This window comes from Notolepis coatsorum (assembly GCF_963971535.1).
Source record: "Notolepis coatsorum genome assembly, chromosome: 3".
Taxonomy (NCBI): Eukaryota; Metazoa; Chordata; class Actinopteri; order Aulopiformes; family Paralepididae; genus Notolepis; species Notolepis coatsorum.
In genome coordinates this window covers 71239932-71384110 of record NC_140167.1, presented here as the reverse complement: position 1 = coordinate 71384110, position 144179 = coordinate 71239932, and the positions used below count along the sequence as shown (strand labels likewise).

Genomic DNA, 144179 nt, shown 5'->3' with positions numbered 1-144179 from the left:
CGATCCCAGATCTGTCTGACTATGTCGGGGCGGAGTTCCCACTCGTCGCGACGAGGACCGCCCCGAGACATCACATCCGCCGCCACATTTTCCGTACCAGGAACGTGGAGCGCCCGCAGACTGCGCAGCCTGCGGGATGCCCATAGCAACAGCTCGCGCGCCACCCCGAGCAGGCGGGTGGAACGAGTCCCACCCTGCCTGTTGATATACGCCGCCGCCGTCACATTGTCCGTCCTGACCAAAACGTTTCTGCCTACCACCAGGTGGCCGAGCCGTTTGAGGACCAGGAGAACCGCCTTCAATTCCAACACATTGATATGCAGGACAGCCGGGTCGGCATGACCCGTCCAGCTGCCCCCCACAGCATGGAACCGCAACGCCCCTCCCCAACCTGTGAGAGAGGCGTCGGTGAAAACCGTGACGTGGGAGCCCCTGCCGCCCATGGGGACCCCCGCAGAGAGGATACCCAGCCTCCCCCAGTGGGCGAGATCCCCCCATATCGACAAAGGAACCGTCAACCGTCTCCCTTTGCCCCACACCGGATCTATTCTCAAAGAGAGAAACCACCTCTGTATCCGCCTCATAAAAAGGAGGCCAAGAGGAACCACCGTTGGGCCGCCGACATAAGGCCTAGCAGACGCATCACCTGCCGCGCCGTAACCGTCCCTCCCGGACGGAAACCCCCGAGCGCGTGACGGAGAACCCCCCGACGCTGCTCCGAGAGGGTCGCAAGCATGGGCTTCGACCTCAATGTCAAGCCCAAGTACTCCACCCGTTGACTGGGAAGAGGGGTACTCTTCTTCCAATTCACAGCAAAACCCAGGTTGGTGAGGAATTCCACCACCAGCCGAGTATGAGACCTGGCAACCTCCTCTGAACGGCTGAGGAGCAGAATGTCGTCGAGATAAAACAGGACTCGTATCCCCCGACGACGTAAAGGCCCCAGAGCAGCCGCCACGCACTTGGTGAATGTGCGGGGAGCCAGAGAATAACCGAACGGCATTCTGTGGTACTCGTACGCTACGCCCTGAAACAGGAACCGTAGGAACTTCCTGTGAGGAGGGAAAATGGGTATGTGAAAATACGCATCCTTCAGGTCTATGGAGGTGAACCAGTCCCCCCTCCTGACAGCAAGCAGAAGGAGTCGGACGGTCAACATCCTGAACGGTCTCGCTACAATCAACCGATTGAACACGGACAGATTCAGTATAGGTCTGACCCCACCAGTTTTCTTGGGCACCAGAAAATAACGGGAGTAGACGCCTGACATTGCGTCCTCTCTCGGGACCACAACGACGGCCTGCTTCGCCAACAGAGATTGGATCTCGTCGGCCAGGGCTGTCACTGCGTCTGACCCTGACAACAGGGTCGGCACCAAACCTGAGAACGGAGGATGGGGCCGCGCAAATTGCAAAACCAGCCCCTCCTCTAACGTTCTCCTCATCCACTGATTCAAGGGACATTCCCGTCGCCATATGTGAATATAATCCCACAGCGCCCCCGCCGTCAACTGACGCTGGGCCGCAAGGAACAGCAGATAATTGGCCCGGTCCCCCCCGTCGTGCAAAGCAACCAAGGGAGGACCCCGACAGAAAGGGCCGGTTTGATACGGGAGGAGCGGTCATCAAGCTTGTGGACACACACTCACCCCCTGAACACCCCTCTAGCACAGGGGTTCTCAACCTTTCTGCTGCCAAGGCACCCCTGTGTCAAAAAAAAATATTCCAGGGCACCCCTACATACGATAAAGACTTTTGCGGTCCTGTCTTTTTTGCTACAATGATGACAAAAGTGCTTGCTTTCAAAATAACGTTTATTTAACCCATTGAAACCGGGAAACAAACAGAAAATCATGTATTTTATTTTTAAATACAGAAAAATATCAAAGTGCTCTGTTGCAGCTGCACTGTTTTCCATAAAAATAACATAGTGTGATCATTTATCAAACAGAAAATCATGTATTTATTTTTTTAAATACAGAAAAATATCAATAAAGTGCTATCTGTTGCAGCTGCACTGTTTTCCATAAAGATAACATAGTGTGACCATTTATCAAACAGAAAATCATGTATTTATTTTTTTAAATACAGAAAAATATCAATAAAGTGCTATCTGTTGCAGCTGCACTGTTTTCCATAAAGATAACATAGTGTGACCATTTATCAAACAGAAAATCATGTATTTATTTTTTTAAATACAGAAAAATATCAATAAAGTGCTATCTGTTGCAGCTGCACTGTTTTCCATAAAGATAACATAGTGTGACCATTTATCAAACAGAAAATCATGTATTTATTTTTTTAAATACAGAAAAATATCAATAAAGTGCTATCTGTTGCAGCTGCACTGTTTTCCATAAAGATAACATAGTGTGACCATTTATCAAACAGAAAATCATGTATTTATTTTTTTAAATACAGAAAAATATCAATAAAGTGCTATCTGTTGCAGCTGCACTGTTTTCTATACAAATAACATTGTGACCATTTATCAAACAGAAAATCATGTATTTATCTTTTTAAATACAGAAAAATATCAATAAAGTGCTATCTGTTGCAGCTGCACTGTTTTCAAAAAAAAAAAAAAAAAACTAGTGTGACCATTTCTCAAAACAGAAAATCATGTATTTATTTTTTTAAATACAGAAAAATATCAATAAAGTGCTATCTGTTGCAGCTGCACTGTTTTCTATAAAAATAACATAGTGTGACCATTTGGAAATATTATTCTAGTGAGGTGACGCTTGTTTATGACATCACATCCTGCCATTCTTTGTTGACGGTCAGGGACACAATGTTGACGTATAAAACAGCTATATATAAATGTAATCTGCAGAGTGCCTTTTACTGTTTATCTGTTAAATACAGTTTTCATTCATTCATTCACATTTTGTATCATAATAATAACAGCAGCGGATACACTCACTTTGTCTGCACTTGGCGAGTAGCCCATCACCGTAGCCCAAGCGTGTAATTAGCACGCTTGTGATCCGGTCTTGAACTTTCCATAACGTGTCTCGATAAATCCATTTGATTAGATCCAGCACTGAATGCATTTAGTAATTATTATCACGACAGCCGCCCGCTTTGCAATTCATTGATAACGGATCAGAGCCGGCTCTGTAACGGAGATAGGACCCGCGATGTGACGTCACACGAATGCGACTTCTCTGGAAATGCGTTGGAAAATCTGTTGGTAAAAGCAATGACGCCTGACGCGGACGTTAAGTTGTTTCTATAATAACTTTACGAAACGTGTGAAGACATTTTGATCGATTTCTTTTTTAGTTCATGTTATTAGATTAGGCAATTATTGTATACACATGAAGCACTAGATAGACTATTTGTTTAGTTAATAGTTGTCATTCTATATTCTTAAAGAAACATTCCCATCAGGCATCTCGCGGAACCCCTGACAGCTCTCCGCGGAACCCCTGTGTGCCGCGGAACCCCTGTTGAGAACCGCTGCTCTAGCACACGCTGAGGAGACGTTCCGCAGCCAGACACGCAAGGCCTGAGGACCCCATGGGCTCCTACACGCCGAAGCCCTGCAGTGATATTGCTACCACTCAAATCACGCCAGCCTCTCCTTTGCAGACCACTGCCGGTTTGACGGGAGTGGGAGGCAACAGCGCGACACCCCGCCTGGCGAGGGCGAAGCTGGGGTAACCCCTGCTGAGCATTCAACAGAAGAGGCACCGAGTCCCCCTGCTGACCACTGGAGCTAGTGGCAGCTGTAACACCAGGTTCCACCCACTCACAACCTGCGGTGTAGGAACCACGCGACGACGGAACATTCTCACGGACAGACCCAGGCTCAGCCATCAACTGGGTGTCAGCCCCTGTCTCCATGAGAAGCGAAGAATGGGGCCGCATACGCTTCAAAGAAGGTTCGCGGCCCGCAGCCAAAGGAGAACACTCAGAGCCCCGCTTCTGAGGGTAACAGAAAGCGGACTGAACGGGGAGCGGGCTGCTCGCGGCAAAATGACGACGGGGTGGTTTACCAACCCCGAAATCACCCAAAATGGCCGATCCCTCGGCCGCCAAGACTGTCGGCCTCGCGATACCCTGTCGATTCTCCAACCAGGGCACCACTGGCGGGGGAAACATGGCCGCCTGTCGAGGATCTCGCCACAGTCGTTGACGAGATCGTGCTCCCACCCCTGGCTGCACAGCGTGAGGCGGTGTAGGACCCGAATCAAAAACCGCCTGCGCCTCCACAGAACGCCCAAAAAGACTATCTGTGGAAAAAAGGAGTCGTGAGGAGAGAAAACCTATCCTCTTCCCCAAGAGGAGACTGCTCCAACCAAAGATGCCTAACAACCAAAGTCGATAGCATCCGAATCCTCCCCGCAGTTATAGCTTGCGACTGAGTCAAGATCTCTATAACACCACAAACATGAATCACGTTCATAGTGTCGGTCGGACCCAAAGACCTACAACCCGACGCCATCTTGGATAGGAAAGTAGCCAGCTGAGCCACAACACTGGCCGCCGCTAAATGCCATCCTGCAGCAGTATACCACTCATCCGTCCATACTGCCACCCTCCGAGCCGACATGCTATCAAGCAACGGCCGGGCGGAACGTCGTTCATCCCCGCCTGGGCACAAACAAGAAGCTACCTGGCTACTTAGCCAAGGCACCCCCGGGCTGCACCCCGTCGTCAGCCCCTTCACCCGCAAAAAAGGTAAATAGAGCTCAGCGAACCCCCCCCCCACCCACCACCGACTGACCTTCATCAATGAAGCTGGCAAGAGGAGGGAAAAGCGGAAACCCGTGGCGGGGATTATTAGACATTCCAGCGTCAACATCAGCGTCAGCAGAAAAAGCAGTAGTAGCATTAGCATTAGCAATAGCATTAGCATTAGCGTCAACAGCATGTTCCAGGATCGCCAAGACATCGCCCACTACAGTGGAACGATCGCCAAGCCGCCCCGGCCCTGGTGCCGAAACATACTCCACAGCACGACCAACACCGACATTGACGCCTACCGACACAGACCTCACCTTTGTACAAGCCGACCCGTTAGCCAAACCTTGTACGCTGCCCCTCGGTCCGTCGTCGTCAGCCGAGGAACCACCAGCACAGGTCTCATGTGTCGCCGAAACAAGTTCCGGAGAATCCAGGGAAAAACAACTCTCCGGTAAACCCTCAACATTATTAATCTTCCTTAATCTTTTCATTCCGCTAGACTCGTATAGTGCACGCATCCAATACGCTGGGACGAAAACAGAGGAAGGGTGTTTCATGACCAGAGTCATGGTTATATGGGTGGTGGCCACCATAAGGGGCGGGGCCCCATACAGGTGGGGTGCATGTGTTTTTTATTTGTGGGAGATACAATATGTATCACAGGAGATAGAAGTATCTCGTAAGGCTCAGAGCGGGACGCGATGCAAATACGAAATATAACCACTAATTGCTCCCGATGAGCTGGTTGCACCTTGCATGGTTGCCTCCACCGTCGGTGAGTGAATGGGTGAATGTGAGGAACAAAAAAAGTTAGTTCTTTGGATAAAAGCGCTATATATATGTACCATTTATATAGGATACATTTACCACAATAATATCACAGTGTCATTATAATTGTAGATGTTTAACATAGTTACATTAACATGACATTAACATAACATTTTCTTTCCGCCATCTTAGGTAGTGCAATTTGATGATGTCATACAGTAGCATTGCATTTTGCATTACGTTACCATTGACTGAAGTAAGGCACGTTGTCTGGTCAATGTAACATAATAAGAAGACGGTAGCCAAAGTAACCAACAAAAGATATTTAATTAATAATTACCATGGTTTGTGATCAGAAAGAAATATAAAATAATGACAAACAAAAACACAGAACTGCACAGACAGGATCAGCAGCAGACGCAGGGGAAGACAGAGCAGTTATAACATGAGGGAATGACGAGACGAGACACCGTTGATTACAAATGGGTACACCTGGGAGGGGAACGACAACGACTACAAGACCAGGACAGGGAACTACAGCTAGACATAACACATCACACTAGGAACACCTGATCAGGGTACAGACAAACAAGGGTTTACCCCCACATGTAACAACTTACTGTACTTGGGGGAACAAAAACTCATTAAAGGGGAATTCCGCAGATTTTCAACACTGAAATGTGTATCTTATTTACCTCTGGGAGGTGCTATGGTGATAAACTGAAAGTTTGATTCTGTGCCAGAGATGAGCTCCTCACTCAGGCCCGCTGGGTCAGGTCACATGGGCTGCTTCTCAATGCAATGCAAAATTAATGGGAGATTATAATCCAAGACGTGTGCTGTAATGATAAATAGGCTGAGCCCTGGAGTGCCAATGATAAGACACCATAGCAAGCGGCTCAAGAGAAAGGCCTAAATTTCCCCTGCATATTTTCTCTTACTCATAGTATATATTCACATAGAAATTCTTTATTGCCTATATTTGTTGTAACGTGTAGTATAACCGATAGGCAGGCCTGGACAGGCCATCTGGCATACCGGGAAAATTTTCCCGGTGGGCCGACGCATCTTTGGGCCGCAATAATTTGATTAAAAAAAATTTGCTTTATATAAAAATATATAATAATGTATTTATGAAAAGGTTTGGTCAACGACCGGCCCACTACTAGGCATTGGTACTGACTGACACCGGGCTGGCCCAATCACATCTCTTACTAAGCACCCCCCCCCCACCACTAGGCTGGGACAGTGGCCCATCAAGCTGGCCCAATCACATCTCTTACTAAGCCCCCCCCACTAGGCTGGAACAGCGGGCCATTAAGCTGGCCCAATCTCGTGTATGCCTTCTACGACGGAACTGCGTTTCCGCGTTCGAGTTTTGCGCTCTGATTGGCCAGGTCATGTGACATGTGCGCCAATCGTGGGACAGCAAGTTCTGCGCCTATTTCCGGGTCTAACAGCCTGCAAACTACCTGGCGTTCTATCGCCATGCTCTAAGACAAACTCTAACCTTAACCAACTTCGAAAGAGTGCCTATACTGTCGGAATCAGGGCGGGCGTTCTATCGCCATGCTCTAAGACAAACTCTAACCTTAACCAACTTCGAACGAGCGCCTAAGCCTAACCAGTGTAGAAACTTGCGGTCCCACGATTGGGCGTACATGTCACATGACCAGAAATGACCTGGCCAATCAGAGACGCGGAAACGCAGTTCTGTTGTAGAAGGCATTCAGGCGGCCCAATCACATCTCTTACTAAGCCCCCCCTTCTCTCTCACCTGTTTCTGTAAGAACAGATGCCGCTCAGAGCGAAAAAATAATTTATAAACAGAAGAAGCATAAGGGCGATGCAGAGAAATTGCATGAAATCTAGAGGCGGATGCTGCCAAATGTACTAAAATAACAGAAATGTTTTCTGCAGCTTCAACGTCATCATCCACAGTAGTGCAGCAACAGCCTCAGGTGGCCCACTGCCAGGCTGAGAAGCATGACACAGGCAGTGGAGCAGGCATGTGAGCTTGACAGGGCCAAGGGACAGAGTGAGCAGGAGTGTGTGTGCCATGCCATGATGATTAACACTTTGATCGCCAGGCTTAAATTCATAATTTATCATCATTCGCCAGCCCTATTTAATATGGAGAAGTTCCCCTTCTTTGCAGGGCTATAACTTTTTAAATTGTATTGCTAAATTGACATTACTATGGCCCATTCAACGTCCTATATCTATTGTTCAGGGTGTAGCAACGTTATACTTTTTCATTCACATATTCATACTAAAATACGGTCTAAAGTATAAGTATGTTTTTATCGTTTTCTGCAGCTTTCTCCAGAACGTGATTTATAGCCCCAAATGCATTATATTGATGATGAAATACAGTTTGATAGGAATCTGCACGAGATAAAAAAATTCAAATGAACGTGCTTCTAGAAGTTACTACTGATCATTTGATGTTGACCGGATGGGGGGGGGGGTCGTTTATAATTCCGTGGCCAACGTTATATGATTCATCTAGTGTGGGTGATATGATCATTAGAGCAGTTAGTATCGAACACGGTAAAAAATAACGTTGAATCTTACCGTAGCTTCCTCATAGCGTTGGACGATGAGCGTGGAACAGAAATTATCCTATTATGGGATGTAGAAATATGCGATCCATTTCCAGGTTGTATAATAGTATATATGTCCAAATCATGTTGTTTATCGAGTTATTTGCAACCGATCGATGTCCAGTGTATCAAGATGGAGTCCTCAGTCCCGCTAACGATAGCGAGTGCCCGGACGAAATATGGGAGAGCACCACTTCCGGCGCATCACTTCCTGTTTGGGCGATCCGCCGATCGGCCACCAGATGGCGCTCTTGAACCGTTGGAGAGTTGAGAGGGGATCAACAGTATATCTCAAGTGTCCGGGGGAGAAATATGATTTCGATCACAGATTTTTGAAATATTGATATCAAAGACGTGGTCCAGCGTCTTTGGCAGAATAAGCATGGCGGGGAAAGACGTGTCCCAGCGTTTTTGGCGATTAAAGTGTTAATTCAATTAATGTCGATAATAATATGAATTAGGGCTGCACGATTAATCGATTTTTTATCAAAACCGCGATTTGGAATGATGCAATTATCAAATCACAAAAAAAAATTAAATCGCGTATATATATTTAAAAAAACTTTTCTTTTTAAATTAGTTTAACCAGGAAGTCCCATTGGATACAAGGTCGGTTTGGGAGAGGGAGGTAAGGGGTTTTTGATTGTGTGTTGACGTTTAGACTTCAGAGAGGGAGAGTAAAGTACAGAAAAAAGGTACCGTTGGGTACTGGTATCGATTCCCAGGTATAAAGAAACATTTTCAGGCTCGGTGTCCCGAAAAGACCCACCGCGTAGGCCAGATGCAAGCCGCATTTTACAATAAACCTCTGTGGGGCTGCTTAAATTCTTTTTATTATAATCGCAAATTTAATCGCAATCGCAATATCTGTCAGAAAATCGCAATTCGATTATTTCCCAAAATCGTGCAGCCCTAATATGAATGATAACATACTCGTAATAACGCTATCATAAAGTGAGACCGTCAACTACTGCTGGTCGTCTCTCAGTCAGTCAATGTCAAATAGTGCAGCATAAGCTATTGGCATTGTTTTTGTAGCTAATACAGTTAACTAGCTAATGTTATTTTGTCAGCATCGCGTTGGCTAAGCTAAGCCCACATTGGTGAGTGAGTGACCTGACCTAGGTCCATATCGTATCATCATAATATTATTTAAAAAATCATTAAAAGAACCTTCACGTGGTAGGCACATTAACTGTAGGTCAAACAAACAAGCACACCATTGATTTAATTGCCATTTAAATCACATACAAAGATCTAACTATTACACCTCTCTGAATATGAATATAAAACAAAAAGGTGATCTATTAACTGTGTAAACCTTATGCAATATTCATCATTGATATTTGAATACTTGAAATCTGTATGAACTGAGTAGTATCAAATGAAATAAGATGGAACAGCGCATGCATTAATTGAATAAACAACTATTTGCTCATTACCAGTATGGTATTGTTTAAATTGTACAGCTTTTTGCACATCTTTGTCAGGGAATTCCAACAATTCTGGACCTGAATGTACCAGTTCATTGTAATCATCTCTCTCTCTCCTTATGTCTAGTCAAGCCAGGTTGTGGAGGAGAGAGACAGGGATGAACAGGCTATAGACTACTTTGCCCATCCTGAGCCTGCTATGATGCAGGTGTTTTTACATCACCACCCAAAACAAGATTCAGCCAAGAGGGAGTGAGTACACTGGTCCACTTGCACTGGTCCACTTGTCCATGGCACTTACTACCCAGCTTTGCAGTGGTTTGGGGGAATAGTACAGTAGGTACGCATATTTAAGGGGACCGCAAGGATGGTGTACTGGTGGGTGGTGTCCGACGATTATGGTGGGCCGGTTTGATTTTTGGTCCCAGTCCAGCCCTGCCGATAGGGCAGGCCTATTCAATTGGTGGCCTGTGGGCCACATCCGGCCCAGAAGCAACCTCTGATTGGCCCCAGCGAGCTTAAATTAAATAGGCTATTTTAATAATAGCAATGTTTATATTTTATTTGTAATATTATTTTATAAAAAATATTTGTTAACTTAATGATCACGCACTCACGTGAACGTCGCTGCACTTTGCGCTCGTCTGACAGCTCCGGGCTGCGTTCAACCAAATACATTGTTGGAAAGTTTAATTTGCCGCCTTTCGATCGTCACCCCACTCAACCTATTGCGTGCTTCCATTCTCGAGTTACAAGACGAAACATCCGGCGAGCGTCATTTGACAAGCCGTGACCACGTCCGGTTGTGAACGGTCCTGAACTGACAATGAACCGAAAATGATTGGCCACCGTTGTAGCCAACGAGCGTCTGCTCCGAAAGCTATCTCAGACTGGCGCTGACAGTGGGGGAAGGTGATACAAGAAGACGAAGAAGTCCTTTGTTTTGACTCGAGAGACGAAATTAATGGCAGTGGACGGCCATTTTGGATAATCACGCAGAATCTTTACCGGTACACACATTAAAAACCTTTGTGAAACACTCATTTTCCGTGAGATTTTTATAAACGTTGGACCTGTACTACATAAGACTTCAGGCTATGGAACCATTATGTTTTCCAGCTCCTACCTCTCAATCAAGCTTTTCACACATGAACTCAATAAAAAGCAACTCTTGTTGCACTCTTCACCAATGCCTTCAGATTGCATTGACATCCTAAGTCACTGCTCTCGTTCAGAACAAAAGATGTCACTTCTCCCACTAAGAAAGTCATGTCAGCAGGTAGGCTACCCTAGAAATGCACCTGACATATATATATTTTTTTAACCTGCAGTTAACTGTACATATTGTGGCAGATCTCACCCCCCCCCCCCCCCCCCCCTCTCATGGACATGTGAAGGATGGGAGATACTTTTGCCATGGAAGGAGTAGAGTCAATTAGGTAGCTGATTAGTACTGATAGAACACACCTTGTGTACTGACCCTGGACCGGACGACTACCCTGAATCGTGAACAATCCCTTTTTCTGTCTGTGAGCCTGTTTTGTGTTTTTGACCCTCGGACTGAATCACGACCATTCTTTTGCTTTTTCCCACTGGATTCTGCCCTGAATTCAATAAATACTTGTATTGATTGATATTGCTCCTGTGTGGACATTAAAAATACATTTTATTTGAACTGTGGCGAGTCTGAACCCCACCAGGCTCGTCACATTTGGTGGAAGAGCGTGCAGCGTTCCTTGGTTCAAAAACAAAAGAAATTGTAACAGAAGCACAGGTGCAATGGCAAGTCCAGTCGATGTGAAGGCGTTGTTTTTGGAGTGGACGCAGTACACAACAACGGATGGAACGGAAACGGCATGATGAGGCGATGCATGACGAGGCGATGCAGGAGGCGCGAGATCGCCACAACGAGATCTTCAGCGAGACAAGAGAGACAGCGGAGAAATGGAGACAGGAAGAGGCTCGCAGTGAGGAGAGACATGGGAGCAACGTTAACCCTGGACGCTTCCTGGTCAATGACTGGGCATATGACGGGAATTTATCCCCCAGAGAACAACAACATGATTTGCTACGGCTAGCGAACAATTGGCTATTAGCTGAGCCTCACGGGCCATGCACATCAGCCACGTGCGGTTTCCGCGCGAAAACAGCGAGCCTGGCCGGGCACACCAGGGACGACTTCAGAGCGGGCAGAATCGCAGGGATTTACATTGGAACAGCTGTGAATGCCTAGTCTATATGCGAAGTCAGTCCCCGTTTGAAGATTTTTTTAAAGATTTCCACTTCCAGTGTTCTATTGTCCATTTTGCATGTATAACACGTTATTATCTCATTAATTAGAATGTTAGAATTTATTTTAGAATGATTAAATCCTGCAAAAGTATAGTATGGTTTGTATTGGGAAAGATACAGACACATTAGCTGGTTGAACAACATCTATATGTGTGGTAATAATGCAGATATTGAGTGTATTTCTGTGAAAATGGGCGTGGCGCACGCCTCTGAATCCAACCAAAGCGAAAACGATCGCTTCCAGCCCGCGAGTGGCTGGTGGGCACAGCTACGTCCGTTAACATGGGAGCGAAAGTGAAGCGCTGGTTGCCCACCCGCCCACCCGCCCGCCCGCCTTCGCACAGGGTTGGTGTGTTTGCGCCGTCAGAACATTTCACCTATCGAACGGATGGCAATGGACAGATATTTACATGCCAACATACGGAAAGCTATCAGCCAAACAAAGCCCACATGCTTCGACGAGGTCTTAGAGGGAATGGAAGTATATCAAGCAGCAGATGCGCTTTACTGGAGGAGTAGCAGCACGAAGTCTGGACCACCCAGCCGGCTAAAGGAGACGGGTAAGAGATCTGAATCACCCCGCTACTTCAACCCCACACCCCTCTTCAGACCACCTGTAATGTATAATGACAGAAGGAAGTGTTTCAACTGTGGTGAAGAGGGCCATCTTTCACGTGACTGTCCATATAGAAATGACGTGTCAATGCCCTCTGCAACTGAACCACACATGTCACGACCATGTGCACTTGCAACCGCCTGTTGGGCAGAGGACACAAGCGTTTCCATGCTTACTCCAGTAAGAGCTAATAATTACGACACCACCACATTATTAGACTCGGGGAGCTCAGTGACACTGGTGAAACCAGAGTTGGTGGACAGTCCCCTCCTGGGAAAAACTGTTGGAGTCACCTGTGTGCACGGGGAGACTAGACAGTACCCGACTGCCACGATCGAACTAACCTCCACCCGGGGGAAATGCACGACGACCGTGGGGGTTGTTGAAAACCTCCCAGTGGCTGTATTAATTGGAACTGATTGTGCATTATTCCGTCACTGTGGGAGAGTTTGGCGGCCGAAAGACGCTGTCCCCCCAGGACAGTGTCCACCACCACGCCGACCAGAGCCCGGACCCGGATGTGCGGCTTACACGAGGTGGACCCCCAGGCTTCTACCGACCCCCTACCAGAGGAAGGCTCCAGCCCAGTCAGCGAGGACAACGACGAGGGAGAGCCCACCACCGGCCCAGCAGCGGATGACGGGCCACCGGTCAACAGCAGCAGGGAGGAGTCATCGCTCCACGATGAGACCAAACCGGTCTGGGGTGGTCTATTCCCTGGCAACCCCGATGACGACACCCCTCCATTACCACCCCAACTGACGGGACGATTCGGCACCGCCCAGCTGGAGGAAGATAACCTGGCCCCAGCACTACGCCAGGTAGCCATGATGGGCGGTAAGAGGATGGATGGGGTGGGGGAATTAACGTTTCCACATTTTTCTATAAAAAACACTATTAAACCAAGTGGTTACAAAAGGGGAAGCCATTACAGAGTTGTTGTTGGTTCCCCGGCCACATCTAAATACGGTGTTGCGCTTGGCCCACTCACACTTGCTAGGGGCACACTTGGGGGTCGAGAAGACCCTCGATTGAATTAAAGCCAGATTTTCCTGGCCGGGAGTAAAAAGAGAGGTGGAGGACTATTGTTGCTCATGCCCAAGTGTCAGATGGTGGCTCCACGGCCCACTGTACGTAACCCCTTGATCTCCCTGCCTATCATTTCTGTCCCCTTCAGCAGGATCTGTGCCAGGGAAGATTTTGAGCAGGATCATCCTGGAAAGACTGTCCAAAGAAGTGGACAAAGAATTCAGAGAAGAACAAGCAGGTTTCCGACAGGACAGATCATGTACAGATCACATTGCCACCCTCCGCATTATCATAGAATAGACCCTGGAATGGAACACATCTCTCCACCTCACATTCATCGACTTCCACAAAGCATTCGACAGTCTAGACAGAGACACTATATGGAAACTCATGGCACATTACGGTATCCCAACGAAGTTCATAACCATCATCCAACAGCTGTACCTACAATCATCCTGCAGAGTAATACACAACGGCCAGCTCACAGACAGCTTTATAGTAGAGACAGGAGTCAGACAGGGCTGCCTACTGTCCCCTTTCCTTTTTCTTCTGGCAGTTGACTGGATCATGAAACAAACCACAGCCGAACAAAATCTGGGCATTCAGTGGACAATGTGGTCTTAATTCGAGGATTTGGACTTTGCCGACGACATAGTCCTCCTCTCACACACACAAACACAAATGCAGACCAAACTCACAAAACTTGCCACAATTGCAGCTACCACAGGACTACACATCAATAAAGAAAAAACAAAGGAGATGAAGATTAACCACAATTTAGAAGAGGCCGTACAACTGGACGGAGAAGCACTGGACGAGGTGGACACCTTCACATACCTGGGAAGCATCGTGGGGAAGGACGGAGGCAGCGACAAAGACATCAAAGCAAGAATAGGGAAGGCAAGAACAGCATTTTTAATACTGAAGCAAACATGGAATTCAAACCACATCTCCACAAAGACCAAACTCCACATCTTCAACACCAATGTCAAATCAGTTCTATTATACGGAGCAGAAACATGGAGAACCACAAAAGCAACCTCAAACAAACTGCAAAACAAACCTTCATAAACAGATGCTTACGACACATCCTGGGAATCTACTGGCCAAACACCATCACAAACGAACAGCTCTGGCAAACCACTCAACAAGAACCACTTGAAACCATAATCAAACGCAGGAAATGGGGCTGGATTGGACACACCCTGAGAAAATCATCCTCCAACACAACCAGGCAGGCCTTAACCTGGAACCCACAGGGGAAGAGAAAGCCAGGAAGACCCAGAAACAGCTGGACAAGGTCTGTCGAGGCGGATCTCAAGGAAGAAAGAACATCATGGAAGGAAGCAGAGAAAATCGCCCAACACCGAACCAGCTGGAGAGATTTCATGAAAGAGCAAAAAGGTTTAAGTAAGTCAGCAGGATTGGGATGGACCTTGTGGGTCCCCTACCCCGCAGCGCCAGGGGCGATCAATACATCCTGGTGATCATGGATTATGCCACCCGGTACCCCGAGGCCATCCCTCTCCGTACAATGGCCTCTAAAGGTATAGCCAGGGAGCTCATGCTGTTAATTACCAGGGTGGGGATCCCGGATGAAATTCTAACAGACCAGGGCACACCGCTTATGTCGAAAATAATAAAAGATTTGGCCGGGTTACTGAAAATAACCCAGCTGCGCATGTCAGTCTACCATCCCCAGACTGATGGACTTGTTGAGTGGTTTAACCCTACCCTTAAGAGCATGCTCAAGAAGGACCCTGGACTGGCTGAGAAACCCCCTTGTGTACTGACCCTGGACCACACAACTACCCTGAATAGTGAACAATCCCTTTTTCTGAGGCTTCCGGTTTACACTCAGATCAGATGGCAGCGTAACTTTTCCGAGCTCCGTGACCACTTCACTTTAATATTGATTATGACGCAAATTTTACGACATACACTCACATTATACCTCGTAGATATGGATAAACAAATACCGAACAAGATTGGAACATTAAATGAGGTTGACAGTGAATTTATCAGGACTTTGTTCCGTGCTGAGCTCGATGCTAGCATGCTGCAGCTAACCAACAGACTGGACTCGCTCCAGGAGGATGTAGCTAGCGCGACCACGCGGCTCTCTAGGGTGGATGAAGAGATGGCAGAGGTGGCGGTCGTAGCTGAAACCAACTCCACCGAGATCTCGGCAATTGAAGACAAGTTCCTTGCCTTTTACAAGATGGCTGACCTAGAGGACCGGAATAGAAGGTGCAACATCAGAATATACGGCTTGCCCGAAAACATTGAAAGCGATGCGCCGATTCAGTACCTTGTAAAGATGATTCCATAGTGGTTTCCGTCCGTCTCTACAGGCCTGGTCTAAGGACACGGGGGTAATCGATATGTGGCGATCGCTCAACCCATCTGCGAGAGATTACTCCTTCTTCTCGTCGAGACATAAGACCTTTTCGAGGATTGATTATGTTTTTTCTTCCCCACGTCTATTTGATAGCTTTGATGTTGACTTATTGCCCATAGCACTTTTAGACCACAAAGGTGTCCTCCTCAAGGGTTCACTCAGTAAAATAACGTCCCGCGCCCCTAGATGGCGCTTTAACTGGTGCCGGCTTACAAACAAAGATCACGTGACGCCGTCGTGTCACGTGAGGTAAAAAGATGGACCGACCAATCAGAGGCCATGCTTCAGGACGCACTCGATGATGTCGACTGGGGAATGTTTGAGGGAAGCGCCAGTGACGTCAGCGAGTTCACAGACACTGTGGTGTCCTTCATAACAACACTTTCTGATAGTATTGTCCCCACAAAGAAGGCGAGGATGTTCCCGAACCAGAAACCAAATCAAATCAAATCAAATTTATTTATAGGGCCCGACAACACACGTTAATGTCCCCATGGGCCGTACACGTCTTCTTTAAACAAGTCAAGAAGAAAACATAACAATAAGTCAAGAACAGAACAAGAACACCATAAGGTCCAAACATTTTTAGATTAATGCAAATAAATGAAAGAATGCAAGCACTCCCAGACATACCCCACGCGAAGGTAAGGAAAAACTCACTAAAACCTAACAATAGGGAAAAAAGCTCCACAGGCAGTGTGGAGGAGAGAAACCTTAGAAGGGCCATTCAAGGGGGGATCTCCCTTCTTAGATGTTGGTGATAGTAGTGTTGCAGACGGACAGTTGGTAAGCATGCACTCATGTGTGTGGTGAAACACAGATGAGTGCATGCAATAGCAACTGTACATTTTGAAAGATTAAAGATAGAGCTAATAGCGATAGCAACTGAACATTTTGAAAGATTAAAGATATAATGGGTGGACAGTACTATCAGAGCAGCTCTGAACTCTCGCACCACTGCCTACAACCTTGGCAGAGAGTCAGGAAACATGGAAGAGTATAAGACAACAGTCTACACTCTGCGCAAGGCTGTTAAACTTGCGAAAAAGACGTATGCTGACAAGATGGAGGCACAAATGGCACAGAATGACACAAGAGGCTTATGGCAGGGACTGAGCACGATAACTGACTACAAAGTCAGCGCCCCCTCAATGGGGAGCGACGACGCCTACCTCGCGGACCAGCTCAACACCTTCTACGCGCGGTTTGGTGCAAACAGCGGCGCCGCTAGCTCAACGGCTAGTGACGTCACTGGCGCGCCGGCTGTTGTGGAGGGGGGGGGGCATCCGCGGGGGGGGCGGGGACGCTCTCTCATTGACGGTACAGTGTGAGAAGAGCATTTATGCAGGTGAACACCAGAAAGGCTGCTGGCCCAGATGGAATAACAGGACGCATACTTAAGTCCTGTGCTAACCAGCTAGCCCCTGTGTTCACCACCATATTTAATCGATCCCTGAAGGAGTCAGTGGTCCCTGCCTGCTTCAAGATGTCCACCATTATCCCGGTACCAAAGAAACCCTCCCCAGCAGGTCTCAATGACTACAGACCGGTGGCACTCACCTCTGTGGCCATGAAATGTTTCGAGAGGCTGGTCAAGGATCACATTTCTCACCTGGACCATCAGAAGGGGGGCTATGTGAGACTGTTGTTCATTGACTACAGCTCAGCGTTCAACACCATAGTCCCCACCAGACTGGTGGACAAGCTGATCGAGCTGGGTCTGAGCTCCGCTCTGAGTGCCTGGATACTGGACTTTCTGAGTGAAAGGCCCCAGGCGGTCAGGGTGGGGGGTCAGACCTCCAACACCATCACCCTGAGCATCGGGTCCCCCCAGGGCTGTGTTCTGAGCCCCCTGCTGTACTCACTATACACACATGACTGTGTGGCCAAGTTCAGCTCCAACTCCATAGTGAAGTTTGCGGACGACACAGTGGTGGTGGGGCTGATCTCGGACAACGACGAGAAGGCCTACCGGGAACAGCCTGCTCCTGAACATTGGTAAAACCAAGGAGCTGATCGTGGATTATAGGAGAGGACAGCAGGGGACACACACACCACTGAGGATAAACGGGGCTACTGTGGACAGGGTGAGCAGCTTTAAGTACCTGGGGGTCCACATCGCAGAGGATCTGACATGGACAACACACATAGACGGCATCAAAACGGTTACATTGTTTGTGTCGCTCCGCAGAGCTGAGCGTGAGAGCGCGGAGTTGGGCAGTGGTCTCCTCTAGTGAACAAGAGTGTTGTTATTATTATTATTATTATTATTATTATTATTATTATTATTATTATTATTATTATTATTATTATTATTATTATTATTATTATTATTATTATTATTATTATTATTATTATTATTATTATTATTATTATTATTATTATTATTATTATTATTATTATTATTATTATTATTATATCACTTATCTCAGCACCCCCGCTGCTGAAGCCCTGATTATATTATATTATTATACAGTTCCTACTGACCCTATACTGTTTACAAAAGATACCTGGAAAAATAAACATTTAAAAAAGTAGCCTACAGCCACCGAGACCCGAGACAGGTTAGAAGAATATAACGTTTTATTCGCCATAACCAGTACGAGTAGGTTACATTGGAACTGGAATCTAATCCGTAAATCTTTTAGTACATGGTTTAAGTGGCCGCAATGTCCAGTGTGATGATAATAATGATGTGTGTTGTAGCGGGACGGCCAGTCACGATATTCAGACAGCACGAGATTATGGGTCATTGTAATTACGAGGATTTACTGAAACTGCAAGTAGTGTCAGAGCCTGCATAGGCGGAGGGTGAGCTCGACATTAGGGTCGGCTGTTGGGATGGACCTTGCGCTGAACGCGCAAAATTTTCTCACTTTATTATTGATTTAGGGGAGTGGTCTGCCCTGCGGGGGGGCCCCGACATATTGCGCAACGCCACTGATCTCTAGTTCACCCTGATCAGACCGGCTTCATAAGGGGCCGCCTGGTTACTGACAACATCAGACGGTTACTGCACGTGATTGATGCCAGCAAGGATGTTGCAGTCATGCAGCGGTCATGTCCTTGGACGCAATGAAGGCATTTGACAGATTGGAGTGGTCATACTTGTGGGCAGTTCTTAGAAGGATGGGGTTGGGTGAGGGTTTCATTCATATGATCAAAGTTCTCTACACAGGGCCTTCGGCCATGATCTTAACGGGGAAGTTCTGCTTGCCACTCTTCTCTGTCTCGCTCGCTTCTAGACAGGGTTGTCCTCTTAGTCCCGGACTTTTCGCCTTATCCCTCGAACCTCTAGCTCAATACATAAGACAATCCCAAATGATATCTCCTGTTTCAATTCAGGGCACACAACACCATATCAGCTTATACGCAGATGATGTACTCCTGTTTATGCAGAATCCATCCATCTCTCTGCCTCATCTGCTCAGCGTGATAGATGAATTTGGCAGCCTGTCCGGCTTTAACACTTTCAGTGCCACGGACGACATATCTCATTTTATTAGGCCCCCCACTGAGTGCCCACGATGACAAATATCATTTTATTTGTTTATTAGCGATCTGATTTCATATTTCATCAACCGAGTCTCCCGTTGGTACAGCAGCTCCTCCAGCAGCTCAGAATGGAAAAAAGCGCCCCCTATCGTCTATCCCTGTGTAACTGCAGGTCAGTCGCTTAGACTGGGATCAGTCGAAATGTAGAGGCGGAGCCAGCTGGCTCCTTGAGCTGGCAAGCTGTCTGCTCAACATGGAAGTCATCGCGGGATGGGAATCAGCCTGGAATATATATTCACAGTAGCCAATACTCAATCAATAAGCATGATCGATATTTGGAATGGCAATCAGGAATTGGAATGATCTTTTTGGAGAACATCTGATCTGAGGTAAGGAATCTATTTTACCAGTCTTGGGATAATCAGAGTTGTATTCGCTGAGATCTCAGCCTTTGCCCTATGTGTGTGTGCGCGATCGCTGATGAGGAAATCAGAGAATCGATTTTTCAGTTCGCGTCTCTAGCGTGCATACGTACACATACTATCGATAATCTAGCGTTTATTTGAAAACGATCCATAAATAGGCCGAAAAATGACAACGTTTTTGTGTATTCTAGAATATTCCAGTAAACGTCTTTTATCATGGAATCTTTATATTTTCCTTGAAAACGAGGGCTTTTCAAAATGCTATAAAACGAAAATGAACCGATAAAAAAACAATCCGCTTTGACAATGTTGACTGGAAAACGAGTCATTGATAAGCGACGGGCAGATTAGACACATAGCCATAATTTAAAACATAGATTAGGCGTTTTTAACGCTAACATTGAAGTGGATGGTGGACATTCAACCGGTAAATCAAGGTTAAGCAAGGGCTCTGAAAGTGTTAAGATCAACTGGCCAAAATCTGCTTTTCTTCCACTTAACGAGCCTGCGAAGGCTACCATCCTACCTGCAAACATACTTATGGTGGAGCACTTTAAATGTCTTGGGATTGAAATATTCCCCACTATTAGCCAGACTGTAAGGTATAATTACTCCAGCTTGGGTGACAGGATTACGAATGACTTCAACAGGTCCACATTTAAAAATTAAATAATTAAAATGAATATTTTACCCAGAATTAACTTTATCAGCTCCATGCTCCTGTTACCTCCTCCTGTTAGTTACTGGCAGAAATTGCACTCTGCCTCATATAAATTAGTTTGGAACAATAAACGTCCGCGCTTGAAGAGATCAACTGCCCAAAGGAGTAAACTCGATGGGGGCTTAGCATTTCCAGACTTTAAGTATTATTTTCAAGCTTTCTCTCTGAGACCTCTGATCACTTGGTTTGACGCTCAAGCAGCCGTGTCTTGGCGAACATTGGAGGAGAAGATGGTGTCCCCATATAGACTTCAGGATATTGTGTACACCAACATATCAATTAAGCAATGCAAATTACGATTTGGCCCTCTTATCACACATATGATCCAGACTTGGCGTGACACCCAGAAAGTGGGTACTAACCGCCATCATTGGCGCATTCCCCTCTATTCAATAACAATCTCCTCCTTATTGGACAACAAGGTACCCTAGATGGGAAAAGAAAGGCATCCACACGTTGGGGGATATCTTCGATAACTCTGGTCTCCGATCTTTCCAGGATCTATCCAACGGATATGATCTCCCCGGTACCTCCTTTTTCTTTTATTTACGTTCCACTAGTGCAGTGCTTCTCAAACTTTTTCTGTCAGGCCCCCCTTTGGCGGACCAAAATATTTTGGCCCCCCCCCCCCCTCGCCCCAACAAAATAGTCTTAAAATGGGCCATGTTTAAATTTATTGAAATAACACCAATATCGTGTCCTTTCAAATTGACAACACCTTCCCTTGCGAGAGCCACCTTAATTGCCTCGCTGTGAAACAGCACTGCAGAATGGTCAGCTCCCATCTCCTCACACAGCGCAGAGAACAGGCGCGCTTTCAGGGGTCGGGTTTTGATGAAATTTACCACGTTTATAACTTCTGTCAAAACCTCATTCAGCTCAGGGCTAAGCTGTCTTGACGCTGGCGCCACTCTGTGAATTTACAGTGAGTCCATTGCGCGTTTGGCGAGACCCCCTTGATGAGCGCCTGTAGCCCCCTCCTTTTCCCTGCCATGGCCTGCGCACCGTCAGAGCAAAAGCCCACACAGTTCTCCCATTTCAGTCCATGTTCTGTCAGGTAACTGTCAATAATTTTGAAGAGCTCATCAGCTGTCGCTCTGTTTTTGACATATTTGCAAAACAGCAGATCTTCACTCAGTGACTGGGAATTTACAAAGCGAACATAGGAAATAAGCAAACAGTCTTTATTGCTGTCAGTCTTTGACAAGGCAACACGCATGTCATCCTCAAGGCTCAACTTGGCCCTATATTTTGTTTTCAGAGCTGTCATGGATGAAAAGCCAGCTTCACACAGATATGTGGTGCTGAATGGTATCAACACCTTAACTGCTGCATCATGAGATACTTGGTACTCAGCACCACACTCTGAAACTAGCTCCAGGTGGTATCAGATGAGATTTCAATGAGTTCTTCCAAGAGTTTGGATGGAGATGTGTCAGGAAGCTTTGTCTCAATGTTGTCTGTAAAGTTATTTTTTATCCAGAGTAACTTGGTGATCCTTTTCTGTGTTTTATTAAATAATAATTTTCAGATTTTGAGAAATGGTCAAACGTATCCAAATATGGTATTTTCATGGAGAACAGTGCAGCTGCAACAGATAGCACTTTAGTGATAATTTTCTGTAATAAAAAAAAAAAAAAAAAAACGTTTTCTTTTTTAATCTCAAGGCCCCCCCTGTCATGCCTCTGCCCCCCCCCCCCCCCCGTGAGAAACACTGCAAATTATTTTATGACAAAGAGACATCGAGAGGCTTCATTTCTGACTTTTATCGCCATTTACTTATGTCCTTGTATAAAGACCTCCCCCTGGATACGATTTGGAGAAAGGATGTCCCGGAGTTGGATGTAGATTTTGATTGGGATGCAGTCTGGGAAAATTCCGGTTATCCTCACGCAACCCAGATCACCAACAGATTCATCTAAATTTTGTTCACAGGACTTATTTAACCCCGGGCCTAGACGATTTAATCTAATGGGTCTCAGACCTGACTCTCGATGTACCTTGTGTCCAAACGGTGCCATAGGAACATTTATGCATATGTACTGGGAATGCCCTCCTGTTGAGACTTTTTGGGAAAATGTTACCTCTCAGCTCTCAGATATTTTCTCTCTGACCATACCTGTCTCTACTGCTGTATTGTTATTGAATGATGTCTCTCAATTACCGACCTCTACACATGTGAAAAGACTCATTTTAGCCGGCCTCACAGCCGCCAAAAAATGTATTGCCTCACGTTGGATTCACCCAGATAAACTCTGTCCGAAGGTATGGATTCTCACCTATCTTGATGTGATCTATCTGGAGATATCCACTGCACGTGTTATAGGGGTGAATTAATCTAATATAGCGATTTGGTTGGCTGCTGTGGAAAAGTTAAAAGAATGCATATAAATTTGGAAATGTTTTATTACTGAATAGTGCATTGTGTATGTGGCTCACGTTGGGGTCCTGGGGTGAGCGGGGGGGAGCGAGTATCCATGTATATCGGTTTTTAGTTTTTTGGTGTTCTTTGGTTATGTATGTGTTCTGGGCCCCTTTGGCTTTGGGTCGGAGGGTCACGGGCTCGGGGTGGGGGGGGCTCGGCGAGTCGTGGTGTTAAAGAGGCATGATGCTTTGACTCGCTGGGGTGCCGGACTCTGGGCCCTCGAGGGTTGCGTTCGTGGCTGCGGTGGGTGGTGATGGAGGGGGCTCGGGATGATAACGTAAGGTTATGTATATAACCAAGTTCTATGAGTTATGATGACGCTCAGCACCAGTTGCATAATATCTCGCTTCAGTGGATATGCACTGAATACATTTCAAAATGTACCTTTACATACCAACATCCGTCTGACCACACCCCCATCTGCTGCCTACATAAGCAGGGGTGGGGCCACACACTCATCTCCTTCCCAACAAATTTCACCACAATGAAAAATCAAGGGCCGCAGCGGCGTCCTGGTGCTGAGCGTCACCATAACTCATAGAACTTCGTTATATACATAACCTTACGTTCTATTTCGTTATGGCTTTCGCTCAGCACCAGTTGCATAACAGGAGCTGAGCGGGAGCCATAGCTCGACAAATGTACCCCGCTGAGGCCCCCCACAACCATCAGACCGGGGAGGACCGAGCCCCCCGACCCTCCCTAATGGAGGATACCCCCCCTATTGGAGGCTTACGGGAGGGAGACGGATCCGACCGTGCGAAGAGGAACTCAAGCAACCCAACGCACAGGGTGAGCAGACCGTGGCTTGACCCCACGACTACACACACGCACAACCCGCATGCCACCCGGGAACGAACGGAAGGAACAAACCTCATTACTGCCCCCAAAATCACGGGGCCAAGAGCAACCCAACCCCGTGGCAAGGCTGTAGCAGCGGAGCGCGAAGGAAGACCCAGACCCACCGAAGGGACTGGATCCCCTGGAAAAAGGGGGCCCGGAGAGGTCAATGACGCCAGGCATCAAGACCCCACCAGGCGGTCACTTAGTGACACCGCCCCCCACATCGCCAGCGTATTCGGATAAGGCCCCTCCAAGAGCGGGCCCTTTCCGCCCAATAGCACACCGCCTGGCACACTGACCCTGCAGAACAGGCAGTCAGCATGGCCGTAAGCACTCAAAAAAGGTTAACCAACGGAGGCAGGCAGCGCACCGGGGAAACCAGGTAGCAGGCTGTAACCTGAGCCTGGAGCACTGCGGACGAGACAGGCGCCAAAGGAGTCAGCTGAAAACAGCCCCCCCGGCGGAAGGGTCGTATGCTGGCGTTGTTGATCACCATGACAAAGCCTCCATCAAAAAAAAACCACCCAGAGGGGTCGAGGCAGAGAAGGCTGACATGATTGGCAGACGTCATGAACGTGCAGGGGCACACTCAACCGGGCAACCCGGGAGTTGACACTGCTCCAACATACCAGGGAATCAACTACCCTCTCGGTACAGACGGTGGTTGTTCCTATAACCCCTCAAGAAAAAAGGGTTATCCCAGGCCTACGGTATCAACAAAACTTTACTTCGGACCGGGCCCGGCGGCTCGGGAAGCACACAGGGTTACCAGAGGAGGTCCAGAAGACCACCCCAACAGCCCCCTCTTTGCCATGCGTGAGAGAGGAGCGAAGAAAGGAGAACCAGCCCCTTATGATAGTGCCAGGTACAAAAGAGTACCCAACAAAGGGTCTCCAAAACGCCTAACCCTGTGACACAAAAGCACAAGTCCCTCAGGGTACCAGAACAGCAGATCTGCATCCCCGGCGGACAACGGGTTTAACTGACCTGGACCAGCGCAACCAGACCAGTCTCGTGTCCTAACCACGCCGACATGCCCACTCCAGAAGAGGGGGTAGGTATGCGTGTCGATCTAAAAACATGAAAAGAAAACGCTAAAAGAACCAGGTGACTGGTCAAAGTTTAAAAAAAAAAAAACATGAAAAGAGGGCGCCACCCAGACGGTCCCATTTGGACCGTGCTCAGTGGCCCACCCCAAGGGCGTGAGACCCCTCTACCTATGTTCTGATCTATTCCGTTAACATCCCCCAGAATTCATCGAGACAACCTAGTAAACTGGCGCTCGGAAGAGACAAAACTCCATCCCAGTTGCCCTATAAAAACGCTGTTTTAATAACAAGCAACCAAGGCGCACTTAGCCCCTGCGTGATTCTTTAACAGAAACACACCAAGCCAGCACTATGTATGTGTCGAGACCCAAACACATCAATGGATAGTCTAGCAAGACACCAAACATTGTTCCTCCAAGTCGCCTGGGAGAACGACACGGAGCCGTCGTGCTTCATGTTCCTTCCTCTTTTTATTTAAAAAAGAAAGAAACACAGACTGACATGAATCCCACGTGACGCAGCTGAGGGTAAAAATTGCATACATTTTTACATCCCACCACCCTCGCCATAGGGAGGAGACGGAAATCCCCAGAGAGACTTCCCACGCGAACCGTATAGATTGAAAAGAATATATTGCAACATTGAGCTACGCAATACTTGGGTTAGGGCTCTCCGAGGAGGAGGCACTGAACCAATACACACTCAATAATCGAATTGAATCGAATACACACACAATAGAGCAGAACTCCTTTTTGAAGTTCTACTCACCTTGACAATCTGAGGAGGAGGCTCTGAACTCTGAGGAGGCTCCCTCACAGGGAAGGAGAGTCCGAACTCACAGAAGGCCCGAGGGGGAGCTTCGTGAGGAGGAGCTCTGACAACTCCCTGAAACAGATCCATAACATGGACCTGAACAACTCACGGAAGTCTTACCAACAGAGACACGCTCAGTGACGTACTCTATGGCGGGGGAATTTCTGCGGTGCACACGCCCAATCTTCCAGGGCGTGGGACCAGGAAACTCCCCCCCCCCCCCCCCCCCCCCTCTTACCCTCTTAACGTGCCGAACAGCAACGTGACAGGAACCTTGAAGGACAGGAGGTTTTAACCCCTGACCAATCAGAAAAGGGGAGGAAAGGATTACCAGTTCACCCCTTTCCGACCCCACACCCATGATACGATGTAATGACAAATAGAGCATGACACAGTCATAGTCTGCTACATGAAGTATCTAACAGCTTCACATAGCTCATGTGCTAACCTGCTATCTGATTTTTACTAAGGAAAAAACACAGAATAGAGAGGGCCCCCTTTAAGAGCCCCGGTACCAGACTTACACATGTGCTTCTGTGGCCAAACCTAACCCAGTTGTAGATCACAAGACACACACAACCCTTCATCACAACAAAAAATGGCAAAAGTACACTCTTGCTACAGAGGAATGCCGTTTTTCATAACGAGAGAATACAGAATCCTCGATTATGTATTGGCCACAGGCCTTGCTAAGCACACATGATAAGTGACCAAACAATCTTTTCTTTAGGAAAATATAGTTTCTCAAGCGGAAAGCACAACCCCAGCAATTAAGCTGAGGGTTACATCGTATCCCCACAAACACAGTGACACAATATATTGTAAACAACATGTCTGAGAGGAGGGTGGGGAAGCCCCAGGGAAACCGGGGGATCACCCCTCCTTCCTTACCCTTGATACGACCAAGTTGAACAGGTAACCCTGTTAATATGTGAACACACTGTTCATTGTCATTACAGGCTGAGAAAAGAATTCATTCCTCAATCACATGTCACTAAGCATAGCTTTATAGGTTAATTAACCCCCTTAGTTGTGAGTTCACGTTACATGAACACACATGTTCTCATCACAACTAACCAGATAATTTTTACACTTGTAAACAACAACCCGATTTCTATGGAGAGAGAAGCTATACCAGTGACAAGACAATTCACACACAACACGTGTCGTATCCTCAATGTATTGCAGCAACACACGTTTTGGAAAACATCGTTATTACAAAACATTTAGAAGGGAAGGAAAGAAGGCGGTTAGGTGGCCGAGCGGAGATTGCGTTCGTCACCAGCCCCGGAGCTGAGCTGGATTTGCCTGTTCGAATCCAGCTCACAGCTCCGGGGTTGTCACCAGCTTGGCTGGCCGTCTGCACTGATACAATTGGCTGTATCAGAGGGTGGGAGAAGCTGGCGGGGTGGGTCCGGGTCGTTGTAAACAGCGACTCCTACAGTTCGGTCGGGGCGCCTGCTAAGCGCGGATTGGACGTGAGGGGGATAGTGTGGTCCTCCCACACGCTACGCCCTCTCAATGAGAATCCGCGCTGCCAGGTGAAAAGAAGCGGTGATTGGCTGGACGTGTGTCGGAGGAAGCACGTGGTAGCCTCCACTCTCCCAGATGATCTGACTGTGGGGGGTAAGTGCGCAGCGACCAGGAAGGGACTGGGAATTGGCATACGACTAACATTGGGATGGGAGAAAATCGGAGGAAAATGGAGGGGGAAAAAGACCAATAAAAAAAAAAAAAAAGAAGAAGAAGAAGGGAAGGAAAGAAGAAGTGTTTAAAGTCCGGTCGGGACCTTCCTACCCTGAGCGCAGGCCAAGAGAACTGCAATCTGGCTAACGGGACACAGAAGATGAACACAACATCTCCTGTGTCTGCGACAAGGGTAGCGTTGCTGCGCCACCCTGCCGCTACGTTTCTCCATGTTGAAGCAGTCCTCGCTGGCAGGGCTCCCGGTGTAAGTTCGACTAACATCCTCTGTCAAAGATGACGTCGTAGTCAGAGTGTTTAAGGCATGTTATAGTCATAGAAAACGTTTCCATAGTGTAGCATTAAGCTAACAGCCGTCCGACTGATAGCAACAAGCTAACGTTTACTAGCCTGGTAAACACAGCGAGCTAACACCGCAGCTAACAGCTGACTGGCTAACACAGTAGGCCACAACTAGCACGCCAGCTAAGCAGCTATCCGACTGATAACAACAAGCTAACGTTTACTAGCCTGGTAACACAGCGGGCTAGCGCCGCAGCTAACAGCTGACTGGCTAACACAGTAGGCCACAACTAGCACGCCAGCTAAGCAGCTATCACCTGAACTGTACACAACGACATAACAAGCCACACTTCAGACAGGCCGCTGTCCAAGTCCCTCCCCTAAGAGGGAAAAGAAAAAGAATGTCAAAACACAGTTTACAACGGTGATCCAGACATACAGCGGGGCCAGCACAGTTCCCATTTCGGGCTGCAGCCGACTTTGAGCATGGAACTCCCGATAAAGAAGATCCTATGCCCACATTTCCTTGTTTAGGGTGTACTTTCATTTGTATATGAAAGATGGGGCCTGCGCGGGACAGAGAAGCATCCGCTCGAGAATCCTGGGATCACCAGGTCCTGGTCGCGGCCCACTAGATTGACCATCATGGGCGTCAGACCAAGATCCTCCGACCGCCGTTTAAGCCGAGCAGAGGACCCCAATCTGGAGTCGGCGTTTCGTAAAATTGTCAGTTAAAGGGGAACTCCACTATTTTGGGAAATTAGCTTATTTAACATCTTCCCTGGAGTTAGACAAGAAGATACATACCTTTTTTGTCTCTGTGCGTGCATTTTAGCTTTGGGAATAGACGCTCCGTTAGCATAGCTTAGCTTCATCACTGGAAGTGAGGCAGGACAGTAGCCTTACAGTGCCTTACAGTGTATTGCAAGGTCTGACATTGACCAAATTTGATATGCATGACCTTGGTGGGCTCTAGGTCAACTCCTGAAAAGGGGGTCAATGTCAGACCTTGCAATCAAAAGTTAGGGGGCGCACTGAAATTATGGCAAGGGTTATTAGCCCCCTAACTTTTGATTGCAAAGTCTGACATTGACCCCCTTTGCAGGAGTTGACCTAGAGCCCACCAAGGTCATGCATATCAAGTTTGGTCAATGTCAGACCTTGCAATACACTGTAAGGCACTGTAAGGCTACTGTCCTGCCTCACTTCCAGTGATGAAGCTAAGCTATGCTAACGGAGCGTCTATTCCCAAAGCTAAAATGCACGCACAGAGACAAAAAAGGTATGTATCTTCTTGTCTAACTCCAGGGAAGATGTTAAATAAGCTAATTTCCCAAAATAGTGGAGTTATCCTTTAACCCCCACAACATCAACAACAACCAGAGCTCGCAAGCAAAACAGTACTTACCCCACCCTGGAATACAACCGCTTCCCACAACAGTCGGTGTTTTCCCACAGTCCAGCTGTATGGCTGGAGGGCCAAACCCATCCAGCCGCAGCAAGGAGGACTGTAGATGGGGAGCATGTCAGCGGCGTGAGCCCCTAATACGAAAAGCCGGTGGAGGTCACACAGAATGATCATCATCTTCCTGACACTCCAGTGACGAAGACAATATCGCCGTATTTTCTCGAAAATAGTGAGAGAGAAAATAAAGATATAATGTCAACGTATCTCCTTGTTTTTCTGTTTTCCTTTCCTCAGACTAATATTTTCTCCACGTCAAGTGGTGTATACAGGCACTTCCTTGTGGATGAAATTTGAGAAGGAGATGAGTGTGTGGCCCCACCCCTGCTTATGTAGGCAGCAGATGGGGGTGTGGTCAGACGGATGTTGGTATGTAAAGGTACATTTTGAAATTTATTCAGTGCATATCCACTGAAGCGAGATATTATGCAACTGGTGCTGAGCGAAAGCCATAACGAAATAGAACTGTACGGTCTGTCTCAATTATTGTCTAGTCATTGTTGTGTTAAGTTAATGTCTTGGGATGTCTTTTTATGTATTATTATTATTATTATTATTATTATTATTATTATTATTATTATTATTATTATTATTATTATTATTATTATTATTATTATTATTATTATTATTATTATTATTATTATTATTATTATTATTATTATTATTATTATTATTATTATTATTATTATTATTATTATTATTGTGTTGTGATATGTTTTGTTTCATGTTGGAAAAAATAAAATAAGAAAGATTTGATTAAAAAAAAACAATCCCTTTTTCTGTCTGCGAGCCTGTTTTGTGTTTTTGACCCTCGGACTAAATCACGACCATTATTTTGCTTTTTCCCACTGGATTCTGCCCTGAATTCAATAAATACTTGTATTGATTAATATTGCTCTTGTGTGGACATTCAAATTTGTTTGTATTTGAACTGTGGTGGGTCTGAACCCCACCAGGCTTGTCACAATATCAACATCATGTGGGATGTGTAAACAAGGGTATGCCTAATCACACATGTCCTGGGCCCTATTCCCCGTACCTGGTTCAACTAAGTCGATCAAAAGTCCCATTATCCAGATTCAATTAACCCGATGTTTGAATCCGGGATTTTCCTGTTCCTCGAACGCTGATTCAGTCTCGTTCATTCGAACCAGACTTGAGACTCAGGATAATTGCGCGCGGCCGCCTCAGCTGAAAAGACAGCAGGTGTCGATCGCAGAAATCCTGATTTTCTAACGGCATTGATTGATTGATTGATTGATTTAAAACTTTATTAACAGATTGCAGAATGGGTACAATGCAGTACGGCTCAATAGCCTCGCCGACAAGTTAAATGCATAATCTATAGGCTAATTTTAAATCCCTCATTACCCCAATCAATCAGATTATATTTCTTTAAACGTGCCTGCTGGCAGTAGGCTTATGGAATGAATAATCAAATGAGATCTTGCTAGCGAAAATAATTAGTTCAACTCTTTCAGAATAAGGATAAAAACAAGCCCAAATAGTATATCTAATTGATACGAATTATATTATGAGGATATCTGTACTGTATGTGCTTAGGTATTATGTACTATATAAATACATGGTTTCCAAAGAGAGGCTTGGAGGGAGGCTTGCAGTTACACTATTAATCAGGTTTTAATCTGTTTTGGACCTAATCCATACATGCATTGAATTGATTACCCTTTGGTTTATACCAGTGACACCTCATGTTCATCATCAGATAACAGTGCTTGAAAAGATAAATGCATTTTCTCAAATTCATTCATCAAAAACATCAAAGTCTCATTCAATTTATCAAGTCACGTCACGTCATCAAATCCATCAAACAGCGCATCTCCTCATATATTTTAATCCCAGTTACAATATCACAATAACGTGTGACACTGTCACAGTGACAGTGATACAATTAAATACTCCACAGATTCAGATTCCTCATAATTCATATCCACAATCCGCGCATAGACGCTTCATATGCTTGAATGAAACGCATCCGGGTGCTCCGTTAAGCAAATACACAGCGAAGAATATTAAACTAATCAGAGCCAAACACCCGATAGGTTTCATTCATTAAAAATATCCCAGCGGGATTCACATTTGCAATGATCCGTTTAGTCCGTTATTAAAATAACTGTGTGTGTCGCGAGCGCCGTATCCGTATAAATATGACGTGCATTATATAGGACAAAGTAAATTCATAGGCTGAATATGATTTATTATCAGCATTTTAGGTAGACCTATTATTTTACATTTCAAACGAAGCACAAAAACATAATTCAGAATGGCATAATGGGATCTAGACTGTGAAAATTATTTCAGGAAGCGAGCTGGGATTTCTTTGTGAGGGTGTGGCCATGCAGGTTATCCAGCTAACTGAACTAAACCCTGCTCTGGAGCAGGTTCAAACTTTCTGATCTGTTACCATGGCGATGTAGACAATCCGACGTCGGGGAACGGAAATGTCTAGCTTAAGTCAAGCTATGCTGGAAATTATCCGGCTAACTCAGTTAGCCAGGTACGGGGAATAGGGCCTGTGATTTAAAACAAACACATTTGTTATGTTCCTTTACAGTGTGCAGTAGGAGATGTTGTGTTATGCCTGTGTGTGTTATTGTTTAATGTTATTGCCACTTGTTATGGTTCTGTGACTTTTTTATTCTGTTTCTGCACTTTGATGTGCCTGGGACAGATATGTGACCAAAAATATTGCTTTATTTAAAAAGTGAAACAATAAACATTGTTATTTTTGACTACATTAATTTGCGTTTGTTTAAAATGTGTCATTACCAAAAGCTAGAAAAGGTTTTAAATAGGCTGCTGAAAATGTCTGGCCCATCTATTTATTTATGTATCCTTTATTTATCCAGGAATGTCCTTGAGATACAAGATCTCTTCTTCCAGTGAGTCCTGACCAACACGGCACACAAGTTTCAACATAAAAACAAGGGCATAATCCCGCCCAAGAACGGATATATCCGTGTTTCGATTCCATGCTTAAAGGACCGAAGGACGGATATATCCGTGGCAAGTTGTTTTGGCTTTTATTCCATTTTAATAACCTATTCAAGGTCGCCGAGCTGCACTGCAGATGTACCCTACTCTTTGAATTCGACACAGTGCATTACCGGCCAGATCCTCTTAGGGGCGCTGTCGGGATAATGCAGTGTGCCCTGTGGCTGAACGGTGCATTATTTTTTTTGACTTTCAATGGAGTTTCCAGTTAGCTGGATTCTGGATGTGCAGCCTGTAGCTTGGAATACGTTTTGGATTGCGGATTTCACTATGCAATAAGGGGATTTATCATCAGCCAATGGACATATCGATCTACCAGATGGCGATCGATAATGGGGAAATGCTCGGGGGATCCAACCGGCTCATGGTAAGATCTTTTTCACGTAAATTACAGCCCGATCGGGCCTTGTTATGATACTCAACCAGGCGATCAGCGTATGTGGCTACTTAGACGAACACGGTTATAGACCACCGCAACACTTCCGGGATTCTGAAATCGGGGAGGAGATTGCGGGGGGAGCATATGAATGAATGTGGATCAGAGCCGTGATGTAAGTGGTTGCCGATACGGCTGTGGGGGTGCTAGAGACATGATCGAATAGACGTTTATGCGCCTCAATCTCCTGAACACGGCGTGACCCATTCCTAATCGTTCAGAACTAAATCGGCAGAGAAAAAGCCCATTTTAAAGCACCTATTCTCCATGCACATGCGCAGATTGCCCATGGAGTCTGGACGACGCGAGATGACGCACGAATGAATCTGGACTGTTCCATCAGAGGGGGGAGCTTCGGTGGCCAGTGTCCTTTCAGCCGAACAGGATAATGAAAAAATTATCCCACTAAATGGCCAGACGCGTCTTATGGCGACATCTACAATTACCTCATTGAGTCTCCAGGTAGACTAATGTTTATATTTAAGTGCAGCGGTCTGTAGCCACTCACATTACCACTGAAGCTCCGCCCTCTGATGGAACAGTCCACAGGAGCGTGCCGATCATATGCAGTTTGAGTTTTAACTGTAGCTTATGTATAACGGAAATGCCATTGGATATAACGTTAGTAGCTATTAGCCCTTTATCTCGCCTTCCAGGAAATATCCTAGCCGGAATCCCGTATAACGCTTATATTCACGGCGCTATAAAATGAGAACGTATTGATGAATTTTTTTTTCTTTAAGCCATTTTGAAGGACGGTTTATGGCAGGGGTCAGCAACCTTTTTGACATGGAGTGCCTGTTTGAAATATAGTTGTAACTAGTGTGCCTCAACAATATTCCATGCATCGTAATTTTTTTTTCTCATAATCAGGTCTTTTTAATGATAATTTTTACATTATTACATCATTATTGTTATTGTTATTATTAACAATATTATTATGATGGTTGTATCAACCCTAAATCTGAGTTGGGGGGGGGAATGCAATGCAGACAAACAGCTGCATACAGTGCGACCATTTCACTCACATTTGCCCATTCATTTTTGGACACATCACACACCATTGGTGTGTGTACTGTACGTGTGCTGTCATAGCTCCACCTACAGGCCTAATGGAGAACACCAGGATGTGAATGGAGGGTGAATGTGAGGTATATCGTGTAAATAAGTTTTGATTGATCGCAAGACTACACTGTAAAAAAAATATAATAATAAGTTACCAGAACTTAAAAATATTGAGTTCAGTTACTGTGCATTAAGGTTTTCAGTTTTCAATCCATAATAAGTTAACAGAAAAATAAGTACACAACCACATTATTTCAACCTAATAAAACTATGTTTATTGTCATTGTTTTAAGAACACAAGTTAACTTGGTAATACTCACATTTTGAGTAAAAAAAATGGCTTTTAACATGTGCAATGTTCAGTGAAATAGAAAAATAAATAATACAATTTGTTGATTAATCCCACTGGTCACAATGGTGACCGTAATAATGTTTTTGTTATAAGGCTCTGCAAATGTTACTGAATGATGTAGCAATGTATTTCCAGCTAAATTGAAATAATAAACAAATAAAGGGTCTCAATTAAATATGTGGTAGTAAAAAGAACGGTGGCCAGTGTCCTTTCAGCCGAACAGGATAATGAAAAAATTATCCCACTAAATGGCCAGACGCGTCTTATGGCGACATCTACAATTACCTCATTGAGTCTCCAGGTAGACTAATGTTTATATTTAAGTGCAGCGGTCTGTAGCCACTCACATTACCACTGAAGCTCCGCCCTCTGATGGAACAGTCCACAGGAGCGTGCCGATCATATGCAGTTTGAGTTTTAACTGTAGCTTATGTATAACGGAAATGCCATTGGATATAACGTTAGTAGCTATTAGCCCTTTATCTCGCCTTCCAGGAAATATCCTAGCCGGAATCCCGTATAACGCTTATATTCACGGCGCTATAAAATGAGAACGTATTGATGAATTTTTTTTTCTTTAAGCCATTTTGAAGGACGGTTTATGGCAGGGGTCAGCAACCTTTTTGACATGGAGTGCCTGTTTGAAATATAGTTGTAACTAGTGTGCCTCAACAATATTCCATGCATCGTAATTTTTTTTTCTCATAATCAGGTCTTTTTAATGATAATTTTTACATTATTACATCATTATTGTTATTGTTATTATTAACAATATTATTATGATGGTTGTATCAACCCTAAATCTGAGTTGGGGGGGGGGAATGCAATGCAGACAAACAGCTGCATACAGTGCGACCATTTCACTCACATTTGCCCATTCATTTTTGGACACATCACACACCATTGGTGTGTGTACTGTACGTGTGCTGTCATAGCTCCACCTACAGGCCTAATGGAGAACACCAGGATGTGAATGGAGGGTGAATGTGAGGTATATCGTGTAAATAAGTTTTGATTGATCGCAAGACTACACTGTAAAAAAAATATAATAATAAGTTACCAGAACTTAAAAATATTGAGTTCAGTTACTGTGCATTAAGGTTTTCGGTTTTCAATCCATAATAAGTTAACAGAAAAATAAGTACACAACCACATTATTTCAACCTAATAAAACTATGTTTATTGTCATTGTTTTAAGAACACAAGTTAACTTGGTAATACTCACATTTTGAGTAAAAAAAATGGCTTTTAACATGTGCAATGTTCAGTGAAATAGAAAAATAAATAATACAATTTGTTGATTAATCCCACTGGTCACAATGGTGACCGTAATAATGTTTTTGTTATAAGGCTCTGCAAATGTTACTGAATGATGTAGCAATGTATTTCCAGCTAAATTGAAATAATAAACAAATAAAGGGTCTCAATTAAATATGTGGTAGTAAAAAGAACCTGTGGGAGGATTTCAACAAGATAAATGCGACAACAGTGCAAAATATTTCACTATAATATTTCAAAGCAAAAAAAAATAAAAAAATAAAATTTCATTTTTTTTTTTTTTATATATATGCTGCCCCCTGTGCCTAGGGTTGCCTACCCCTGGGTCTCAATTGACAATGAGAATGGACAGATAGCAATACTATAAAGTATAGATTTAGCTCTACAAACAGCCCCAAGTCTGTTTACATATGCTGGTTGTCTAGAGTGATATTAGACGCATCCCAGTGGCCGCCAATGGGATGTGTCTAATATCACGTCTAATATCACTAAAAAAACATACAAATCAAATACACATACAGAAGGCCATTTGTGCAGTGGCAAGAAGCATAATCAGATCAGCAATAGCATCAGGTAAAACTGTTACATGTTTCATGAAGGGCTAATCGTAGCATACCTTTAAAAGCATTCACAGTAGGAAGTGCCTCTAGACAAAGTTTCACTTGCAGCGTATTCCATAAAAAGGGAGCATAGTAGGAGAATGCAGCTTTACCAAGCTCTGACTGCATCAACATCTACATTTCCTGGTTTTAAAATCTGGCCCAATTGAATAGCCCTGCGATAGGACATACAGACCCTCGTCTGCACCTTTGTTTATTTTTCTCATATTTTTATATTCTGAGTTTATTATATTGTTTACACTGTTTATTTTCTTCTCATATTTCTATATTCAGATCTAGTTTTATTGCCTATATTTATGTCTTTCTACTATTGCCCTGCCCATACCTGTATGACGCTCTAATTTCCCCAAGGGGATGAATAAAGGACTTTCTTATCATATCTTATCATAACAGGCACTCTTACTTCCCATCAAGAAAAACACAAGAGAGCCTAGGGACAAATTACTTTGGTTTGGGTGATTGTGGGTGATTGTGTTAAAGGTGGAGTCTATAATGTGGTCAAACAGCGACCTCTAGGCAAAGGAGCCATGCTTGGTATTGCTCTTGGTTTACTTTTTGTTATTGTTTTGGTCTGACACGTGGGCTGGGGTTTTGTAACTCATTATAGTGTGAATTTCTCACAAGCCTGATGTGTGTGGCCAGCAATAGCAACCCCTCCCCATTGAAGTCCAACCCACACATCTGACAATAACTTTTTTTTTTTTTTTTTTTTTTTTTAATGTTAAAAAGAAAATGTAGTACCAAGAGGGGTTCTTTTGCCTAGATGATGATAATAATAATAATAAAATGTATTTGTATAGCACCTTTCATACAAGAATTGCAGCCCAAAGTGCTTCACAATAGTAAAATAGACGTCAAATGAGCATAAAACAGACAGAATAAAAGCAATGCAGTGAATAAGAAAAAGGGTAAAAGCAATGCAGACAATAACAATACAAATATTGACACAGTTTAAAACCTCCTATATGTGTCATAAGTCCAGGTTTCTTGACTTTCTCAAAAACCGAAATTCTAAAATGCAAATGCATCACAACAAACATCACACCAATCTGCTTGGTGGTGGTGCTATAATGAAAATATAGTAAACATTTTGAAGTTTGAAAAGGCATAACTCATACACCATAAGTTTGACTGTCATGCGGTTTTGTACATATACAGCTATACCTGGTTTACAACTTTGCAGCTTGTTTATCCTTATGGCTACTGCTATAGGTTGTCCACCAGATTCACATAAAACCTGCCACATGGTGGCACCATTCACAAAAACCACATGATATACATGAAACTTGCCACAATGACAGATATTGGTGTGCCAATGCCTCATGTCAAAAGGTAGTGCATTCACAAGTAACAAATCACTTTCTGTTTGCGTTTTTTCTGAAATTGTATTAGGTCACACGGTTTGGCCTATCAATTATCTAAATTACATTTCAAGATGTTAGTTTCCAGATTTCACACAGCAAGTTTGGTGATCAGGTGAACAGGCTAGGGATGTGTGTGTGTGTGTGTGTGTGTGTGTGTGTGTGTGTGTGTGTGTGTGTGTGTGTGTGTGTGTGCGTGCGTGCGTGCGTGCGTGCGTGCGTGCGTGCGTGTGTGTGTGTGTGTGTGTGTGTGTGTGTGTGTGTGTGTGGGGCGGGGTTCAGACATTCTAAATGCATCACAACAAACATCACACCAATCTGCTTGGTGGTGGTGCTATAATGAAAATATAGTAAACATTTTGAAGTTTGAAAAGGCATGAGTTTGACTGTCATGAGGTTTTGTACATATACAGCTAGAATTGGTTTACAACTTTGCAGCTTGTTTATCCTTATGGCTACTGCTATAGGTTGTCCACCAGATTCACATAAAACCTGCCACATGGTGGCACCATTCACAAAAAACACATGATATACATGAAACTTGCCACAATGACAGATATTGGTGTGCCAATGCCTCATGTCAAAACGTACAACTTTGAAAAGCCATTCCATCCAGCAAACCTTAGTCTACAACCAGCTGACTGTGTGTGGTGGGAGGGAAGGCTGGTCTGCATGAGGACCATGTAGGGTAAGCTGCTAGATAGCTCCAGAGGGAGAGAGCCAGGGTTTTCAAAGCAGGAAGTCACTGGTGCCATGCTGACACCTGCATATTGGGCACACCTACCAGCCTAAGGATGGTGTGTGCTCCATGGAGCCATAGCTCAACTGTGATGCCGACATTTTACAACTGAACCATGTCTGTGTTTATGGCAGGGGAGAGTTTGGTTAGAAACCTTTTTCATCCAGCTGGTTTCAGGAAATGTGGGAAAGTAGAGACCTCTGCAGTTTTTGGACACTTCCTCAATGAAGGAACCGAAAGGGCCTTCATCAGAGAGGGGAGCGCCGTTGAGGCATCAGGGTAGAAAGGGCCATAACCTTCCCGTCTGCAATAGTAAGGTAAAGAATGTCACCTGAGTATTCTGAGCCAGGATTCCCATATCCTGGTTCCACCTTTACTTTCCCAGATGCCACTTTGAATGATAAAAGAAGAGTGATTTGCAGTGGAGGAATACGCCTTGTCTGCTAGCTTACACAGACGGCGATGGATATTCGGTTTCGGTTTCCCACCCGGATGCCGGAGAGTATCAGGGCAGAGAAGGAAGACCAATGGTTTATCCAGTTGTAGAATGCCATCTCTTTGCTGCTTCACATGGCCTTCTGCCTGTGTGAAAGCTAGATACGCTCTGGTGGAAGGTTTGATACTGACCATGTCCTTATCAGCCTTGGCTATGTAAGGATCAATGGAGGGAAAACGTGGGCACAGAACTGGGGACGAGGGGCAATGTCTCGTTCACTGGTGCTCACCAGGGACCACAAGGCACAGTAGTCTTCCACATCCACCTCTGTGAAGTGTGGGGTTACTGAAGTCGTTGAAGTTACAAAATGCCCAGTCATAATATCTATCTACTACAAAATGTGTCCTGCTGGGATACATTTTGGGCCCCGTCTTATTTACCATTTATATTAATAATATTGTCTCATCTCTGAAGGTGTGTCAAGTTCATGTTAATGCGGATGACACTGTTATCTATTGTATAGCTGATTCTGTGAAATTAAATTAGCCACTGAGAATCTGCAACTCTCTTTGAATGCTTTACAAGACACACTTATTAGTCTGAAATTGGTAAATTCTAATAAGACAAAATGTATGTTATTCTCTAGAGCCAGAAATATAGTTTACAATGACTTTTGTATATCTACTGTAAATGGGTCTGACATTGAAAGAGTCATAGAATACAAATACCTTGATATTTGGCTTGATTATAGATTTACATTTAAATACCATGTGAACGTTCTTGCCAGTAAATTACAGCAAAATATTGGATTTGTGTACAGAAACAGAGCCAGCTTCACAATTATTAGCAGAAAAAGAGTTGTTGAAGCAGTTTTCCTTGGATTTGTTTGTTTTGGATTACAGAGATGTGATCGGCAATTTCCACTCTTAAGCCCTTAGAGACTCTATATCATTCAGCCATCAGATTTATCACCGGTGATAATACTCACCATTGTGTCCTGTACAATAGGGTTGGGTGGTCCTCTTTGGTGGAAAGACAAGATTTGCACTGGCATTTGTTTCTATATGAACCCATATGAATTGGAGATTGCCCAAACTACATTACTTCATTAATGGAATGGACCTCTGGACCCTATGGTACACTAACAAATGACTGGCTCACACTAAAGTGCCTAGAGTGTATACTACAGGGCACATTTAAATTAGGTACACTAGGCAGATACCATTGACATGTGTGTCACTTTATTTAGGAGATCTGCCAGAAGAAATAGAATAGAATAGAATAGAAGTACTTTATTGATCCTGAGGGAAATTCAGCACTACATATCGCTCACAATAAACATTTAGGTAGTCACAAATCACAAATATGAATAAAAATACAGTCAGGGATATACATTATAAAATATGTATATACATTCTAAAATATACAGACAAAAATATACAGTAATATACAGTCAAATTTACAGTAATAAATGTAAAAATGTAAAATGTCGATGTAAAAAGTCCAGGAAGATATGCCAGAGTTTGTACTGTTACTCTGTGCTCAGTGAGGCAGTGAAGCACAGTGAGGCGTTATCAAGTCTGATGGCTGTTGGAATGGGACTTCCTGTGCCGTTCAGTGTTGCATCTTGGGAGTCTTAGTCTAACAATGCTCCTTCTATCGGCCAAGTCTGTGTGTAGTGGGTGGGAGTGGTTGTCCATGATGGCAAGGAGCTTAGCAAGGCTCTTCCTCTCTGACACCACCACCAGAGAGTCTAGCTCCCCCACCACGTTACCCTTCCTGTAGAGTGCCTCAGTGTGTTTTGACCCGTTCAGTTTTCTTGTCAATGTGTACTCTGAGGTATTTGTAATCCTCAACCATGTGCACGTCCAGTTCCCTGGTCTTCGTCACATTGAGCTGGAGGTGGTTCTTTTCGCACCATGTAACGAAGTCCGCCACCAGTGCCCGGTATTCCTCCTCATCACCATCCTTTATACATTACACACAGATTAACACATTCACGGCCAGGGGTCGCTGTTTATCTTCTGTATAGAACGCCAGCGCTGTAAGTCAATGGGGCGCTTTGTTCACTTGCGAGTGCTTAAAATATATCTTATATTATAGATATGGATCTAATACACCCGTCGATTGTCAGTGAGTTGCTTCCAGTCAACATGCACAAAACAGATTGTTTTTTCATCCGTACAATCTGCATCTGAATCCCACTATCGTAGAGTCATCAGAAAACGTCTGAAGGTGGCAGGACTCTGACCGATAGTGGAAGTCATTGGTGTATACAGTGAAGAGGAAGGGGGAGAGGACTGTCCCCATGCGGGGCCCCGGTGTTGCTGACCAGTCTGTCTGACACACAGCCTTGTAGGCACACATACTGTGGTCTGCCCGCCAGATGCCCGTCAACCCAGGACACCAGGGGGGCCTCTACCTGCATCACCTCCAACTTCTCACCCAGCAGCCCAGGCTGTATTGTATTGAAAGCACTGGAGAAGTAAAAAAAAAAAACATGACTCTCACAGTGCTCGCAGGCTTGTCTAGGTGCGTGTAGGCTCTGTTTAGCAGGTAAATGACAGCATCCTCTACTCCCAGTCAGGGCCTGTAGGCGAACTGGAGTGGGTCGAGGTAGGGTTTGATCGCTGGGCGGAGTTGCTCCAGGACCAACCTCTCTATGGTCTTCATTATGTGAGAGGTTCGTTAGAGCCACCGGCCTGTAGTCCTTGGACGTGCTGGGACAGGGACCACACAGGAGGTTTTCCACAGTGTCGGGACTTTCTGCAGCCTCAGGCTCATATTGAATATGTGCTGGAGCACATCACACAGCTGAGAGGCACAGGCTTTGAGTACCCTTGGGCTAACGCCGTCAGGACCCGCAGCCTTACCTACGTGTATTTTGTTCAGCTGTTTATTCACCTGGTCTGCAGAAAACCACACTGTGGGGGTCTCAGGTATTGGGAGGAGGGGCGAGTCGTCGAGCTGTGGGCGCCAGACATACTGCACCAGGAAGGGGGGGTTGGGCAGTTGGGGGGACGGAGGGGGTTGCTGGAGTTGAGGGGCTGAGAGACGGTGGAGGGGTCCAACCTGTTGTAAAACTGGTTTAGCTCATTAGCCCAATTTACATATACATTTAGTCATTTAGCTGATGCTTTTATCCAAAGCCACTTACAAGTCCTGTACGACAAGTCATCAGGAAGGGCACAACTCTATCAGCTGAGTAACAATGTTTGTTGAATGGCTGCTTTTTTATATAGCGCTTTTATCCAAAGCGCTTTACAATTTGTTACTCACATTTTACCCATTCACTCACACATTCACTCACACATTCACACACCATATACCATACACTGTGATATATACTAGTGGTGGGACACGATACAATTTTTTTATCGAATTAATTCGAGACTTTATAGTTATAGAAATGAATCACATTTTAATCGCATATCAATATTTGATGCGAAAAGCAAAAAATGTCTATTCAAATGAATTTTGGTATACGAGTGAATCAATGAATATACATTACGCAGCAAAATCCTGTATTAGCTACTACACAGACCAACAGATCAATGCAATTTTTAACAAAGTGCAGCAATTTTAGGAATAATATATATATATATTATATATATAGCGCAAAGGACCTTTTGTAAACTCAAGCACTTTTGACATTCCAGAACAGTTGACCATTGGGGGAAAAAAACTCTTGATTGATCTCAATTTCTCAAAACCAGACTAAGAAAAAAAGTGATTTGCTATTTATTATACTTTATACTTATAGCACATGCATGAGTCTGGTCTCCTTTGAAAGGTAACATTCTTCATCATGCGATTAAATGCATACATTTTTTTTTTAACTTTTAATTCTTTCTGTAGTTAATTAATCAAAATTAATGCGATAAAGTCCCAGCCCTAATATATACATATCCATATCTGTCTGAATTGACCTGCATATAATCCTCCTATACCTCTTCTTAATCTCTCTCTGATGGAGAGGCACAACAAACACTGGTATTTGTTCATTTTAAGGCCCTTATTGGTAAGCCTATTTAAATTTACATTACATTTAGCTTACATTTACATTACATATGCCTACTAATACACCTGCATATAACCCATATAACTTTGCATGATAGCATGTACAATAATGCTGTATACCTATACTCTTGCTATGCTGCTGGTCAGTATGACTATACTGTATTTATACCTGTATCACTGTACATATTGGTATTACAACTATGTACATAATACATCTGATTAGCACTACACCCAGTAGTAATTTGTATATTGTATACCCAGTTTAATCACCTATACATTCTATATTACTATTGCACTTTACTGTTACATTTGCACTCTGGTTCGATGCCAGACTTCTTTTCATTGTACTGTACTTGTGTTACTGTGTTGGGAACCTGTGGAAACTAGTGCAGGTCGATTTCCTCCACATGTGACAATAAAGAGGCTGTTTTCATCTTGACCAGAGATTACATTAGCATCAAAAAAGAGCTCCAACTAATCCAGGTGTACGTGGTTTTCTACAGTTTTCTCCCCGGAGAAGGATTTTTTTTTATCAAATTTCCCATAGAGAAGGAGTTTGAAAACATTATTAGCATACACTCACTATCTAATATATATATATATTAAATACCCCAAAAGTAGTCTATACACACTATAAGGAAAACGCTGATGACTACTACGTCTGCATTTTATGCATTGCCTTTATTTAGTCAGTCTTTTATAGATTTGAATGTCAGAAATCTATCATAATCAATAAGAAATCTATTACAATATTTTTAAATATAGATTTGAATGACATAAATCTATTACAATATTTATTTTATTAGTCTATTGTTGTTATTATTATTATTATTATTATTATTATTATTATTATTATTATTATTATTATTATTATTATTATTATTATTATTATTATTATTATTATTATTATTATTATTATTATTATTATTATTATTATTATTATTATTATTATTATTATTATTATTATTATTATTATTATTATTATTATTATTAGTATTATTATTATTATTATTATTATTATTATTATTATTAGGAGGGGTTGGGGGGCGGAAACACTGTACAACTGTACAAGCAAGACTGTACATTGGAATATTGACAACCATACTTTACTCACAATACATACTAGGTAATTTACTGTACATTGGAGGGGGTTGGGGGGGGGGGGGGGCACTGTACAAACAAGCAAAACTGTACATTAGAATATTGACAAAACCATATTAGGTAAATGACTGTACATTGGAGGGGGTTGGGTTAGGACATTTACAGGGGCCAGTTTCGAATTGCAGTCTCCCGTAGGTGTTCTTTGAGAGTGGTTTTGAAAGTGGGTAGTGATTCACATTCCTTTACAGCTTTAGGTAGGGCGTTCCACATTGATGTGGCATAATTGCGAAACGTGTTTAGTCCCTTGTTTGAGCCGAATCTGGGTTTAACATGATTTGTGGAGCTCCCTCTGGTGTTGTGATCGTGGTATTCACTGACCTTTGGGAAGTATTTTGACATGTACATGGGTACCTTGGTCGTGTAGTGTATCTTGTAGACCAGGCCCATTGCAAGTTGCTGTACTCTGTCGTCTACTCTAAGCCATCCTAGGTTGTCAAAGTGGGCAGGGGTGAGGTGGGTTCTAGGAGTAAGGTCAAGCAGTAGTCTGACCAGTTTGTTTTGAGATGTTTGTAATTTTGTTTTTAGCGCCTTTGAGGTGCTTTGGTACCATGAGGTGCAAGCATAGTCGTAGTACCCTTGAATGAGTGCTCCTGCCAGAGTCTTCAGGGTATTCTTGTTTACCAGAGAGGAGATCCGGTACAAGAATCGAGTTTGTTGGTTGACTTTTTTTATTACATTGGATGCCATTTTGTCACAGGAGAGATTAGCCTCTAGGATGGAACCCAGGTAGGTAATTTCATCTTTCCTTGTGACAATATTGTCACCCACTGTAACTGAGAAGCCGTCGGTCTTGCTGATTTTGTTATTTGAGCAGAAGAGAATGGACTCTGTTTTGCCCATGTGTAATGATAGTTTGTTATCAGCGAGCCATATGCAGATTTTGCCTAGTTCCGAGCTGAGGGTTTTTTCAACCTGTAACTTGTTCTTGTCAGAGACCAGCAGGGCTGAGTCGTCCGGCGTCCGCAAACAGGAACAAGTTGCAGTCACAAGCTGATGACATGTCATTTGCATAAATTAGGAACAGTAGCGGTCCTAGTATGCTTCCTTGTGGAACACCACAGCTCACTGTGAGGGGGGGGGGGGGTAGGGTACCGTTTACCTCCACCATCTGTTCCCTCCCCTCAAGGTAGAATTGCATCCAGCTCACTGATAGACTATCAAAACCGATTGCTTTTAGCTTGTCAATCAGAATGGAGTGATTGACAGTGTCGAAGGCCTTTTGTAGGTCCAGCATGACCATGCCGCAGTATTTGCCCGCGTCCACCTCTTGTTTGATGTGGTCGTTCAAATAGAGAAGGCATGTGTCAGTGGAGTGGGATGTTCTGAAGCCAGATTGGAATTCGTAGATTAGATTTTTTTCCGCTAGGTACTTTTCGACCTGTTCGTAGACTATTTTTTCCATGACTTTCGAAATGGAGGTGAGAATAGAAACAGGGCGGTAGTTGCCTGGGTCTAATTTGCTGCCCTTTTTGTGCAGAGGGGTCACTGGTTTATGGAGAGGTTTATTATGTGTGTGATGACTGGGGTGATGGCGGCTGCTGAGTCTCTGAGGAATTTGGAGGGGATGTTGTCATGGCCAGTGGCATTGTTAGGTTGGAGGGCGCTCAGTTTTTTGAGTACCTCATCTGTTGTTACCATTTCCAGCTTGAAGTCGTCCTTGTAGACCCCTAGGTTTTTGTAGTAAGCTACTATGTGTTCTACCCCATAATGCCCTGAGTGGGAGGGTAGTTTGTTTACCAGTGTTGTGGCTATGTTTGTGAAGAAAGTGTTTAAGTAATTGGCTACATCCAGCTTGTCTGTGATGAGCGTGTTGTCCGTTTTTATGTTTATGTTTGAGAATCTGGTTTTAAGTTTTTTACTGCAGCCTAGTTGATTATTGAGTAATTTCCAAAGTTCACCCTGATGTAAACAAGACGAAAGTCTTTCTCTGGTCTGCATCCCCTTAACAATTGTGTGTATTGAGCTGTACTGTACCCATTCTGCAATCTGTTAATAAAATGTTCAATCAATCAATCAATCAGACTTTTACAGAATCGTTCCTTTATTTTGAAAAACCGTGAGCGGATGTGTTATGGTTCCTGCCGCCAGCAGCGTAGGGGAGGGCGCGTCATAGAGGCTGGAAGCTCCCGTGTCTCTGGGAGCAGAGAGAGAGAGTCTAGGTTGTTGTGAGTGACTGTAGTGTGGCTGTTAGAGTGTGTTAAGATGTTACCATTATCTATTAAAGACGACGAGTACAAGCCTGCCAAATTCAATCTACTTGTCAAGATCTCAGGATGGTTTAGGTATAATAGCTACGATTTGTATCACTTTTCGCCAGCTGACGTGAGAGAAGTTAGCTCTCCAGCCATCTCTCTGTTAGCCACTCAGGTTAGCCAGCGAGCTAACTGACGCCTGGACTCTGGCAGCCGGCGATTTACCTTAACATCACGATAACACTGTTACTAGTATCGGTTTGATGCTACTTATTTTATGTGTGCTTTACTGGGTTAGATGATCGCTAACTGTTACCCTGTGTCACACGCTTCTCTATACGACTGCTGCCTGAACTAACTTAGCTTTTTGTATTTGCATTTCAGATCTATCCTCTCGGATAAAACATCCCGGAATCTATTCTTCTTCCTCTGTTTGAACCTGTCCTTTGCTTTTGTGGAATTGTCATATGGCATATGGAGTAACAGGTAGGTTCACGTTTCAGTTCCGCATCATCCACACTGGTTATGTTTCTCTCCGCCAGGAGGAGATACTGCCACGTATGTCTTAGTGGAGGAGGAGGACCGCGGTGCCGGGCAGTGTGTTGTGTACAGCGGTTCCTGGTCCGGATCACATGCACGGCTAGCTCACCCTGCATGCACGAAACAGGCTTGTTGTCAGTCAGTACTGTAGCTACAGCTGTTCAGGGCATATTTTCCAACATTTGTGACCAGGGTAGTAGTAGTTTGCTGAAGATCGAAACGTCCCCCATGTTCATTGTATATTGACATGACCGACTTGGGTGGCTGCCTGGCAACGCCCCCCTCCTCCTCTGTTGTAAAAAGATGAATGAATGAATGAATGAAAACTTTATTTAACAGATTGCAGAATGGGTACAATACAGTACGGCTCAATACATACAATTGTTAAGGGGATGCAGACCTGAGAAAGACGTTTGTCTTGTTTCCATCAGGGTCCCCCATTTTCAATTCATATAGACATTTATGACATACACAACATACATGACATTTATGGCATAGGGACATATAGGTATTTAGTACTGATACATTTGTGACATAAGCAGTATTCAAATATACAGTACTGTTACCCCTAGATCCTGACAGAGTATATACATATGATGGGGATCACAAATGCATTACTCTTCTTTTTCAACCAGTGCAATCTCTGGTGTGGTTACTGGTTAGAAACAGCCCAGGTTGAGTCAGTGTGGTGTTTAAGCGTTTCTGCCACAGACTGACTCATTCATTCATTCATTCATTCATTCATTCATTCATTCTATAAGCCACAGACTGCACGTGTTTACTCTGCACGATCAAGCCAATAGTTAGAGAAATAGGATGATACACCAGTTGTATGTTAGTACACATGGTTCCTGGCTGCCAGTGAATCTGTGATGTGTTTTTTTTAGGTGATGTTATTTTTGCCTGTTGTGTGCAATTTTATATAGGTTGTGTATGTTTTTATTTTAAGTTTGAATTTAATTGTCCATAGTCGGGCAGCACATCTGGTGTGTTCTACTTGTATTCTTGTGGTGTTTGTATGGGGTGGCCTTTAGATACATGCATCACAAGAAGTGTTAATTCTAATTTAGTGTTTGGTCTGTCTGATATGCACGAACACGTCTCGTCATGGGAACCCCTGCATCTGGATGTATGCGTAGTAAACACGTTCCTGCTAGACCCACTGTGGGTGTTGATTTAGCAAATAATAATGGCAGAGAGCTTGTTCAATATGTCATTGCTCTCGGGGGCTGCCTTTGACTCCACAAGATCTTTGTTTACTTATATTCATAGCATTTTGTTGACTAAGCAAATCGTTGCATTAGGCTAATTGACAAATCTCTGAAATTGTGTTCCCCACAACGTATTTGGCCTGCAAATGAATGCAATCATTCAGGACTTTTATTTTTCTTCTCTCTTTTATTAAATCTAGTGCTTAAAGGGGCACTTCACCAAAAACCAATGCTGATTTATTTAGCACATAATCTCACACACACATCCAAACACTCTAAACATGTTTGCACACATTAATTTGGCTTGACAGTTATTGAGTGTACATTTGTTTGAATATGGGAACGAGTGATGTCATTGGGAACATTGAATCCTTGTGTTGTGTTAATTACAGCACCATGAAATGATGACTGCTACCCTATCATTTCATGGTGCTGTAATTAACACAACATACGGATTCAATGTCCTTGATGACATCACTGTCATTTACTCAAAATAACTGTCAAACAAAATGATTATGTGCAACATTGTTTCGAGTTTTTGGATGTGTGTGTGTGTGATCGTGTGCTAAAAAACGGGCATTGTTTGTTGGTGAAGTACCCCTTTAAGAAAGACCAAACCATAGCCTATTTGAGAATGGTGTTGTGCTGCCAGGGTGTGCTGTGCTTATAAGTAGGCATGGACCAATCAGGTCTTTTACTCCAGATCAGAGTAATTTAATATTAAGTATTTGCTGATGCAGAGTCCCGATTGGTTATTTGTATTTTCCAGTATATTAAAGTTAGTAAATCTAATCCACTGTAGGTAAGATATAGAGACAATTGAATAGCTGCTTAGAAGAAAAGTTCCTGCATCACAGCTTTCCCTTAATGGGTTTAGTTTTTCAACAAAAAAATATCTGAATTTGATCAGACTTAACCCTTTCACTGCCACATTACAGAAGGTTAACTTTTCACTACCACACTACAACTGTCTGGGTTAATATAGTCAATACCTATCAATTAAAATCTGCTGTGATCGGCTCCGACCGGGACATCCCTACTTCTACGTTTACAGGAAGTCTCTCATTCTGCATGAGAAAATAACAGACAAATGTAAAGGTTTATCAGAACAAATTTTTCAGACACACAAGGTTTTCACCTTGACTTGATATGTAGAAATCTCTCCACGAGCCTTGTCTGTGAAACAAGTTCCACGAGTTTCAGGTGGCGTCTCTGGCCTAACGCATTTTTTTCCTTTTGTGTTTTTTTGTTCCCAGTTTAGGCTTGATATCAGATTCTTTTCACATGTTCTTCGACTGCACTGCACTCCTAGCAGGTGTCGCAGCGTCAGTCATCTCAAGGTGGACGTCCAATGACTCCTTCTCCTACGGGTAAGAATACTGATTATCCACATCTAAACCTAACAGCTTTCTCCAGGGTTTTGGAGAGGCTTGGGTGGTCAAGTTTCAAGTTCAAGTTTCTTTATTAGTTGACATGCAAAGATACAGAATACCTTCACATGGAATGCTTTTTTCTGTTATGCTCCTATGAGGATCATAGGATGCTTGGATCATACACATACAGCTCATTACAGTAATATTCCACAATTATTACATTTTAGATAGTAATAATGGTACAGAGCCTTGAGACAAACATATGCATATTCACCACCGCAAACAGACTGGCAGCCGTCATAGGCAGCGCCATTTACGGAAGGAGGGTCAGTCTGCCATTGTTGTGAGTTTTCGGGCGGAGACAGATGACGGGGGACTTGTCCTAAGACACTAAATGCCTTGTACACACAAGTATTTTTTTATTTAGAAATGTTTAATTCAGAACGTAGCACCACATCACGATTCACTTGATTATTAGAATGTTCTCACTGTTGCCGTTGACACCGAAGCAATATCAGCACAGCGAACGAGGCCGGCAGGAAACAACCGTCACTATGAATCTTTCCTCACTGAGTTATAAGTTGAAAACCTCACACACATTCTCTAAAATGTAGCAGAGTGATTGGGTAACTAAAGCTAAATAAAGTAAACCTGCGCCAGATTACTTAAAGGGGCACTTCACCCAAAAACATTGCTGATTTAGCACACAATCTCACACACATCCAAAACTTCTTAAAAGAGTTTTGCACACATTTATTTAGTTTGACAGTAAATTAGTTTGGATATGGCCACTTTGTGTGCAACATGGAGTACGTGATGACAAAGGACTCTACCAGTGAGTCAACAACATCATTGTTAAATCAGTAGAAAGCTATCTGGCTGCAAGCTTTATGGACCGCTAGCCTAGCTGTTGGCCAAAAACACCTCCCCCGGAGTTTTAAGCTAGGCTAGTGTTCCGAATCGGCTTCCATTAATTTGTGCTAAGCTAGGCTAGCTTCTAGCTGGATTGCTTTCTACTGAACACAGAGAAGAGATTGGTATCTATCTTCTTGTCTCACTTAGGAGAAGACGGTAAGCGCATTTCCCATAATGTTGACGTGCTCCTTTAGTAGCAAATAGGGCTAGGGTTCCAAAAATCATAACTATCTCTTTAACTCATTGAGCAATACTGCCACCTGGCGGGATTCGATCGTCATTGCAACACCCATCGTGTGTTCTGTATTATAGCTATGGAGACAATAGTATGGCTCATTTGACAGGCATTGTTTATAGTCCAACACTGATAAACCAGTTCATTTCTACATACTTTAGTCTGTGCGCTATTACACGCTAAATATCGCCCCTTTCCAAAATAATCCAGTCTTTTTTTCTAGCTCGTGTGTTATATGCATATATGTCCAAATCGTTCGGGTTGCCCACCTGAAACCTATATTATTTCCAAATCAAAGGTATATACCATATATATGTTTCTTCACAAAATCATCAAGGAGGGGGGGTCGTTTTACGAAGCTGCATCGTTACCAAAAGCATGTTTTAGGTTCGGTAAAAGACGACGCTGTGATCGATACAAAAGCATGTTTTAGGTTAGGTAAAATAGACTTAGAATAGACCTTACCTTAGTCAGAAGGTACTCCAAAATGAATAATCCCATCGCGATCGCAATTATTCGTGTGCATTGGGCACGGCTGTAATACGGGAAACAATAGGTTCCAGGCGATCAAATCTCCGACAGATTGTTATGTTCTGATTCACTTTGAGGGGGAAGGGATTCCTGCAGCCGGAGGTACCGCAGTATTGAAAGACAACTGAGATCCCCAGTTCAAAAGGTAGGCAATACTGCCACCTGGCGGGATTAGATCGTCATTGCAATTTTAACGTGGGCAGCGGTGCCAGGGAGACACAGGGAGGTCCGTGCGAGTGTTTAGAATGGGGATCAAAGGAAAAAGATCAATGATCTAAAAACGAGAACTTGTTATTGGCGCTGAACGGTTGGATTTGAAACACGAGAATACTCGTTTTTGGCGCAGAAACAGTTCATATGTTTGTGCGTGTGTGTGGCTGGGGAGCTGCCTACAAACTGTTGGAGTTTTCAAGTGGGTACCTGCCACTGCAATGCATTAGGCTATGTTTTCACTGCAAGCGTTGGTGTTCAATTCTGATTTATTGCTCAGATCAGACTTTTTTTGTTTGGATGTTCACATTATTATTATTATTATTATTATTATTATTATTATTATTATTATTATTATTATTATTATTATTATTATTATTATTATTATTATTATTATTATTATTATTATTATTATTATTATTATTATTATTATTATTATTATTATTATTATTATTATTATTATTATTTTTCTTTTAATGTGGCCAAGATCAGATTCCAGTGTGAACCGGTCACACCCCTGAACTGACCCGCATGCGCAAAGGAACAATAAAGAAGATGGATGTACAAATTAATCTAGAGTGACGTAAAAGTCGCAAGAAAGTCGCACGGCTGTTCAGACTGAGGTCGCATGGCAAAGAATGTGACCTATATGATATCTGAATTAGGACCACATAATTATGAAAGTGGCCCAAATCAGAATTGAAAAGCTCAGATTCCATGTGATGAAATAATCAGATCTAAGTCGCATATGAGTAAATAAAAATCCACTGACTTGCTTGCAGTGTAGCCTCAGGCTCGTGGTGTCGGACCTAGGAGACTCAACAGTCACATCCAGCATCCCAAACAACCACCCTCTTCGCCTGCTTATAACACTCATCATACCTACACTTACACCTCACTGCACCTACACTTAGGTGTATACTCAGCCCATAACATCACAACATATAGTCTTCAAACTCCTCATCATCAATCTCCACACAAATGAAGGCGGACATTGATATTAGATTTCAGATTAGATTAAAGTTTATTGTCATTATACAGCACAAGTACAGTACAACGAAAATAAGTTTGGCATCCAACCAGAGTGCAAATGTAAAACAGCAAAGTGCAATAGTAATGTACAATGTACAGGTGATTAAACTGTGTATAGAATATATAAACGAGTACTACAGAGTATAGTGCTAATCGGATGTATGTACAGAGTTGTAGTATTAATATGTACAGTGATGCAGGTATAAAGACACGATGGTAGTAGACTAGTAGTCATACTGGCCGGTAACATAACTATTAAGAGTAGGTAAGTGATACTGTGTATGTACAGATATAGATATAGTATCTACAGATATGTAAAAAGTATACAAGTCGTGTTTCAAGCAAACATTTGAATGCATCGATGAAATCAACGGAGTGGCTCTGGAAAGGGGCACTTGATGTCGTCTCGGATTAGTATCTTGGTTCTCTGGAATGTGTTCACAAATACTGATTGAACTGCGATCATGAGGTTAACATTTGGATCAGGCTATGTCTTGGGATGCGTCTGGTCTTTCAGTATAACCCTACGGTGTAATCCCTGGTATTCACACGTGTTACACATAGTTGAACCTTCTATTACATTTTCGCTCTCCCCATTCATCAACTCCATTCATCAGATGGAATCAGTGCTGTAAGAATAGCTAAGATAGAGTCCACGCTCAGACATGTACGATTTCTTAGTGGCGTTGACCATAAATTGTGTGAGAAATAAAATTATTAGGGAAGAGCATCGATTTTCGAATAGTCGTTAAATTATAAAAAAAAAAATCAATTAGTATATGCGAATATCGTTCTTTTTACCGGCACCTACAATGTAGTGTATTGAGGGGGACCCTATTCATTGTTACACCGCTGAATGGAATATGTCATTAGTAATTGAATAGTTCCCAGTGATTATCGAATAGTAATTGTGAGTTTTGCCAAATTGTGAACATGACTCATGTAAAGCCATCGTTCCACTGCAGAGTAGGGTCACAGTGATGTGAAATTTCCCATGACTAATAAACTCACGACGACACCGGTATTACTGGTGACACCGGTCATTTTACTACATTACGCACTGTATATATTAATACTACAACTCTGTACATACATCTGATTAGCACTATACTCAGTATTACTAATTTATATGTTTCATAGCCAGTTTAATAGAATAGAATAGAAATACTTTTATTATCCAGAGGGAAATTTGACACTGCAAATCGCTCAACATTAAACATTTAGACAGAACAGGTCACGAATAAGAATAACAACCAATAACAACCAATCAAATTGCCTAAGAATAAGAATAGAATAAAATAGAATACAAATAGAATAAAGAATGGTTTAGTGTCATGTAATGTATAGAGGGGAAGGTGCTAAAAACTAGGACTGGGCCATGTGGCCAAAATATATCTTTTACAGTTTTGACGATATTTAGTTTCCCAGTACAAATTACAATCTTTTGTATGTCTTTAACTTGTAATACAATTGTCATGGTGGTATTTCTTTCAAAATGGTATATTTTTTTAATACCACTGCAAAAACTATATATAAATATTACTGTTGTCCTTCAGTCTTCAAACCAAGAAAATAAACAACAAACTTAAAGTAATACAGTAACCGTAGCAAGAAATATATACAACCTAGTGGGTTTCGACAAGGGTCTACACATAATTACCTATCACTAGTGACTTTCAAACAACTTTAAAGGGGACATGCATTATAAATGGCCTTTTTCTGTGTTTAGCATGTTTTTATAGTAATAGGAGTTAGTATCAATGGGTCTGTGTCTCTAATTACCATATTGACTCATCAGTCTAGTCTCGAGTTCACGAGATCCTCCCTCACTCAACTAAGCTGTTCTGATTTGACGGTTTCCGTGACGTTAAGGTTTCTGTGACGTTAACATAGCACTGATTTGTAGCCCACGGTGAAACCCGACACTTCCTCTATCTATCTATCTATCTATCTATCTATCTATCTATCTATCTATCTATCTATCTATCTATCTATCTATCTATCTATCTATCTATCTATCTATCTATCTATCTATCTATCTATCTATCTATCTATCTATCTATCTATCTCTCTCTTTTCTCTCTCTTTTCTCTCTCTTTTCTCTCTCTTTTCTCTCTCTTTTCTCTCTCTTTTCTCTCTCTTCTCTCTCTCTCTCTCGTAGTATTTTCCACCCCTTTTCAACATCACTGAACTCTGACCCCATTGCCTACACCCTAGGCTCTGTTACCCATACAATTCGCTTCATACTATAGTCTACCCAGATAATCTAATCAATTGAAAGGTGTTTAGTGAGGTAGGCGGTTAGCTGCTAAAACACATATAATAGTTGAAGACAGGGACAATTCCTAGTAAAGGCGAGAAGTCAAAATGAGAGCGGAATGGTCCTTTAAAGCTTCCTGTTGGTTTCTACTAGCACCCAAAGCCAGTCTTAAATATTTGCGAATGATAACAATTCTCTTAACTATGTCTACAGGACTTGTTTATTTTAGGATTAGAAGTTAAGCTAATACACAATTAAGTGATAACGTGCCCCTGTAAGTAAATACGAGCTCTTCTTAACACTGCATTGTTCAACTTGTTTTCAGGTACGTGAGGGCGGAGGTGTTGGCCGGGTTCGTCAACGCTCTTTTTCTAATCTTCACCGCCTTCTTCATTTTCTCAGAAGGAGTAGAGGTATGATACCAACAGAGAACTAAACCATCAACACTGACGTTAGATTCGATGCAGTGCAAGTACTATAGGGAGGTGTAGTCTGACGTCACTGGTTGTTCCACCCGTATAGGGATTTATCATTGGGAAAATGGATTATCGGCTATTGTAACAATTCTGCCGCATGAACATTGGCAAGCTTTCCATTTTTGCACAAAATGAGTTCCCTTCTACCACTAACATGATTGTTTAAATTTGTCGTAAAAAAAGAACTTCATTTACCACTAGGCAGCCTGTTGTTCAGTACGCTATGCTATTGGTCTCTTAGGCTGTCGCCTTATCCCCGTCACGTGGTCATAGTACCAAGCTTGATTGATTGATTGATTGAAAAGTTTATTAACAGATTGCAGAATGGGTACAGTACAGTACAGCTCAATACATACAATTGTTAAGGGGATGCAGACCAGAGAAAGACTTTCGTCTTGTTTACATCAGGGTCCCCCATTTTCAATTCATCATAACATATATGACATACATGACATACAGATAGACAGTACTGCTACATCTATACATTTATGACATATCAGATTTGCAAATACAGTACTGTTTGTGATACAAAAGTTAACGTTACCCTGCTAAATGCTATTACGTAGCATTATGTCTACTGTCGTGAACCATTTTAAATCGGGGCATGTAGAGGAGTTTCGGGAACGAGTAAAATGAGCAGGTCCTCTTCTCAGACCTGTGGGGCAAACACTGCACACGCATCATGCCGGTTAGCAAGCTAGCTAGCTACACGTCACGGCATGTTGATACGATAGTAGCCCCTTTCGTGACTGTGATGCACTCGGTGCATCACAGTCACGAAAGGGGCTACCACGATAGCTAACTAACGTTAACGTTACAAGCTCAAAAACCTTATAACTACCACTACTGTTGTGTCCATAAGTTCCCTGGCAGAATACTTTGTTTGTGAGGACAAACGTATACAAAGAGGAGAGAACCATTTTAAATCGGGGCATGTTAGAGTTTCGGGAATGCTGGCTAGCAAGCTAGCTAGCTACTAACGTCATGTAAAAAACAATATTAACGTTATTAATTATACACAATATGTACAATGAAACTATGATTTACATTAGTATTTACAGTGATTTAATATGCAGCGAAATAACGTTATACGATTTAAAATATAAATACAAATATGTTAACGTGATTGTTGCTTTTAAAAATGGTGGTTGGCTTTAGAGATGAATGGTTATGACCACCAGAGAGATACTAGCCACAGATTCAGGGTCAGTTATTTTCCCATTGTACGAATTGTTAAGCTTATGGAATGGAAGGGAAATCTGATCCTAGGTCTGTGACTAAAGCCAGGCGTCTACGCTATGGTGACGTCAGTCAGCAGCGCCAAATAGAAGTGTAGTTTCCCAGCGAACGAAAACATAAACGTTATTTTGCGAATATTTTCATGTTGAGCTATAGATTGTGGATGAATACGCACAGAAAGGTACAACATGCCAACGTTAATGCTTTATTTCTCTAAGACGAGCCGATTTAGAAATGGTCAATGGAGAAATACATGGAGTGGAGCAGAGGGTGGAACAGGAAAAAACGAAGATGACGTAACCACTACACCTCCCTATAATGCTGAGCCTACTTTTCTATAATTCATGTTTTTGTCTGTATATTCGATCTTTTATAAAAATGAAATAGAATAGAAGTACTTTATTGATCCCGAGGGACATTCAGCACCACAGATTGCTCACGATGAACATTCACATTCAGTTATTAAAAATGTCAAAAATAAGAATACTAATAAAAATACACAGTATGAGATATACATTCTAAAATATGTATATACATTCTAAAATATACAGTCCGAAGAAATATACAGTAAAATGTACAGTAAAATGTTTATGTAAATGTCCAGGAAGGTATACAGGGGTTTACTCAGTGCTCAGTGAGGCAGTGAAGAACACCACTGCATCACTTCAGTTAGTTTGATCAGGAACCTGTTTTCAATCGAGGCGGAGGTGAATGAATGCTCCCCCTTCACTCAACAATTAAACCCTTGCACTGAAGAACCATATCAGTTCTTTTGGACAGCTCGTGTATTTTCATGCATCACCAGAAAGTATGCAACCTCTACTGTGTTTAACTATGGATGAACGCAACACTCTTAAAGGGGAACTCCAACATTTTGGGAAATTAGCTTATTTAACATCTTCCCTGGAGTTAGACAAGAAGATACATACCTTTTTTGTCTCCGTGCGTGCATTTTAGCTTTGGGAATAGACGCTCCGTTAGCATAGCTTAGCTTCATCACTGGAAGTGAGGCAGGACAGTAGCCTTACAGTGCCTTACAGTGTATTGCAAGGTCTGACATTGACCAAATTTGATATGCATGACCTTGGTGGGCTCTAGGTCAACTCCTGAAAAGGGGGTCAATGTCAGACCTTGCAATCAAAAGTTAGGGGGCGCACTGAAATTATGGCAAGGGTTATTAGCCCCCTAACTTTTGATTGCAAAGTCTGACATTGACCCCCTTTTCAGGAGTTGACCTAGAGCCCACCAAGGTCATGCATATCAAGTTTGGTCAATGTCAGACCTTGCAATACACTGTAAGGCACTGTAAGGCTACTGTCCTGCCTCACTTCCAGTGATGAAGCTAAGCTATGCTAACGGAGCGTCTATTCCCAAAGCTAAAATGCACGCACAGAGACAAAAAAGGTATGTATCTTCTTGTCTAACTCCAGGGAAGATGTTAAATAAGCTAATTTCCCAAAATGTTGGAGTTCCCCTTTAACGTACCATCTTTATATTATAAAGGTTGAAAACATTGTTCCTCTGAATAAACATAAAACGCAGTTATATGGTTCTTCGTTTGAATCTCCAACTGTTCCAGTGGAGCTGCTACTGGTCAACAGTGTCAGACTGTGGTTGTACTGGGCAGCTCCTAGTGGTCAACAGTGTCAGACTGAGGTTGTACTGGGCAGCTCCTAGTGGTCAACAGTGTCAGACTGAGGTTGTACTGGGCAGCTCCTAGTGGTCAACAGTAACTGAGGTTGTACTGGGCAGCTCCTAGTGGTCAACAGTGTCAGACTGTGGTTGTACTGGGAAGCTCCTAGTGGTCAACAGTGTCAGACTGAGCTTGTACTGGGCAGCTCCTAGTGGTCAACAGTGTCAGATTGTAGTTGTACTGGGCAGCTCCTAGTGGTCAACAGTGTCAGACTGTGGTTGTACTGGGCAGCTCCTAGTGGTCAACAGTGTCAGACTGTGGTTGTACTGGGCAGCTCCTAGTGGTCAACAGTGTCAGACTGTGGTTGTACTGGGCAGCTCCTAGTGGTCAACAGTGTCAGACTGTGGTTGTACTGGGCAGCTCCTAGTGGTCAACAGTGTCAGACTGTGGTTGTACTGGGCAGCTCCCAGGTGGGAATGTTTGTCACTGTATGGTTGCATAGCAGGTTGTTCCTGAGAAAAAGAGCATGTATGCTCAGCAAGCGTTCCTGTGTAAGTAAAGCTTAAAGAATAAAAGACCCAGGGTGATTCTAGAGCCATGTGGCCTAAAATATTTCTACTTAGATTTGACAGTATAAAAGTATTTGTTTTTTTTAATACTGCTGCAAGGAAAATGTTTATGATTAACAAAGAATTTATCGATTGTGAAGCCCATGATTCGCGGGAAAAACTAAAGATGTTCCTGATTCGACTCTATTTAATTTGAATAATCTGATATTGATTCATAAAATCCCAGGTCGCATAAAAAAAACGTTTTATATATTATAAAAAATATATCTTCTAAGTATTGCCATATTATACATGCTACATTATGTTGACAGCTGTAGCGTGTTGATCGTGTTAAATAAAAGGTATATTAACGGCTTTGTGGTCAATTCTTAATGTAAACATTCATCATTTTAATAATGAACCAGGTTAGAGGGTTCCTTAACCTCCTTGTATAATCTACAAGTTCAATCATGCTAGGTTTCTTCCTCTCTGTGGTGTCTCTCCTCTAACCCTCCTCTTCCTCTCTGTGGTGTCTAACCCTCCTCATCCTCTCTGTGGTGTCTCTCTTCTAACCCTCCTCTTCCTCTCTGTGGTGTCTAACCCTCCTCTTCCTCTCTGTGGTGTCTCTCCTCTAACCCTCCTCTTCCTCTCTGTGGTGTCTAACCCTCCTCTTCCTCTCTGTGGTGTCTCTCCTCTAACCCTCCTCTTCCTCTCTGTGGTGTCTAACCCTCCTCTTCCTCTCTGTGGTGTCTCTCCTCTAACCCTCCTCTTCTTCTCTGTGGTGTCTAACCCTCCTCTTCCTCTCTGTGGTGTCTCTCCTCTAACCCTCCTCTTCCTCTCTGTGGTGTCTAACCCTCCTCTTCCTCTCTGTGGTGTCTAACCCTCCTCATCCTCTCTGTGGTGTCTCTCCTCTAACCCTCCTCTTCCTCTCTGTGGTGTCTAACCCTCCTCTTCCTCTCTGTGGTGTCTAACCCTCCTCTTCCTCTCTGTGGTGTCTAACCCTCCTCTTCCTCTCTGTGGTGTCTAACCCTCCTCTTCCTCTCTGTGGTGTCTCTCTAACCCTCCTCTTCCTCTCTGTGGTGTCTAACCCTCCTCTTCCTCTCTGTGGTGTCTAACCCTCCTCTTCCTCTCTGTGGTGTCTAACCCTCCTCTTCCTCTCTGTGGTGTCTAACCCTCCTCTTCCTCTCTGTGGTGTCTCTCTAACCCTCCTCTTCCTCTCTGTGGTGTCTAACCCTCCTCTTCCTCTCTGTGGTGTCTCTACAGCTCTAACCCTCCTCTTCCTCTCTGTGGTGTCTAACCCTCCTCTTCCTCTCTGTGGTGTCTAACCCTCCTCTTCCTCTCTGTGGTGTCTAACCCTCCTCTTCCTCTCTGTGGTGTCTAACCCTCCTCTTCCTCTCTGTGGTGTCTAACCCTCCTCTTCCTCTCTGTGGTGTCTAACCCTCCTCTTCCTCTCTGTGGTGTCTAACCCTCCTCTTCCTCTCTGTGGTGTCTCTACAGCGAGCCCTGGAGCCTCCTGATGTTCACCACGAGCGCCTGCTCCCCGTCTCCATCGCTGGGCTGCTGGTCAACCTGGTGGGCATCTTCGTCTTCCAGCATGGAGGCCACGGCCACTCGCACAGCGGAGAGGAAGGTACGAACAGTGTGTAGGAGAACATGGAGAGAGAGAGAGGGAGAGGGAGAGAGAGAGAGAGAGGTGTGAGGTTTATTTTGCCACTTTATCACAGATTAATGTAACACAATGGTGATTCTACATATACCCATTCATGAATACTTGTACACGTTCTGTTCTTGGCTGTTCTCGGGTGTCTAGTAGAACATTGCAGTGAAAATGGTCTGGCACACAGGAAGTGATCCGTATTACGCCGCCAGCAGCAACCGCAGTTGATTTGGAATTAATAGAAGACTAACTCAGGACTCAATACAGTGCAAAGAAAAACGCAACAGAAATGAGTGCTTGTCACCAATAGATGTCGCCAAAAACGATCCAAAATTATGTTTTATATTTACATTTAGTCATTTAGCTGACGCTTTTATCCAAACTTACAAGTTGTGTACAACAAGGGTAACATTGTTCGTCAAACAGTGTCGAACTTGAGTGCTACACTCTATTGTAGTATAGACATATTAGCATAGTAGGTGGTAATATATGCAAGTTAGATTTCTTAGTAGCAAAGTGCATACTAGTAAAAGACGATACGAAGGTTAGTTTATTTATTTTAAAATGTCATATTGATTTTAAAAAGTGTGTTTGTCCTGACTGGTGGTTTCAGCTGTGCTGACTGATGGTTTCAGCTGTCCTGACTGTGGTGGTTTCAGCTGTCCTGACTGTGATGGTTTCAGCTGTCCTGACTGTGATGGTTTCAGTTGTCCTGACTGTGGTGGTTTCAGCTGTCCTGACTGTGATGGTTTCAGCTGTCTGTCCTGACTGTGGTGGTTTCAGCTGTCCTGACTGTGATGGTTTCAGCTGTCCTGACTGTGATGGTTTCAGCTGTCCTGACTGTGATGGTTTCAGCTGTCCTGACTGTGATGGTTTCAGCTGTCCTGACTGTGGTGGTTTCAGCTGTCCTGACTGTGATGGTTTCAGCTGTCCTGACTGTGATGGTTTCAGTTGTCCTGACTGTGGTGTGTGGTGGTTTCAGTTGTCCTGACTGTGGTGGTTTCAGCTGTCCTGACTGTGGTGGTTTCAGCTGTCCTGACTGTGGTGGTTTCAGCTGTCCTGACTGTGGTGGTTTCAGCTGTCCTGACTGTGATGGTTTTTCAGCTGTCCTGACTGATGTGGTTTCAGCTGTCCTGACTGTGGTGGTTTCAGCTGTCCTGACTGTGATGGTTTCAGCTGTCCTGACTGTGGTGGTTTCAGTTGTCCTGACTGTGATGGTTTCAGCTGTCCTGACTGTGATGGTTCCAGCTGTCCTAACTGTGGTGGTTTCAGCTGTCCTGACTGTGATGGTTTCAGCTGTCCTGACTGTGATGGTTTCAGCTGTCCTGACTGTGGTGGTTTCAGCTGTCCTGACTGTGATGGTTTCAGCTGTCCTGACTGTGGTGGTTTCAGTTGTCCTGACTGTGATGGTTTCAGCTGTCCTGACTGTGATGGTTCCAGCTGTCCTAACTGTGGTGGTTTCAGCTGTCCTAACTGTGATGGTTTCAGCTGTCCTGACTGTGGTGGTTTCAGTTGTCCTGACTGTGGTGGTTTCAGCTGTCCTGACTGATGGTTTCAGGCAGCTGTCATGACTGTGATGGTTTCAGTTGTCCTGACTGTGATGGTTTCAGCTGTCCTGACTGTGGTGGTTTCAGCTGTCCTGACTGTGGTGGTTTCAGTTGTCCTGACTGTGATGGTTTCAGCTGCTGTCCTGACTGTGATGGTTTCAGCTGTCCTGACTGTGATGGTTTCAGCTGTCCTGACTGTGGTGGTTTCAGCTGTCCTGACTGTGGTGGTTTCAGCTGTCTTGACTGTGATGGTTTCAGCTGTCATGACTGTGATGGTTTCAGCTGTCATGACTGTGGTGGTTTCAGCTGTCCTGACTGTGATAGTTTCAGTTGTCCTGACTGTGATGGTTTCAGCTGTCCTGACTGTGATGGTTTCAGCTGTCCTGACTGTGATGGTTTCAGCTGTCCTGACTGTGATGGTTTCAGCTGTCATGACTGTGATGGTTTCAGCTGTCCTGACTGTGGTGGTTTCAGCTGTCCTGACTGTGATAGTTTCAGTTGTCCTGACTGTGATGGTTTCAGCTGTCCTGACTGTGATGGTTTCAGCTGTCCTGACTGTGGTGGTTTCAGCTGTCCTGACTGTGGTGGTTTCAGCTGTCCTGACTGTGGTGGTTTCAGCTGTCCTGACTGTGATAGTTTCAGTTGTCCTGACTGTGATGGTTTCAGCTGTCCTGACTGTGATGGTTTCAGCTGTCCTGACTGTGGTGGTTTCAGCTGTCCTGACTGTGGTGGTTTCAGCTGTCATGACTGTGATGGTTTCAGCTGTCATGACTGTGATGGTTTCAGCTGTCCTGACTGTGATGGTTTCATCTGTCCTGACTGTGATGGTTTCAGCTGTCCTGACTGTGGTGGTTTCATCTGTCCTGACTGATGGTTTCATCTGTCCTGACTCTGATGGTTTAATTGGTCCACCATTGTGGAGCAAGGACCGTTTTTACGGATTACCACATGAATCAGTTTCCTCACTCATTCTCCCCCCCCCCCTCTCTCTCTCCCCCCCCCCCCCTCTCTCTCTCTCTCTCTCTCAGGTCACGGCCACAGCCACTCTATGTTCAATGGCAGCGTGAGCCGCGGGCACGACAAGCACGACGGGCACGGGCACAGCCACGGATCCAAACACCAAGATGAACACGGGCACAGCCACGACGGGCACGGGCACAGCCATTCTCACGAAGACCCGCACTGCCACTCCGATGCCCTGCTTAACAGATGTACATAAAATATCCTGTCTTGAGCAACTTCTCATATGACTTTAACGTTGTTTGTGCTGTTTTCTTTTGTTGTGTGGCTACTAGGTAAGTTGAATAAACGTTTATCGTGTCTCCCATTCAGATGAGCACACGCCAGGGAAGGGCTCCAGTAAACAGATCCTAGAAGGTAAGAACCAGCAGCGCTTTGGATAACGGCTCCTCTCCTGGTTCAGGTCAAATCAAATGTATTTGTAGAGCCCGAAAATCACAAGGACTTGCCCCCATGGGCTTTACAGGTCTAGAAGAAACATCACAATAGATCCAGAACAAAAACCACCATAAAATCCACATAAGCAACACCCCCAGACTTCCCCCCCCAATGAAGATGAGGAACAACTCCCTAAACCTAGAAGTTGGTGTCGGGGGGGGGGGGGGGACACCACAGGTGGCGTGGAGGAGAGAAACCTCAGATGAGCGGTTCAAAGGGGATCCCCATCAGGATGTTGGTGATATTATAATGTTGCTATGGATGATAGATGGATGGAGAATAGAACAAGCGAATAATTGGTATGTATGTATATATACATGTAATAAAACACATATACATACATACCAGGAGTTTTGAGATTGGGTAAGCATAACAATATTTTAATACACTTAATTACACATTGTGCCAAGCACAAATGCTATGGATGAGTGCAGTGTCAAGGAAATGCCATTCACGCAAATGTATGCCCTAGAACCCACTAATAAACAGTACGCGGAGAGTTACAGTGGCAGACTTTATGATCAAATTACCAAAGAAGTTGCAAGTCGCGATATAATCAAGGGCCATACACGTTGCCCATATAAGGGCAGTCGAACGCCTAAATAAAGTAAAACCAGTGGAGCACAGCGGTCGACTCAGATTGCCACTTAATAGTACAGTACAAGGCATACTTTCAAGCGTAAATTAGACACGGCGGTCTTAAATGAATAAAGTATAACCAATTGTTGACGTCACACAGCCAGACACTGTTACAGTGCAGCACAGCAGTTAACTCGGATCGCCACCGTATTAACCAGTAGCCATAACTGCTGAAATATAACAATATAAATAATTATGTTATCTTACCTTTACTTGAACACAAAATCCATGCGTCTCTCCTTGCAATTGAACACCTCTGTGACTTTACTGTAAAAGTCGCCCACTTGTTGAAGTTTCGAAAGTCTCAGCATGATGACGTTGATTAAAAAATACATCCTAATTGACCTAGTAACAGATAATGTATCTGAACGAACAGCTACTGATTGGTTTGTAAGCATGCTTACCCTGGGCATATTAGTAGCGCGATGAAGGAACAAATTCAAAGCCTGTGGTGGAAATGCATTCTTACCATGCTTTCGAATCTACGCTCGAGAAAGCAGAGAGAGAGAGTGCTTATACCTGCGCCAAAAAAAATAAAAAAAATTAATGACTGCTGCTGCACTGGGACCACAGATGACTACTCTTTTAATGAAAACAAACAAACAGTAAAAAAATTCCCTTGGGTAAGCACTGCTTACCTTGCTTATATGGACGGCACGCCCGTGATGCATACGTGGTAGTAATAGTATCTAAAGTACATAACGGCTTCAATCCTGGTTCAGTTGTTGTTCACATGCACCTTTTTAAAGGGGAACTACGCCACAATTTAAGAATTCGTACATGTTATTCCTATGGTCTTAGGACAGTCCAAAAATATGAGTGAAAACAAAACAGCCATCATCCCAAACCCCAAAAACTAGAGTGCTAAGACATTTGTGATGTCATCAAGTATAAAGTCTGAAGCTGCTCCATAGACAGTGAACTGGGTAAGATGGTAAAGGTGACCCTGAGAGCACCCAGGGGAACGTTCTGAGTATAAGGGTATATGTTCTGTTTCTCAACTGACAACACTACTATAGAATAAAGCTAATTTGCGTATAAAGAAGAAAACAAACATTATTTGCTTCCACTAAATCAGTCTCCTATTCATTCACCCCATTAATTCCTAAACAAATGACCAACTTACATTACTTCACTGCTAGATTTCAATGTAGGAGCTGATCAAACCCGCTCTCGGGACTGGATTACACTACAACACGTTCCTCTGTCATTTCCAAACTCTGAAAGACTTGCTTTTAGATTTTGTGCTCTGGACTAGAGCCCCACTAACGTTACGATAAACATTATGCAGCGCTCACACGCTCTAGCTCTGCGTTACTACAAACATAATACAGCGCTCGCATGCTCTAGCTCTGCGCTACGATAAACATAATGCAGCGTTCACATGCTCTAGCTCTGCGTTACTATAAACATAATACAGCGTTCACATGCTCTAGCTCTGCGTTACTATAAACATAATACAGCGTTCACATGCTCTAGCTCAAGTTCAAGTTCTTTAATAGTTGTCATACAGAAGTACAGAATACTTTCATACAAAATGCTTCTTACTGTTACGCTCCAGAGACTGTGCTAGACAAGATAGTATCAAATAACATAATAACATAATATAGCATGAATTTAGAAGAAGAAAATGAGGTCACAGTGTTCGGTATAGACATATGTACAATGTTCTGAGTTACCATATAATATACAATACACAATACTATGCAGTGTACTAATGTACAGTACTATCTAGTGCAAAGCAGAAATGGGATGAGGTACAATTTTAGGTACAATTTACAGTAAGGTGTACGAGTTGTAGTGCAATCCTTCATCCATAAATATAAAGTGTGGGGAGTGGGTGCTACAGTGTGTTTGTTTAAAGTGGGTGTGTGCTATAAAGTGTGTGGAGTGGGTGCTACAGTGTGTTTGTTTAAAGTGAGTGTGTGCGTGTGGATGTGTGTGCTATGTGCGTTTGGTGGTTGTTGTTGTGTAGTGTTCATTCATTGTTCGTTTAGCAGCCTGATGGCCTGGGGATAGAAGCTACTTCTGAGTCTTTCTGTGCTCGCCTTGAGACTCCGGTATCGCTTGCCTGACCGCAGCAGTTCAAAGAGGCAGTTGTTCGGGTGACTGGAGTCTTTAATGATTCTCTTAGCCTTGCCCTTGCAACGCTTGTAGTAAATGTTCTGGAGGGTGGGGAGCCCCCCTCCAATTGTGCGTTCGGCTGAACGTGTCACTCTTTGTAGTCTGCTTCGGTCTTTTGCAGTGCTATTCCCAAACCAGGAGGTGATGTTGCCGGTCAAGATGCTCTCTATTGTACATGAGTAGAAGTTCTTAAGGATCTTCTGGCTGACTTGGAACTTCCTTAGGCGCCTGAGGAAGTAGAGGCGTTGTCGTGCCTTCTTCACCACACTGTTAATGTGTGTGGTCCATGTCAAGTCCTCGGATATGTAGGCTCCGAGGTACTTGAAGCTGTTGACTCTCTCAACCGGTGCCCCGTCGATGCTGAGGGGGCTGTAGTCCTTGACCCCCGACCTCCTGAAGTCCACAATCATCTCCTTTGTTTTGCTGACGTTCAGGGAGAGGCTGTTTTCCTGGCACCATCCCGCCAGGACCTTGACCTCTTCCAGGTAGGCCCTCTCGTCGTTGGCAGAGATCAGGCCTGCGTTACTATAAACATAATACAGCGTTCACATGCTCTAGCTCTGCGTTACTATAAACATAATACAGCGTTCACATGCTCTAGCTCTGCGTTACGATAAACATAATGCAGCGCTCACACGCTCTAGCTCTGCGTTACTATAAACATAATACAGCGCTCACATGCTCTAGCTCTGCGTTACGATAAACATAATACAGCGTTCACATGCTCTAGCTCTGCGTTACGATAAACATAATGCAGCGCTCACATGCTCTAGCTCTGCGTTACGATAAACATAATACAGCGCTCACATGCTCTAGCTCTGCGTTACGATAAACAATGCAGCGCTCACATGCTCTAGCTCTGCGTTACTATAAACAATACAGCGCTCACATGCTCTAGCTCTGCGTTACGATAAACATAATACAGCGCTCACATGCTCTAGCTCTGTGTTACGATAAACATAATACAGTGCTCACATGCTCTAGCTCTGCGTTACGATAAACATAATACAGCGCTCGCATGCTCTAGCTCTGCGTTACGATAAACATAATACAGTGCTCACATGCTCTAGCTCTGCGTTACTATAAACAATACAGCGCTCACATGCTCTAGCTCTGCGTTACTATAAACATAATACAGCGCTCACATGCTCTAGCTCTGCATTACGATAAACATAATACAGCGCTCACATGCTCTAGCTCAAACACAGATTGCTTGACCAGTGTCTGAGTATGAATGTGTTGCCATGTCTGAAATCCCTCAATACCTACCTAATCAGAGAAGCTACTAACCCTACTACCTACACAGGCAATTAGAGCAGGTTCACACAGTAGTTCATAAATCAGCTCCTACTGATTGTTGTATTGTTGTTTTTGTCCCACCCCTTGCCATGGAAAATAAATCACATTGTATCTTATTAGAGTCAACAGTAGTAATATGCAACATCTAGTTTGGTTGGGAGTTACATCATTTATACAATCTAGTAAACGGTTAATCTATTTGATTGATCTACACTTGAAAGGCATTGTTGGCATGGGGGTTTAAAGACATAACGTATAACATTTTCACATTAAAATGTCTAAAAACGACTAGACTTATGTTATATTTTTTTGTTGAATTGTGTACTTGCATCACAGTATATATGAATATATATACTTGTGTATGTACATTCTAACACCAGATACTTTTGATTAATTAAGTATATTTAACATGAGCTACTTTAAGTCAAGTGGTTTTCTTATGGGTGACTACCTGAGTCACTTTCAAATCAGATATATCAATACTTTTACTCAAGTATAGCTGTCAATTACTTTATACACCACTCCTACTTGACAATCAAAAAGTTACATATAGTTTACATACTGAATCCGTGCTGAAAAGAGCGTACTTTACTTCAGGGGTTTACATAGTAAATCTCCGTGCTGAAAAGAGCGTACTGTACTTCAGGGGTAAAAACAAACTTGAAACTTGAACTTGAAACTTTTCAGACACTACATGTGTCTAGTCTGCTGCTGTTGTATCCATTCCTGGGTGCATTGTAAGCTGTGGCCACCAGGGGGACCAAGAGACTAAGGAAAGCCGATAGTTCCCACTGGTAACTGAGTCAATGCTCTGTGGTACAACTGTCTGAGATACCGTTCAGCCAGAGTTGTGTTTTTGCATGGAATATTAAGTGGCTTATCTGTGCTGGTCTCCTGTTCCCTCCTGTTGTCCGCTGTCTTATTATGTGGAAGAGTTGTGACATACTGTATTATACAGTACAACTATTCTATACTATTATGAGGAGAATGTTAATGATGCCTGCAGCCTGCATTATCATAATGATGGGTGGTCTTTTTTGTTTGGTGCAGAACCTAATTACATTATCATCTGCATAACAAGAGTTCATCTGAACCCGAAGTTATTCCTTAAAAAAAAACAGTCGGGAGAAACGGGACCCGGCGTCATCTGAGAAACGGTTCAGAGGCCCCATCACTTTAAGCCGGTTTTGTCAGGGCCTCTGTGGGAAAGAGGAGAGAGAGAGAAAGTAGTTTGTCCCTTTCACCCGGGAGAGAGAGAATGACAGAAAGAGAATGGTTCTATTGGGAGGTCTACTTGGGGGGAACACAGGGCCCACACAGAGGTTTGGGGGGCCACGGGGGGAGGGGGACGGGCGGGGGGACAGGAGGGGGACGGGAGGCAACGGGGCTAAAGGTGACTCGCTCCTTGGCCCCGTTTAGTCTTTTCCTATTTGCTGGGGCTATTGTTATGAAGCTATGCTAGTGGAGGACGAGCCCATGGAGATTGGCCCAGTAAAGGTTTTCATTTCATTCTCATGTGTTTTTACATGTCAAATTCTTAACCTCTTAAAGGGATAAGACGCATTTTAAGAAGCCGATCTAATTTCATACAAACAGGGAGTCATTTCAAAGGATCACAAAGGAACTGGCGCCAGTGTTTTAGTTTTCCAGATACTAGAAGCACCAGTGTTTTGGTTTTCCAGATACTAGAAGCACCAGTGTTTTGGTTTTCCAGATACTAGAAGCACCAGTGTTTTGGTTTTCCAGATACTAGAAGCAGCAGTGTTTTGGTTTTCCAGATACTAGAAGCACCAGTGTTTTAGTTTTCCAGATACTAGAAGCACCAGTGTTTTGGTTTTCCAGATACTAGAAGCACCAGTGTTTTGGTTTTCCAGATACTAGAAGCACCAGTGTTTTGGTTTTCCAGATACTAGAAGCACCAGTGTTTTGGTTTTCCAGATACTAGAAGCACCAGTGTTTTTGTTTACCAGATACTAGAAGCACCAGTGTTTTGGTTTTCCAGATTTTTTAAATGTATTTGTATTTCTTTATTTCGCACCATTTCAGCAAAACAGTAAAAAATCGAAACATTGACCATGACAGAAAGTGTATATAAAGGTGCTGAGTAGAGGCAAGAGACCCAGATGGGCCTATACGGGGCCTCAACTCATTAAATCATCGGATAAAAAGAAAAACACAAAAACAAAAGTAAAGTGAAATAAGTTCATAAAACAATTTTCATAATGTTAAGATAATAATAATATAATAACAATAATAATCAAAGTAATAATAATAATAATAATAATAATAACAAACGACAACATTAATAATTAGTCTAAACAAAGATACTAGAAGCACCAGTGTTTTGGTTTTCCAGATACTAGAAGCACCAGTGTTAACATTTGTTAGCAGTGGTAGTTGAAGTCAATGGGGCCCCAACCTCTCATAAAATCACATGTACAGCTACCTAACTGTTTCAGTACATTGTAAAGTTTAAACTTTAAATTATACAGAAGGACTTCAATATGTCTTTTCAGAGATATGGTTAGGACTCCAACTGACTACTACTCTTAACATTTCTGACAAATACTAATAATTTCTACTTCCTATATCTCAAAACACAATTTTAAAAGGACAGGAATTCCTCCCAGTTTGACAAATGCGAGTGGCCACATAAAAGTGGATTGTTCCTTTTTTTTAATGCTACATTTTCACAATTGTTCTTAATTTATTGATTGACGATGTCAACTTGAGGACTGGATTTGATTAATAGCAGATGCATTCATTGTTACAACATGACAAATGTGTCACAAGGACAGTATTTGATTAATAGCAGATGCATTGTGCCAGTGTCTGGGTTAAGTAGTGGAAAGACGCCCTCACTGGGAGAAGTGTTTGATCTCTACCACGTTGAAAAGGAACTTGCCTTCAACTATCTGATCATACTTCTAGGTATCACTCTCCCCACCACAGTACAGACACCAAAACATACTTAAACATGTTTATGTTTTATTAGGATCCCCATTAACTGTCAAATGAATGGCCGATAGTCTTCCTGGGGTCCTCACACACAAATAATATAACGGAATACAAATACAGAATGTAATTAATAATACAATCAAAAGAAGAAAAAACTAAAACAAAACAAAGTATTAAGAAATCTAAATTGATATTCAACAGTGAAGATACAATGAATGGTTGTATTCATTCACATTCCTTCCATGCCTGGCTGCCCCACACACCCAAGAGTAGAACATTTGTACAAGCAGTGCATTAGTTAAACAATGTTGCTGGCGTCCAAAAAGCGAAAGATTAATCAAAGCTAATTTATTGCGTGTGTCTGCCTTGTGATTGTTTGAACAGCTTGTTAATCTGAAGATTTGGACCCTCGTCAAACAGCAAGGAGTATCTATGTCGCTGTCCCCCAGCATTTCAGCCAATAGTCCAGTCATTATAGGCCAGAATTAGGCTAAACCTAGGACAAATTGCAACATTAGCAAACTCAACTGATTTTGTATCCTCAATATGTCTTTAGTGAGAGAAAAAAAGTCCCAAGGAATCTCATCATGGGAAATGTGTTTTTTTTCAATGTTTTGTTACCCCTATAGTCCAGTCATTATAGGCCAGAATTAGGCTAAACCTAGGACAAATTGCAACATTAGCAAACTCAACTGATTTTGTATCCTCAATATGTCTTTAGTGAGAGAAAAAAAGTCCCAAGGAATCCCATCATGGGAAATGTGTTTTTTTTCAATGTACTTGATTGCTGGCAGGATCACTGACGACACTGTCTTTCAGAGATTGTGACGCGTTCAAATTTTGAGGTAGCTCAAAAGTAAAGATACCATTTGATTCTAGACAACCTCAGGTTTCCAATGAGACCAACCATGTCATGTTACCTCATTGGAAAGGGGGCTACATACCTAATTATTAAAAGTTAAGACGATTTTTTGGGGAGGGAAATATGGCCATCACCATTTTTCAAATGGTCCCTTGGCTTTCTACCTCAATATATGTTAATGGAAATGGGTTACATGGGTACCTACAAGCCTCCCCTATACAGACATACCAAATTTATGTTAAGCCCATGTAGTTTTGTGCAAGAATCATGTAGTGTTTTGCATGCTGTACAAATATGTAGTTTCCGCCTATTATAAAAACCCCCATCTCCATGGACCTATCCCCACGGACATAAACCCTTGAGCCCCATCCTCGTGGACTGAGCTCCACAGAGCCTATCTACTAATATTCCAAGAAGAAAAAAATGTCTTTATCAAATGTTTTGATTAGTTCTGGCGTGTATGCTAATTGGTGCATATCAAATAAGATAATGTGTGATTTGCATGAGTAAACAGAATAATTCAATGAAGTTGTGATTGACTTTTTTTCTTGTCTTTGTGTGTGTAATCAGCTTGTGAGTTTTTATAGTGATATCTAAAAGTAAAATTTTCACCACTATGTTATAACAGGCATTTTTCGATATGAATATATATAGGTCGTTTTCAAAACTTTCCCATGATGGGATTCCTTGGGACTTTTTTTCCCTCACTAAGGACATAATGAGGATACAAAATCAGTTGAGTTTGCTACTGTTGCAATTTGTCCTAGGTTTTTTCATATAATGACTGGACTACAAGTCCATACAAAGACTTGGCAAAACCCATTTTCCACGACATGTCTCCCCTTTTGAATGATTCCAAACCTAAAAACGGTTCCACGACGTGTTTCCTCAGGGGTGTTCCTGCACATTGTGGCCGACACGCTGGGCAGCATCGGGGTGATCATCTCCGCCATCCTGATGCAGAAGTACGACTTGATGATCGCCGACCCCATCTGCTCCATGCTCATCTCCATCCTCATCGGCGTCAGGTGAGTGATCCTGGACCGTGTCCCCGTCTCCAACGCACCAGTTCACCTTCAGTTCGGTCCACTCCAGAAAGGTGGAGAAAGGGCGGTCAGGTGGCGTAGCGGAGATTGCGCTCGTCACCAATGCAAGAGGCTGCGGTCTCGACTCTCGTAGTCAGCATTGCCTCTGGCTTGGGCTGATCGCTATACTAACCCATTTGGCTGGGTTAGGGGGAGGGAAGTCACGGGTGGGGATCTGGCGTTGTGGACAGCGTCAGGTCTGGGCGCTTGCTCAGCGAGAGACCGGACTTGATGGAGACAGCGTGCCCTCTCACGCGTTACACTTCACCAATGAGAGTCCTCGCTGCCAGGTGAAAAAAGAGGCACTGGCTGTCGCCGCGCGTATCGGAGGAAGCGTGCAGAGGACTTCAGGTTTCCCTTGTACCGACCAGTTGGAGAATGTGCGCACAACAAAACAGGTAGGGGGGGGAATTGGCACAACGACTAAAATTGGGACGGGGAGAAAACAGAGAAAAATCGGAGAAAAGAGAGGATTAAAAAAAAAAGAGGTGGAGAAAGGTTGTCCTGTCCAATGCATTAAAAAGGCATTTAGATTTTTATCCTGAATTCTATAATTGTCGTGGGGAGGTCATAAAACGTACCAACAGGCTCTTTGCCTCGAGTGCTCGGCCCCCCAAGAAACTGAGAGCAGACCAGGGTATCTGCAGGTTTCAACAAGGTTTCACTTTTTAAGACCTTTTTAATACCACTACCACTACCACTATAAAAACATTTTATACCAATTTCATGACCATACCCCCCCCCCCAAAAGAAAAACACATAGCGACACTGAATTGGTGGCTGCACTTGCGCGCCAATTTGAATTCTTGTGCATTCCATACAAGCTCTCGCCAGACGCTCCTGGTAGCCTCGGGGAAAAATTTGAATACAAAAACATTTAATATATTTAATCTTATTTCATCTCTCGACAGCCGGGCTGCCAAAAAGGTTTTATACCTAGTGTTTTTAATACATTTTAAGGCCTTAAATTGAGAATTATGAATGTAATACCTTTACACCCTGAGACGTCTAGTGAACTGCAGAAGCCATTTCCTCAACTGTAAAAGGCACAACTGGACGGAGCAGAGCAGAGCTCTCCAGATACTAAACACGTGTTGCCAGACGGTGTTGAAAAGCCCCTTATAACAAATAATTGCATCAACGAACGCTCAGTAAGCAAACGCAGACTTCCGTTTACATTTGGAAGTGAATCGAGAGTGAATCCACCATGGACCCACACAATACACATCTGGTGCACGCACACGTACACACACACACACACACACCTACACAAAGCCACATTGACCTCGGGTATTTACCTTGGGTATCTACATGTGGGGGTCAGCTGTCGAGCTCCACCCTGGTTCTGACCGTTTGAAAATGGAAACCAGAAGAGAATATGGGGTGGGGAGAGACATTTTGGGTTCCTGCCACTTCAAACCCGCCTCTGGGTAATGTGTCTCATCTCAAATGGCCCCAACCACTGCAAAGGGCCAGAATTACAGGACACCAGTGGGGTGAAGGGTGGAGTTTCCACGGCTTCTCTCAATACAGATGTATCTAGAATGTGCCCCGCCACTGATGTGGCGTTCCTCTTCAAATCGTGAAGCAGGCGGTGACGGCAGCAGGAGGCTTCTGGTTCATCCTAAGCCGTCTTCTCGCTCCCTGCGGTGTGGTATTCTGTCTTCTACCCGAGTAGTGAAACAGCTTTCATAACCTAACGCCCGCTAATAATATACCCATACTTTCATACCCAGTGAAGGAATGTCAGGGACGGGAATTGAATATTATTATCAGGGTCAGACACTTAAAGCTTAAAAACGTTATGTTCTGCACCAATGTTTCTACTTTGGAACAGACTATGCGTTGTTCAAGCATTCTGCTGTTTTATGTACTAGGGACACGCATAAAACGACTCCGATACTACTACTTAGTGCTATGTTTTGCTAATTTATGCCTTTCACTACCACACTACAGACGGTTAACCTGTGTGGTAGTGAAAGGTTAACCGTCTGTAGTGTGGTAGTGGAAGGTTAACCGTCTGTAGTGTGGTAGTGAAATGGTTAACCTTCTGTAGTGTGGTAGTGAAAGGTTAATCTTCTGTAGTGTGGTAGTGAAAGGTTAACCATCTGTAGTGTGGTAGTGAAAGGTTAACCTTCTGTAGTGTGGTAGTGAAAGGTTAACCATCTGTAGTGTGGTAGTGAAAGGTTAACCATCTGTAGTGTGGTAGTGAAAGGTTAACCATCTGTAGTGTGGTAGTGAAAGGTTAACCGTCTGTAGTGTGGTAGTGAACGGTTAACCGTCTGTAGTGTGGTAGTGAACGGATTAAAACGTTATTATATTTATATTATTCTAACTTAAAATGTCAACAACATGTTGTATATTTAATTTGTTCCAGTCAGAAAGTGAGGAACATCTTATGAAAATAAAACATGTTTTCTAAGTCATTGTTAGAACTGTAATGGTGTCATTAAGTACTCATACCGGTACTCTGTATCGGCAAGTACCCACATGCAAGTACTTGTACTTGGTCTGAAAAAAATGTGTATCTGGAACATCCCTACTATGTAGAAAACTGTTGAAGCATTTTCACCAGCTGGAACAAATCTTTGTGGATTATTCCATTGATATTTATTACCCTCTTGGACGTTGAATTGAGTGCTCAAACCCAAACAGGGTTTATGTTCCAGTAGAAGTTTGAAACCAGATTCCAAACGTCATTTGGATGTAAGAGTGCAGACATTGTCTTTGGAGCAGATGCAGATTTTACATCCAGGTGACATCACACATTCAACACTTCCCTTTTCAGGAGAGTGGTGTATGTCAAAAAATATTGACCGGACCGCCGCGCAGCGCAGCAATGACGTGCAAAGACTTCACCTTTTATCCTGTTTGACCCACAACATTTTAAAACAATAAAGCCAAAACAATTCATGTAAAAATACTTAACGGATGATAACTTTATCTCAATTACAAGCAATATAGACAGCATATATGGTTAACATAGATCACATTTATCAATAAAAGTGCTATTCGTTTTTTGTGTTTTGTCAAATGTAAAATAGAAAAAAAGAAAACTCACTATATTCAAGACATAAATGGATTAAATCATGTTTATCTTGAAAAATATAAATGAAACAAAGTGGAGGCAGACGGTGAAGTTCATTTTTACCACATGTACTGGTTTTCACCTACAATTTCCTCCACATTAATGTGTAGGGGGGGGGTGTGCTCGGTGTGCACTCAATGAAAATGTGTTCATTTATAATAGTTCTTCACATAAAATGAGCCAAGACGAAAGTCTCTGTTGAAAAAATTATTAATTTCTCTTTTAGTAAACATTGAAAACTGGTCCCACAGACCCGGACACCACACAAGGAATATTTAGAAATACTTCTTTGGCGGTTGCAAGTACAACGTGGCATCCTGAGTTCCATTACACCTACTTAACACCTTCACCACATAATCTGAAACACATTCTAAACCACAGATGAGCTCATCAAATGTTGTCGATAATGTTTAAAAAAAAATTGTAGGAAAGCAGGGTATTGAAAGTATTAAATTCATAATTCTCAATTTAAGGCCTTAACACTTATTCTATATTATAGCTATGGAGACAATACTATGGCTCATTTGACAGTCACTATCTATCGTCCAACATGTAAAAAGAATAAATGTTTTCATGTATACGTTTGCGTGTTATCCCGTGGTGAATATAGTTTCAGAGTGATCCTGGCTAATTCCTGGAAGCTGAGTTATGGAGTGCTATGTGAATTTTGCTAAAGTCGTTTGCGTTTCTCGCCTGGACACGCTACTGTTTCCAAATCAAATATATATATTATGTTTCATCATGAATGCATCAAGGGGGGGGGTCGTTTTTTGATGCTCTGATCGCCAGCAACGGCATTCGTTTTGAATACTACATACGTTGATCGGCTGGATCGATGTGAAATCATTGTAGGATCAAGGTGGAATTAATGGCAGATAGTCCTTACCTTTGATCTGGGTTATTCCAAAAAGAATATTCCAATTGTCTGATCGTGATTTCCAGTATTGATGTAGATCGGGTCCCTGACATGAAGTGGCACAAGATATGCCTCAAGTGTGCTGAACGCATTTCAAAGTGCTCGCATGAAGCGATTCACTTGGCTTGGTCTAAATTCTCCGCCCGGACGACATTAGATGTGACACACAGTCTGGAACAGGGTTTCAAAGGGTAGGTGACTGCCACCTAGCAGGATCTGGCCGGTATTGCACTCTCTGGGTCTCAGTATGGCTTTCAACGGTAACATAGAGGTCCGTGAGACTGTATAGAATAAAAAAATCAAATAAAAGAAAAAACTATAAACGATCGGAAACCCGACTATACTCTGGTTTTGGCGCTCAACGGTTGGCGAGATAACCCGACTATAGTCGTGGTTGGCCGTGAATGAGTTAACATTTCTTACATTTCCTTTGCACAGGTATTACATTTGGGGGGGGGGGGGGGGGGGCAGCCCGGCTGTCAGGAGATAAAATAATATTAAATATTATGGGTCAGTGTTGCTATGTGTCTTTATTTTTTATGACGAGGAATTGGTATTAAACTTTGCTCTAAGTGGTATTATAAAGGTCTTAAGTCTTAAATTGAACTTGATTGAGACCTGCAGTGCAGATACCCTGGAAAGGGAGAAAGCATGAGTGGATGAAAGGGGAAACTTCTCAAGCAGAGTCTGTGGAGCAGCCCTTCCACTTTGGTCTTTTAAGTTTGAGCCACGCCTCGACTGTCGGGCCAAGTCGCAGCATGAATTACAGCAGGCCTTGATGCTGCAGTGTGGCTACAAGTATTTGTTGTTGTTGTTATTGTTATCTGCTTCCTGTTGGCTTAAATTGCTGTGAAATTCCTTCGGGGCCTCGGAGAACTTGCCATAAGATTATTGGATTACTTAAAGGGCGATACCACTCCATTTAGGAATGTGTATGTTCTTCATAATATAAGATATTCCTTTATTGATCCCCTTGGGGAAATCCGGTACAGGTATGGGCAGGGTAATGGAAGAAAAACATAACTATAGGCAATAAAATATTTTTTTTATATAAAATGAGAAAAATAAATGTTGTGTAAACAATTTAACTCTGAAAATAAACATTTGAAAAATAAACGGTGTAAAAAATGTAACGCTGAATATAAAAATGAGAAAAATAAACGGTATTATACACAAAGTGCAAGTGAGGGTCTGTACGGGTGTTAACGCTGTCCTACAAACAGAAACCGTGTTGTGAAACTGGAAGAGTACAAAAGTAGATGGCACATGATGTACTAATAAATAACACACCTTTGGCAGGACAGGAAATTAACTATGAGGTCATGTTTCTCTGTTTCACTCGTTTGTGTGCAGTTACCGCTATTTGACCTTGTAGGGCGGGAGTCTTTGAGAGTTTGTCAACGAAGGTCAGTGCCCCTTATTAATTAAAAAAGGCTTACACCTATGACGTTCCCTGCACTAAGGTTCTCTGCTTCACCCCATATCTCCTCACACAGACTACAGGCATCTTCCCCTCCCACTGTGCGTCAGTCCTGACCCTATCACTCTGTTGGGTTCCCTCCTTGCCACTCCCAGTGCACAACCATCAATGTGCCATTCACTCCCTATTTTGTGCATTTCTCCTTTAAAAGCCTGTTATATGCATAATTAGTCAGTCTTTCGTGGCACCCAGATTCCTGTAGACTCCTCTGCTTCTACTCCCTAGAAACATGTGTTGCATTGCCCCCTAATCCACCAGCGTGCCAGCCTAGAAGGTTGGTGGAAGCTTGGTAGAAGGTTGGTTGTAGCTTGGTAGAAGGTTGATAGAAGGTTGGTGGAAGCAAGCTTGGTAGAAGGTTGGTGGAAGTGTCGACATAAGGCGACAGTTATGCCTATGTTATTTGGCATGCAACGCAGTAAGCAAACGCCACCAACATCACTTGGGCATATGGACATGGAAGAAACTCTTGTACCTATGACAGTGTTTGTTATTTCTCATGCTTTTGTGAATGATACGATATATTATGGTTCATTCATTCATGATTAAGGATTTATAAAAAAGAAAATATTGTAAATGGCGTGATGAACTTTCACCCCCAGCTATCTGCCCGTTTACGGATGGGGTGAAACATGTCTTGACCAATCCAAACGGAGAGAGTGGCGCTAGCTCCGCCCCCCCCCCCCCCCCAGTGCTTCTGGAACTCTCGCTTAGTAGCGCCCCCCCCCCGAGAACCCAGTGTAGAACCTCCCCGTTTACCATGGAAACTATTTTGGAACCTGTGAGCTGGGTTTGACAGCGCGGTTCAACCACGGCAAGTTCTTAGAGTGGAAAAAGGCCCATAAGAGTGCATCCACGCCAAACCACCAGTCTGGCACGTCCCTTCTCTCATTCTCAATTTTGTTTAATAAATGACCCATATAACTCTGTATGATACAATAGTGCTGTATATACCGTATATACATATACCCTTACTAGTTACACTGCTGGCCAGTATGACTTCTACCATAGTGTCTTTATACCTGTATCACTGCACATATTAATACTACAACTATGTACATACATCCGATTAGCACTATACTCAGTTGTACCACTTTATATATTTTTATACCCAGTTTAATTACCTGTGCATTGTATATTACTATTGCACTTTACTGTTACATTTGCACTCTGGTTGGATGCCAAACTTCTTTTCGTTGTACTGTACTTGTGTTGTATGACAATACATTTGAACAATACAATTATGAACCATTTGGGCCATGTCCTGCACCCTATTGTGCTCCTATGAGACCATACAAGGATTTGTGGGATGTGTTCAAGCTGTTGGTAACTCGGTTTGCCTCGGAGCTCCGGTGTTTCGCTGATACCATCAGAAAGTGAAAGAATCTCCTGTTTAGAGAGCCTCCCACCGGGATCCTGGACACACTCTGCGGGATAGCGGTTTGGCCGGGGCAAGGGGCCACATATGGACCCCTGCTGCTGCAGGGATTAAGAGCCAAGCCCCCCTCCACACTTTCCAAACCGCCGTATGACAGCATGCCCCGTGGCGGCCATAATTACACCCTGTTGAATGGCTGACAACCAGATAAGGTGGGCGTCGCGATTAGGTGTAGTTGATACATTGGTGTTTGGCTTGTAGATGACGACGCCGTTCTGAGGGCAGAAATATGGGATATAGGGAAAATATGATTCCCTTGTACCGGCTGTACTACGTGACTCCCACAACGACCTACTCTGGCCGAAGGGACATAACCAAAAATGACTTAGCAATAGTGACTCAGGAGATGCTGAAGAAATCACAAGGTAGATCATGTTTCATGGTTTCTGCTCGGAAAACACGCAGCCCTCGAAATGGTAAATGTTGGTGTAGCGTCCGTAGATTGAACTGGTCCGTGCTAAAGATAACTTGAGTTTCTTAGAAAGGGAGTTGTGTGTTTGAAGATATAAATCTGTCTAGAGAAGGTTTTAGTATATCCAGCGGACAGTAAAGACAGATGTTGACAAAGCATTTTTCAGTGTTCCAAGGCTTCTGGCAGAGTGGTTGGACCAACACAAGTCTTTGTTGTGGAGTTGGGTTTTCATGGTAATGACACCCTCATACGCACTAGTCCTCCAATGGTATTGGACTGTAGTCTTAATGATAGGCTTCAAGAAGGGGCTCTTTGAACATGATGTTGCCCCTTCGTGAGAGATTTTGTCATGTTCAAGGCCACACCGCTGATGAGGGGTGGGAATCACCAGAGGCCCAGCAATACAGTATTGCGATACACGATACTAGTCACGATATTTTAATATAATTTACATTTTGTCATTTATCCGGAGCTTGGATAGGAGTGGGTCTGAGGCGGCCAGAAGATGTAGAGCAGAGGGGTCTTGAGGGTGTGTAGTTAGAGACCATTGACCGGAGGTAGGCGGGAGCCGTTCCCCTCGCTGATGGGGAGCCAGTGCAGGTCCCTAAGAAGTGGGGTAACATGGGCTGACTTTGGTAGGTTGAATATCAGATGGGCGGCTGCGTTCTGTAATCTCTAAATTCTAATATCACCATATTGCAATTTATTACCTTTTTTCAACTGCAAATGATGTCCCCAACGGGAAACTTAAATCAATATCTGCAATAAAAAAAGATATACAGGGCTGGCCAGCATACTGCAGAGGGACTGAGGGAGAGGACATTAACAAGATGTTGTTAAAATGCTATAGATATATGATTAGCCTACCTGCGACTAGGAGTGCGTTTACTGTGACTAAAAGTGTTTACTAACATAGAAACAGAACTTAGACCACAAAAACCAACAGCGAATGGGAATAGTATATTACATGCCTCGTCAAGTTTCAAGTTTGTTTATTATTTGTCACATATAAAATACATGTACTTTACCGTGAAATGCTTGGTTCTGTATGAGCCCCTGAGAGTGTGCTTTTCATATAAAATACATTTACTTTACGGTGAAATGCTTGGTTCTGTATGAGCCCCTGAGAGTGTGCTTCACATATAAAATACATGTACTTTACGGTAATGCTTGGTTCTGTATGAGCCCCTGAGAGTGTGCTTCAGTTCATACAGTAAAAGAGGAATATACAATATACATGCCTCGTCATCTTAGCTTATTACGGCATATTCCAGCCATCATATTCTCTTCTCACCGGCATATGAAATGATCCGGTATGCTGTGAATTGTATGTGATTTACATTTGACTCACTTACGCAACAAGCGGAATATACCCAAGTACACGGGATACTATTGGAATGTTAATGGCGTGAAAACACATTGTTATAACGGCTATTCTGAAGGTGCCACTATGACTCGTGAGTCGGTGACGGAGCCACGGCAGCACAGGAAAGCGGGGAACAATAGTATGTGTCAGAGAGGGGGACATTCCGGCCAGCGTGGAAGTCCATAGCATGCAGACGAGGCCCGGTTAAAAAAAAAACATATTATTTTCTTTTAAGTTATTTTGTGCATCCCTCTGTTTTGAATTTGATGCAAATTTGCAATGCATGAGGGTCATCCTTTTGTGTTAAATGGCTGCATAAAGCAAGCATTTGTTGACTCGCATGTTTTTTAAAAATGCGATTAATCGCAAGAGTTATATGGACAATCATGCGATTAATCGAGTTAAATATTTTAATCGATTGACAGCACTAATTATTTCATCTCCTGACAGCCGGGCTGCCCCCCTCAAAATGTAATACCAATGAAATGTAAGACTTTTTAATCCCTTAAATTGAGAATTGTGAATTATATACTGCGTAGATACCCTGTAGTAGTGTCTTGTAAGTCATATGTAAATGTAAAGTGAGTGTAAAATTACATTTGAAAGTCAAGTTTTCAATTCAGACGTAAGAATTTGTGTAAAGAATCCAGACCGGTGATTTTAGATGATATGCACTTTCACTGCAGTTTCAAATGATTGCACATTCCGTTACATCGATGACCTAACGGGGATAGGCATTCCACACATGCACTACCATGAGACGGAGGCTAGCGTTTGTTTTGAACCACGGTATCTCAGATGAAGACCGTATGAAACTATAGAATAGTTTCAATCCCAAGTATGACTTGTGTATGCAAGGGTACTTACCGGAAAACCGGTTTTGGCGTACCACCACAGACATTAAAGGAAATGCTTTTACATGTGCCAGAATGTTAATTGTCTTACCAGCTACCCCTCCCAGACCACATAAAAATTGACAGGCTATAAGTGATGAGCTGGTGAAAAAAGAAATGTATGGATCAAGAAAATGCTTCTCATTGCAACTAATATCCAGACAGCCTTAGTTGGCTGGCTCTATACTAATGGCTTCACATCATCTTGTAATGGTAGTGAACAAGGTAACAGGAAGTCTTGTTCACTTGGACGCTTAAAAGCATGCATGCCATTACCTACTGTCCTACACATCATAAAAAGGTTGTGTTCCCATTTTACTTCTCCAATAGCTTTCAGAAAATAAAGCTTGTATATTTCAGTCTACAAGCATATTGGAGGCACAATATAGGGGGAAAAGTATCTTTTTGTCCTTAAAGATATCGATTAAAGGTTCGGTCTACAATCAATGTCGTCTCGGGCACCAATCCCTTGCAATCATATGTTCCCACCGTCCCTATTGGACTCTGCTTTTTTTTTTTTTGGTCTTTTTCCCCCTCCATTTTTCCGCCGATTTTCTCCCATCCCAATGTTAGTCGTATGCCAATTCCCAGTCCCTTCCTGGTCGCTGCGCAATTACCCCCCCCAGTCAGATCATCTGGGAGAGTGGAGGCTACCACGTGCTTCCTCCGACACACGTCCAGCCAATCACCGCTTCTTTTCACCTGGCAGCGCGGATTCTCATTGAGAGGGCGTAGCGTGTGGGAGGACCACACTATCCCCCTCACGTCCAATCCGCGCTTAGCAGGCGCCCCGACCGAACTGTAGGAGTCGCTGTTTACAACGACCCGGACCCACCCCGCCAGCTTCTCCCACCCTCTGATACAGCCAATTGTATCAGTGCAGACGGCCAGCCAAGCTGGTGACAACCCCGGAGCTGTGAGCTGGATTCGAACAGGCAAATCCAGCTCAGCTCCGGGGCTGGTGACGAACGCAATCTCCGCTCGGCCACCTAACCGCTTGGACTCTGCTTTTAAGATCTGGAGCAATAAGGGTATATCTAGTTTTAAAGATCTGTATATTGACAATGTTTTTGCCTCATTTACTCAGCTGACTCAAAAGCACGACATCCCCCGGACTCATTTCTTCCGCTATATGCAAATTCGTGACTTTGTACGCAACAGATATCCTACATTTCCCAACTTGCCTGAAAAAACAACTTTAGATGAATTTCTAGATGTTAATGTATATAGAAGGGGAGCGATTGGAGTATTGTATGATATATTGTCGACCCTATATTCCCCCTCTCTCACTATTATCAAATCACATTGGGAGGATGATCTGTCTGTAGAATTTTCGGATGAACAATGGCAATCTATTCTCCGGAATGTTCACTCTTCCTCAATATGTGCCAGACATGGGCTCATACAGTTTAAGGTGCTACACCGTCTACATTTCTCAAAGGAGAAGTTGGCTACGTTTTATCCAGGGACAGATCCTTTGTGCAATAGGTGCAAGACGATGACAGGTTATCTCGTTCATACATTCTGGACGTGTCCAAATCTATATAATTATTGGACATCTATATTTTCTGCAATATTTGGAACCAAAATTGACCCTTCCCCTATAATCGCAATCTTTGGAGTGGCACCAGAGGATATACCTATTCACATAAAACACTCGAAAATCATTGCTTTTTCTACTTTAATTGCTAGGCGTTTAATACTTATGATGTGGAAGCAGGAGGCCTCTCCCACACATGTCCAATGGACCAGAGATGTAATGGGGTTCCTGCACTTGGAAAAGATGAGATGCACCTTAGGAGGCTCTACGGATAGATTCTATAAGACATGGCAACCCTTTTTGACGTATATGGAGAATGAAAGGTTGGGTACACTCCCATAGTGGAATCTATGAGACTATGTTGGGACCTCGGAGCAAGTTGAAGATGTGAATGTGTTTTTGTTTTTGTTTCGTTATGTTTGCATTTTCTGTTAGTATCATGTATGTATCCATGCTGGTTGAAAATGAAAATAAAATTATCAAAAAAAAAAAAAAAAAAAAAATCGATTAATTAATCCACAAGGCTTCCACTCTTTTCAGTAATTCTCCCCGAAAGTTCTTTTGCGCTTTAGCAAAGAGGAAATTAAGTCTAATGACTTGAGGTAAAGATGAAATGAGTTTAGCCTTGTAAATAGTAGTATGTTCCTAGCACCATATAGCTGTAGCAGACTGCAGACGCAGAGGGAGCACTAGGGGAGTTTGGTTAAAGGTTCTGGGGCTAGAAGCGAGAGGGGTGAGGAGGCAGCGTTTAGGGGGACAGGGAGACACGCCAGGCCTCAGCAAGCCACAAATGGCTAACACATGTTGTGGTGGCAGGCCTGTGGCTTTAGAAGGCTGGTCTGGCTCGACACGCCACGGCACAGAGCTACTTTCTGGTATCTGCAAGATGGTTGTCGTTTGGAAGAAATGAGGGCAAATGGGAGCTGGAGCTTCTTAAAAGCAGCTGGCACGGTCCCTGTCCAGCCGTTTGTGATGTCATTGCCAAGCTATTCCAGCAGCCTGAGGAGTCTAGGCCAATCAGGCCGCTCTGCTTGACCAGCCTGGCCTCTCAGAGCTCTGCGGGGAGCGGTTGTAGTGATGGTTTCGATCAGCGTGAGAACCCCTCAGCAGCCCTACTGGCCTGGATGCCTTGGCATGTCGCGCAGGAATTTCCAGATGACCAGGCGGTTTGGATCAGACAAACCCAAGACTTGACCCTGGAAAAATCGGACAAGTTTCCACTAATTAGTAAAGACCGCAGTGCTGCCGTCACATCTGAGGAATCTCGTGCCTGGCTCGCTGCGCAGAACTCCAGTGTTGTTCAGGTCATGTTGTTCAGCCCATTCCCTGCCACCATCTCCTTCCACTTCTGACAGACTTGTTTGGTAGGATATATAGTCTTGCCATGAGACTGGTGACTCTGATTTCTTTGCTCATATAGGACAACAGTGTGAAAAAGGGCATATCTTATATTATCCAGGCATGCGCACATGCCCTTTTGAGCCTCGTAAAAAAGTGCCCTTTAAAAAAATATATATATATATTTTTTTTTACCGTTACGCATATAGACTGCCCTTCCAACTGAAAAATGTCAAGGATAGAATCTAAATATTAGGTAAAGAGAGAGAGATGCCCCATATTCCATTGCAGTTTGCATGGCCTCCTCAGCGTGCCTCTCCGTGGACCTACATATTTTATGGATAGCGTGGGTGGTGATGATGATAGAAACCGCTGTGCTGGTATTACACTCATTGAGGGACACGAAGGTAGTGTGCCCTTTTCAGCCTTTGAGCACCTGCCCCTCTAAAGTCCTGTGTGCACGTCCCTGATCTTATCTATACCTCCTTCGAGACCGAAGGGGATTTAACTGTTGAAATCAATAGAAGATCATAGCTTCATCAGTCAGTGCATTTCATGGAAACAGCGGGTGCTCCAAATACTTTGTGCACTCAGTGTATTTGAATAAAGAATATAACGAGGTATTTGGAAAGAAAGAGGAGAATGCAGTATTTTAACAAACGTTTTGGGGCTGACTTACTTGATTTCTCTCCCTCAGTGTGGTGCCTTTACTGCGGCAGTCCATTGGCATCTTGATGCAGCGAACTCCCCCTGCGCTGGACAGCAGTCTCCCAGAATGCTACCGGTTGGTAAGTCTCACTCATGCCCCCATGATGATTTATTTATTTCACCTTTATTTTACCAGGCAAGGAACATGCCAACATTATAGGAAATGCGCTTAGCTTTGTCTCCAGAGTCGGACAAGAAGATAAGATACGATACTCGTGCATTCAGCAGAAAGCTATCCGGCTGCAAGCTAGCCTAGCACAGCACAAATTAATGGAAGTGGATATGGACTACTAGCCTAGCTTAGCACAGGGGCGTCGTTTCATCTCAAGGCAGTGCTTGAATGGTTCTTTTTTTGACTGGTTTATTATTCAAGCAAGCAGTCAAACTTGAGTAAAGCAAGGTTAAAATTCTCGTTGTGTTCGTTGGTCTGAGAGGACATGTTTATATCACGAGAGCCTCCAGTTTTAATAATTGTGTGTATGTTTGCAGGTGCAGCAGCTCCAAGGTGTGTATAACCTGCAGGAACCCCACTTCTGGACCCTTTGCACAGACGTCTACATCGGCACACTGAGGCTGCTGATCGCCCCCGACGCAGACGCCCGCTGGATCCTGAGACAAACGCACAGCATTTTCTCACAGGTAGGCAGGCCAACCTCACTCCCTACAACATGAACACCAAAAGATTCCTTTTATTGGAATATATAAGTCCTGTCTCCCTTTTTAATTACCATTCCTATGCCCAGCAAACTTTTAAGATGAACTCTGTTGCTATCCACCTCAGCAAACTAAGACAAATGAAACACACTTGGCGTCACTTTATTTTCATAGCGGATTGAATATTGAATGCAAGCCTATTGATGAAAAGTGAGAATAATTGAACAACTCATGAGATGCCAATGTGGTCTGTTGCACATTCCTGTTCAATGAGGACCAATATATGGCAAGAGTATGCAAGGTGCTGTTCATCACAAAGATCTGATCAGAGAAATTGTCCTCAGTGTTCTAGTAAAACCCTGGAATGCCTAGAGACCATTTTTCATACATCAGCGGAATAATTTGCCTCATCTTCGCAGATTTTTAGACGGCGGTGGAAACAAACAACAATGGGCTTAAAGAACCTTTTAACCTGGGACTATATGTTCTGGGTACTTTGGGTCGAAATGTGGCATACATTAATTTGCAAATGGTCAATTAGAATTATTCTTTTCACATATCCTACCTAGATACACACATACATACCAACAACACAATGCACTTCTTCAGAGGTCAGACTGCAATCACTTGTTGTCTGCGATCAAATACTGTGACTTGGTTGACCGCTCTACCTCGAGGCCAACCAGCTGCTCCAGACATGCACATCCATTTATGACATGCTTATGAAATATGTTTATAAAAGGTACTTCACTAAGGTTTGAATCCCAGCTCTCTATGGTGTGATGATCCTTACATTTGCATTACTACCTAATGGTCTCTCAGGACAGGCTATGTAGTTATACTTTGAGAACATCCAGTGTTTTTTTTTAGGAAAGCAAGGAGAAATGGTGCAAGGAACAGAGACTGTAGCATCTAAACCAAACGGACCTTCAATAACATTTGCTTTAAAAAATGCTAATGATAGGGTTGAGATAAAAGCGCAGAATGTGTAACTTTATCTCCATCGTCTTTGTGTCTCCAGGCAGGAGTACCTCCAGAGCAACTGTACGTCCAGATCCAAGTGGCAGCGATGTAGATCCCTTTTCTCTCCCTCTCTTTCTCTCCTTTTCTGGAGCCCTGGGACCAAAGCCCTCTGTGTGCTGCTGTGGGGAATTACCCCAACACCCCCCTCCCCTTTCTGAATCTGCATCCCGTCGCGTCCACACAGGCCAGACCGAGGACCAAGACTGAAGTACGGCTCCAGTATGGGACAAAACACACACTACTCTTAAAACGCAGAAAAAACCAAACAGGGGGGGGTGGTGTGTGTGTGTGTGTGTGTGACAGCCGAATACGACGTGAGGACAACTAGAACTTTTGCTTTGGGATGTCCGCTTTGCTCCCGTATTCAGTCATTTGTCCCCAAGATCTGTGATCTCCTTCAATTATTATGATTTTTTTTCTTTAATTCATCCGTCAAGGTGACATTTTAAAATCTTTTGGCGAGTAGAGGCATTTCCAACGGACGCCAACAGTGTTAAATCCTTTTTTCCATTTACTGTGTTCACCATTGATATGATACATTGTCTATTTTTATACATCATGACACCATGAGTACATACTAATACAATGTGATTCCACTTGCCATTTTAGTTGCACTTTGTAAACTTGAGTAGACTTTCATTCTGGGTTTTTGAAGTGCCTTTTTTTTCTTTTTCTTTTTTAAATCACTGACAATCTTCAGTCAGATTCACATTTTGGGAGATTGCCTTTGTGCAGAAAGGACTGAGTCCTATCTTAACTCTTGAGGAAGTAAGCGACAGCCCTGGACTCATTCCCTATTTAATTCAACAGGGGCTATCATGTATTTCCAGAGTAAATTAAGAAATTGCTTTTGAGTTACTTGTGACCACTCATTAATTATAATTACCCCCCACCCGGATGCCTAACACACATTAGGGGGCTGTATTCAGAATGAAATTAAATCTGTGAAGTGTTTTTTATGAATGTTGAAAATAGGGAGTGTAATTGAAAGTCTCTTTAAGCTCTGGTGGCAAGCCAAGTCCTGCTTTAGTGAATCTGAAATTGCCATGATCATCACTTGATTTGATAAAGCATTAAAGTGACAGCACAGGAACATGCCAGCGCCATTTCCATGAAACTTACCCGATTTACAATGTAAAACGGTTCAAGAGGTCAACGCTAATTGTCCTTTTGTGTATTCTGAATACACAACTTTTTATTATTTTGGGAGTATGACCATGCGAAGTTACAAACAAGTGTGTGTGTATATGAATTGGGTTTCCACATGGTTTTTATTTGTTGGGTTCCACATTGGTCAAGCCGTGTATGCAATTGGCAATTTTTTTTTTCAACTGTAATAAATGATTTTACCGCATCACTTTTTCATTTTATTACCGATATTTGATGAGTTTTCCACATGTGGTTTCTTTTTATGTTATACCATTTATTTCCAGTTCAGTGTTCATTAATGGAGTTAAGAAAAAGAAAATGTTTCACTTCAAGTCTAACCTAGATTATATCACTTAATTTACAGTATAATAATTATAACTCTTATTCCACAAGTGGCTTTTTTTTTTTTTTTTATTATATTGGTCTTTTTCCCCCTCCATTTTCCTCCGATTTTTCTCCCATCCCAATGTTAGTCGTATGCCAATTCCCAGTCCCTTCCTGGTCGCTGCGCACTTACCCCCCACAGTCAGATCATCTGGGAGAGTGGAGGCTACCACGTGCTTCCTCCGACACACGTCCAGCCAATCACCGCTTCTTTTCACCTGGCAGCGCGGATTCTCATTGAGAGGGCGTAGCGTGTGGGAGGACCACACTATCCCCCTCACGTCCAATCCGCGCTTAGCAGGCGCCCCGACCGAACTGTAGGAGTCGCTGTTTACAACGACCCGGACCCACCCCGCCAGCTTCTCCCACCCTCTGATACAGCCAATTGTATCAGTGCAGACGGCCAGCCAAGCTGGTGACAACCCCGGAGCTGTGAGCTGGATTTGAACAGGCAAATCCAGCTCAGCTCCGGGGCTGGTGACGAACGCAATCTCCGCTCGACCACCTAACCGCCCCACAAGTGGCTTTTTTAACCATAAAGGTCTTATGATAAAATTTGATAGTACCCATGTTTGTCTGCATAGGAATTTACATAAATTGTTTAAGCCTCGACATTAACGTTTCCAGCTCTATATACCAGGTCTAAACATGATTGGCTGAATTTACATCAACAGATCTTCTGATCATACTGTATGTGATTGTTTGGCAAATGTGTCCACACATGGTTCTATATGTGGCATGGTTTACAGTACATTTTTACAATATCTCAGGATTAACTTCAAAATGAAGTTTATAAATTAATCAAAGGCTTCTTAAAAAAATTAACTAACCCTACCATTATGATTGAGGTATTCAGCTTTAAACTGATGCATTAATAAACAATGTGAACGTGTTTAGAAATGATCAAGCTCAGGATGGAATTCAAGTATATTTGAACAAATTAGGCCCCTGGTGACACATTTTACAATGTTGTTTCCGTTGGACTTGCTGAATTTAAACAGGTAAAACCCATCCTCCATCCTATTTTCATTATGTTATCTGTCCAGATAGGAGTCAAAGGCCAGACCTAGGCAGGCATGAAAACAAGACTTCAACTCTAGATCTGTATTGAATGGCTTTACCGTCAAAAATACATGAAACTATTCTGCAAGTTGCAGAAACTCCTGTGGTCCAAATATTTGCAAATGCATGTTTCATAGGACAGTATGTGTGTATAGACCACCGCAACACTTCCGGTATTTACAGCTCATGAGAGGGCGGGGGGATACAATTAATGAATGTTAATGAGAGCCTTGACGTAAGTGCTTGTAGCTACGGCTGTGGGGGTGCTGGAGACATGATCCAATATACTTTTTTATACGCCAGAGTCTCCTGAACACGGAGAGACCAACCCCAAGTTTGGTTACGAGGAGTACGTGGAGCTGTCTGTCGTCTTCAGGTCTCGCAGGGCGTCAGAAACGGCAGACAGACGCAGCATGTCCACCTCCAGCGGGTGCAGGTGTCCCGTCACAATCATGGAGTGCAGAGGTCCGCCCAGGTCACACAATGCCAGCTGACGCAGGGTACCCGTCTGGATGACCTGGTCCTCGGCACCGACCCGGGCCAGGCCCACACACACCGTCTCCTCGCTCATGGCTAGAGGGGGAACCAGATAGATTGAAGTGTTGAAGGAGCTTGTTGGTGTGGGTTTAGTATATCAGAAAAGAAATGGCATCCAATTAAATATCCCCTCCACTCAATAGTTTTAACAAACTCCTCTTGGAGGCATGCCAAAATTGTTATTTATGCAGAACTTGTCACCAGGGAGCCTTTTTCACATTCTGCCCCTGGAGAGGGAGAGCTTCAGGGAGACTTCCCTGAAATCTGAGTTGCATGTGTGATGTCACTAATATGTTGAACGTATCGTGGTCCAATATGTGGTAACTTGACACCTTTAGTTTCAGCAGACACAGAAAGCGGAGTAGGTATTGACACGTCTTGAAAGAATAAGCTGCCAACTTGGAAATTCCTGGTAAATATCAATAGGTGCTTTTTGCCAATTAGCATTTTCAAATGTCTCATCATTACCAAAGATGATCCCCGTCTTTAACCCTTTCACTACCACACTACAGAAGGTTAACGAAAGGGTTAACCCTTTGTCATGTGGCAGTGAAAGGGTTAACAGGTTTTGTGTGCATAGGTGTATAAAAAGTGTATGTTTAGTCAATCTGTCACCTTTCACATTGATGTTGAGAAATTGTGAAAATCACTGCACCTTTACGTTCCCTAACGGTACAGTATTACTCTACTAGAAGCTATTCAAGCTAGGAGTTAGTAACAAGTAGAGTTGTTCCGATACCGATACCAGTATCGGAAATGCCTCCGATACTGCCTAAAATGCTGGTATTGGCATCTGCGAGTACACGTAAAATCTATGCTCCAATCCCATATGATGTAATTTATCAACAACACATGCAAACGTGTTTTTAATCGACCGTGAATTAAAGTGTCAATGCTGTTTGTCATTTTAACAGCAGATACTTTCTTAAATGCCATCGTCTCGACAGAGCAGTGTTGACGGGGAGCTCTGATGTCTGATGCTTGCTGGTGTTATTAGCATTAGCTGAAGAGCTAACTGAAAGCTAGTTTTAGCTTTAACGTTACCTTGGCTAAAGTTGGGACTATTCATAATCCAGCAATAATGGCTGCAGACATGCAAGCAAAGTACAGCAAGTTGGCAAAGGAGTATTCCAAGGTAAATTACTTTTTCACCAGTAACGTTATATTGTCTTGTTTCCATCTAACCTAGCTCGCGTTAACTGCTAGCTAACGCTAATGTGGCTAACTGATCAACCTCTCCCACACATGCACGCAATTAATGACATGTTGCGGACAGCCATAACGGTGACAATGTTTAGCTTTTAGTGCCAAATGATAAGAGTCTGAGGCGGAGTCTCAAAAGAGAATGTTGAATATTTATTGTGCAAAAATCACAACAGAGCCTCTCCTACTAGCTAACAGAAGTTACCGGAGCCGTCTGGAGTGCAACAACATATAACGTCCGTGCGGAATCAATGTGCCAACAACCTTTCCGAGCATAGTTGTCAATTAATGATACTAATACTAATCTATACAATCACCTGTTGTTGAATAAATACCATTACTTTATAGTTATTACTAAAAAACAGTATATATATAAAACGGCTCTGTAAATAATTTATATAATCTTTTTTTATGTATGCACTGGTATCGGATCAGTATCGGTATCGGCCGATACCCAAAGCTTAGGTATCGGAATCGGATCGGGAAGGAAAAAATGGTATCGGAACTGAACGCAAATTAATGCAGTGCTTCTAGTAAATGGTACACTTACGGTATATATAATATAACAGCTTTTATACAAAGCGCTTTACAAGTCTGTTCCTCACATTCACACAGACGGCGGAGGCGACCATGCAAGGTGCCAACCTGCTCATCGGGAGAAATTAGGGGTTAAGTGTCTTTATTGCCTATATTTATATATACCTACTATTACCCAGCCCAGCCCATACCTGCACCTCCCCTCCCCCATGCTGCCAGAATTTCCCCAAGGGGATCAATAAAAGAATATCTTATCAGCTAAAACACACCGTATACACCTACGGACACAAAATTGGTTAAAGACGGCGATCTCCGGTAATGGCAATAAGTCAAAATTAGATGGTATGGTCCTTTCATGAGATGCTGCTATGCCATTTCAATAGTTTATTGAACAGTTTGGTGGAAAAAACACATTATACAAATTGTTATTCAATATAGAAAAGTTTACTGGTTTAAAATACATCTGGAGGGGATCTTTGACAAAGTTGAAAAAGCCTTTAATCCATTGGCTCGTTCTATGAACAGGATAAAAACAGAATGTGTAAAACTGTAACAGGTCTTGGGCTCAGCCTTCATCAGGGCATAGAAAAGAACATGAAAAGCACCAACCAGGCACGTTTCTTTTTATTTTATAAAGTTCACAGAACAAGCCAATGGATTGGAGCAAAATGTAATACCAATTTCACGACCATACTAACAAAAGAGAAAAAAACACATACAGTAGCAACACTGAACTGGCAGCTGCGCAGATTTAAATTCTTGCACGTTCCATTCAAGGACTTTTTAATACCCTGTAACAACAGGAAATAAACATGGGTCCTTTTAAATTGTCACCTTTTGCTCATGTCCTGCTCAGCCAATAGCAATCTGGCAGTTCCATGATATCACTTACCCAGGTCTTCTCCCCGTTCCCTCCTGTTCTGTACGATTTCCAGGAGCTGCTCCGCCGCCAGGCTCACTGTCATGAACCGAGGAGGCTCGTAGATCTTACGCCCCCTACAGGAGAGAGACACAGGCTCACCGTCATGTACCGAGGAGGCTCGTAGATCCTACACCCCCTACAGGTCAAGACACACATTTACAGTTTACATTTTGCCATAATGATTGGGCTCGATCCGATCAGGGTTTCCATTTCCCTGAAACTTGAGGGGAAGGAACAGAGACGTGAAGCGTGATTTTTTTCCGTAGCCTTCGTTTGCGAAGACGCTCTCTGATTGACTAGCCGCGTACAGCGAAGACCCTCTCTGATTGGTTTAGCGCCGAAGGGTCTCTTCCGCCTAGTACATATATATTCTCTGCTTCAAAGTGGTTATGCTTTGGCCCTCTTTCGAAGTGGGTTATGCTTAGGGTTAGGGTTAGGCGGAAGAGACCTTTCGGCGCTAAACCAATCAGAGAGAGTCTTCGCTGTACGTGGGCTAGCCAATCAGAGAGTGTCTTCGCAAACAAAGGCTACGGGAAAAAATCATGCACACGTGAAGCTCCCTTGCTACGTCCGTCACCAGCTCTGGGATAAATAAGAAACGAGAGTGAGCGTATACCATTTTAAACTCGGAATGTCATTCAGTGGATCTTTTTAATATTTTGGGTACATACTGATGACGTATTTCATCTTTTTTGATGATTTACAAAAACCGATGGGAGTCCTTAACACATTGACCGCCAGCAGCAGGGGGCGCTGATCCCCCTTCAGCGCCAGGTCTTTATTCAATGGATATAGTTTTAGAATGGCAAACTTGCGAGTCCTAAAACTATATTTTATATTATAGCTATGGATCTAATAACGCAGTCGACTGCCAGTCAGTTGCTTCTGGTCAACATGCAAAAAACAGATCGTTTTTTCATCTGTACATTTCCGTTTTGAATATGAGTATGGTTTGGGTGATTCTGAGTAATTCCAGGAAAAGACGTAAAAGTGTAATCCAGTCATCACTAGGGATGGGTACCGAATTCGGTACTTTTGAGGCACCGAACCGAAACACCTCGGTACTACCGAGTATCGAATCAAGTGAGAAACCGATTTAAAAAAAAATAAAAAATAAAAAAAAAAATTTATTATTATTATTTTTTTTTAACTTTTCTTTTCATGTCAACGTTCACACGCACAATATATGCTTACCTAGGATTTGACTTGATTCAACAACAAAGCAGTCGGAGCAATGACGAGCCGAAAACTGTCGAAATTGTAGTTATTTGAAGTTTGGATTTTTTTTTTTACGACTGAGGTAGGTAAATTAAATTTCTTGAGACTAAAGTACCGAAAAAAGGTACCGTTGGGTACCGGTATCGATTCACGGGTACCGGTACCGGTATCGGTTCAAATGTGAAAGGTACCCATCCCTAGTCATCACGTTGTAATTTTTCGGCTGATTATCTAATCATCCTGAAATCAACGCTAGATTATCATTATTATATCTCCTCGTGCATACATGAAATGGCCCTCGTAGCAATTATCTGATCGCCATTCCAGTTATCCACAGCGATCGTGTCCCCGACATTACCGAGCGTTACACATGTACGGGCGGGCGGGGTTAGTGTTCCATGCTATCATTGTAAAGGCCTGCCTCGCCTGAGTATTTAAACACTGCCCCCCACGGCTCAGATCGGCTCAGAAAACACACCAGACCATTTCCCAATGGAGTGCAATAGCTCCGCAAGGCAGTAGAGGGCGGTGTTGACCGTCTGCCAGCTCAGACAGGGTCTGAAGGGTCTACAGAGGCTGCAGCCATGAATTATGAATAGATATAGCGAATCAACGAAATAACGATCCCAAAAACGAGTTAACTCGTTGTTGGCGCTGAACGCATGGCGGGCAATAACGAGTTAACTCGTTCTTGGCGCAGATTGTGTTAAAGGTAATGCAGCGGATCAATTTGTCCATTTTCAAAGTATTTTGCATCTCGTTCCAACTGCTGGAAGCAGAAAATTGGAAGGAGGATGGACCAAAGGAAGTGTTAACACTGGGAACATCTAGCGAATAGCTCTGGTGTTATAGGGAGTAGATGACAATTTGAACATCATCCAATACTATTATCCAATACAATATTCTGAATTATCCAATACAATATTCTGAATAGAAATATTGTATTTCACTCAACTTTCTTCTCTATGAGCATTGGAGGGGACCATCCTAGCTTCCTGCTTGGCTCCTGAGATGTATTCAAGAAGGAGGCCACAAGACAGACTGTAAGTAAAAGCTATTTTAGATTCTCATTCCATACCAGTATACGCCGATACTGGGAGCCGAGACGGGAAGGTCATGATGGTTTTGGCAGCGACCTTCAGCCTTGTGCCGAGTGGTTAAAGCAGATGTTTCACCAGAGCTGCAGTACATTAAAACCTCTAGTTCTACCCGTCGTGCATCATGTCAGAAGCATGTATTTCTGAATGCTGGTACTACATGCCAGAGCCCCCAGTAACAGTGAAAACAGCTGGCCAGGTTTTGATGGTAAATGGATGGACTGCATTTATATAGTGCTTTTATCCAGAGCGCTTTACAACCTTTGCCTCATATTCACACATTCACACACTGGTGGGCGGAGGCGACCATGCAAGGTGCTAACCTGCTCATCAGGAGCAGTTAGGGGTTAAAAGTGTCTTGCTCAAGGACACTTTGACACACTGCTGGGAGGAGCTGGAATTGAACCAGGAACCTTTTGATTACCAGATGACCACTTTACTTCCTGAGCCACTGTCACCCCCACAGTGATAACTAAGGATACGTTCACACTGCAAGCCTTAGTGCTCAATTCACATTTATTGCTCAGATCTTTCTTTTTGTTTGACTGTTCCCATATTTTTATTATATATATATTTTTTTTATGTGGCCAAGATCAGATTCCAGTGTGAACTGGTCACGCTCCTCAACTGACCCACATGCGCAAATGAACGATAAAAGAAGATGGACGTAAGAAATTGTGACAAAATGTCAATCTAGAGTCACATGACTGTTCAGACTGAGGTCACGTTGTAAAAAAATCTGACCTGTATCTGATTTAGGACCACATTATGTAAGTGGCCCGAATCAGAATTGAAAAGATCAGATTCCATGTGATTTGTGCTGCTCACACCACACTGTTCACACAAAAACCAGATCTGAGTCCAATTTGTCTGCAGTGTGAACGCAGCCTAAAAGCCATTTCGCATTGGGAGGAAAACCCAAAATGCACCCAGAACTGTGTGACCTGGAGAAATCCAAGTGGGTTGTTTTCCTTCTGCAGCTCTCATTGTACAAACATGTCATTCTGACCCAATGCTCAGGAGTCTGTGTTTATTCCATTTCCTAGCAATAAAGTGCTGTATCGGCTTCAATAAACTGGAAGGAAAATGTTAAACTTCCCTCGGTTCCTTAATGGGAACCATGCTTTTCTCCATAATTCAGCCGCTCAACATTTCAGCCCTTGCATTGCTGATAACTTGAGGTTCACCTCAGCTCTTTTTTTTTTATTTATTATGCTGATTTCTAAAAGGGCTTGACGTGCAGAACTGGCTCCTGTTGGGAAAATATAATCACAGGGTCCCGCAAAGAGTGAGCAAGAACTTCACCCCCCTTTCTGACAATCGGATACACTTACAATACATCACCACTTACATAAGAATTGTTAATAAAATAAAATGCTATCTGGTCCAAAAGTAACAACGTTGGTGATCTTTGAAGTTCACGGACACTGTGGCCGAGATCATTCTGTCAGTTTCTCTCTTTTTATATTCAATACTCGGTGCCAAGAAGCAAAACAAAATAGCCTCCCTGGATTCTACCCAAGCAGAGTTCACTGATGATAGCTTATGAGTCCAAGGAATGATAGCCTATGAGTCAAATGAACCAAAGCTTTCTCTCCTCTGCCAAAGATGGGGTCACATCACATTACACTAAGCACTGTAAATATCTGATATAAGAACCTCATATCTTCATGCCTGTGGAATTCATTGACCTCAATGAGATGTTGCTGATCTGGCATCCATCTCTCTTTTCAGGTCATAATGGAGGCCATGGTCCAGAGGACCTGGATAGATGGTTTAGATCAGTGCACAGCATAGCACTGAAACCTTTAACTCTGGACTGACCGGGGTTCTTTAGGTGGCTTCAGTTTCACTCTTGATACATTTTTATTCTCAAGACGTATTTCTATTAAAGGTCTCATTTTATTAAACACTGTTCAGAAGTATCACCCCTTGTGATGTCACGCCAAGGATGCAATCAATCATTTAGCTTTAATTAATCAATAGAGACCTTGCACGGCAATGTTTGTGTAGTTCTCCCGTCTTCCAAAATGGCCACCTGTAACGTAGCAAGTTAGCAACCATTGTTTTGTACATGGCAATGGAAGGCAATGGACATGGCAATCTTGAAAAGATACACAATATGCAACCTTCATTTGCTTCCATGTGATCTTAAATTATTTTAATGTTTAATCTTGTAAACTAATGTATATAAATAAACTATGGCTGTCAAAGTTAATGCTTTAACTTGAGATTAATTTAAATTATTTAAAGCATTAAAATAAATGAATCTAGATTAATCTATGGAGTGAAAAATCTTCAACGTTCTGAACTTTCAGCAGTATATTCGCTTGTTCTTTTTTTGCATTGACTCATGCACCTTTTTGAAAATCATCTGACATGAAGATGGAACACATTTTTGTTGTTAATATGATTTATATTACTGGTAGTTCATACAAGACATTATCGTCCTCTAAGCCAATCTGCACTTTAACATAGGCCTGGGTTGTTTTTATTTCTGTTAGCGTCGCGGATATAAGAAAGAGGTCTAGCTGAGTCAATGTTGATGGTTTTGTTGAACATTTGTATTTCACAGGAGAGAAACTGTATTCAAAGAAAGCTATTAAAATAGTCTTTGAATCTAAATATACTTTCTTTGTGTTGATTTTACATCAATTCCATGATTTTACTCAAGTAAATATCCGTTACAAGCTTCGGTCTTAAGTAGAAAAATGCTATTTTTAAGTAAGGGATAATGTATACGAGGTCATTGTCGCAAAATAATTGACCAACACAGAGTTTAAAATACCGAGCCGCCTCGGCGAGGTGTTTTAAACGTCAGTGAAGGTCAATTATTTTGCGACAATGATCGAGTATAGCTATACATTATCCCGCTTATTACATGGCTAACTTACTAACAATATACCTAATACATTTTACATCGACTCGCAACACTGGTTCTGGCTGCGTTCTGGCTCCGCCCCCTGTCATCGCCGGCAGCAGAACACCGGCAGTGTCTAATTGCACTGAAACAGTGTGTCAGTGGGCTTGATTGCGAACAGCTGCGCACAGCGGTCATTATTGTCCCACAGCGGTCATTATAGCGGTCATTATTGTCTGATAATGACCGCTGTCGGGGGGCTATTGACCAATCACAAGCAAGCATTTCGGCGAATGTGAAAACGCCATGTAATAATCTAGATTAATTACAGAAAATTGAGAGATTAATTTGTGATTTTTTTTTATCTATTAACTCTTTCAGTGCCACTCACGAGATTTCTCGTGTTTTTTTATAGGTGGTTGCTAGCCACTCACGAGATTTCTCGGATTTTTTTTTATTTTTTTTTTTTTGCGATCTGAAAAATTATTGCATCACCCGAGCCTACCCGAGTATTGCCGAGCTGCGCCGGTGATCACTGTGGAAAAAAGCGCCCCCTGTCGTCTCCCAGATGACATAAGTGATTTTGGAATGGACTCAATGAAAATGAATGGGGAAAAAAATCCGGTACTCCACATTTTCCAGTTCACTGATCCAGCCGGGGTTACTAGAGTTCATTCTGGAGCCTCAGATCCCCGCGGATCATGGAGATCCACTGTGTCGCGTTGGATCCATACACGTATCGATTTTTTCGAATGGTGATCAGGAATTGGAATATACCAGTTGGATACCATCTGATGTCAGGTAATGACTCTATGTTATCAGTGGTAGGATAATCAGAGTAAGTTTGATGAAGTTATAAGCTGTTTTGTGAAATGTCTTCTTTCGGTTTCAATGTAAAACTCCGAGAGGAAATCAACGAGGCGATTATCCGCGCGCGGCCGTAATGTGCGTGCGTGCACGTATAATATTGATCATCTAGCGTTTATTTGAAAACGATTCATAAAAAGGCCGACGAATATCAACGTTGTGGAATATTCCACTAAAAGACGATTTTCATAGAATGCTCCAGAATGAGCTGTTTTTCATATCAAAACGGGGGCTTTTCTAACTGCTCTGAAACGGCAACGACGCGATAAAAAAACAATCTGCCTTCACAGCACTGTCTGGAAAATAGTCTTTGATAATGCGATGGGCAGATTAGACACATATAAAAGAAGCAGTGAAGCCAGACCAGCACTCTCAGGTTCAAAATTTAATGGCAGCCTGAAACAAACATGTTTCGGAAATATGTATTCCTTCTTCAGTGTTATAGCTTGCAATGGACTTGCAGTCAAGATAATGGTTATATACACACAGGTGGTTAATTGGCAGGAAATGACATCACAGCGCAGGTGTGCCTGAGTCTATTGGTCCTCAATGACAAAAGAAAAGACCTATCAAAATAGAGTCTGTTAGTAAATACAAATTATACAAATATACCATGTATAAAAGACATAAAAAGGCATAAAAAACACAAAAGCAAAAGCAAAAATTGCATTACATTACCCTACCAGAAACTTGCTATGTAACATGCCCGTAGTTTATAGGGCTAATTTAGCCCCTATACTTTTTTCTTTTAAGCATCAAAGGATAAACATACCTCTTGCAGGAAACAACCACTTAGATTAGACACATAGACACATAGCCATAATGTAAAACATAGATTAGGCGATATTAACGTTAACATTGGCGCGGATGGTGGCATTCAAGCGGTAAAATGGAAAACCAGGCATGGCACTGAAAGAGTTAACAGCACTAAAATAAACATATTGGAAAATTATTATTATTATAAAGTGGCCTAACTTTGACTTCAAGCTCAAATCTGCGAGGTTAACAGTAGAATGAAGGAGCGTTGCGTTGTGAAGTGTTTAACACTTTCACTACCACACTACAGAAGGTTAGGTTAACCGTTTCACTAGTGAAAGGTTAACCTCCTGTAGTGTGGGAGTGAAAGGTTAACCTTCTGTTGTGTGGTAGTGAAAGGGTTAATGGTCAACTTACCTCATCAGGTTCTCCATAGACTGTTCCTTGACTTTGATGTCTAGGAGAGAACGGGGAAAAGAACGTGTGGTTATCGTCACCTACTGTGTGTGTGACCGATCGTATGTTACTCCTTCTGCGTTATGTTAAATGTCGATGCCCCGAGGGAGTTTCGAACCCGGGTCGGACGCACCGCGGGCGACAGCATAGACCACTATACCAAGAGGTGAATTCACTTCTTGGTGACGTGTCTGTGTCTTTTAAGGGGAAGTGAGTTTAACTCGCAGTACCGCTTACTGCCAGTCACTTCACAACACACGTCCATCGTGACTGTGGATATTACTCACGGATCTCCGTTACATGTGCAGTCAGGTCTTCAAGGTGCACAGCAGGCCTAAGCTGTAGCCCTGATTAACTGGGAACACTGCTAACTTTCAGCTTTGAAACATGTCACTCAAATGGCCACGGACTGTCCAGCCGAGTGAGCATCTAGAGAGACAGGAGTCTGTCCCGGCAGTCCCGCCCTCTAATGTGTCTAATCAGCACAATAGAAAATCAAGTGGAAAAGATGGAAAAGTTTACTCTCGACAGCGGTACCCAGAAAGATTTCCATAGAATAAGGATACATTTTATTTCTTAAGATAATCACTTTGACCCACTATGAGTCTATGACCCACTCCTATTCGAGCTCCTGGGGGGGTCATCAAAGCGAAGCAGGCTATTCTCTGTCCTCATTCTACAATGGTGGAACCAACTTCACACCACAGTCAGGATAATCGAAACCTGCTCAATTTCCCACCGTCGACTAAAAACACACATTCAATCAATATCTGAAATGTAAAAATAAATAAACTAACCATCGTAATGTCTTTTACTAGTATGCACGTAATGTCTTTTACTATTATGCACTTTGCTACTAAGTAATCTACTGTGCCTATATTACTATTACTACTGACTATGCTAAATATGTCTATACTACTATGCACTCGATTTTGATAACTGCATTTTGCTATGATGCCCCTCTAGCTCATGGAATGAACTCCAACAGTACTTGATGCTTCAGATTCTCCCCTCTGTTGCAGAGTTTAAAACCTTGATCTCCAACCTTTGTCAATCAAGTTGTACATGTTTTAATTGATTGTTATCCTTGTCTAATTGTTATGATTGTACTGTATGCTGTGTGATTTTATATGCATTTTTTGCTTAACTCTGTATGTACACTCGACGTGACTGTGAATAAGGGAAACCTCAGTTGCCTTTCAAGTAAAAATAAAGGTTTGAAATTAAATTAAGTTCGACATGAATAAATGTAAAATGTAAATGTATTCATCATTATCATGAAATGCTGCCCTGTTTGTCTATGTATGTAGTGCCCTCAGCATCAACTGATTGGTAACAATAGCCCAAAGAAAACGGTTTTTAGTGACTTCTTTATCATGCAGATGCACTGAGGGCTGTGTATTGTCTGCTGGAGTAATGATGGATGAGTGGATGGCGGTGAGCAAAGCTCTTACCGAGAGTGTCCGCTGGCGTCGTCTGTCCTGCTTTTTATTGTCTTTCATTCCTGTATTGCCCCTCATAGCTAGGGGGACGCTTTTTGCCATTTAGTAATCAGGTTAATAATATGCCCACTCTCACTCACGGGACGGCCCACAGCTGAGCCCGCACCTGGGTGTGTGTGTGTGGGAGGGGGGCTCTAGGTGGAAACGATGAGGATGTGACCTCTGTTTGAATACAATCTACACAAACACTCTAACCAGCGGCATCAATTACCTCAGATTACAGGGTCACTGCCATTCTAAGCTTTATTCATAGACATGGGGTGGGATGGTGGTTGGTAGGGGGTGTGTGAGTCCTTCTGCTCCCTCTCCATCTCTCTCTCTCTCCCTCTCCATCCATCTCCTTCCCTCTCTCTCCCTCTCTCCATCTCCCTCTCTCTCCCTCTCTCCATCTCCCTCTCTCTCCATCTCTCTCCATCTCCCTCTCTCTCCCTCTCTCTCCCTCTCCCTATCATATATCCCAGCGATGCTCAAATCATGAGCATTCCAGCCATCTGCCCCGCTGCGGCCGTGTACGGCCCCTCACCTAATTACAGAAACACACTTACCGGGGCCGCTATTGTGACCACGACTGAAACCAATTTCATATGTGCCTGTGGGGATGACGGGTGGTGGTGGTGGTGAGGGAGGGGGCCTGTCTGTAGTTACGTAGAGAAACCGTGGTGGTGTGAGCAGTCCCCTGGGGTGAAGCGCTGTGATTGATGGGGAGGCCTGGTGTATGTACACATTCACCCCCCCCCCCAGAGGCAAACGTCTAAACCTCCAGTCCCACCCCTCCACCTCAGTCCCACCCCTCCACCTCAGTCCCACCCCACCATCAGTCCCACCTTTCACACGATACTTCCTCTCTATTTTTTAGTTTTTTATTTACCCAAGGAGGAGTGACTGGGAGAGTGAGCATGCTTACTGTGTTCCAGTGAACGCCCTCGCTTCCCACTCGTACAGTAAGACACATTCACACCTGGGGAGCCGCCCCGGCCGTTGGACCACAGCCTGGGTCACAGAGCAGCTGTGGGAGGCCCTCAGCGGAAGGTGTGTGTGGGGAGGTGAGGGGCCGTTTGAGCTGGGAAATACTGGCCTGGAGAGTCGCCGCCAACAAGGAAATAACATCCGGATTCCACCTCTCTAGAAGCTCGGGGCGGGACCACAGCCAGACGTGTAGTCTTTAATATTCAGCAGAATGCTGACCACATGTGGCCTGTTCGTCACTGCCGAAACCAAATAAAGACTACTTCACTTTCAATATCGTTTGATACAGAACAATCCGATTCATCACTCTTACTGAACAGTATAGACTTAAGACAACTGGACACAATGACTGAACAGTATAGACTAGGGGTGTAAAGGTACACGTACCAAACCGAACCATTTCAGTGTGTACCGTACCGAACGGCTGTGTAGTGTACCGAACGAATACAACGGTATGTTAACCACTAACGACTGCCCACCGGGGGCTGTTTTTTTCACAATATAATATAATTATTATTATTCTTTCATTTTTTTTACAAGTCGATTATTAATTTCAATATAGAATATTCATTGACAGCCCTACAAGTACAATTCGTTACTGCACACTACATCACCCCCAAACTTTCCCCCACTGTTCCGAAAACCCGTACCAAACCTTGACTTCAAAACCGAGGTACGTACCGTGGTTTTTGTGTACCATTACACCCCTAGTATAGACTTAAGATCCATTTTATTTTTATTTGAAAAATGCAGAAAATCAAGTGACTTTGACTTGACCGCTGAGCGGACGTATAACAGGCATCTCTTGATACCGGGGGGGAATTCCCAGACACAGACACAGGCACAGCCCTCTTGAAGCTTGGTATTGGCCTGATATCTGATACCAGTATCAGTATCACTGCGTCACTGACTACACTCAGTATTGCCAAAGCCGTCTTGTTTAGATGTGGCAGAGGCGGCGGGACTCACCGAGCAGGCAGAGCGTGTGCATCCCCGCGCCTCGGTTCTTCTGGATCTTGTCGTAGAAGCTCTCGGGCCTCCAGGTGTCGGTCCAGAAGACGATGGACACTGTCTCTCCAAAGTTGTACAGCTGTCCGGAAAATGGACAAACAAAACACAAGATTATACAGGTGCATCTCAATAAATTTGAATATTGAGGAAATATATTGGTTGCCTCCACGCCACACCGCATTGATTCATGCATAAGGAGCCCAGACCAATTATTGAGTGCATATACTTTTCAGTAGGCTGACCTTTCTGTAATATATATATATACTGAATTTGTTTATTTTTTCATTAGCTGTAAGCCATAATCATCAAAGTTGAAAGAAATAAAGGCTTGAAATATTTACTCTGTGTGTAATGAATCTATATAATATGATTTTCACTTTTTTAATTGAATTACTGAAATAAATGAACTTTTCCTCCATATTCTAATTGATTGAGATGCAGGTTCCGAGACAGGGAAGGAGAATATAACTTAAGAGGGAGAGGGAATCTTAAACAACCAATGGTAAACACCACGCTGAAAAGCATGTGCATATCGGTGTGTGGAGTGAAGTTGTGGAATAATTTACCCGAATACATCAAACTGAGTAAACATGTGGCACAATTTAAAAAGCAGCTAAAAAAATACACATTGGAAAAATACAGAAATGAGTATTGAGGATAAACAAAGTTATGTTATATTGTGTATAGTGCTGTACTATATTCACTGCTGTCAAGTGAATCAAGTTTTTTTTTCTTGTAATCTTTTAATATAAGTAAAAGTATATTCTATATTGTAATACACTAAATTATGTTATATCTAGTCAAATTAATGGAAGAACAAATATAAATGTAAGGGGGTAGGGATCAATAAGCTTAGCTTCCCTCTACTCCTTTTTTGGACATGTCTGCTAACCAAACACATTGCTCTTGACCTTTTGTTTATAATTCCTTCTTTTTTTAATGTTTTTCTTTTAATGTTTTTTTAATTTGTTGTTATGATTGTTTGGTTTGACGGAACAAGATATCGTGAGTCGTTTGGAGAAATATGGAGAATAAGGTAGGAGGAAGGTTTGCTTATTATGATCCATATAAACTGCTGTGATCTATGTATCGCCCATACTACATAAATGATTTAACGTCGGCCACGGACTTATAAACCTGTTTCCTATTTTCGGTATCGGTTTCGGCCAAGAATTTCCCATTCGGTGCATCCCTAAATATATGTATTTATGGCTATAAATCACGTTCTGCAGAATGCTGCAGAAAATGATAAAAACATATTTATACTTTAGACCGTATTTTAGTATGAATATGTGAATGAAAAAGTAGAACGTTGCTACATCCTAAACGATAGATACTTGACGTTGAATGGGCCATAGTAATGTCAATTTAGCAATACAATTAAAAAAGTTATAGCCATGCAAAGAAGGGGAACATCTCCATAGACTTACAGTACTGGCAGACAGTGGATTAAGATCAGAATAATCCCTGGCAGATAAAAGGTTAAGGTATGAGCAGGCTAAACACCTTTTTCGTTGGTAAATCTATTCAATAATTTCCGACCTACAATTTATAGTCCTACATTTTTGTAGACGTACTTTATGTGGCAGCACGAATTCCTTGGCTCTGTTAATGTATAACGTGTAGCTTCCATTCAAATGGACGAGAACAAACGTGAACTTAACCAGAAGTATCACGTGACTCCCATCACATACTCTGGCAATACCTGGTCAGGGAACTCCTGGGTCCTAGTGTCCCCCAGGTTACATTTATAAGGCGTGTCAAAAGAGACTCTTTTATTATAAACAATGTTTATTGGTTGTTGCGTTGTTTATGTTATTAAAATTGCATTTATCTATAGTCCTAATTCTGTCACTGTTTGATGTCACAAAGAAGGGTGGATCCAAAAGCTGTCTACAACATTTATAACAGGTGATGAAAAAGTCAACAAATAATTAACAAACTGTATTAGACATTTGTTAATGATGAATAGTCTTTACTTTAGATTAGGGCACGCAAAAGCATCTGCAAATCATTTATAGATGTTTTACAAATCATTTATTAAACATGAAAAGACAAGACTGGTAATTGCTTCGTGTTTGTATTCATAAAAGCCATATCGTTCATAACAGGGGAGTAAAAAGGCCACAAATAATCTATGAACATGAACAAATATTTGTAAATAATGAATAGCCTTAACTTTAGATTAGGGCACACAATAACATCTGCAAATTATTTATAGATTTTTTAAGAATGTTTTACAAATCATTTGTTGAACATGAACAAATAAATGGAGGTATAGTTGTTTTTTCATATACATTTTTCAAAGCATCTACAAATGTGTTACTAGATACCATTATTAAATGTTGCACTAATCATTTACAAATAAGGTTGATCATGTGGGAAAAAAGTGACCAACAGATCATTTATGAATGTTAAACTAGTACATTTACAAATTATGTACTAATCAGTTGTAAATGTATATAAAAGGTTTGTTCATGATTAGTTCATTATCCACTAATGAGTTATAAATAATGTATAACTAATTTGTAAATGTTATACAAATAGTTATAAATGATTTAATAATCATTTACGAATGTATATAAATGGTTTGTTCATGATTAGTTCACCATCTACAAATACCTTATAACTGTCTCATAACTGAGTGCTATTATAAAGTGTTACCAACAACTCTATTTAAGCCACTATATAAAACAATAAACTCCTTGTTAAAGAGTGAAAGAGAGAGAAACTTAACAAGAGATAACAGACTTCCTCACAGAGCAGAGACCAAGAGCACAAAGGACACGTATCTGTGTAAAGCAATTAGCGGAGGGCCATTCTCTCAGTCTCTGGTTAACACCTTTAACCATGTGTGTGTGTGTGTGTTTCCTGTCTGTCGCTACACGCTTATCAATATTTACTTTCCGCCTGTCCATGTGCACATAATATGAGCGTGTGTGTGTTTGCATGCGTGTGTGTGTGTGTGTGTGTTTAAAAGAGGAAACGTGTCTTGTGAGAGTATAGCCCCGAGTTCTGCAGCGGGCTGTTGCCCCAAAGGTGTTTCCTGTTATTCACAATCTGTGATATCAGTGGAGTGGTAGTGCTGCCACACGGCATGCTGGGTACTGATGATGTCGCACCCGAGGCAACAAGCGGTGGCTTCCTCATTCCCCCGGGGTTGACTGACGCAGGATGACAACAACACACTGGTCTTTGCATATCAAAGAATGTATGCAGAGGAGTGGAAGTCTGAAGGAACACACGTGCTGACACCAAGGCTACGTTCACACGTGAGTGTCTCAAATCGGATTGTAAACAGTGTGAACAGCACAAATCACATGGAATCTGATCTATCTATTCTGATTTTGGCCACTTTCATAATGGTCCTAAATTAGATACAGGTCTGATTTTGTTGCAATGCAACCTCAGTCTGAACAGTCGTGCGACTTTCATGCAACTTTTACGTCACTACTAGACGTAGTAAATTGACCATTTGTCACAGACCAGCTAACCTAGCTGTTGGACAAAAACACCTCTCTGAGTTTTAAGCTAGACTAGTGGTCTGCTAAGCTAGGCCAGCTCACAGCCGGATAGATTTCTACTGAATGCACAGAGAGGAAATTGGTATCTATCTTCTTGTCCGACTCTGGAGAAGACGGTAAGAGTGTTTCCCATAATGTTGGCGTCGAGCAGCTCCACTGGAGCTGTAACAAGCTAAAGTGCCTTGCTCATGGGCAATGTAATGATAGCTCAGCTCAGATTTTTCTTCCAATTTGGGGATTGATCTGGCGACCTTCTGGCCACAAACCCGCTCCTCTAACCTTTAGGCTACTACTGCCTGTAATAGTAATACTTTAGTCGAACAAAGAGTAAATATAAGCAAAAAGTACAACTAATTCAAGCTTTTAAAAAAAGTACCCAGTGGAGTTTTCCTTGTAAACAACTGGCTTTTGTTTACATTCACATTTTCAACTCAAAATACATTGTTTGTGTGCTTGAGGTCTAATAAACACTTTGAATGCACTTCCTACACCATGAAACACTCTTTGTTTTTGAAAGGTGCATCATTACATCCGGCTTGTGATCGTTTGAGGGGTTCCGCCCCTTCGTGTGATTGACATCGCCAGGACTCGGTGTACATAGACTTGTTTTTCTTTTTACATCAGATCATACACTTAGGCGAGGTACGAAATTGTATAATAATCTTTTTAAATACCTACCATTATCAATAGCAATTGTAAGTTATGATTAACATTGCTTAAAGGAACACGCCAACATTTTGGGAAATTAGCTTACCGTCTTCTCCAGAGAGAGACAAGAAGATGGATACCAGTTTCCTCTCTGTGTGTTCAGTAGAAAGCTATCTGGCTGCACGTTAGCCTAGCTTAGCACAATGAATGGAAGCGGACAGTGCCGGTTAGCCTAGGCATTGTCCAACTAACACCTCTCCTGAAGGCTAACCGGCACTGTCCGCTTCCATTCACTGCGCCGATTGATTGATTTTATTAACAGATTGCAGAATGGGTACAATACAGTACGGCTCAATACACACAATTGTTAACACTTTGACGACCAATGGGCTTAGTCTAATTAGTGGCTAGAGGACCGGGGAATGTAAACAAACATGTGGGTTTTGTAACAGCTATATCTATACTTTATAGTGTTGCTATCTGTCCATTCTCATTGTCAATTGAGTGCATAAACCGTCCCTTCAATATAGCTTAAAGAAAAAAAAATGCATCGGTAGGTTGTCATTTTATAGCGCCGTGAATATAAGCTTTATCGCGGATTTCGTCTCATCTATTTTCTGGAAAGCTAGTTATGGAGCTAAAGGCTACTAACGTTATATTCAACGGCATTTCCGTTTTATGTATGCTAAAGAAATAACACAAACTGCATATGATCCAGGCTGTCCCAAAGCATGTATGGATGAAAGGGGGGCGGCGGGGGACGTCGATTAGTATTATAGACTGCTTGCGTTGCACAGCAATGTCCGATCCGGCTGTAAATTAGGTGATCAAGGTCTTACCATGTGCCCGTGGGATACCCTCCAGCATTTCCCCATTATCGATCGGCATCTGGTAGATCGATATGTCCATTGGTTGATGATAAATCCTCTTATTCCATGGTGAAATCTGCGATTCGAAACGTAATACACGGTGCATGATGTTCGTTTCGGATCAGGGTAATATGATCCTCCATTGGAAGGTAAAAAAATAAATCCATTCGCCCACAATGATACTGCAGTGGAGAGGATCTGGCCGGTATTGCATGTTGCCGATTCCACAGAGGAGGGTAGATCTGCAGAGCCGGTCGGGGATCTTGATCAGGTTATTAATATGGAATAAAACAATAACAACTTGCCACGGCTATGTACGTGCCTCTGGTCCACAACGCATGGCACCGAAAGCCGTATATATACGTGGCCGGTCCCCATTGTGTTAAGGGGATGCAGACCAGAGAAAGACTTTCGTCTTGTTTACATCAGGGTCCCCCATTTTCAATTCATAATGAATTGTAAGGGTGCAACTAGCACCGTGCAATCCATTCTTTGTGGATCTAGCCCATGGTGGTTATAGAAACAATGAACATTTAGTACAATTCATTTGTAAAATGGACTTAGGAGAACTTACTTACGCAATTTTCGGGGGCCCACTGTCTCTTATTGTGCTCTAAAGTGCCTCTTAACTAGTGGTCAAAAACTCCACTGGGTACCTTTAACGGTGCACCAACTAAGATTTTTATAATTGTATATAAGATTATATGAGAACCATGTAGACTCAACTAGGGCTGCAACAACTAATCAACTGATCGACAACTAATCGATTATAAAAATTGTTGGCAACTATTTTCATAATGGTGTTATATGTTTTCCTTCATTATTATTTAAACCGTTCAACTCCTTTCAAACTGAAGACTTAACAGGTTTTTGTTTTTAAATTGTCAACTACCAAAATAGTCATTAGTTGCAGCCCTAGACTCAACCCCACAAAATTCTATGGAATTAACGGGTCATTTAGTGATTGAGTGATAAGGTCCTCTTCGCCGGACCGCATCGAATGTGGACCGCGTGGACTCAACCAGTAAATGACACGCTTACTCCACAAAATGTTGTCTACGTAGTCCTCGTTTAAAATAATCGGAATCGTAGTTAGTGCGCCGTTACAACTTTGCCAATAATTTTGAAGAACGAAAGAAATTGTGGACGGCAATATTTGATGTTCATGCGAGACAGCATGGCAGGCGGCAGCCAGACAGGACAGATGTACACATGCCGGCAAAACCAACCTGGCCCGTCCCAATTTGCATAGGCCGCCCTTCATTAGAATAACAACAACCGCCCACTCTTATGTCGCTGCTAACTGGGCGAAGGCTTAGAGTTGCCCGATCGCATCCAATTAAAGTCATCTGCTACGTGGCCCAGGAGCGCGGCTAAAGACCAACCGGGCGACCGCTCCTGTTAATCCCCGAGGTGCTGGCAGAGGGACAGACAGCTGCATTCAGAGAGCGGGGCCCTTCCAACCCAGAGACAGGAGCCGACAGCTGGGGCCCCTCCGCTAACACAATGGGCTGCCTGACAGGTCAATGCGGGGCCACTTTATGGATGGGCCCGGGCCAGGCCTGCTATTAAGACTGATTGGCGCTGCTGCATAAGCGCTGCAGAGGATATTCATTCTTCGTCACCATAATGCTCTTTAATGACTTTCATGGCAGGTTGCAACAATGAGCTGCGTGGAGCAGATGTGATATGATGACGGGCCCCTGAAATAGCAAAATAGCCTCCCTTTTTCCCCCCTGTATGTTTGCGACAGCAGACGTACCTGGAGTCCGCAGCAACCCACTGCATTCATTATAGAGGCGTTGTGGATGACCCGATATGGTATCCCAGCATTCACAGCTCTTAAGACCAAGTCACTGTGGGTGGTGGCACTGCAGGGAAACATGCATGCGTTCAGATATTCTGTACATCATACTGTGCTGTACACATACTGTACATGATCCATAAAGAAATAACATGCATGTGTTCAGATATTCTGTACACATACTGTACATTAGGGGTGGGGGGAAAAATCTATACGTAGTAGTATCGTGATACTTTGCGTGGCGATACTGTATCGATACAGGGACGCCAAGTATCGATATTAAATTATTCATTAAAAAGAATAAAAATTTTATTAAGGAAGTTGCATTGTTCATTTCAATACCTGTAAAAGTACAGTAGTCCACACACACATGTGCATTCAGTTAAGTTGGAATATGACTGTAATACAAACAGTTCAGTTTGTCAGGTCCTGCAACACAGATTACAGTGTTTACATCCGTCTGCTTGAGAAAATACCATGTTCTGCTATAAAAATGATTGAAGTGAGATGAACAGACGGAACTTTATTTTATTAGATAAAACATGTTGACAGTTTTACTTTGCAGTTGAAAAAAGGTAATACATTTAATTTGATCAAAAAATAATAATAATAATAATAAATATTCGCAATACTCAGCGTATCGCGATATATTTAGTATCGCGATACTATCGTATCGTGACGCAAGTATCGCGATGGTATCGTATCGTGAGGTCTCTGGCGATTCCCACCCCTACTGTACATGATCCATAAAAACATAACTTGCACTAGGGATACCCCGATCGATCGGCCAGCGATCGGTATCGGCCGATATTCAGTATAAATATGAGATTGGTGAATTCCGATAATGCTTTATTTTCGCCGATCGTGAAAACCGATCGAAAAACATGATCCAATTCTTAGCGGAGATCTCACTCGCCGAGTTCTGTCTCAGACACACGGAGCTGCAAACTGCCGCTCCTCCTCCCCTGCCCCTCCCTTACCCGTGTAAACACAGAGGAGGCGCCTCTCTAGTCTAGTGCATGGGACCGTGAGCTAACGTTAGCTACCTAGCTATCGTTACTGTTTAAACAGAATGACCCAGTCAACTATTCACTTTTAGTTTAATACATGAGGCATTGTCTAACGGTATCTAGCCGGCTAGCTACTGATAGCTCCTGATATCAACAAATGCTCAAGCAATAGTCTAGTAGTGCATGTTGATACCTCCGTTAGCTCACGTTAGCTCACTGTTCAAAACGAAATGTCCCAGTAAACTAAATAGTTCACTGAGGCGTTGTCTTAACGTTATCTAGCCGGCTAGCAGTAGCTACAGATAGCTCCTGATATCAATGTCTTATAACATTGATTCGATGCGTATTCGAGCCCCGGCTTGCATCGCAGTCACGAACGGGGCTAGGTGAGGGAGTAGGGTATATCTGCAGAGCCGCAGATACCCTGCTGAGGGCATGCTGAATGTGATTTGACCAAAGCAGAGTATACACACAGACAGTGGAGATAGCGAGCATTTTGACTTATTGCGTGGTGGCGATGTCTCGCAGATAATACAACTACAAGTATAATTATTAAGGCTGTCAAATATATCGCGTTAATATCGCGTTAACTCCCGATTCTATTAATGCCACACATTTTTTTAACTCAAGATTAACTAAAAAAAAAAATTTACTAGACTTCACTCAGGTGTATTATTGATGCTCTCATTGATACTATGTTTGTTTCTGACGTGTGTGTGTGTGTGTGTGTGTGTGTGTGTGTGTGTGTGTGTGTGTGTGTGTGTGTGAGATATAGAGAGAGGGGGGTGAGAGAGATGAGGAAGGGGCAAAAGAGAAAAAGAGCTGAGAGAGTGTGTGTGTGAGGGAGAGGGGTGTGTGTGATTAATCAGCCCTTGTGTGTGTGAATGTAACAAGTTCCTAATGTTTTCTTTCCCCTATTATTTCATGCACACTTTATTCATTGTTTTAAATTATTATTTTCTTTTAAGTTATTTTGTGCATCACTCTGTTTTGAATTTGATGCAAATTTGCAATGCATGAGGGTCATCCTTTTGTGTTAAATGGCTGCACAAAGCAAGCATTTGTTGACTCGCATGTTGATAAGAGTATTAAAACTTGGAACTTGAAAAAGAACTGTTTAAAGGCCAACCTCTAGGTTAAACCCTACTGATCAATTATGGGTAGTTTACATCATTGGTATATAATTTCATTATTTATTTATTTCCATTTGACACCGGAAATGCCACTCTGAAAGAGTTAAAAAGGTCCACGCACGAATAACATGCACGCGCGAATCAAAAAAGCTTATCAAAACGCCGACGTCACAACAGGTGTGGCTTGCATATTAATGAGCCGAATCTAATGTTGCTTTTCCACTAAAATAAAGTACTCAGTTTGTCTCCGTGTGGGGAGGCGGGGCTGCTGGTGATCAGCATGAGAGCTCCAGAAATGACACGTGAAAAACTGCAGACCACTGATTGGTCAGAAGAGAGACGCGTGACGTCACTGTTTGGGGAGTCTGAACGAAAACAGAATGTCCGCGCCGCCATCTTTAATGTCTCGCGTAGGATATCTTTTGTGTGTTTGCAGCAAGAAACGAGTGCAATAAAAAAGGATACAGTCACTGTGTATTCTGCCTCATTTATTGATGAAACAAAACCGACATCAACACAATTTGCCACCGAGCGGAGAGTTTAGTCTGACAAAAAGATCGCTGATTAGTTACGCTTGTTGTTGGGGGTTAGGGACGTAACGTTAGTTAGCCTAATGCTAACGTTAGCAGATAGACACGAGAGGCTATCTGTGTAGAATAGACACAATGAGGTAACGTTAGCGTTAGCATAATAGACACAACGAGAGTCTGGTTAATGTTGTTATTGATTGATTGAAAACTGTGTTTTACTCTGGCTTGCCAAGCTCATCATAGCCCCTTTCGTGACTGATGCACCGAGTGAAGCTTGTGGACTCGACAACAGCGGCGGCCGCAGGGCGCCGGAGCCCGCAGCGCTAGTTAGCTCATAGCTATCGTGTAACACTAGCCTTTGCGGGCTCGGGCGCCCTGCGGCTGCCGCCGCCGTCGCGTCCATGGGCCCCCCGGCAGGGCACCCGTGGGGTCGGGTCGGGGTGTACAGAGAGGAGAGAACCATTTTGGGTCGGCCGTTCATGCCGGCCAGCGAGCCGGATGTCGGGATATGTTGTTAGCACAATAGCTACCAAGCTAAGCTATGTTATCTACTAACGTTATAAACACAATGTGTACAACGACACAATGATTTACATTATTACAAATATGGTAACGTGGTTAGCTTTAGAGATGGATGGATGGCTATAATCACGGAGCAATAGTGAGGTGAAACAGATACATTTCCATTCGGCTAGTAGTAGCAAGCATATATCTATGGTAGCAAGGCTCTCTGCCTGCCACTAGCTGTGTGACTCTCAGCGCCCCCTGGTGATACCCCTGGTGACCAATACCTGTTGTGACGACATTACACGTGCACGTTATAAACCATTGATTAAAATATGCAAGTGCATGTTGATTGTGTTGGGCAGACAAAATGTTTTGATAAAAACGCTAAAACTGGGTCAATTTCAATACTTTTTTTTACAATTCTTCATGAAAGTCACTGTTGGCCTAGTCCACATTGTTTATTGAACAAAAATACAACGTGGAGGTTGCACTTTAAGGTAAAAAAAAAAATTTAATTTTAGAGTTTTAGAGTTAACTATGGACAATCATGCGATTAATCGAGTTAAATATTTTAATCGTTTGACAGCACTAATAATTATATAATATATATTAAAAAAAAAACGTATATATTTAAAAAAATAAAAAATTTATATATAAGACCAAAAACGATCGGTATCGGCCGATATGGCTCAAGACGATCGTTGATCGGTATCGGTGGCAAAAAACGTGATCGGGGCATCCCTAACTCGCACATTATCATTCAATGGTTTGGAAACAGGACGGTAAAGGAAATAAAATGTGCCCATTCTAGCATCGGAGTTTGTCTGCATTTACAAAGCTGCAGGCAGTTCTGAGAGCATGCGCCTGATCTGGTCCTTTACAGTAACACCTGCTCTGGTCCTTTACAGTAACACCTGCTCTGGTCCTTTACAGTAGGCCTGCTCTAGTCCTTTATAGTAGGCCTGCTCTAGTCCTTTACAGTAGACCTGATCTGGTCCTTTACAGTAGGCCTGCTCTGGTCCTTTACAGTATGCCTGCTCTAGTCCTTTACAGTAAGTCTGCTCTGGTCCTTTACAGTATGCCTGCTCTAGTCCTTTACAGTAGGCCTGCTCTGGTCCTTTACAGTAGGGCTGCTCTAGTCCTTTACAGTATGCCTGCTCTAGTCCTTTACAGTAGGCCTGCTCTGGTCCTTTACAGTAGGCCTGCTCTAGTCCTTTACAGTAGGCCTGCTCTGGTCCTTTACAGTATGCCTGCTCTAGTCCTTTACAGTAGGCCTGCTCTAGTCCTTTACAGTAGGCCTGCTCTGGTCCTTTACAGTAGACCTGCTCTAGTCCTTTATAGTAGGCCTGCTCTAGTCCTTTACAGTAGACCTGCTCTGGTCCTTTACAGTAGACCTGCTCTAGTCCTTTACAGTAGACCTGCTCTAGTCCTTTACAGTAGGCCTGCTCTAGTCCTTTACAGTAGGCCTGCTCTAGTCCTTTATAGTAGGGCTGCAACTAATGACTAATTTGGTAGTCGACTAATCTGTCGATTATTTTTTTTCGATTAGTCGACTAATCGAAAACCAATTATGTAAAAAAAAAAAAAAATTATATCATTTTTTTTTAAACTACCTATCTTTGTGAAAGTGGCTTCTCAGCTCTGGTCCAGCTGAAGACAGAGCAGAGGAACAGATTGGACATTGAGCATGACCTCAGAGTTGCTTGTCTACCATCACCCCAGACTTTGAGACTCTTGTCAGGACCAAACAACAACATCATAACTAGAGATGTTCCGATACAATTTTTTCCTTCCTGATCCGATTCCGATACCTAAGCTTTGGGTATCGGCCGATACCGATACTGATCCGATACCAGTGCACACATTATTTTTTTTTTTATTATATAAAATTATTATTATAATAATTTTTTACAGCTACTGTTTTATATATACTGTTTTTTAGTAATAACTATAAATGGTATTTATTCAACAACAGGTGATTGTATAGATTAGTATTAGTATCATTAATTGACAACTATCTCAATGAGTTCACCCACGGAATGGTTGATGGGACATTGATTCCGCACGGACGTTATACGTTGTTGCACTCCAGAAGGCTCCGGTAACTTCAGTTTGTAGCAGAGGCGCTGTTGTGATTTTTAATGCACAATAAATATTCAACATTCTCTTTTGAGACTCCGCCTCAGAATCTTATCATTTGGCACTAAAAGCTAAACATTGTCACCGATATGGCTGTCCGCAACATGTCATTAATTGTGTGCGAGAGGTCGATCAGTTAGCCACATTAGCGTGAGCTAGGTTAGCGTTAGCTAACGTTAGATGGAAATACAAACAATGTAACGTTACTGATGAAAAAGTGATTTACCTTGGAATACTCCTATGCCAACTTGCTGTACTGCTTGCAGGTTTGCAGTCATTATTGCTGGATTATGAATAGCCCCAACTTTAGCCAAGGTAACGTTAAAGCTAAAAGTAGCTTTCGGTTAGCGCTTCAGCTAATGCTAAATAACACCAGCAACGAACACATCAGAGCTCCCCGTCAACACCCCTCTCTCGGGACGATGGCATTTAAGAAAGTATCTGCTGTTATCTGCTGTTAAAATGACAAACAGCATTGACACTTTAATTCACGGTCGATTAAAAACACGTTTGTTTTATAATGCTCACTCAGCAGACCGCAGTGTTGTTGAAAAATTACGTCATATGGTATCGGAGGCTAGACTTTCGGCGTACTCGCCGATACCGATACCAGCATTTTAGGCAGTATCGGCGGCATTTCCGATACTGGTATCGGTATCGGAACAACTCTAATCATAACATGATGATCCCATAGCAAATTAAAATAATGACTCATGAAACATTTGATTTGGATCTTAAGCCACTTTAAATGAAAATGTATTTGAAGAACAATACAGCAATCACTCATAACAAGATAAATAAATTAAATAATACAAATTAAAGTGGAAGTGTACTTTAAATAACTAAAAAAATAATAATAAAAAATAAATAACTAGCAGCATCTGCCCCCAGCACCGCGGCTGATGGGGCTGTAACTTGGTCCAGGACCAGGAGGGTGACATGGAACAGCTGTAAGGGGAGAGGGGGATGAGTCAGATCAGACAGACAGACTTCTAGGTATTTTGTTTGCTGTGTGTGAGAGGAGTCCGTGTGTGTGTGTATGTGTGTGTGTGTGTCTTACTCTGATCGCTGTGTGAGTGAGAGGAGTGTGTGTACTGTGTAATTTGTGTGTGTGTCTTACTCTGATCGCTGTGTGAGTGAGAGGTGTGTACTGTGTAATTTGTGTATGTGTGTGTGTCTTACTCTGATCGCTGTGTGTGAGTGAGAGGAGTGTGAATGTGTGTGTGTCTTACTCTGATCGCTGTGTGTGAGTGAGAGGAGTGTGTATGTGTGTGTGTCTTACTCTGATCGCTGTGTGTGAGTGAGAGGAGTGTGTATGTGTGTGTCTTACTCTGATCGCTGTGTGTGAGTGAGAGGAGTGCGTGTGTAATGTATTGTGTGTGTAATGTATTGTGTGTCTAGTCTGATCATCATCTCCTGCAGGGGAACAATGTTTTCAATGTCCAAAATTTGCTATGGGATCATCATGTTATGATGTTGTCTGGAACCCTGAGAAGCCACTCTCACAAAGATAGGTAGTGCACACAAAAAAAAAAAAAAAATAAAAAAAAATATATATATATATATATATTTTTTTTTGTAATGACTAATCGACGCAACAATTTCTCGTCAACGATTTTTTCCGATTATGTCGACTAATCGTTGCAGCCCTACTTTATAGTAGGCCTGCTCTAGTCCTTTACAGTAGACCTTCTCTAGTCCTTTACAGTATGTCTGCTCTAGTCCTTTACAGTAGGTCTACTCTAGTCCTTTATAGTAGACCTGCTCTAGTCCTTTACAGTATGTCTGCTCTAATCCTTTACAGTAGGTCTACTCTAGTCCTTTACAGTAGACCTGCTCTAGTCCTTTACAGTATACCTGCTCTAGTCCTTTACAGTAGACCTGCTCTAGTCCTTTACAGTAGACCTGCTCTAGTCATTTACAGTATACCTGATCTAGTCCTTTACAGTAGGCCTGCTCTAGTCCTTTACAGTATGTCTGCTCTAGTCCTTTACAGTATACCTACTCTAGTCCTTTATAGTAGACCTGCTCTAGTCCTTTACAGTATACCTGCTCTAGTCCTTTACAGTAGGCCTGCTCTAGTCCTTTACAGCAGTGTTTCTCAACTGGTGGGTCGCGACCCAAAAGTGGGTCGCGGGGCCATTTTGAGTGGGTCACGGATGTGTGTGTAAAATAAAATTACTTTTTTTTTCATTTTTTTTTTTCACTACCAAACTTTATGAAAGTGGCTTCTCAGCTCTGGTCCAGCTGAAGACAAAGCGGAGGAACAGATTGGACATTGAGCATGACCTCAGAGTTGCTTTGTCTACCATCACCCCAGACTTTGAGACTCTTGTCAGGAGCAAACAACATCCCCAGTTATCCCATTAGTTCCCTGGGATGTTAAGCTAAGAAGTCTGCTAAGAAGGATATATTATTTATTATTATTATTATTTTATTTCATTGTGTTTTTAGCCCTTGGTTGCACTTTTGTTGCAACCCCAGTTATCCCATTAGTTCCCCCAAACGTAGGTCTGTTATGTTAAGCTAAGAAATCTGCTAAGAAGCATATTATTTATTATTATTTTATTTCATTGGGTTTTTAGCCCTAGTTGCACTTTTCTTGCAATCCCAGTTATCCCATTAGTTCCCCCAAACTTAGGTCTGTTATGTTAAGCTAAGAAGTCTGCTAAGAAGCATAATTATTTATTATTATTATTTAATTTCATTGGGGTTTTAGCCCTAGTTGCACTTTTGTTGCAACCCCAGTTATCCCATTAGTTCCCCCAAACTTAGGTCTGTTATGTTAAGCTAAGAAATCTGCTAAGAAGCATATATTATTTATTATTCTTTTATTTCATTGGGTTTTTAGCAATAGTTGCACTTTTTTGTGTTTATTTCATGTTTTGAAAGATTGCGTATTACTGCAAATATTTTTTTTTTACATAAATCATAGTGGTTAAAAATTTTGTGTCGCGACTTAATGACTAAGGAAAATGTTGGGTCCCGAGGCTAGACCAGTTGAGAACCACTGCTTTACAGTATACCTGCTCTAGTCCTTTACAGTATACCTGCTCTAGTCCTTTACAGTAGGCCTGCTCTAGTCCTTTACAGTAGGCCTGCTCTAGTCCTTTACAGTAGGCCTGCTCTAGTCCTTTACAGTAGACCTGCTCTAGTCATTTACAGTAGGCCTGATCTAGTCCTTTACAGTAGACCTGCTCTGGTCCTTTACAGTAGGCCTGCTCTAGTCCTTTACAGTAGGCCTGCTCTGGTCCTTTACAGTAGACCTGCTCTAGTCCTTTACAGTAGGCCTGCTCTGGTCCTTTACAGTATGCCTGCTCTAGTCCTTTACAGTAGGCATGCTCTAGTCCTTTACAGTAGGCCTGCTCTAGTCCTTTACAGTAGGCCTGCTCTGGTCCTTTATAGTAGGCATGCTCTAGTCCTTTACAGTAGGCCTGCTCTAGTCCTTTACAGTAGGCCTGCTCTAGTCCTTTACAGTAGGCCTGCTCTGGTCCTTTATAGTAGGCCTGCTCTAGTCCTTTACAGTAGGCCTGCTCTAGTCCTTTACAGTATGCCTGCTCTAGTCCTTTACAGTAGGCCTGCTCTAGTCATTTACAGTAGGCCTGCTCTAGTCCTTTACAGTAGGTCTACTCTAGTCCTTTATAGTATACCTGATCTAGTCCTTTACAGTATACCTGCTCTAGTCATTTACAGTAGGCCTGCTCTGGTCCTTTATAGTAGGCCTGCTCTAGTCCTTTACAGTAGGCCTGCTCTAGTCCTTTACAGTATGCCTGCTCTAGTCCTTTATAGTAGGCCTGCTCTAGTCCTTTACAGTATGCCTGCTCTAGTCCTTTACAGTATGCCTGCTCTAGTCCTTTACAGTAGGCCTGCTCTAGTCCTTTACAGTAGGCCTGCTCTAGTCCTTTACAGTAGGCCTGCTCTGGTCCTTTACAGTAGGCCTGCTCTAGTCCTTTACAGTATGCCTGCTCTAGTCCTTTACAGTAGGTCTGCTCTAGTCCTTTACAGTAGGCCTGCTCTGGTCCTTTATAGTAGGCCTGCTCTAGTCCTTTATAGTAGGCCTGCTCTAGTCCTTTACAGTAGACCTGCTCTAGTCCTTTACAGTAGGCCTGCTCTGGTCCTTTACAGTAGGCCTGCTCTAGTCCTTTACAGTAACACCTGCTCTAGTCCTTTACAGTAGGCCTGCTCTGGTCCTTTACAGTAGGCCTGCTCTAGTCCTTTACAGTAACACCTGCTCTAGTCCTTTACAGTAGGCCTGCTCTAGTCCTTTACAGTAGACCTGCTCTAGTCCTTTACAGTAGGCCTGCTCTAGTCCTTTACAGTAGACCTGCTCTAGTCCTTTACAGTAGACCTGCTATAGTCCTTTACAGTAGACCTGCTCTAGTCCTTTACAGTAGGCCTGCTCTAGTCCTTTACAGTAAGTCTGCTCTGGTCCTTTACAGTAGGCCTGCTCTAGTCCTTTACAGTAGGCCTGCTCTAGTCATTTACAGTAGGCCTGCTCTAGTCCTTTACAGTAGACCTGCTCTAGTCCTTTACAGTAGACCTGCTCTAGTCCTTTACAGTAGGCCTGCTCTAGTCCTTTACAGTAGGCCTGCTCTAGTCCTTTACAGTAAGTCTGCTCTGGTCCTTTACAGTAGGCCTGCTCTAGTCCTTTACAGTAGACCTGCTCTAGTCCTTTACAGTAGACCTGCTCTAGTCCTTTACAGTAGGCCTGCTCTAGTCCTTTACAGTAAGTCTGCTCTGGTCCTTTACAGTAGGCATGCTCTAGTCCTTTACAGTAGACCTGCTCTAGTCCTTTACAGTAGGCCTGCTCTAGTCCTTTACAGTATACCTGCTCTGGTCCTTTACAGTAGGCCTGCTCTAGTCCTTTACAGTATGTCTATTCTAGTCCTTTACAGTATGCCTGCTCTAGTCCTTTACAGTAGACCTGCTCTAGTCCTTTACAGTAGACCTGCTCTAGTCCTTTACAGTAAGTCTGCTCTGGTCCTTTACAGTAGGCCTGCTCTAGTCCTTTACAGTAGACCTGCTCTAGTCCTTTACAGTAGGCCTGCTCTAGTCCTTTACAGTATGCCTGCTCTAGTCCTTTACAGTAACACCTGCTCTGGTCCTTTACAGTAACACCTGCTCTGGTCCTTTACAGTAACACCTGCTCTGGTCTTTTACAGTAACACCTGCTCTGGTCTTTTACAGTAACACCTGCTCTGGTCCTTTACAGTAACGCCTGCTCTGGTCTTTTAGAGTAACGCCTGCTCTGGTTTTTTACAGTAACACCTGCTCTGTTTTTTTACAGTAACGCCTGCTCTGGTATTTTACAGTAACGCCTGTTCTGTTTTTTTACAGTAACACCTGCTCTGGTCTTTTACAGTAACACCTGCTCTGTTTTTTTTACAGTAACACCTGCTCTGGTATTTTACAGTAACGCCTGCTCTGGTATTTTACAGTAACACCTGCTCTGGTATTTTACAGTAACACCTGTTCTGGTCTTTTACAGTAACACCTGCTCTGGTCTTTTACAGTAACGCCTGCTCTGATTTTTTACAGTAACGCCTGCTCTGGTATTTTACAGTAACGCCTGCTCTGATTTTTTACAGTAACGCCTGCTCTGGTATTTTACAGTAACACCTGTTCTGGTCTTTTACAGTAACACCTGCTCTGGTCTTTTACAGTAGGCCACCGCACCGGTAACATGGCAGCGGTGATACACATACTTTTGTCTCAAGACTTAGTCCTGCATGTATCAACAAATGCGCATGTTGGTGTGAATTGTGCCATTATTACTACCAACTGTAATAATTGTGGAATATTACTATAATGAGCTGTATGTGTATGAACCAAGCATCACACTGTAATGTACCTGTACTTTATACGTGACAATAAACGACTACTACAGTAGGCCTGCTCTTGTCTTTTACAGTAACGCCTGCTCCGGTCTTTTACAGTAGGCCTGCTCCGGTCTTTTACAGTAGGCCTGCTCTAGTCATTTACAGTAGGCCTGCTCTAGTCCTTTACAGTAGGTCTATTCTAGTCCTTTACAGTAGGCCTGCTCTAGTCCTTTATAGTATACCTGCTCTAGTCCTTTACAGTAGGCCTGCTCTAGTCCTTTACAGTAGGCCTGCTCTAGTCCTTTACAGTAGGCCTGCTCTGGTCCTTTACAGTAGGCCTGCTCTAGTCCTTTACAGTATGCCTGCTCTAGTCCTTTACAGTAGGTCTGCTCTAGTCCTTTACAGGCCTGCTCTGGTCCTTTATAGTAGACCTGCTCTAGTCCTTTACAGTAGACCTGCTCTAGTCCTTTATAGTAGGCCTGCTCTAGTCCTTTACAGTAGACCTGCTCTAGTCCTTTACAGTATGCCTGCTCTGGTCCTTTACAGTAGGCCTGCTCTAGTCCTTTACAGTAACACCTGCTCTAGTCCTTTACAGTAGGCCTGCTCTGGTCCTTTACAGTAGGCCTGCTCTAGTCCTTTACAGTAACACCTGCTCTAGTCCTTTACAGTAGGCCTGCTCTAGTCCTTTACAGTAGACCTGCTCTAGTCCTTTACAGTAGGCCTGCTCTAGTCCTTTACAGTAGACCTGCTCTAGTCCTTTACAGTAGGCCTGCTCTAGTCCTTTACAGTATGTCTATTCTAGTCCTTTACAGTATGCCTGCTCTGGTCCTTTACAGTATGTCTATTCTAGTCCTTTACAGTAGGCCTGCTCTAGTCCTTTACAGTAGGCCTGCTCTAGTCCTTTACAGTATGTCTATTCTAGTCCTTTACAGTAGGCCTGCTCTAGTCCTTTACAGTATACCTGCTCTAGTCCTTTACAGTAGACCTGCTCTAGTCCTTTACAGTAGGCCTGCTCTAGTCCTTTACAGTAGACCTGCTCTAGTCCTTTACAGTAGGCCTGCTCTAGTCCTTTACAGTAAGTCTGCTCTGGTCCTTTACAGTAGGCCTGCTCTAGTCCTTTACAGTAGGCCTGCTCTAGTCCTTTACAGTAGGCCTGCTCTAGTCCTTTACAGTAGACCTGCTCTAGTCCTTTACAGTCGACCTGCTCTAGTCCTTTACAGTAGGCCTGCTCTAGTCCTTTACAGTAGGCCTGCTCTAGTCCTTTACAGTAAGTCTGCTCTGGTCCTTTACAGTAGGCCTGCTCTAGTCCTTTACAGTAGGCCTGCTCTAGTCCTTTACAGTAGACCTGCTCTAGTCCTTTACAGTAGGCCTGCTCTAGTCCTTTACAGTAAGTCTGCTCTGGTCCTTTACAGTAGGCCTGCTCTAGTCCTTTACAGTAGACCTGCTCGAGTCCTTTACAGTAGACCTGCTCTAGTCCTTTACAGTAGACCTGCTCTAGTCCTTTACAGTAGGCCTGCTCTAGTCCTTTACAGTAGGCCTGCTCTAGTCCTTTACAGTAGGCCTGCTCTAGTCCTTTACAGTATACCTGCGCTGGTCCTTTACAGTAGGCCTGCTCTAGTCCTTTACAGTATGTCTATTCTAGTCCTTTACAGTATGCCTGCTCTAGTCCTTTACAGTAGACCTGCTCTAGTCCTTTACAGTAGACCTGCTCTAGTCCTTTACAGTAAGTCTGCTCTGGTCCTTTACAGTATACCTGCTCTAGTCCTTTACAGTAGGCCTGCTCTAGTCCTTTACAGTATGCCTGCTCTAGTCCTTTACAGTAACACCTGCTCTGGTCCTTTACAGTAACACCTGCTCTGGTCCTTTACAGTAACACCTGCTCTGGTCTTTTACAGTAACACCTGCTCTGGTCCTTTACAGTAACGCCTGCTCTGGTCTTTTAGAGTAACGCCTGCTCTGGTTTTTTACAGTAACACCTGCTCTGTTTTTTTACAGTAACGCCTGCTCTGGTATTTTACAGTAACGCCTGTTCTGGTTTTTTACAGTAACACCTGCTCTGGTCTTTTACAGTAACACCTGCTCTGTTTTTTTACAGTAACACCTGCTCTGGTATTTTACAGTAACGCCTGCTCTGGTATTTTACAGTAACACCTGCTCTGGTATTTTACAGTAACACCTGTTCTGGTCTTTTACAGTAACACCTGCTCTGGTCTTTTACAGTAACGCCTGCTCTGATTTTTTACAGTAACGCCTGCTCTGGTATTTTACAGTAACGCCTGCTCTGATTTTTTACAGTAACGCCTGCTCTGGTATTTTACAGTAACACCTGTTCTGGTCTTTTACAGTAACACCTGCTCTGGTCTTTTACAGTAGGCCTCCGCACCGGTAACATGGCAGCGGTGATACACATACTTTTGTCTCAAGACTTAGTCCTGCATGTATCAACAAATGAGCATGTTGGTGTGAATTGTGCCATTATTACTACCAACTGTAATAATTGTGGAATATTACTATAATGAGCTGTATGTGTATGAACCAAGCATCACACTGTAATGTACCTGTACTTTATATGTGACAATAAACGACTACTACAGTAGGCCTGCTCTTGTCTTTTACAGTAACGCCTGCTCCGGTCTTTTACAGTAGGCCTGCTCTTGTCTTTTACAGTAACGCCTGCTCCGGTCTTTTACATTAGGGCTGCTCTTGTCTTTTACAGTAACGCCTGCTCCGGTCTTTTACATTAGGGCTGCTCTGGCCTTTTACAGTAGGCCTGCTCTGGTCTTGTTGGACGGCATGGTTTAAAATGCACCACTTGGCCTCAGGAGGCCTTTGCTTCCCAAATATGTCATGAAGTTTGTTTAAAGCATTATTTGGAGTGTATTTTGTAGTGTATTGGAGTGCATTTGGATCGTGCTGGAAAGCAGAGAATGGGACTAACTGTCTTTCCTCCGTATTGGTCAGTGGTTTTTAGGGGATGAGGAAAGATTGCTGAGCCAAACATTCAGCTAATTGTGAAGCCATTCAAGTGGCTGCAGCAGATGCAGATGTGGGTGCGGTGACACAAAGCAGTGGATCTTTCCAGAAGATTTTCGATGTTTGTTCAGCCTCCAGGTCCGTCTCAAATTGGCCAAATATGGCTAGAACTCTTACTCAATTTCAAAGCAAAACAGTTCCCTTAAAAGGGGCACTTCACAAAAAAACGTTGATTTTCCCCCCCACATAATCTCACACACATCCAAAAACTCATTTAACTTAATTTAGTTTGACAAGATACTGTGAGTAAATGAGGCTGAACGTGATGTCATCGGAGACATTGAATTCTTGTGTTGTGTTAATTACAGCACCATGAAATGATGTGATATGATGTCAAATGAATAGCAATGCCTTGCCTTATAGGGACTGCTACCGTATAATTTCATTGAGCTGTAATTAACAACACAAACATTCTATGTCCCCGTTGACATCACTGGGGGAAATATTCACAATAATTTACACTCAATAACGGTCAAACTAAATTAATGTGTGTGTTACGACCCTGGCTCAAGGCCCGCAACCTATGTGCAAAACCGACACCAAAACCTGTGTATTAACTCAAGTGCTACTATATTAAGGAATTACTAGTGTAAGCTAAAAGGATAAGGACTGGAAGAACGTGACAATCTATCTGGTAACCCACACACTTCTAAACACAGACCCTGCATGTGTGTGTGCCTGGCTGGTTTTAAACCTCCCAGCAGGTAACCAATCAGCACTAATTAACTAAGTGGCAGCCCTCACCTACATGCCCCGTGACACAGAGTGATCAGGCCTCTAGTACATAACACCTCCCCCACCAAACTGGTTGCCCAAGAGGCAACCACTACACAACAACTCATAGACAAAACAAAAAAACAACTGTGACCCCTTAGTTGTCAGGGCCACTACCACAACAGTGATAACGGGTACCACAAACACCGGTACTATGATCGTGAGAGGGCGTCTGCTAGCACGTTGTCCCTCCCACGAATGTGGCGAATATCCAAGTTATACGCCTGGAGGAACAAACTCCATCGCATCAAACGATGGTTCGAGTTCACCATGCTGCGAAGAAAAACCAAAGGGTTATGGTCTGTATACACAACAAGGGGTAAACTGGAGGATCCAACGTAAACATCAAAATGGTTCAAGGCAAGAACCAAAGCGAGCGCCTCCTTCTCTATAGTAGAGTAGTGCAGTTGATGCCTGTCAAACTTTTTAGAAAAGTAGCACACTGGGTGCTCCACCTCTAATGCATCCTCTTGCAGGAGGACGGCTCCAGCACCAAGGTCACTAGCATCCACTGCCAACTTGAATGGCAGTTGAAAATCGGGAGCTGACAGAACGGGAGCGCTAATCAGAATACCCTTGATGCTCTCAAAAGACTGTTGACAAGTCTCAGTCCACACGAAAGGTACCTTAGGACTGAGCAGATTGGTCAAAGGGGCAACAACAGAAGCAAAGTTCCTACAGAAACTCCTATAGTACCCTGCCATACCTAGGAAGCGCTTTAACTCCCGCCTGGTGAGGGGAGCAGGGAAGCCCACTATAGCCTCCACCTTAGCTGTAATGGGGCACACATGCCCACGTCCAACCACCTTACCCAGGTAGGTAACCGTGGCCTGTCCAAATTCACATTTCGCAAGGTTAACTGTCAAGTTAGCATCACCCAACCGCTTGAACACTTTTGCCAGATGCTCCACATGTTGTGACCAAGAGGAACTGTGGATAACCAGGTCATCCAGATATGCCTCACAGAACGCTACTCCGGCCAGGACCTTGTTCACTAGCCGCTGAAACGTCGCTGGGGCATTTCGCATGCCAAAGGCCATCACTGTATACTGGCAGAAACTCTCTGGTGTGACAAAAGCGGATATCTCACGTGCTCGCGGAGTAAGCGGAACCTGCCAGTATCCCTTCAGCAAATCCAATTTACTTACAAAGGCTGCTGAACCCACCCGATCGATACAGTCGTCCATCCGAGGAAGAGGGTACGAGTCCGGCTTGGTTACTGCATTAACTTAAGTCAGTACAGAACCGATGAGTGCAGTCTGGCTTATCAACAAGCAGGCAGGGGGAGCTCCACGCACTAGAGCTGGGCTCCGCAATGCCATGTCTCACCATATAGTCTACTTCCTTACTCAAGATCCGTCGTTTTTCCGGATTCACCCTGTAGGCATGTTGCTTAATTGGCCCTGCACTACCAACATCAATGTCGTGCTCGAGTACATTAGTACGACTAGGGACATCAGAAAACAAACGTGTATGCTGTCTAAGTAGGCGCACCACATCCGCACGCTCAGGAAGTGGCAAGTACGACAGGTGTGAGTCCAAGTCACCTAGTATCTGGGTGTTTGGCAACCTGCCCTGAGAAATCTCCTTCGACACAGAACAGTCGGCCACAATAGGAGATGCAGAAACTGTCAGAATAGCCACAGGCTTGACCCCTGACTGGTCCATCTGAGCCCTATCATTGTACGCCTTCAACATATTGACGTGACATAATCTACTCTTGCGCCTGCGGTCGGGAGTTTTAATCAAGTAGTCGACCTCACCAACTTTGCGCTCAATGGAGTATGGCCCACTGTATTTAGCCTGTAATGCAGACCCAAGAATAGGCGAGAGAACCAACACCTTGTCTCCCGGTGAGAATACCCTATGTCGGGCCCGCCTATCATACCACACCTTCATTTTTCCTTGGGCTACCTTTAGGTTCTCTTTCGCTAGTTCACATGCTCTACTAAGCTTAAGCCTGAAGTCACACACATAGTCCAACAAATTAGTAGAGGAAGGAGCCTGGTCAGCCAACCACTTTTCCTTCAGCAGTTTCAAAGGACCCCTCACTGTGTGGCCGAACACCAGCTCAGCCGGGCTGAATCCAAGAGACTCCTGGGTTACCTCCCTAGCAGCAAACAGAAGCAAAGGAATTCCATCATCCCAGTCTTTGTCGAACTCCGTACAATATGCCCGCAGCATTGTTTTGATAGTCTGGTGAAATCTCTCCAGCGCCCCCTGGGACTCTGGATGATAGGCAGAGGAAGGGCAATGCTGGATAGACAACTGCTGGAGGACCTGAGCAAAGAGACGGGACATGAAGTTAGACCCTTGATCTGATTGAATGACCTTTGGTAGACCAAACGTCGAAAAAAACCTAACCAGAGCTTTGGATATAGCTGGGGCTGTGATCTTGCGTAAAGGAATGGCTTCAGGAAAACGGGTCGCTGCACACATAATAGTCAAAAGGTACTGGTTCCCTGTCTTAGTTCGAGGGAGGGGACCAACACAGTCAATGAGGATCCGCTCAAAAGGTTCCCCAACGGCAGGGATAGGCTGCAGAGGAGCCTGAGGGATCTTCTGGTTTGGTTTACCAACCACCTGACACACATGGCACGAGCGACAATATTGTGCCACATCTGACTTCAAACCAGGCCAACAAAAATGTCTCAGCACACGGTCATAAGTCTTCCTGACCCCCATGTGACCAGCAAGATCATGATCATGTGCTAGATGCAGTATATCAGGACGATACACGGCTGGAACAACAATCTGAAACACACTGCCCCAGTCATCCAGACTGGACAGGTTAGGTGGTGTCCACTTTCTCATGAGCACGTCATTGCTAACAAAGTATCCTTGAGACGTAACCACCATTGCATCCTCTAAAACCGCCTCTTCAAAGAGGGACGACAAGGAGACATCCTTGTTTTGCTCTAGTACCAACTGCTCATGAGACGGTATCACCTTACCAAAACCCTCATCAGGGCCACTTTTCAACTCAACAAAGAACGTGTCACTAAGTGTCATATCACCATCTAAGTTAACAACCTCATGGGTGTCACATTTGACCTTTGACATTGCGCATGTTACCGCACACACAGGAAACACTCCTGGATGCTTCTGTGCGAACTCATCAGGAACCTCAGAAACTACAGGGACGGGAACTACAACTGGAGTAGCCAGCACTTTGCCACCGGCCAAATCGTTCCCTAGAATGAAGGACACCCCCTTTATGGGAATGTGAGAACACACTCCTACGACAACATTGCCTGATACTAAGGGAGAGTTTAGCGAGACCTCATGCAAAGGAGTATTCACAAAGCCTCCTCCAAAGCCCTGAACAATGGCACCGGAATGCAATGAAGAATCTTCCGAAAATGGCAAAATCCCATCCAGAATGAGAGACTGGAAAGCTCCTGTATCTCTCCATATTGTAATAGCCTGCCTTGATCCTAATGCACCAACCAGTGAAACAAATCCATCCATCATAAATGTTGAGGAGCCCTCTAGCTCCCTGTCTGCACCTTTGATACTTTGCACCCCACCCTCTAATGTCGGCATAGGTGTCCTGTCCATGATTTCTACCAGAGCCACCGTTTTTACATTTTTCTGCTTAAGCACAGGGCATCCAGCAACGATATGACCAGGCTCCTTACAGTAAAAACAGATAACCCCCTCTGGGAATGCACTAGCAGAGCCACCTTGCCTAGGAGTCGAAGTAAACCGACCAGCAGACACGAGTGCCGGGAACCGGCTCCCCTGAGAAGGACGCCTACTACCCCTGGACTCCACACGGCCCTCCTCTACAAAGACAGATTTGTGTGTTAACACAAACTCATCAGCCAAGACAGCAGCGTCGGCTATCTTCGATACCTTATGCTCATTTAGATGTGTGGACACGTTATCAGGAACACACCTTTTAAATTCCTCTAGGAGAACCAACTGTCTGAGCTGCTCCCTTGACTCTGCGAGGTGCACCACCGGTCAAACAGGTTCTCCTTCTCTTTTCCAAATTCAACATAAGACTGCCCCTCCTGCCTACGATAACCTCTAAAACGCTGACGATAGGCCTCGGGGACCAACTCATAAGCCCTCAATATGGAAGCTTTAACCAGTTCATAATCAGCGCTTTGTTCAAGGGACAGAGCAGTGTAGGCTTCTTGTGCCCTACCAACCAAAACACATTGCAGCAGCAGTGTCCAGGCGGTATCAGGCCACTTCAATGTGGTTGCCACCCGTTCAAAAAGGGGGAAATATCTTTCCACGTCTTTCTCAAAAAACGGAGGCACCATTCTAATATTCCTGCCTACATCAAAACCGGAACGTGACTCTGGATGCAGAACACCCGCCTGTAAGGCAGCATGCTTATACTCAAGCTCCTTCTGCGCACGCTCGTGCTCCAGCAACATTTGTCTCTCCTTAAGCTCCCGCTCCTCTTTCCTCTCTTTAAGCTCACGCTCCTCTCTCCTCTCTCTCTCCTTAAGCTCACGCTCATGCTCACGCTCCTCTCTCCTCTCCTTAAGCTCACGCTCCTCTCTCCTCTCCTCACGCTCTTGGTGTAGCTGCCTCTCCTTAAACTCCAACTCTCTAACCCTCCATTCACCCTCTGCACCAGGTAAAAGCGGAGACGCGTCAGACGAAGGAGGCTGCTCCACCCTCTCCTCAAGCACCTGCCCTCTAATGAGCAACACCCTTAAAGCACTCAAGGCAGATGGCTTCAACCGTTTCTCACTGGGAGAAAGCTCCACCTTGTAGTGTACAGCAAGCTCCAGAAGCTGTTCTTTGGAAAACCTCTCCAACAAGTCATGCGAAGGGAGATCAACAAAATCCCTAACGGAAGCCATCTTTCCTACACCAGCGCCACCACCCGTTCACCATAGAGTCACCAAAGAAACACCAAAGAACCACCGAAGAACGACTAAAGAACCACGACGAACCACTGAAGAACCATACTGAATGCCAAAGCCACTAATAACAACCATAAAGGGACGCTGTGGCAATGTGTGCTACGGAGCGCACATTTCAAGGACGTAAAAAAAAACAAAAAAAAAAAACCACACCCACCCTAAATAGACGTGACATACACTCAGGGTGTTAGGTGCTACCAGGTATGCTCAACAAACAAACAAACAAAACAAAATAAATCCAACAAACAATTCCAAACAGGTGCGCCTTCTAACCTGATGTGACCACATATGCTTCTACGTCTAAACTGCAGGAAAAAAAAAAACCCGGCCTACCACATGTCTACCCTAAGAAACACTAATTCAAGCCCTACCACACTACCTGTGTTTCCTGGCCGCCCTAACCTACCTACCCTTAAACTAATGCCCTGTAGACCTAACTTTCTTCAACCACACCTGCTACCAGTCAAAGATCATATACAATCATTTCATTGACCGCCCCAGGAGTACGTGGTGCACCGGACGCTAACCCACAACCAGAAAATAATGTCCCTATCTACATGTGGTGCCTACTAAACTATATACAGTATTTTAACAGCATAAGTAGTCACATCAAATTACAAACAAATACGGCATACTCACCTGTTTGATGAAATGGCTCAGCCCCCACGTTACACCAAATGTAACGAACACCACCCAAACCATAATATGATGACACCCCGTGCAACACAAAAAAAAAAACACCAAACAAAGTTCTAGGGGTAAAAGATCCCGGATGAGCGCCCAATTGTTACGACCCTGGCTCAAGGCCCGCAACCTATGTGCAAAACCGACACCAAGTGCTACTATATTAAGGAATTACTAGTGTAAGCTAAAAGGATAAGGACTGGAAGAACGTGACAATCTATCTGGTAACCCACACACTTCTAAACACAGACCCTGCATGTGTGTGTGCCTGGCTGGTTTTAAACCTCCCAGCAGGTAACCAATCAGCACTAATTAACTAAGTGGCAGCCCTCACCTACATGCCCCGTGACACAGAGTGATCAGGCCTCTAGTACATAACAGTGTGCAAAACTGTTTGAGTTTTGGGATGTGTGTGAGATTATGTGCAAAATAAATAAGCATTGTTTTTTGGTGAAGTGCTCCTGAAATGTGTTTTGCATAAGTTTCCACGCCAAACTTATTTGGGGTTTTTACTGTTCAGAAAGTCAAACATTCACCACTCAATTTGATAGTATAAGTTTATAAGACTTCAAGTTCAAGTTTCTTTATTAGTTGTCATACAGAAGTACAGAATACTTTTATACAAAATGCTTCTTTCTGTTACGCTCCAGAGACTGTGCTAGACAAAAAAGATAAGTATAAAATAAAATAAGTATAGTAGTATAAAATAAAATAAGTATAGTAGTATAAAATAGAAGTCACGTCGTACGTAGACACAAGTGTTCAATATGTACATATGTACAATGCAGAGTAGAAGTAACTGAGTTACCATACAATATACTATACAATATACTAATATACAATATACTATATAGTGCAAAGCAGAAATGGGATGAGGTACAATTTAGGTACAATTTACAGTAAGGTGTCCTGAGGTATGGGTTGTAGTGCAAATTCTTTGCCAATAAATATAAAGTGTGTTTAGGTGTTCTAAAGTGTGTAAGTGGGTGCTGCAGTGAGTCGTTTGTTTAAAGTGAGTGTGTGCGTGTGGATGTGTGTGCTGTGAGTGCATTTGATGGTTGTTGTATAGTGTTATTGTTTGTTGAGCAACCTGATGGCCTGGGGATAGAAGCTTCTTCTGAGTCTTTCTGTGCTTTCCATGAGACTCCGGTATCGCTTGCCTGACCGCAGCAGTTCAAAGAGGCAGTTGTTTGGGTGGCTGGAGTCCTTGATGATTCTCTTAGCCTTACCCATGCACCGCTTGTTGTAAATGTTCTGGAGAGTGGGAAGCCCCCCTCCAATTGTGCGTTCGGCTGAACGGGCCACTCTCTGTAGTCTGCTACGGTCTTGTGCGGTGCTATTCCCAAACCAGGAGGTGATATTGCCAGTCAGGATGCTCTCTATTGTACATGAGTAGAAGTTCTTAAGCATCTTCTGACTGACTTGGAACTTCCTTAGGCGCCTGAGGAAGTAGAGGCGTTGCCGTGCCTTCCTCACAACACTGTCAATGTGTGTGGTCCATGTCAAGTCCTCGGATATGTGGACTCCGAGGTACTTAAAACTGTTCACTTCTGGTTATACTATTAGATTCTGATTATAGGAGATTTGCTAGGCTAGCTGGTCTGTATATAAAGTAAATCACTGCATTTATATAGCAGCTTTTATCCAAAGCGCTTTACAATTTGTTTCTCACATTTTACCCATTCACTCATACAGTACATTCACACACCGACGGCGGAGGCAACCATGCAAGGTGACAACCTGCTCATCAGAAGCAGTTAGGGGTTAAGTGTCTTGCTCAAGCTGGGAATCGAACCGGGAACCTCCGGATTACCAGACGACTGCTCTACTGTAGCTGTATCCACTTCCATTAATTTGTGCCAAACTAGGCGAGCTTGGAGACCCGATAGCTTTCTACTGAATGCACACAGAGAGGAAATTGGTATCTATCTTCTTGTCTGACTCTGGAGAAGACAGTAAGCATTAATTGAGAAAAATACGTAATATAATTTCTTTTGTCAATATATCATACATCAATCATTTTTGTCCAAAGACCCCAAACTCATGTTTAAGTCTAGTAAAAGCGGTGGATCGGATCTGTATCTGGTATCGGCCGATACCGAAGGTTTGGTACTCAGATTTGGTATTGGCAGTGGAGAAGTGGTACCAGTGTGTCCCCCTAATTTCAAGTGATGACACTTGTCTCCTCAACAGCGCCTTCAAAAAGGGGAAAATAACTGTGTTGCAAGATGCTCCACAGTTCCACAGTGGGTATCCTATAACTGTGTTGAGAAATGCTCCACAGTGGGTATCCTGTAAGCGTGTTGAGAAACGCTCCACAGTGGGTATCCTGTAACTCAGTGCTTCTCAAACTTTTTCTGTCAGGCCCCCCTTTGGCGGACCAAAATATTTTGGGCCCCCCCCCCCCCCCCTCGCCCCAACAAAATAGTCATGAAATGGGCCATGTTTAAATTTATTGAAATAACACCAATATCGTGACCTTTCAAATTGGCCCTATATTTTTTTTTCAGAGCTGTCATGGATGAAAAGCCAGCTTCACACAGATACTGTATGTGGTGCTGAATGGTATCAACACCTTAACTGCTGCATCATGAGATACTTGGTGGGCCATGAGATGAGATATACTTGGTACTCAGCACCACACTCTGAAACTAGCTCTCTAGGTGGTATCAGATGAGATTTCAAAGAGTTCTTCCAAGAGTTTGGATGGAGATGTGTCAGGAAGCTTTGTCTCAATGTTGTCTGTAAAGTTTTTTTTTTATCCAGAGTAACTTGGTGATCCTTTTCTGTGTTTTATTAAATAATGATTTTCAGATTTTGAGAAATGGTATTTTCATGGAGAACAGAACATTTTTTATTATTATTTTTTAATAAATCTCAAGGCCCCCCCTGTCATGCCTCTGCGCCCCCACTTTGAGAAACACTGCTGTAACTGTTGAGAAACGCTCCACAGTGGGTATCCTGTAACTGTGTTGAGAAACGCTCCACAGTGGGTATCCTGTAACTGTGTTGAGAAACGCTCCACAGTGTATCCTGTAACTGTGTTGATAAACGCTCCAGTGTATCCTGTAACTGTGTTGATAAACGCTCCAGAGTGGGTATCCTGTAACTGTGTTGAGAAACGCTCCACAGTGGGTATCCTGTAACTGTGTTGAGAAACGCTCCACAGTGTATCCTATAACTGTGTTAAGAAACGCTCCACAGTGGGTATCCTATAAGGCTTGAAAGTACCCTCTATGTTCTCTATGTCTACGGTTATGATCACATTGCGATGCAATGAGCCAGGCCACATCCTGAGGTGGTCAGGCTCCTGACGTGATCAGGATTCAACCCCAGTCTGGAAGCAAACCGGCCACAACGAGCAAACGTGAGGAGACAGGGGGCAAGAGGAGGGGGTGGGGGGGGATGCGGACATGATCCAAACAACGGGACAAGATGTTACATTTGCACCCGTGTGGTGTTGCAATAGCTCCCGGTCTCCCCTACATGGGAGCAGGACTTGACAGTTCTGGGGAAGTTGTGGTGGAGAGAGCTTACAGGCCTTTTGCTGCATCGTTTCAGAATGTTTAAATCCACATGGGGATGTTGTGTAATGCGATTGGACCAGAAACCAGCATGACAGCATGTCATATTTTGTTCGCTACGTCATTGTTTATTCGACAAATGTGTTTCCATCGCCCCCCACCTCAGGCAAGCATAAAGACTTTTTTGCAGTTTTCCCAGTCAGCTTGTAATAAGACACTTTTATCAAATAAAAAAACGTCAAAGGCAACACAGCTAACGAGACCACAGGACTCAGTAAGTAAGCTAATGGTTATGCATCGATTACACTACTGATAAGTACGTCATACCACTTAATGTAAAAAATAAAAGTGGTTAAGTTTCAGACTGAGCTTGTCATCTCCCCCCAAAGATACTGTTCTTTCATTTCATCTCACCTGCTTAATTTCCATTTCTCAAAACTCGCATACAAACAGCAGCAGTCCCACTCCTGTTCCTCACCCTCCAACCACCCACCCGCTGATGGTGAATAGACTGCATTTATATAGTGCTTTTATCCAAAGCACTTTGCAACTTGTGCCTCACATTCACCCATTCACTCACACTTTCACACACTGATGTGTGACCATGCAAGATGGCGATCTGCTCATCTGGAGCAGTTTGGGGGTTATGTGTCTGGAGCAGTTCGGGGTTAAGTGTCTGGAGCAGTTCGGGGTTAAGTGTCTGGAGCAGTTCGGGGTTAAGTGTCTGGAGCAGTTCGGGGTTAAGTGTCTGGAGCAGTTTGGGGTTAAGTGTCTGGAGCAGTTCGGGGTTAAGTGGCTGGAGCAGTTCGGGGTTAAGTGTCTGGAGCAGTTCGGGGTTAAGTGTCTGGAGCAGTTCGGGGTTAAGTGTCTGGAGCAGTTAGGGGTTAAGTGTCTGGAGCAGTTCGGGGTTAAGTGCAAGGACACTTGGCCTCGTTGCTGGTAGGAGCTGGAATCTAACCTTCCGATTACCAGATGACTGCTTTACCTGAGCCCCTATCGTTGAGGACCAGTGACCACCCAAAACCAACAGACAAGCTGTAGGCAGCACTGCGATCAGTCCCTCCAGTAACGTGGAGAGTGGAGACAGTAGGGTTGCCGCAGTGATGTGAAATTTCCCATGACTAATAAACTCATGACAACACCGGTATTACAGGTGACACCGGACATTAACTAAATTCAGGGATTAAAGCAAAAAAAATCTCCCGACTGAAATTTTTTTCAGGCCAAGTCATATTCTTATTTTAACCTCCACTGTATTTCTTTTTAATAGCGTTGGCGTTTTAAGGGAGCCTACTTGTTTCGGTTTCGTCGATAATCCAATGTAGTTACCCCCCCACCCCGCCTACCCAACCCTTCCCTCCCCAACCACCTCCAATGTACAGTCCCCCCCCCCTCCACCCAACCTCCTCCAATGTACAGTTTCTTCGTCAAATGTATATGCTCTCTTTTTTAGACTCTTATTGTATCACAAACAATACTGTGTAAATCTGGTACGTCATAAATGTATAGATGTAGCAGTATTATCTATCTGTATGTAGAGCTGCCGCGATAACCGCATTACCGCGGTATCGCTGTTGCATCACGCTCACCGCAGAGTTAGGCTGAATACCGCGTCACCGCTGTTTTTTATCATAATAATAAAGTTGGCTTGCGGCTCTGCAGATATACCCTACTCGGTTCCAAGCGACCCTATTGGGTAGAAGTGGTACCAGAAAAGTCATGTGAAACATTGCAGACCACTGACTGGTCAGAAGAGAGACGCGTCACACTTTGTAGCCTCTGAACATAAACAGAACGCCGCCATCTTTACTGCCTCGCTAAGGATGCATTTCATTCAGGATTTGTTTGCGACAGAACCAAGTGCAATAAACAAAAAAGAATGGATTCACTGTGTATTCTGCCTTATTTATTGATGAAACAAAACCGACATCAACCCAATTTACCACCGAGCGGAGAGTTTAGTGTCACAACAAGATCGCTGATGTGTTAAGTTTGTTGTTGTTATTAGCCTAATACTACCGTCAGCCGATATACACAAGAGGTAACGTTAAACCCGGGTTTGCTTGGTAGAATACACAATGAGAGGTAACGTTAGCTTTGGCAGAATAGACACAACGAGAGTCTGGTTAATGTTGTTATTGATTGATTGATTGATTGATTGAAACTGTGTTAAACTCTGGCTTGCTGCAAGCCCTCGGACATCTATGCCCACGGAGCTTTCAGTGTACACAAGCGAGCGGCCCCGCCTGCATCCCCACACGGAGACAAACGGAGTAGTACCTGGCTGCAGTGGAAAAGGAACGAAGTACCAGGTGCCTAAAGCGGGTCGAGTCGAGTAGGTACTATGCAGTGGAAAAGCGCCATTAGACTAGAGGCAGGCTATAAGAGTAGACTACTAAAAAAAAAAAAAAATGCATTCAAATTTTTTTTTTTTTGTGCGCACTGTGCGGTAATAACCGCGGCGGTAGGAAATATTTCGCAAATTCGTGCGGTAAGGAAAATATCAATACCGCGGCAGCTCTATCTGTATGTCATGTATGTCATATATGTTATGATGAATTGAAAATGGGGGACCCTGATGTAAAGAGGAAAGTCTTTCTCTGGTCTGCAACCCCTTGACAATTGTGTGTATTGAGCTGTACTGTATTGTACCCATTCTGCAATCTGTTATAACAATCAATCAATATTTAACCGATTGCAGAATGGGTACAATACAGTATGGCTCAATACACACAATTGTTAAGGGGATGCAGACCAGAGAAAGACGTTTGTCTTGTTTACATCATCAGGGTCCCCCATTTTCAATTCATAGTGACATTTATGACATGCATGACATTGACATCATGACATTTATGGCATAGGGACATACTACAGGTATATAGTACTGTTACATTTGTGACATATACGATATGCAAATATACAGTAATGTTACCCATAGATCCTGACAGAGATTATACATATGATGGGGAGGAGACTGTACATTAGGAGGGGGTGGGTGGGTGGGAGAAAATATACAGTACTGTTACCCATAGATCCTAACAGAGATTATATACATATGATGGGGAGGAGACTGTACATTAGGAAGGGGTGGGTGGGAGAGAAATATACAGTACTGTTACCCATAGATCCTAAGAGAGATTATATGCATATGATGGGGAGGAGACTGTACATTAGGAGGGGGTGGTGGTAGAAAAAAGATACATACGGTGGGGAGAGAATATATACGGTGGGGAGGAGACTGTCTACAGATACACCTGTGTGATGTTGCTACGGAGTTAAGCTAATAAACGTATACTCACAACCACAGCAGGGGACTCACATATTGTACTGTGAAGTAACACGACAATGACAAACGTGTTGTTTCTGTTTTTCTTTTTGACATCGTTGCGGCACACGGAACAAGTTAACTCACCACTACAGCCCCCAGTAGCGCTGCCTAGCCAGTCTCTTCAAACGTCCTCTCCTCTCGAAACTTTTTGTTAGGTGGTCCCGCTGATCCCTTTCATCCGAGAACCCCGCGGTGGGTTCTCTTTTTAGTGGCCGGCTTACTCCTTCCATTTAACCGACGCTATTAAGCTAACGTTAGCTAATCGGTATATAGCAGCGAGTGCAAGCAGCGTGGTGGCTGTGACGTTGGTAAACAAGCAGTTGACGCGTGAGGCTGCAAAAAAGGCGACTCGTAAAACCAAAACACACCGCAGTTTTTAATTATTCTACATGACTATTTTGTTACCCTGCCATGTGGCGGACAAACTTCTCAGACCTCGCAATTGTCACTCGCCCAATAGCCTGCAGCTGCAACCGCGGAGCAAGCCTCCGGAGTGAGCAGCGTAATCCTGTCTCTCGAGTCGCTGAGTGATGATGACTGCTTGGCGCGATAGGGAAAAAAAGCCCTTTTCCATATTTGGCGCCTCTGATTGGCTCAATTTAGTTTCAATCTGTATGCATCTACAAATCATGCAAATACTTCCGTCAGACTGCGAATCAAATGGACGGATCTCCCCAATCAACGGAACGCGGACGGAACGCTTTAATGCATGTAAATTACACTCAATATCTGTGGAGTGTTTACTTTGATCTTTAACATTATGCGGCTACATTGATCCGCTGTGTTTTTCCGTCTACGTCTGATTTTAATGAATTTTCAATGAACAGTATCCATTTGTTGGACAGACAAGAGTTGACGTTATGTTCTAATTTAAAAGTAAACCAAAAAAACAGTAATACCTTCCATCAGTTTTCCATCCATTCATTGACTGATCAAGGACGGAACAATGTAGCTGCAGCCTTATTTAGTGCATCGTGCAAATATAATGTTGCTGCTCTGGACTGGTCCTATGAGCTCCTCTCCAGTCGATCTGCTCTGGGGTTTAATCCAAAATATTTCCAAATCCTCTGCCATCGTTAGTACGTCTCTAGAGCCTCCTTTCTCTCCTTCACGCAAAGTTAAATCTACTCTCAAAGCTACTCTGTGATCGGTGCAGAGACGTATAAAATAGATCTGCTGTCCGTGTTTAGAATGTTGTCTAGTATTGATAACACGTTTGGTATTTTACAAATGCAAGTTTTTAAATTTTATGAATGTGGGCACTGATGTGTGAAAATGAACTAAATGGGTTTTATTTTTTTAAAGTAACACCGGTATCACCGACTACCGCGTCAAGCCTAGGAGGCAGCAGCCCGTCATGCCCATCATCACTTACCCGAAAGGGTCTCCCACCACCAGGAAGGCCACGTCGCCGACATCAGCCCCTTTCAGGATCTCATCGGCCTCCTGTTCTACCATGTCCCTGTCGGCCAGGATCAGCTCCCGGCCGTAATACTCCTCCTGATGGTGGAGGGTTTTAAGAAGGGGAATTACTGCTCGGTGTTCTAAAAACAAGGATGTTATTCATATGGCCGAGTACAATCACCATTCAACACGACGACAAATCTCAGGTTTTTTACCAGGGTTCATTTTTATTCGATTCATTTCTATACTTATTAACCATGTGATAGGAATACAGAATCGATTCAGTCAATTAATATATTAAGTTTCAAGTTTATTTAATAGTTGTCATACAGAAGTACAGAATACTTTTATACAAAATGCTTCTTACTGTTGCGCTCCAGAGACTGTGCAAGACAAGATAAGTATGAAATAAAATAACATAGTAAAATTAGAAGTAAAAAAAATGAGGTCACAGTGTTCAGTTTAGACATATGTACAATGTTCGATGCAGAATAGACGTAGTTACCATACAATATACAATACTGTGCAGTGTACTAATATACAATACTATATAGTGCAAGGCAGAAATGGAGAAATGGGACGAGGTGCAATTTAGGTACAATTCACAGTAGGTGTACGAGTTGTAGTGCAAATCCTTTATCAATAAATATAAAGTGTAAGTGTGTTTGTGTGATCTAAAGTGTGGAGAGTGGGTGCTGCAGTGTGTTGTTTGTTTGAGTGAGTGTGTGCGTGTGGGTGTGGGTGTGTGTGCTGTGTGCATTTGATGGTTGTTGCATAGTGATTATTGTTCGTTTAGCAGCCTGATGGCCTGGGGATAGAAGCTTCTTCTGAGTCTTTCTGTGCTCGCCTTAAGACTCCGGTATCGCTTGCCTGACCGCAGCAGTTCAAAGAGGCAGTTGTTCGGGTGGCTCGAGTCCTTAATAATTCTCTTAGCCTTCCCCTTGCACCGCTTGTTGTAAATGTTCTGGAGTACATTTACAACGCTAAAGTAAACGCTAACCATGTCCTTAACGCCCCTATGTGTAGAATTCTCCATGGTAATATATCATACATGATTACTGAATTACTAATATAGTTACTACAAATATATGTACACTACACATTGTAAATGGTTTTCAATGCATTACTTATGGCTATAACACAACATACAATATGTACCTTTTTCCTGTAGTCGATAAGTACTTTATTTACATATTTTAAGCAAGATCGGGCTGGTTTTATGGTAATCATTATCAATTGTATTGGCCCTCTGTCAACATGTTTTTAAAACATTTGTTTTCAATGTTTCAATGTGTTTGTCTTGATGTACAATGTTCAGTTGCACTGGAGAAATGCATTTGCCTAGTTATGTCTAGGAGCACAATTCGGTTGCCAGGAGATTTATGTTGGCATCAGTTATTATTTTCTTTATCGACCAGCCCTAAGAGAAGGGCACAGTATCTGGTTCAAAACTGATCTACTTGACAAGTGAAAGCACTTGGTAAATATTTAGAACATGTTTGTAAAGCTAGTAGCTAGAATGTGTTCCATCAAATAAATGAGATGCGACTTCACTATGAACATAACTACAATCCGTGTGTGTGTGTGTGTGTGTGTGTGTGTGTGTGCGTGTGTGTGTGTGTGTGTGTGTGTGTGATTGATTTAATTAACAGATTGCAGAATGGGTACAATACAGTACAGCTCAACACACAATTGTTACGGGGATGCAGACCAGAGAAAGACTTTCGTCTTGTTTACATCAGGGTCCCCTCTCTGGTAAACAAGAATACCCTGAAGACTCTGGCAGGAGCACTCATTCAGGGGTACTACGACTATGCTTGCACCTCATGGTACCAAAGCACCTCAAAGGCGCTAAAAACAAAATTACAAACATCTCAAAACAAACTGGTCAGACTACTGCTTGACCTTACTCCTAGAACCCACCTCACCCCTGCCCACTTTGACAACCTAGGATGGCTTAGAGTAGACGACAGAGTACAGCAACTAGCAATGGGCCTGGTCTACAAGATACACTACACGACCAAGGTACCCATGTACATGTCAAAATACTTCCCAAAGGTCAGTGAATACCACGATCACAACACCAGAGGGAGCTCCACAAATCATGTTAAACCCAGATTCGGCTCAAATAAGGGACTAAACACGTTTCGCAATTATGCCACATCAATGTGGAACGCCCTACCCAAAGCTGTAAAGGAATGTGGATCACTACCCACTTTCAAAACCTCTCTCAAGGGACACCTACGGGAGACTGCAATTCAACACTGGCCCCTGTAAATATCCTAACCCAACCCCCTCCAATGTACAGTAATTTACCTAGTATGGTTGTCAATAGTCCAATGTACAATTTTGTTTGTTTGTACAGTGTCTCCCCCCCCCCCCCTCAATGTACAGTTTTACTTGTTTATACAGTGTGCCCCCCTCCCCCACCTCCAATGTAAATTACCCAGTATGGTTGTCAACAATATCCCAATGTACCCAACCCCCCCCCACCCAACCTCCTCCAATGTACAGTTTCTACGTCAAATGTATATACTCCCTTTTCTTGACTCCGTCTGTATCACAAACAGTACTGTATTTGCAAATCTGGTATGTCATAAATGTATAGATGTAGCAGTACTGACTATCTGTATGTCATAAATGTCCTGATGAATTGAAAATGGGGGACCCTGATGTAAACAAGACGAAAGTCTTTCTCTGGTCTGCATCCCCTTAACAATTGTGTGTATTGAGCTGTACTGTATTGTACCCATTCTGCAATCTGTTAATAAAGTTTTCAATCAATCAATTCAATCAATCAATCAATCCCCCATTTTCAATCATCATTCATCATGAACAACAACGTATGTGTGTGTGTGTGCGCGCGTGCGTGCGCGTGTGTGTGTGTGTGTAAAGACAGATAAGCATAGGATCGCGCCTTTCTTCAAGCATCTGTTCCACGCCATGTAAGGTGGAACAGACAATCAACAGTCAGTGACTTACCAGTGCATCTCTCCCTACTGTCAACATGGACGTGTAGGCTTCCAGGTACACACGGGAGCACCCTCTCACCACCTCCAGCCCCTTCACGGTGATGTCTTTTGCATCTCCCAGTCCAAGCCCAATGAAATACAGCATTGTATCGTTGTAATAAATATGAACTGATTATGGACGAACTACCGGATTGTGTTCACAGCTGCTGCTGCTGCGGTCATACACAAACACAAAGATGCCGACAGGCGCTTCCAGCAGTGTAACTAACATACAAGAACGACAACACGAATGACAATTGTCTACCTTAATTCCGCTCAACAAAAGAGACATTTACAATACTTCATATTTCGCAAGAAGCTATGGCTAATAACAACTTCACGTGTTGCTCCATTGGAGTAACCGATATACGATGTACCGTAAAGCGTCTTGATTTTTACGACGGTAACTGCGACAGAGCTATGTTTTTTTTATTTGATTTGAAATCTTTATTTCGAACATGTAAATGAATACAAACAAAATAAATAACTAAACAAAATCAAAACATAACTCAAACAAAAGAATAACTAAACAAAAGCAAAACATAACTCAATTTACATGTTCGAAAAGGCATAGGAAGAAGTATACACTTATTTAATCCTACCCCTTTTCCACTACTCAAATGAGTGTACTATTTTAAAACATAAAAAAAAAATATATATATATATATATATATATATATATATATATATGCAAAACAAAAAAAACAAAAACTATGTATGTAAAACATGAAAGAAATAAAATTAAAATGTAAACACCCGTGAATATCAAGTCCCTTCCTCATCCCTGTACCTCGTGAACATCATTTCCTTATACATCAAAGTATAAGGTTTAAAGTAAGATAGTTGATTGATTGATTGATTGATTGATTGATTGATTGATTGATTGATTGGAAACTTCATTAACAGATTGTAGAATGAGTACAGTACAGTACGGCTCAATACACACAATTGTTAAGGGGATGCAGACCAGAGAAAGACTTTCGTCTAAGTTTAAAGGGGAACTATCTTATAAATGGCCTTTTTGAGTGTTTAGCATTGTTTCCTAGTTATGTGAACTTATATTAATATGATCTATGTCTCAAAATTCTCATATTGGCGCATTCTTCCAATTCTCCTCTCACAATATTCACCCTCACTGAACTGAGTCGTTTGAAAATGTGCCCTATATGTGATGTCATATAGTCACCGCTGCATGTTAATGTTCAGGCGAAGACGACGCTCCGCAGTGGTTTAGGAGCCCAGGCTCAAAACAGCTCGAGATCTTGAGGTAGAAAAATGCTGTTTTTGAGGACTTGATTAGAAATACAAAACAATGAATAAAAAAAAAATATATATTACAGAGGTGTTCCATAGACTCACAGGAATTGTGTAAAAGTGCCCAAATAGTGAAAGAAATAGTAAAATAGTTCCCCTTTAAATCAGAGCCTTGGTTCAAATGAGCTTCGAATACTACTGAATACGATGTTCATTCACGCACTAAAATATTAATTAAAAGAGACAACCGTAGTTTGATGATTAATTGTATTCTTACAACAAGTCTGGTTTATTAATATTTTAGAACATTTTAATAAGACGGGGGTTATTGAAAACAGTAGATCATGTTTGTGGAGAAGTGTGAAATGGAGGAGGCAGATTCAAAATTTAGTATAGTCTCGCATTGCTATCTATCTCCACACTGCATTGAGGCTGTGCCACCACAGGACAAACACGTTGAGTGTGCTGCTCCTGGATCAGCAGGTGGCCCAGCTGGTGAGACTCAGATGGAGATACTCATGTTGTAAAATAGTAAATATTACATGGTCCTCCTCATCGAGGTAGAATACAAACAGCATTGCTCCTGATGAATTGAAAATGGGGGACCCTGATGTAAACAAGACAAAAGTCTTTCTCTGGTCTGCATCCCCTTAACAATTGTGTGTATTGAGTTGTACTGTATTGTACCCATTCTGCAATCTGTTAATAAAGTTTTCAATCAATCAATCAATCAAGCATATAATCATAATGACCCTGAGGGCAATCAGGGCATACAAGTCATGTACATTAGATTTGCAGGTACCCATGTACATGTCAAAATACTTCCCAAAGGTCAGTGAATACCACGACCACAACACCAGAGGAAGCTCAACAAATCATGTTAAACCCAGATTCGGCTCAAACAAGGGACTAAACATGTTTAGCAATTATGCCACATCAATGTGGAACGCCCTACCCACAGCTGTAAAGGAATGTGAATCCCTACCCACATTCAAAACCGCTCTAAAAGAGCACCTACGGGAGGCTGCAATTCGAAACTGGCCACTGTAAATTTCCAAACCCTCCCACCCCCACCCACTCCTAATAGACAGTCTCCTCCCCACCGTATGTATATTCTCTCCCCACCGTATGTATATTTCTCTCCCACCCACCCACCCCCTCCCAATGTACAGTCTCCTCCCCACCGTATATATTCTCTCCCCACCATATGTATATCTCTCTCCCACCCACCCACCCCCTCCTATGTACAGTCTCCTCCCCATCATATGTATTATACTCTCTGTCAGGATCTATGGGTAACAGTACTGTATATTTGCATATCATATATGTCACAAATGTAACAGT

At 43.1% G+C, this 144179-nt stretch overlaps 2 protein-coding genes across 4 annotated transcripts; one reads left to right on the top strand and one right to left on the bottom strand.

Moving 5' to 3' along the window:
• The first annotated feature begins 45684 nt into the window (after positions 1–45684).
• Positions 45685–87775, top strand: slc30a7 (solute carrier family 30 member 7). 2 transcript variants are annotated; one of them, XM_084309826.1, is made up of 11 exons: positions 45685–45826; positions 46121–46222; positions 48744–48857; positions 54369–54456; positions 59437–59569; positions 62172–62354; positions 62476–62520; positions 71376–71511; positions 84734–84824; positions 85234–85383; positions 86420–87775. In XM_084309826.1, the coding sequence occupies exons 1-11, from the start codon at positions 45747–45749 to the stop codon at positions 86471–86473; spliced, it is 1176 nt and encodes a 391-aa protein (XP_084165952.1). In that variant the 5' UTR covers positions 45685–45746; the 3' UTR covers positions 86474–87775. The 2 variants fall into 2 exon arrangements, with proteins under 2 accessions (XP_084165952.1, XP_084165953.1); XM_084309827.1 differs by having other exon boundaries at positions 45689–45826; positions 48749–48857.
• A 611-nt stretch (positions 87776–88386) lies between these two features.
• Positions 88387–141938, bottom strand: dph5 (diphthamide biosynthesis 5). Of its 2 annotated transcripts, XM_084310070.1 has the most exons (8): positions 141553–141938; positions 138542–138666; positions 109752–109860; positions 102907–103027; positions 99431–99470; positions 96521–96568; positions 92186–92289; positions 88387–89589 (listed from the first exon to the last, which is right to left on the bottom strand). In XM_084310070.1, the coding sequence occupies exons 1-8, from the start codon at positions 141685–141687 to the stop codon at positions 89357–89359; spliced, it is 915 nt and encodes a 304-aa protein (XP_084166196.1). In that variant the 5' UTR covers positions 141688–141938; the 3' UTR covers positions 88387–89356. The 2 variants fall into 2 exon arrangements, with proteins under 2 accessions (XP_084166196.1, XP_084166197.1); XM_084310071.1 differs by lacking the exon at positions 96521–96568.
• Between the last annotated feature and the right edge of the window lie 2241 nt (positions 141939–144179).

Excerpts from the sequence above, each read along its gene's own strand:
- slc30a7 (XM_084309826.1), top strand. The coding sequence starts at position 45,747 with ATGTTACCATTATCTATTAAAGACGACGAGTACAAGCCTGCCAAATTC. Across the intron at positions 59,570-62,171 it reads CTCGCACAGCGGAGAGGAAG|GTCACGGCCACAGCCACTCT; the intron begins GTACGAACAGTG and ends TCTCTCTCTCAG. Across the intron at positions 62,521-71,375 it reads CAGTAAACAGATCCTAGAAG|GGGTGTTCCTGCACATTGTG; the intron begins GTAAGAACCAGC and ends GTGTTTCCTCAG.
- dph5 (XM_084310070.1), bottom strand. The coding sequence starts at position 141,687 with ATGCTGTATTTCATTGGGCTTGGACTGGGAGATGCAAAAGACATCACC. Across the intron at positions 96,569-99,430 it reads TCTATGGAGAACCTGATGAG|GTGGCCATTTTGGAAGACGG; the intron begins GTAAGTTGACCA and ends GCTACGTTACAG. Across the intron at positions 89,590-92,185 it reads GGAACGGGGAGAAGACCTGG|CCATGAGCGAGGAGACGGTG; the intron begins GTAAGTGATATC and ends TTCCCCCTCTAG.